General features: G+C 43.5%; 1 protein-coding gene across 2 annotated transcripts; it reads left to right on the top strand.

Moving 5' to 3' along the window:
• Positions 1–2,113: 2,113 nt before the first annotated feature.
• Positions 2,114–102,106, top strand: PROC (protein C, inactivator of coagulation factors Va and VIIIa). Of its 2 annotated transcripts, none has more exons than XM_069768094.1 (9): positions 2,114–2,226; positions 60,387–60,455; positions 63,882–64,042; positions 64,122–64,146; positions 64,244–64,354; positions 69,957–70,097; positions 88,087–88,184; positions 94,156–94,270; positions 101,406–102,106. In XM_069768094.1, the coding sequence occupies exons 1-9, from the start codon at positions 2,220–2,222 to the stop codon at positions 102,005–102,007; spliced, it is 1,329 nt and encodes a 442-aa protein (XP_069624195.1). In that variant the 5' UTR covers positions 2,114–2,219; the 3' UTR covers positions 102,008–102,106. The 2 variants fall into 2 exon arrangements, with proteins under 2 accessions (XP_069624195.1, XP_069624194.1); XM_069768093.1 differs by lacking the exon at positions 2,114–2,226 and adding an exon at positions 26,176–26,306.
• Positions 102,107–121,896: the final 19,790 nt, after the last annotated feature.

Genomic DNA, 121,896 nt, shown 5'->3' with positions numbered 1-121,896 from the left:
ATGGTGTCACTTGTGGGGGGTTTCCACTGTTTAGGCACATCAGGGGCTCTCCAAACGCGACATGGCGTCCGATCTCAATTCCAGACAATTCTACATTGAAAAAGTAAAACGGCACTCCTTCTCTTCCAAGCTCTGCGGTGCGCCCAAACAGTGGTTTACCCCCACATATTGGGTATCGACGTACTCAGGAGAAATTGCACTACAACTTTTGTGGTCTAATTTCTCCTGTTACCCTTGTGAAAATAAAAATTTGGGGGCAAAAAGATCATTTTTGTAGAAAAAATGCGATTTTTTTATTTTCACGGCTCAACGTTATAAACTTCTGTGAAGCACATGGGGGTTAAAAGTGCTCACCACACATCTAGATAAGTTCCTTAAGGGGTCTAGTTTCCAAAATGGTGTCACTTGTGGGGGTTTCCACTGTTTAGGCACATCAGGGGCTCTCCAAACGCAACATGGCGTCCAATCTCAATTCTAGCCAATTCTACATTGAAAAAGTAAAACGGCACTCCTTCTCTTCCAAGCTCTGCGGTGCGCCCAAACAGTGGTTTACCCCCACATATTGGGTATCGACGTATTCAGGAGAAATCGCACAACAACTTTTGTGGTCTAATTTCTCCTGTTACCCTTGTGAAAATAAGAATTTGTGGGCGAAAAGATCATTTTTGTGTAAACAAATGCGATTTTTTGTTTTCACGGCTCTACGTTATAAACTTCTGTGAAGCTCTTGGGGGTTCAAAGTGCTCACCACACATCTAGATAAGTTCCTTAAGGGGTCTAGTTTACAAAATGGTGTCACTTGTGGGGGGTTTCCACTGTTTAGGCACATCAGCGGCTCTCTAAAAGTGACATGGCGTCCAATCTCAATTCCAGCCAATTCTGCATTGAAAAAGTCAAACGGCGCTCCTTCACTTCCAAGTTCTGCGGTGCGCCCAAACAGTGGTTTACCCCCACATATGGGGTATTGGCGTATTCAGGAGAAATTGCATAACAAAATTTATGGTTACATTTCTGTTTTTACACTTGTGAAAATAAAAAAAATGGTTCTGAATTAAAATGTTTGCAAAAAAAAGTTAAATGTTCATTTTTTCCTTCCACATTGTTTCAGTTCCTGTGAAGCACGTAAAGGGTTAATAAACTTCTTTAATGTGGTTTTGAGAACCTTGAGGGGTGTAGTTTTTAGAATGGTGTCACACTTCGTTATTTTCTATCATATAGACCCCTCAAAATGAATTCAAATGTGATGTGGTCCCTAAAAAAAAAAGGTGTTGTAAAAATGAGAAATTGCTGGTCAACTTTTAACCCTTATAACTCCCTAACAAAAAAAAATTTTGTTTCCAAAATTGTGCTGATGTAAAGTAGACATGTGGGAAATGTTATTTATTAACTATTTTTTGTGACATATCTCTCTGATTTAAGGGCACAAAAATTTTAAAAATTTTCGCCATATTTCCATTTTTTTTCATAAATAATCGCAAGTAATATCGAAGAAATGTTACCACTAACATGAAGTACAATATGTCACAAAAAAAAATCTCAGAATCAGCGGGATCCGTTGAAGCGTTCCAGAGTTATAACCTCATAAAGTGACAGTGGTCAGAATTGCAAAAATTGGCCCGGTCATTAAGTACCAAATTGGCTGTGTCACTAAGGGGTTTAAGGAAGAAATGATTAGATATTTCCTAATTTTTTGTATACTTTCTGTTAGTGTTTCTTTAATGGTAAATGCTTACAGTTATTCCATTTTCTGGCCTAGTTATCCTCTGACCAGCCTTAAATGTAGCAGAAACACAATACCACATCACTTTGTAGACCTATTAGAACCAATATCTGTCAGATTTTCATAGGTAGAGGTCATTAGTATATTTATTGGGTTTGTATTTCAGGTTTATTCTCCTCAATCTCATTTTTCTACCTTCATTACAACTATTTTGCTAAATACAAATCATTCTGGAAGTTTGTTTTTGATGAATACAGAATATTTTGCCGCCTGTCTCCATTCTCTCCCACTCAGGCGAGCATTATTTGGACGTTAGCATTTTGTTTGCACAGAGAGGGACAGGACACTGGGTCAATATTTCAGGTTACGGATTAACCAGAATATCATCCACCATTTATGGCTGAAAGCGAAGTCCTGAAACAAACTGAAGAAAACCTGTAAATACCAAGAAGTCTTTTTACCTTTAGGCTAATAAGACGGCTTCTGGATTGATGTGGAGATGAAACGTAAGTTATACAGTGTGTGCGGCGTGCGGATTAGTGTGAAAGTGAGAAATGTACACTGTGTAGTCTGGTGTGTTTGCTACTAGCCAAATACTGTTACGCCAGTTACATGTGCAACAGCGATACCGTGGATAAAATAATACATTTATCTCCAAATTCAATTCACATTTGGTACGTTAGATGATATATTATATGAGAAGATTGGTTTTCTAATTGTGAGGACACATAGGAAGAATGAAAGCAAGATATAAAGTATCAATAAATATAAATAGACATGGTCCCCATAACACTTTAAACATATATATTGATTTAGTTACTGTACTTTGGATGATTACCATAATTTCCTTTAACTTCTTTTCTGTTTTTTTTGGGAAGAGGCAGGAGATTAGGGGTAAGGGAGTGAAACAAAAGGCACCCAATAAAAAAATGAAAAAGAAAAAAGGTAGGCTACAAAAACTTAACAATGAAGCAAAAATGTAGGGAGCCAAAATCGATACAGTCCTGTTCTTCATGGCAGCACAAAGTATTGTTTTCTAGTCTACTGTACACAATACTTTGTCTCAGATGCTGTTTATAACGGCAGATGGTTTTCTGATGCCAAAGTCATACCTTCACTTTGTTTAGAAGGAAAATGCATATATAACAATTCTCTAATTCTCTTAGGCCGGCGTCACACAAGGCGTATGAAAATACGGTCCGTTTTTTACGGCCGTAATACACAGAAATGTTCCCAAAATAGTGATCCGTATGTCATCCGTAGGCAGGGTGGTGCAGCATATTTTGCGCATGTCATCCTCTGTATGTAATCCGTATGGCATCCGTACAGCGGGATTTTCTCGCTCGCTTGCAAAACGGACATACAATGGATCCATGGGCTCAAATATTCGTTAAAACATATATACAGTCTATATATATATATATATCTCAGTGAGACATATATATATCTATAATATAACGCTGGGAGCGTCACTCTGTCCGAAGCCTTTATAGTCTGCGCAAGCGCCGACGCAGTCGGGACCCCACAGAGTGACGCTCCCAGGAGATCGCGGTATGCATAAACACTGAACGCACACCGCGATCTCCACCGGAGAGGCAGGGACGTGCCAGGAGGATAAGTATATTCACTTGTCCCCCGTTCCAGCGCTGCGTGCGGCTCCGCCTCCCGGGTCCTCTGCCTGTGACGTTCAGAGGGCGCGATGACGCGCTTAATGCGCGCCGCCCTCTGACTGAACCGTCACAGCCAGAGGACCCGGAACACGGAGCGGTATGCAGCGCTGGATCAGGGCCAGGTGAATATAGCAAGTGTCGGGGGCCTGAGCTAGCGGCGACTCCGGCACCTGACCCTCACAGCATCTTATGGGGCCATCAACCATAATGGAGCAGTGTACGAGGGCATATAATACCATGGAGCATCTTATGGGGCCATCAACCATAATGGAGCAGTGTACGGGGCATATAATACCATGGAGCATCTTATGGGGCCATCAACCATAATGGAGCAGTGTATGGGGGCATATAATACCATGGAGCATCTTATGGGGCCATCAACCATTATGGAGCAGTGTACGGGGGCATATAATACCATGGAGCATCTTATGGGGCCATCAACCATAATGGAGCAGTGTATGTGGCATATAATACCATGGAGCATGTTATGGGGGCCATAAACCTTTATGGAGCAGTGTACGGGGCATATAATACTATGGAGCATGTTATGGGGGTCATAAACCTTTATGGAGCAGTGTACGGGGCATATACTATGGAGCATCTTATGGGGGCCATAAACCTTTATGGAGCAGTGTACAGGGCATATACTATGGAGCATCTTATGGGGGCCATAAACCTTTATGGAGCAGTGTACGGGGAATATACTATGGAGCATCTTATGGGGGCCATAAACCTTTATGGAGCAGTGTACGGGGCATATACTATGGAGCATCTTATGGGGGCCATAAACCTTTATGGAGCAGCGTATGGAGCATATGGATGGGAGCAGCAAATTAAAGAACGGGGGCGCAGGATGGGAGCAGCACATGACAGAACGGGGGCGCAGGATGGGAGCAGCACATGACAGAACGGGGGCGCAGGATGGGAGCAGCACATGACAGAACGGGGGCGCAGGATGGGAGCAGCACATGTCAGAATGGAGGCGCAGGATGGGTGCAGCACGTCAGAATGGAGGCACAGGATGGGTGCAGCACATGTCAGAATGGAGGCGCAGGATGGGAGCAGCACATGTCAGAATGGGGGCGCAGGATGGAGCAGCACATGACAGGATGGGGACGCAGGATGGAGCAGCACATGACAGGATGGGGACGCAGGATGGAGCAGCACATGACAGGATGGAGACCATATACCAATATAAATGCTCGCCACCCGGGCGTAGAACGGGTTCAATAGCTAATATATATATATATATTTCATACAGCGCTAGATAGCAGAAAAGCCGGTAATTCAATTGTCGGCTTTTGCTATCTCCTTCCCAAACCCGACAGGATATGAAACATGATTACATACAGTAAACCATCTCATATCCTTTTTTTTGCATATTCCTCACTACTAATGTTCCAAGTGTGTGTGTGTGTGCAAAATTTGGGGGCTCTAGCTGTTAAACCAAAGGGTTAAATCGCGGAAAAAACTGGTGTGGGCTCCCGCGCAATTTTCTCCACCAGAGTGGGAAAGCCAGTGACTGAGGGCAGATATTAATAGCCTAGGGGGGTACCATGGTTATAAAACCCCCCCTGGCTAAAAAAATCTGCCCCCAGCCACCCCAGAAAAGGCACATCTGGAAGACGCACCTATTCTGGCACTTAGCCTCTCTCTTCCCACTCCCGTGTAGCGGTGGGATATGGGGTAATAAAAGGTTAATGTCACCTTGCTATTGTAAGGTGACATTAAGCCAGGTTAATAATGGAGAGGCGTCAATAAGACACCTATCCTTTATTAATCCAATAGTAGTAAATGGTTAATAAAACACACACATTATGAAAAAAGTATTTTATTTAAACAAAGACACATGGTGTTTTAATAGTTTATTATACTCTCAATCCAATTGAAGACCCTTGTCACCTGAAACAAAGTTAAAATAAAAAAACAACAATATATCATACCTTCCGTCGTTCAGTCTTGTCCCACGTTGTAAATCCATCTGAAGGGGTTAAATAATTTTACAAGCAGGAGCTCTGCTAATGCAGCTGTGCTCCTGACTGTAAAATCTGGAGAATGAATGGAAAGCAGGGGAACATAGCTACCTAGACTTGCGGTGCACTGCGCCCCCTGCTGGCATAACCTCAGATGAACTCGAGCGTGAGAAAATATTCAGAAAAATTCCCACGCTCGAGTTCATCGAGTTTCTACGGCCGTACAAAACCGTATAATACAGATGCGTAAAATACGCCAGATAGGAGCTGGGCCATAGAGAATCATTGTACCGTGTGCAATGCATATTTTCTGCGCCTCTCATACGTCCGTAAAACATGCTAGTGTGACGCCGGCCTTACAGTCATCATTCTCTTTCATGAACAGCTAAAGATCAAATAATAAGACTTATAAGCTTTAGGAAGACAAATACTCCACTGTTTCCCTACATGTCACGGCAAACACTGTCTGCTGGCTCAATAGGCAAGATACATTCTGACCGCTATCTGTATACTGCAGACTTGAGGGGCCATGATGGGAAATTTTATCTGCTGCTGTACTCCTATGTCATTAGATTTATAACCATTCAACAAACAATTTGCAAAACATAAAATTATTTCCATCTCGTAAATCAATCAGACACCACGTTCCAAATTATGTACATGCTATTTATTCTCTGATTTTCTTAAATGGTCAATGCAAATGATTCAGAGTAATGTTCAATTCATCAGCTGTTAGAGTAATCATCACAATTTATTGGACAAACTTCCCAATGGCTACATTTTTTTTTTCAAAAGTAAAAAAACTCAAAATGTTCCAAATTATTATGCACAACACAGTTTCCAAACATTTTATAGGTTATAAAGAACTGAAAATGGTCATTTGTTGAATTTGCAGCATTTAGAGGTCACTTTTTACAGAAATCAAAAGCTTTTTCAATCAAAAACATCTTAACAGGCCAAGTGACATGTTAACATAGAATCCTTCTTTAATGTCACCTTTACATTTCTTGCAACCATTGATCTTGTGAGATTTTAGATTAGTTTCTGCTTGAATTTCTTTGAAGGATATCAGAATAGCCTCCCAGGGCTGCTGTTCTGATGTGAACTGTCTCATAGATACGGTACTTTGTTTCAGGATACTCCAAAGGTTCTCAATGGGGTTGAGGGCAGGGGAGGATGGTGGCTACACAGTTTCTCTCCTTTTGTGCCTATAGCAGCCAATGAGGTATTCTTTGCAGCATGAGATGGTGCATTGTCATGCATAAAGATGATTTTGCTATGGATGGCACGTAGGAAAGTATGTCAGTCAGAAACTCTGCACTTTGCCGCTCTATATATGTTTCATTTTCCTCACTGTACAGGGTGGATATTAGCACTGTGTACCTGCCGCTGTCAAAGATGGAGCAGCTATCCTCCCCTCCAACTGTGCTGCTCGGCAGTGTGATAGGAAAAGCAGAGCAAGTAACAACCACTAAACCAATAATTCTTTTTCTCATTAACCCCTATCTGACATTAGACATAATAATATGTCCCTGGGGGGTGTGCGGGCGATCGCTGCCAGGTGTCAGTTGATTCTGACAGCTGACACCCGGCACTAAGTGCCAGGAGCAGTCACAGACCGTACATGATCACAGCATTCCGGAAGCCGACAGATTGAAACCCCAAAGTAAGTGCTCAGCGTAGAGCGCTGGATAAATGTGATACAAAACGTTATGTAAATGTTCCCAATAAAAGCTTCAACTCAATCCACAAAAAAAGCAAGCCGTCACACAGGTCTGTAATCTGTTAATGGAAATATAGGGGACTTCCAAGTTACTGGTATCACAAAGGCTCTGGAAAAGTGAAATGCCTCTTCACCTGCCAAAATTCAGCAAATTCTGCTCTCCCAAATCCAAATGCCCCCTCCCTTCTGAGCCCCACAGTGTAACTTAACCACATATTGCGTTCACATTTGGCATTTCTGAAGTGACGAGAGTCCGCCTAACGTTCGGGTGCATGCCTCCAGAATCATGGGTTAGGCATAACATACTGGTGACTACAGCGTACTGGTCACTACAACGGCAGTTTGCAATTTTCACTCGGCAACATTCATTGTTGCTTGTTTCTGGAAAATACCCACAGAGTCAAAATCATCACTACACCTGTATATAAATTCTCCAAGGGGTATAGTTTCCCAAATGGGGTCAAGAGGGGATTCTGCTCTTCTAGCAATTAGGGGCTCTGTATATGGAGTCCGCAAACTGTTCTAGGAAAATCTGTGCACCAGGAGGCAAATAGCGCTCCGTCCATCCAGAGTCTCTCCGTATGGCTAAGTTTTACAGTACAGCCACATATGGGGTATTGCCACGTTAAGTAGAAATTGTGGGACAAATTTTGGTGCCATTTTTACCCACTTATGTGAAAATGTAAAATCTGGGGCTAAAACAAAATTTTGGTGGTAAAAATGTAGTTACGTTTTCACTGCCCAATGGTCTAAAATTCTGTGACATACCCATGGTGTCAATATGATCACTGCACCCCTAGATGATTTCATTGAGAGGTGTAGTTTGTAAAATTGGGTCACTTATGGGGGGGGTTCTGCTGTTCTGGCACCTCATGGGTTCTCACAGTGTGTTATGGCACCTGCAAACCATAACAGTAAAATCTGGCGCTCCTTGCCGTCTGAGCTAGCTTTGCACTGTGTCTGAATTTTTTTCCCAGATTACATGTAGGATATTGGCACACTCTGTAAAAAATGGACCCAGTTTGTTGCAAAAAACAAAAATTCCTATTGGTCCTTAGAACAATTTAAAAACTTGGGGCTTAAACAATATTTTAGTGGTAAAAATGTAATTTATTATTTCTTCACCGCTCAGTGGTATAAAACTCTGTGAGGCACATGTGGTGTCAATATGATCACTGCACCCCTAGATGAATTCATTGGGGAGTGCAGTTTGTAAAAGGAGTTCAGATATAGGGGTTTCTGTTGTTCTGACACCTCAGGGGCTCTGCCAATGTGACATGGCACCCTAAAACCATTCCAGCAAAATCTGAACTCCAATATGGCTCCTCTTCCCTTCCGAGCTTTGTACTGTGCCTCAAAAGTAGTATCCCCCCATGTATGGAGTATCGGCATACTCGGGAGAAATTGCAAAACAAATTGTATGGTATAATTTCTTTTGTTACCCTTATGAAAATGCAAAATTTGGGGCTAAGATAACATTTTTGTGAGGAAAATGTGATTTTATTATTTTCACGGCTCAACGTTATAAACTTCGGTGAAGCACCTGGAGGTTCAAGGTGCTCACCATGCATCAAAATACATTCCTTGAGGGGTCTGGTTTCCAAAATTAGGGTCACTTGTGGGGGATTTCCACTGTTTAGGCACATCAGGGGCTTTCCAAATGAGACATGACGTCCGATAATTATTCCAGGAGATTTTACATTCAAAAAGTCAAATGACGCTCCTTCCCTTCCAAGCCCTGCCGTGCACCCAAACCATAGTTTTCTCCCTCATATTGAGTATCGACATGCTCAGGAGAAATTGCACAACAAATTGTATGGTGAAATTTCTACTGTTACCCTTATGAAGATGCAATATTTTGTGCTAAAATCATATTTGTGGTGAAAATTTTATTTTTTTTTATTTTTACGGCTCAACTTTATAAACTTCTGTGAAGCACTTTAGGGTTCACTGTGCTCGCCAAACATCTACATCAGTTCCCTGAGGGGTCTAGTTTCCAAAATTATGTCACTTGTGGGGGATTTTCACTGTTTAGGCACATCAGAGGCCCTGCAAACGCACATGGCGTTCGCCTATTGTTCCAGCAAATTTTGCATTCAAAAAGTCAAATGGCGCTCCTTCCCTTCCGAGCTCTGCCGTGCACCCACACCGTGGTTTTCTCCCTCATGGGATATCTGCATGCTTAGGAGAAATTACACAACACATTTTGGGGTCCATTTTTTTCTGTTACCCTTGCCAAAATAAAAAAATTGGATCTGAAGTACATTTTTTTGTGAAAAAAAAGATAAATGTTCATTTTTTTTTCCACTTTCCAAAAATTCCTGTGAAGCACTTGAAGGGTTGATAAACTTCTTGAATGTGGTTTTGAGCACCTTGAGGGGTGCAGTTTTTAGAATTGTGTCACTTTTAAGTATCTTTTATCAGATAGACCCCTCAAAGTCACTTCAAATGTGATGCTGTCCCTCAAAAAAATAGTTTTGTAAATTTTGTTTTAAAAATGAGAAATCGCTGGTCAAATTTTAACCCTTATAGCTTCCTAACAAAAGATAATTTTGATTCCAAAATTGTACTGATGTAAAGTAGATATGTGGGAAATGTTAATCATTAAAGGGAACCTGTCACCCCGAAAATTGCGGGTGAGGTAAGCCCACCGGCATCAGGGGCTTATCTACAGCATTCTGTAATGCTGTAGATAAGCCCCCGATGTAACCTGAAAGAGGAGAAAAAGACGTTAGATTATACTCACCCAGGGGCAGTCCCGCTGCTGGTCCGGTCGGATGGGCGTCTCTGGTCCGCTGCGGCACCAAAACAAAGTACTGCAGTGCGCAGGCGCCGGAAAGGTCAGAGAGGCCCGGCGCCTGCGCACTGCAGTACTGTGTTCTGCCCTCAACAGGGCAGACAAAGTACGCCTGCACCGGAGCCATGGCTGAAGATCAGAAGAGGACATCATGGAATGAAGATGGGAGGCGCCGCAGCGGACCAGAGACGCCCATCCGACCGGACCGCCCCTGGGTGAGTATAATCTAACGTCTTTTTCTTCTCTTTCAGGTAACATCGGGGGCTTATCTACAGCATTACAGAATGCTGTAGATAAGCCCCTGATGCCGGTGGGCTTAGCTCACCCGCGATTTTCGGGGTGACAGGTTCCCTTTAAGTATTTTGTGTGACATATCTCTGCGATTTAAGGGCATGAAAATTCAAAGTTGGAAAATTGCAAAATGTTAAAAATTTTCACCAAATTTCAGTTGTTTTTTTTTCACAAACAAACGCAAGTCATATCAAAGAAATTTTACCACTAACATGAAGTACAATATGTCACAAAAAACTGTCTCAGAATCACCGGGATTCGTTGAAGTGTTCCAGAGCTATTACCTCATAAAGGGACAGTGGTCAGAATTGTAAAAATTGACCTGGTCATTAACGTTCAAACCACCCTTGGGGTTAAAGGGGTTTTCCCCACAAATAAAGTACATTTTAATTAAAAGATCTTGGAATAGTAAGAACTTCCACAACTGGTTGTGTTAAATAAAATGTTCATATGTTGAGATAATCTTATAGCTGTGTCCCTGCTGTGTACTGTGTAATGGCTGTGTCTGACCATGCAGGAATATGGTCTGATCATGCCACAGCTCCTGGGCAGGGGAGGAAGCGAAAAAGTATACAGACATTACAGCACAGGATCACAGCTGATTCTTTCTGAAAGGTAAAACATTTGCTGCTTGTTTTTAAGCAAATTTTACCTCACCGAAAGAATCAGCTGTGATCCCATGCTGTAATATCTGTGTATTTTCCTTTGCTTCCTTCCGTGCCTAGGAGGTGTGGTTTGTTCAGATCATGTTCCTTCACAGTCATACTCTTTTAGTTGTACTTTTTTAATGTATATTAAAGTGACAAAACGCTATTATCCTGTATATATTGGATTAAAGAAGCACTCCTACTCCTCCCATCAACATTTTTTTCCTCTTAATATATTGCAGTCATCATATACAGCACTGTGTACGTACAATTTCTCATTTTGCCTTTCTATCCGGTTAGTTTTTTTTTCCCATTAGGACTATGACATCATGTGATTAAAAACTGACTACTGTAGCTGAATCATTCTAAGCTCTATGTAGAAACAGGAGGTATATTTTCCCTGTATGAGTCATCAGTCACTGCGAATGCCCTGTATAATAAGAGGGTAAAAACTTTGATGGGAAGAGTGCTTTTTTAATGTGCATGTTAATAGCGTTCTGAACCTGCCTGGTGCCCGCACTTGGAGTCCCGCTGCCAGGAAGAAATTAGCTTTATTCTTCCTGGTAGCGTTCAGGTTTCGGTCATGGGGGTGGCACTGGTGAGGGTTCAGTCACCACTCTGTGTATAGAGAGCGTCAGGTGTAACCGTGCCCCCCACACTGACTGACAGCAGCTTGGCAGGAGCTGACGTCATTTCTAGCTACGTGAGAACTTTTCCCACTCTATTTTTTTCTTTAATTTATTTATGTCTTAAATACATGTACAGTAAGCTACACACCCAACGCAATGAGAGACAAAACGGAGTTAATGTCCATAAAAAATAACAAATTTTATTGGTAAATAACAACCGTAGCCATAAATATACATATCATATATCGTAATACATAGAATTACCGTATTTTTCGGACTAAAAGACGCACTTTTTCCCCCCCAAAAAAGGGGGGAAAATGGGGGGTGCGTCTAATAGTCGCAATGCAGGCTTACCTAGGTGGCAGAGGTGCGGTGGCAGAGGTCCGGTGGCAGAGGTGCGGTTGCGGGGGTGTGGCGGCAGAGGAGGCGCAGTAAGCGGGGTCCCTTTCCCCGGTATGGTGATGCAGCAGGCCCGGTATGCAGCAGAGCCGGGTGAATCCTCTTATCGGTGGTGGCGGCCATTTTCCGGAGGCCGCGCGTGCGCAGATGGAGCGCTCTGCTTCCCGGGGCTTCAGGAAAATGGCCGCCGCGATCTCCATCTGCGCACGCGCGGCCTCCCGCGGCCATTTTCCTGAAGCCCCGGGAGCAGAGCGCTTCATCTGCACACGCGCGGCCTCAGGAAGATGGCCGCGCCCACCGATAACAAGAGGATTCACCCGGCTCTGCTGCATACCGGGCCTGCTGCATCACCATACCGGGGAAAGGGACCCCGCTTCCTGCGCCTCCTCTGCTGCCACACCCCCGCCACCGCACCTCTGCCACCGGACCTCTGCCACCTAGGTAAGCCTGCATGGTACGCCAGGGACCCCTCTCACGCCATACCTCTCACTGCACCTCCTGATCCCAGCACCTCCTGATCCCAGCACCTTCTCATCCCAGCACCTCCTGATCCCAGCACCTCCTGATCCCAGCACCTCCTGATCCCAGCACCTCCTGATCCCAGCACCTTCTCATCCCAGCACCTTCTCATCCCAGCACCTTCTCATCCCAGCACCTTCTCATCCCAGCATCACCCCACCTTGCCTCCTGTGACCCTGCTCTGCCACCGCCATAAGATACTGTAAATTCGGACAATAAGACGGACCCCCATGTTATAAAAAATCTTTTTTTCTGCAATTTTCACCCCAAATTTGGGGTGCGTCTTATGGTCCGGTGCGTCTTATAGTCCGAAAAATACGGTACATACAGAAAAAAGAGGGGTGGAGGTAGCAGAGATGGAAAAAACACAGCCTGGATCCTCCTGAATGCCATATATTTCTATTTAAAGTGCATAGTGCTGTTCAAAATTAGGCCTAGGACTAGTTGTTTACATATTGTCAAGAGGTAATATGTCAGTCACTCATAAAGTGAAAGGAGCCCTGTGCACAGGCTCAACTACTGGCATTAAAGTCAATAATAGAGACAAAAATCAAAAAATCAGGGGAAATAGAGAACCCACACTAGTCCTTACCCAAGTGCTGGCAGACAGGATGTTCCACGCTGCGGCCCCAACGCGCGTTTCGCGTCAGCTTCGTCAGGGGGCACTTTAATAATATTAGAGACTTTAATGCCAGTCTCTATTATTGACTTTAATGCCAGTAGTTGAGCCTGTGCGCAGGGCTCCTTTCACTTTATGAGTGACTGACATATTACCTCTTGACAATATGTAAACAACTAGTCCTAGGCCTAATTTTGAATAGCACTATGCACTTTAAATAGAAATATATGGCATTCAGGAGGATCCAGGCTGTGTGTTTTTTCCATCTCTGCTACCTCCACCCCTCTTTTTTCTGTATGTAATTCTATGTATTACGATCTATGATATGTATATTTATGGCTACGGTTGTTATTTACCAATAAAATTTGTTATTTTTTATGGACATTAACTCTGTTTTGTCTCTCTATGCTGCCAATTATTTGGAGTGTCCTTTTGGTACTAGTAAGTTGTTATCTCCTTGGGAAGCTCCCCCACTGGGGCGTGAGCATGGTGGAGAAACTTGATAAAATATCTTTCAAATTGGGCTTTTTGTGTTATACACCCAACGCAATGATTGGATTGTATCTCACATATTTCTACCTATCTGTAAATGACATCGCGAATTCCTCTGTAAAACTAATGTTAAAATAACATTGCAGTCGGATCGCATATGCATGTCATAAGGATGTCATATGGATGGTAAGTGGTAAAAATCACATTGTACTCCCATGACACATGTCCAACTTTTCAGGAACAACATCGGACAGATTTTATTAACGCCAATGGATATGAGTCTTCACATGTATGGTGTTTTGAAGGGATAAATGGACTGCAAAAAAAACTTGCCCTACTCTGGTGCAATTTATGGAACAATCTTGCTGATTCAAGTAAATGGGTCCACAAAAAAACTGGACTACATCCAGGTTGCATCTATGTTGTATCCGTGTACTGTCCGGTTTTATTGACTGGCTGCTGCTAGTAGAGTAGTTTGGGAATTATCCATGATTTTTTTTTTCAGATTAAAAATAAGCTAAAGACTTGCAGATGGTGAAACAGACCAAAAAACAGATCCAGCACACTGATGAAAGATGGTCTATTTTTGTGAATTAACACCAACACATGAATCAGACTTTGGAGTGGCTGAGTTATAGTTCTGGCTTCAATCAAATTGGTCATGATTTAAGTGTTCAGTTTAGGATCCAAAACTCTCCAATGTAATCAAAGTAAAACCATTCTGCCCCCCAAAAAAAGTGATCCAAAATTTCCTTAGGCTGTGTGCTCATGATGCATTTTTGACCCTGCGTATTTTCACTGCATCAAACGCAGCGTCTTCCAGCTTTAGCAAAGTGGATGGGATTTATAAACCTCTCATTCCTACTGTTCTTTTTCACTCAGTGTAAATTGACCTGTGTTGCTCATGTTTCAAGCTCACAACATGTCCATTTCTCTTGCGATTACACCGAATTTTATGTGCGGAATTTCCTCATAGACTTGCTTTAGATGCGGAAAATCCACAGGCAAAAAACGCACATGTGTTTCTAGTGCTTTTCCACTGCAGAAACGCATCAAAAATGCATGTAATCCACATCTAAGTATATCAATAAAGTTTTGTCAAAGCCAAATACCAGGAAGTATCAAAAGCAAAGCAACTTTATTTATAACATGACACACCAAGAAGAGACAAAAACTGCAGCATCAAAAACGCTTTTTAAAAAAGGCATTCAAAAACGTAATGAAAATATGCAACTAAACTATAATTTATAATGGATAATAGGTATAGAAATGGTGCAAAAAATCTGAGACGTCAAAAGCTCACCAAAATCTTGTTGTGAGAAAGTAGTCTTACAGCGATGTACAATGCGCATTCCAACTTATTGCAGTTGTTAGAATTCAGTTGTTACTGGTAGAATGGCATTAATTAGAATTAGGAGCTAATTATTTTCTCACATGGGCTATACCTTTAGCCCTTTCTCGATTGGGTGACTTTCTATTTTTGTGCTTTTAATTTTTCCTCCCTTTCTTCTAAGAGCCAAAACTTTATTTTTTCTTTCCATCCACATAACTAGAGCAGTGATATTACACGGGGGGAAAAAAACGCGGTCATTTTTTTCAGTTATTTAATTGGTGAAAAAAATTAAAGTTCTGTAACACAAGAAATTATAAATGATTAATATCTGCTGCTGTAAAAAAAAAAAGGATTGTATACGGATAACAAGTGAGAAACAAAATCATCTGTGTTTTCTAGATTAAATTTGGAGCAAATTTTTTTATACGTTTGTGTGAGCCTAGTCTCCTAGGTGTGATGCTGGTATAGCATCGTTACTCCACACTCGGAACATACTGTACTATGCATGCCAGGACAAATGGAGCATTTGCAGGCTATAATTTACTACTGTATTTTTTATTTTGCAGATTCTTTGTGTATATAGTAATGTTTGAAATTTGTGTCTAAATGATCAGTAAAAGGTATGCAGGTTACCCATTGCCTGTGATGCAACGGGACATTGTATGTTTGCTTTATGTCTCAGTAGGAAATTGTTTATCTAGGGCTAAGAACAAACGGGGGGGTTATCACAAGTAGAATTTTTACATCAGTTTTTCTTATGACTGCAGGTATCATTATTTGCAACAAATTTATCAAAATGTTGCACTTTGTTGAATAAATATGGCACATTTTTAACCCCTTCAACCCCTAAAGGTACCGTCACATTTAGCGACGCTGCAGCGATCTAGACAACGATCCCGATCGCTGCAGCGTCGCTGTGTGGTCGCTGGGGAGCTGTCACAGCTGGGGAGCTGTGGTGTGCCTTGGATCATGTGCCGTTCCCTTTCTTCTCCAAACTTTTTTCTTCCCATCATTCTGGTACAGGTTGATCTTTGTCTCATCTGTCCATAGAATACTTTTCCAGAACTGAGCTGGCTTCTTGAGGTGTTTTTCTGCAAATTTAACTCTGGCCTGTCTATTTTTGGTATTGATGAATGGTTTGCATCTAGATGTGAATCCTTTGTATTTACTGTCATGGAGTCTTCTCTTTACTGTTGACTTAGAGACAGATACACCTACTTCACTGAGAGTGTTCTGGACTTCAGTTGATGTTGTGAACGGGTTCTTCTTCACCAAATTAAGTATGCGGCGATCATCCACCACTGTTGTCATCCGTGGACGCCCAGGCCTTTTTGAGTTCCCAAGCTCACCAGTCAATTCCTTTTTTCTCAGAATGTACCCAACTGTTGATTTTGCTACTCCAAGCATGTCTGCTATCTCTCTGATGGATTTTTTCTTTTTTTTCAGCCTCAGGATGTTCTGCTTCACCTCAATTGAGAGTTCCTTTGACCGCATGTTGTCTGCTCACAGCAACAGCTTCCAAATGCAAAACCACACACCTGGAATCCACCCCTGACCTTTTAACTACTTCATTGATTACAGGTTAACGAGGGAGACGCCTTCAGAGTTAATTGCAGCCCTTAGAGTCCATTGTCCAATTACTTTTGGTCCCTTGAAAAAGAGGACGCTATGCATTACAGAGCTATGATTCCTAAACCCTTTCTCCGATTTGGATGTGGAAACTATCATATTGCAGCTGGGAGTGTGCACTTTCAGCCCATATTATATATATAATTGTACTTCTGAACATGTTTTTGTAAACAGCTAAAATAACAAAACTTGTGTCACTGTCCAAATATTTCTGGCCCTAACTGTATTTCTCCATTTATCTGTAGTAAGAAACTAAATTGGATCAAAGTATAAAAAGGGTTTAACCCCTTAGCGACCGCCGATACGCCTTTTAACGGCGGCCGCTAAGGGTACTTAAACCACAGCGCCGTTAATGGCGCTGTGGAAAAAGTAAATAGCGCCCCCCAGAGTCGGATTTTCTCCGGGGTCTCGGCTGCCAGGGGTAGCCGAGACCCCAGAGAACATGATTCGGGGGGTTTTGTACCGACCCCCGCAAAAAAAAAGCGATTTCTTTTTAATTTCTCTGTCCTCCGATGTGATCGCACATCAGAGTACAGAGAAAAGGGGTCCCCGATCGCCCCCCGATACTCGCCTGTCTCCCCCGGTGCTCCTCGTGGCTCCCGATGGGCGCCGCCATCTTCAAAATGGTGGGCGCAGTGCGCCCGCCGGCCGGCCCCGGGAGCATCTTTGGCGTCTTGGCTACCGGGGGTAGCCGAGACCCCAAAGAGCATGATGGGGGTCGGTTTTACCGACCCCTGTTTTGCGATCGCCGGTAATTAACTGTTTACCGGCGACCGCAAAAAAGAAAAAAAAAAGCAAAGTGTAATTCTCTGTCCTCTGATGTGATCGCACATCAGAGGACAGAGAAATAGGGGGATTCGGGGACCCTATCATACTCACGGTGTCCCTGGGTCCTCCTCCTGCTCCTCCTGGCCGCCGGGGAAAAGAAAATGGCGGGCGCATGCGCAGTGCGCCCGCCATCTGTCTCCATCTGCCGGCCGGCAGGAGAAGAGCAGTTGGGGCTAAAATTAGGGTTATGGCTAGGATTAGCGTTAGGGCTAAATTTAGGGTTAGGGTTGGGGCTAAATTTAGGGTTAGGGTTGGCGCTAAATTTAGGGTTAGGGTTGGCGCTAAATTTAGGGTTAGGCTTCTTTCACACTTACGTCGGTACGGGGCCGTCGCAATGCATCGGCCCGACATACCGACGCGCGTTGTGAAAATTGTGCACAACGTGGGCAGCGGATGTAGTTTTTCAACACATCCGCTGCCCAATCTATGTCCTGGGGAGGAGGGGGCGGAGTTATGGCCACGCATGCGCGGTCAGAAATGGCGGATGCGATGTACAAAAAAACGTTACATTGAACTTTTTTTGTGCTGATGGTCCGCCAAAACACTGATCCAGTGCACGAGGGACGCGACGTGTGGCCATCCGTCACGATCCGTCGGCAATACAAGTCTATGGGCAAAAAACGCATCCTGCGGGTACATTTGCAGGATCCGTTTCTTGTCCAAAACGACGGATTGCGACGGATGCCAAATGATGCAAGTGTGGAAGTAGCCTTAGGGTTAGGGTTGGGGCTAAAGTTAGGGCTAGGGTTGGGGCTAAAGTTAGGGTTAGAGTTGGGATTAGGGTTAGGGTTTGGATTAGGGTTAGGGTTGGCATTAGGGTTACGCTTGGGATTAGGGTTATGTTTGGGATTAGGGTTAAGGTTAGGGTTGTGATTAGGGGTGTATTGGGATTAGGGTTAGGTTTGAGGTTAGGGTTGAGATTAGGATTAGAGGTGTGTTGGATTTAGGGTTTTGATTAGGGTTATGGTTAGGGTTGACATTAGGGTTGTTTTGGGGTAAGGGTTGTGATTATCGTTAGGGTTAGTGATTAGGATTATGGATCGGGTTGGGATTACGGTTAGGGGTGTGTTGGGGTTAAGGTTGGAGCTAGAATTGGGGGGTTTCCACTGTTTAGGTACATCAGGGGGTCTCCAAACACGACAGCCAATTTTGCGCTCAAAAAGTCAAATGGTGCTCCCTCCCTTCTGAGCTCTGCCCTGCGCCCAAACAGTGGGTTACCCCCACATATGGGGCATCAGCGTACTCGGGATAAATTGGACAACAACTTTTGGGGTCCAATTTCTCCTATTACCCTTGTGAAAATAAAAACTTGGGGGCTACAAAATCTTTTTTGTGGAAAAAAAAAATATTTTTTATTTTTATGACTCTGCATTATAAACTTCTGTGAAGCACTTGGGCATTCAAAGTTCTCACCACACATCTATATAAGTTCCTTGGGGGGTCTAGTTTCCAAAACGGGGTCACTTGTGAGGGGTTACTACTGTTTAGGTACATCAGGGGCTCTGCAAACGCAACATAACGCCCACAGGCCATTCTATCTAAGTCTGCATTCCAAAACGGCGCTCCTTCCCTTCCGAGCTCTGCCGTGCGCCCAAACAGTGGTTTACCCCACATATGGGGCATCAGCGTACTCAGGATAAATTGAACAACAACTTTAGTGGTCCAATTGCTCCTGTTACCCTTGTGAAAATAAAAACTTGGGGGCTACAATATCTTTTTTGTGGAAAAAAAAATATTTTTTATTTTCACGACTCTGCATTCTAAACTTCTGTGAAGCACATGGGCATTCAAAGTTCTCACCACACATCTAGATAAGTTCCATGAGGGGTCTAGTTTCCAAAATGGTGTCACTTGTGGGGGGTTTCCACTGTTTAGGCACATCAGGGGCTCTCCAAACGCGACATGGCGTCCGATCTCAATTCCAGACAATTCTACATTGAAAAAGTAAAACGGCACTCCTTCTCTTCCAAGCTCTGCGGTGCGCCCAAACAGTGGTTTACCCCCACATATTGGGTATCGACGTACTCAGGAGAAATTGCACTACAACTTTTGTGGTCTAATTTCTCCTGTTACCCTTGTGAAAATAAAAATTTGGGGGCAAAAAGATCATTTTTGTAGAAAAAATGCGATTTTTTTATTTTCACGGCTCAACGTTATAAACTTCTGTGAAGCACATGGGGGTTAAAAGTGCTCACCACACATCTAGATAAGTTCCTTAAGGGGTCTAGTTTCCAAAATGGTGTCAATTGTGGGGGTTTCCACTGTTTAGGCACATCAGGGGCTCTCCAAACGCAACATGGCGTCCAATCTCAATTCTAGCCAATTCTACATTGAAAAAGTAAAACGGCACTCCTTCTCTTCCAAGCTCTGCGGTGCGCCCAAACAGTGGTTTACCCCCACATATTGGGTATCGACGTATTCAGGAGAAATCGCACAACAACTTTTGTGGTCTAATTTCTCCTGTTACCCTTGTGAAAATAAGAATTTGTGGGCGAAAAGATCATTTTTGTGTAAACAAATGCGATTTTTTATTTTCACGGCTCTACGTTATAAACTTCTGTGAAGCTCTTGGGGGTTCAAAGTGCTCACCACACATCTAGATAAGTTCCTTAAGGGGTCTAGTTTACAAAATGGTGTCACTTGTGGGGGGTTTCCACTGTTTAGGCACATCAGCGGCTCTCTAAAAGTGACATGGCGTCCAATCTCAATTCCAGCCAATTCTGCATTGAAAAAGTCAAACGGCGCTCCTTCACTTCCAAGTTCTGCGGTGCGCCCAAACAGTGGTTTACCCCCACATATGGGGTATTGGCGTATTCAGGAGAAATTGCATAACAAAATTTATGGTTACATTTCTGTTTTTACACTTGTGAAAATAAAAAAAATGGTTCTGAATTAAAATGTTTGCAAAAAAAAGTTAAATGTTCATTTTTTCCTTCCACATTGTTTCAGTTCCTGTGAAGCACGTAAAGGGTTAATAAACTTCTTTAATGTGGTTTTGAGAACCTTGAGGGGTGTAGTTTTTAGAATGGTGTCACACTTCGTTATTTTCTATCATATAGACCCCTCAAAATGAATTCATAGTAACATAGTAACATAGTTAGTAAGGCCGAAAAAAGACATTTGTCCATCCAGTTCAGCCTATATTCCATCATAATAAATACCCAGATCTACGTCCTTCTACAGAACCTAATAATTGTATGATACAATATTGTTCTGCTCCAGGAAGACATCCAGGCCTCTCTTGAACCCCTCGACTGAGTTCGCCATCACCACCTCCTCAGGCAAGCAATTCCAGATTCTCACTGCCCTAACAGTAAAGAATCCTCTTCTATGTTGGTGGAAAAACCTTCTCTCCTCCAGACGCAAAGAATGCCCCCTTGTGCCCGTCACCTTCCTTGGTATAAACAGATCCTCAGCGAGATATTTGTATTGTCCCCTTATATACTTATACATGGTTATTAGATCGCCCCTCAGTCGTCTTTTTTCTAGACTAAATAATCCTAATTTCGCTAATCTATCTGGGTATTGTAGTTCTCCCATCCCCTTTATTAATTTTGTTGCCCTCCTTTGTACTCTCTCTAGTTCCATTATATCCTTCCTGAGCACCGGTGCCCAAAACTGGACACAGTACTCCATGTGCGGTCTAACTAGGGATTTGTACAGAGGCAGTATAATGCTCTCATCATGTGTATCCAGACCTCTTTTAATGCACCCCATGATCCTGTTTGCCTTGGCAGCTGCTGCCTGGCACTGGCTGCTCCAGGTAAGTTTATGATTAACTAGGATCCCCAAGTCCTTCTCCCTGTCAGATTTACCCAGTGGTTTCCCGTTCAGTGTGTAATGGTGATATTGATTCCCTCTTCCCATGTGTATAACCTTACATTTATCATTGTTAAACCTCATCTGCCACCTTTCAGCCCAAGTTTCCAACTTATCCAGATCCATCTGTAGCAGAATACTATCTTCTCTTGTATTAACTGCTTTACATAGTTTTGTATCATCTGCAAATATCAATATTTTACTGTGTAAACCTTCTACCAGATCATTAATGAATATGTTGAAGAGAACAGGTCCCAATACTGACCCCTGCGGTACCCCACTGGTCACAGCGACCCAGTTAGAGACTATACCATTTATAACCACCCTCTGCTTTCTATCACTAAGCCAGCTACTAACCCATTTACACACATTTTCCCCCAGACCAAGCATTCTCATTTTGTGTACCAACCTCTTGTGCGGCACGGTATCAAACGCTTTGGAAAAATCGAGATATACCACGTCCAATGACTCACCGTGGTCCAGCCTATAGCTTACCTCTTCATAAAAACTGATTAGATTGGTTTGACAGGAGCGATTTCTCATAAACCCATGCTGATATGGAGTTAAACAGTTATTCTCATTGAGATAATCCAGAATAACATCCCTCAGAAACCCTTCAAATATTTTACCAACAATAGAGGTTAGACTTACTGGCCTATAATTTCCAGGTTCACTTTTAGAGCCCTTTTTGAATATTGGCACCACATTTGCTATGCGCCAGTCCTGCGGAACAGACCCTGTCGCTATAGAGTCACTAAAAATAAGAAATAATGGTTTATCTATTACATTACTTAGTTCTCTTAGTACTCGTGGGTGTATGCCATCCGGACCCGGAGATTTATCTATTTTAATCTTATTTAGCCGGTTTCGCACCTCTTCTTGGGTTAGATTGGTGACCCTTAATATAGGGTTTTCATTGTTTCTTGGGATTTCACCTAGCATTTCATTTTCCACCGTGAATACCGTGGAGAAGAAGGTGTTTAATATGTTAGCTTTTTCCTCGTCATCTACAACCATTCTTTCCTCACTATTTTTTAAGGGGCCTACATTTTCAGTTTTTATTCTTTTACTATTGATATAGTTGAAAAACAGTTTGGGATTAGTTTTACTCTCCTTAGCAATGTGCTTCTCTGTTTCCTTTTTGGCAGCTTTAATTAGTTTTTTAGATAAAGTATTTTTCTCCCTATAGTTTTTTAGAGCTTCAATGGTGCCATCCTGCTTTAGTAGTGCAAATGCTTTCTTTTTACTGTTAATTGCCTGTCTTACTTCTTTGTTTAGCCACATTGGGTTTTTCCTATTTCTAGTCCTTTTATTCCCACAAGGTATAAACCGCTTACACTGCCTATTTAGGATGTTCTTAAACATTTCCCATTTATTATCTGTATTCTTATTTCTGAGGATATTGTCCCAGTCTACCAGATTAAGGGCATCTCTAAGCTGTTCAAACTTTGCCTTCCTAAAGTTCAATGTTTTTGTGACTCCCTGACAAGTCCCCCTAGTGAAAGACAGGTGAAACTGCACAATATTGTGGTCGCTATTTCCTAAATGCCCAACCACCTGCAGATTTGTTATTCTGTCAGGTCTATTAGATAGTATTAGGTCTAAAAGTGCTGCTCCTCTGGTTGGATTCTGCACCAATTGTGAAAGATAATTTTTCTTGGTTATTAGCAGAAACCTGTTGCCTTTATGGGTTTCACAGGTTTCTGTTTCCCAGTTAATATCCGGGTAGTTAAAGTCCCCCATAACCAGGACCTCATTATGCGTTGCAGCTTCATCTATCTGCTTTAGAAGTAGACTTTCCATGCTTTCTGTTATATTTGGGGGTTTGTAACAGACCCCAATGAGAATTTTGTTACCATTTTTCCCTCCATGAATTTCAACCCATATGGACTCGACATCCTCATTCCCTTCGCTAATATCCTCCCTTAAAGTGGACTTTAGACAAGACTTTACATAGAGACAAACCCCTCCTCCTCTCCGATTTTTACGATCCTTTCTAAACAGACTGTAACCCTGTAAGTTAACTGCCCAGTCATAGCTGTCATCTAACCATGTCTCGGTTATTCCCACTATGTCAAAGTTACCTGTAGATATTTCTGCTTCTAGTTCTTCCATCTTGTTTGTCAGGCTTCTGGCGTTTGCGAGCATGCAGTTTAGAGGATTTTGTTTTGTTCCAATCTCCTCACTGTGGATTGTTTTAGAAATGTTCTTACCTCCCTTCTGAGTATGTTTTCCTGGGTCGTCTTTGTTCGAGTCTAATGTTTTTCTTCCCGTCCCCTCTTCTTCTAGTTTAACGCCCTCCTGATGAGTGTAGCGAGTCTTCTGGCGAATGTGTGTTTCCCAGGTTTGTTGAGGTGTAGTCCGTCTCTGGCGAGGAGTCCATCATACCAGTAATTCACACCGTGGTCCAGGAATCCAAATCCTTGTTGTCTGCACCATCGTCTTAGCCAGTTGTTTGCATCAAGGATCCTGTTCCATCTCCTGGTGCCATGCCCGTCTACTGGTAGGATAGAAGAAAAAACTACCTGTGCATCCAGTTCCTTTACTTTCTTCCCCAACTCTTCAAAGTCCTTGCAGATTGTCGGTAGGTCCTTCCTTGCCGTGTCATTGGTGCCAACATGTATCAGAAGAAATGGGTGGACGTCCTTGGAGCTGAAGAGCTTTGGTATCCTATCGGTCACATCCTTGATCATCGCACCTGGAAGGCAGCATACTTCTCTTGCAGTTATGTCCGGTCTGCAGATGGCTGCTTCTGTGCCTCTCAGTAGTGAGTCTCCCACCACCACCACTCTTCGTTGCTTCTTGGCTGTACTTTTTGCTGTCACTTGTTGCTGTGTGCCCTTTTCTTTTTTGCTTGCTGGTATTGCTTCATTCTTAGGTGTGCCATCTTCATCCTCTACAAAGATTTGATATCGGTTCTTCAGTTGTGTGGTTGGTGATTTCTCCATGGTCTTCTTGCTTCTTTTGGTCACATGCTTCCACTCATCTGCTTTTGGAGGTTCTCTGACACTTTTTGCACCTTCTGTGACCAGTAGAGATGCTTCTGTTCTGTCTAGAAAGTCTTCATTCTCTTTGATGAGTTTCAAAGTTGCTATTCTTTCTTCCAGACCCCGCACCTTTTCTTCTAAAAGGGCCACTAGTCTACACTTCTGACAGGTGAAATTGGATTCTTCTTCTGGTCGATCTGTGAACATGTAGCACATGCTGCAGCTCACCATGTAGGTTGTCACATCTGCCATGTTGCTCCTAGATCCTGCTGACTTGCTGTGTGTTTTCCTTCTTGTGTAATCTACTCAGCCAAGCTCTCTTGCAATAATGTCCTACAGGCAAAAATTTGCGCGCCGTAAGGCGCGCGGTTTGGTGATGCTTTCGAAGCAGCTGGTCCCGGCTGTACCCAACGATCTTCTAGCTTAGGGAGACTTCGCTTCTCCCAGAAGGCACCTGGAATATGCAAATTAGCCTCCTGAAGCTTGAATCCCTGGTTTGGTGATGCTTTCGAAGCAGCTGGTCCCGGCTGTACCCAACGATCTTCTAGCTTAGGGAGACTTCGCTTCTCCCAGAAGGCACCTGGAATATGCAAATTAGCCTCCTGAAGCTTGAATCCCTGGTTTCAAATGTGATGTGGTCCCTAAAAAAAAAAGGTGTTGTAAAAATGAGAAATTGCTGGTCAACTTTTAACCCTTATAACTCCCTAACAAAAAAAAATTTTGTTTCCAAAATTGTGCTGATGTAAAGTAGACATGTGGGAAATGTTATTTATTAACTATTTTTTGTGACATATCTCTCTGATTTAAGGGCACAAAAATTTTAAAAATTTTCGCCATATTTCCATTTTTTTTCATAAATAATCGCAAGTAATATCGAAGAAATGTTACCACTAACATGAAGTACAATATGTCACACAAAAAAATCTCAGAATCAGCGGGATCCGTTGAAGCGTTCCAGAGTTATAACCTCATAAAGTGACAGTGGTCAGAATTGCAAAAATTGGCCCGGTCATTAAGTACCAAATTGGCTCTGTCACTAAGGGGTTTAAGGAAGAAATGATTAGATATTTCCTAATTTTTTGTATACTTTCTGTTAGTGTTTCTTTAATGGTAAATGCTTACAGTTATTCCATTTTCTGGCCTAGTTATCCTCTGACCAGCCTTAAATGTAGCAGAAACACAATACCACATCACTTTGTAGACCTATTAGAACCAATATCTGTCAGATTTTCATAGGTAGAGGTCATTAGTATATTTATTGGGTTTGTATTTCAGGTTTATTCTCCTCAATCTCATTTTTCTACCTTCATTACAACTATTTTGCTAAATACAAATCATTCTGGAAGTTTGTTTTTGATGAATACAGAATATTTTGCCGCCTGTCTCCATTCTCTCCCACTCAGGCGAGCATTATTTGGACGTTAGCATTTTGTTTGCACAGAGAGGGACAGGACACTGGGTCAATATTTCAGGTTACGGATTAACCAGAATATCATCCACCATTTATGGCTGAAAGCGAAGTCCTGAAACAAACTGAAGAAAACCTGTAAATACCAAGAAGTCTTTTTACCTTTAGTTATAACCTCATAAAGTGACAGTGGTCAGAATTGCAAAAATTGGCCCGGTCATTAAGTACCAAATTGGCTCTGTCACTAAGGGGTTTAAGGAAGAAATGATTAGATATTTCCTAATTTTTTGTATACTTTCTGTTAGTGTTTCTTTAATGGTAAATGCTTACAGTTATTCCATTTTCTGGCCTAGTTATCCTCTGACCAGCCTTAAATGTAGCAGAAACACAATACCACATCACTTTGTAGACCTATTAGAACCAATATCTGTCAGATTTTCATAGGTAGAGGTCATTAGTATATTTATTGGGTTTGTATTTCAGGTTTATTCTCCTCAATCTCATTTTTCTACCTTCATTACAACTATTTTGCTAAATACAAATCATTCTGGAAGTTTGTTTTTGATGAATACAGAATATTTTGCCGCCTGTCTCCATTCTCTCCCACTCAGGCGAGCATTATTTGGACGTTAGCATTTTGTTTGCACAGAGAGGGACAGGACACTGGGTCAATATTTCAGGTTACGGATTAACCAGAATATCATCCACCATTTATGGCTGAAAGCGAAGTCCTGAAACAAACTGAAGAAAACCTGTAAATACCAAGAAGTCTTTTTACCTTTAGGCTAATAAGACGGCTTCTGGATTGATGTGGAGATGAAACGTAAGTTATACAGTGTGTGCGGCGTGCGGATTAGTGTGAAAGTGAGAAATGTACACTGTGTAGTCTGGTGTGTTTGCTACTAGCCAAATACTATTACGCCAGTTACATGTGCAACAGCGATACCGTGGATAAAATAATACATTTATATCCAAATTCAATTCACATTTGGTACGTTAGATGATATATTATATGAGAAGATTGGTTTTCTAATTGTGAGGACACATAGGAAGAATGAAAGCAAGATATAAAGTATCAATAAATATAAATAGACATGGTCCCCATAACACTTTAAACATATATATTGATTTAGTTACTGTACTTTGGATGATTACCATAATTTCCTTTAACTTCTTTTCTGTTTTTTTGGGAAGAGGCAGGAGATTAGGGGTAAGGGAGTGAAACAAAAGGCACCCAATAAAAAAATGAAAAAGAAAAAAGGTAGGCTACAAAAACTTAACAATGAAGCAAAAATGTAGGGAGCCAAAATCGATACAGTCCTGTTCTTCATGGCAGCACAAAGTATTGTTTTCTAGTCTACTGTACACAATACTTTGTCTCAGATGCTGTTTATAACGGCAGATGGTTTTCTGATGCCAAAGTCATACCTTCACTTTGTTTAGAAGGAAAATGCATATATAACAATTCTCTAATTCTCTTAGGCCGGCGTCACACAAGGCGTATGAAAATACGGTCCGTTTTTTACGGCCGTAATACACAGAAATGTTCCCAAAATAGTGATCCGTATGTCATCCGTAGGCAGGGTGGTGCAGCATATTTTGCGCATGTCATCCTCTGTATGTAATCCGTATGGCATCCGTACAGCGGGATTTTCTCGCTCGCTTGCAAAACGGACATACAATGGATCCATGGGCTCAAATATTCGTTAAAACATATATACAGTCTATATATATATATATATATCTCAGTGAGACATATATATATCTATAATATAACGCTGGGAGCGTCACTCTGTCCGAAGCCTTTATAGTCTGCGCAAGCGCCGACGCAGTCGGGACCCCACAGAGTGACGCTCCCAGGAGATCGCGGTATGCATAAACACTGAACGCACACCGCGATCTCCACCGGAGAGGCAGGGACGTGCCAGGAGGATAAGTATATTCACTTGTCCCCCGTTCCAGCGCTGCGTGCGGCTCCGCCTCCCGGGTCCTCTGCCTGTGACATTCAGAGGGCGCGATGACGCGCTTAATGCGCGCCGCCCTCTGACTGAACCGTCACAGCCAGAGGACCCGGAACACGGAGCGGTATGCAGCGCTGGATCAGGGCCAGGTGAATATAGCAAGTGTCGGGGGCCTGAGCTAGCGGCGACTCCGGCACCTGACCCTCACAGCATCTTATGGGGCCATCAACCATAATGGAGCAGTGTACGAGGGCATATAATACCATGGAGCATCTTATGGGGCCATCAACCATAATGGAGCAGTGTACGGGGCATATAATACCATGGAGCATCTTATGGGGCCATCAACCATAATGGAGCAGTGTATGGGGGCATATAATACCATGGAGCATCTTATGGGGCCATCAACCATTATGGAGCAGTGTACGGGGGCATATAATACCATGGAGCATCTTATGGGGCCATCAACCATAATGGAGCAGTGTATGTGGCATATAATACCATGGAGCATGTTATGGGGGCCATAAACCTTTATGGAGCAGTGTACGGGGCATATAATACTATGGAGCATGTTATGGGGGTCATAAACCTTTATGGAGCAGTGTACGGGGCATATACTATGGAGCATCTTATGGGGGCCATAAACCTTTATGGAGCAGTGTACAGGGCATATACTATGGAGCATCTTATGGGGGCCATAAACCTTTATGGAGCAGTGTACGGGGAATATACTATGGAGCATCTTATGGGGGCCATAAACCTTTATGGAGCAGTGTACGGGGCATATACTATGGAGCATCTTATGGGGGCCATAAACCTTTATGGAGCAGCGTATGGAGCATATGGATGGGAACAGCAAATTAAAGAACGGGGGCGCAGGATGGGAGCAGCACATGACAGAACGGGGGCGCAGGATGGGAGCAGCACATGACAGAACGGGGGCGCAGGATGGGAGCAGCACATGACAGAACGGGGGCACAGGATGGGAGCAGCACATGTCAGAATGGAGGCGCAGGATGGGTGCAGCACATGTCAGAATGGAGGCCCAGGATGGGTGCAGCACATGTCAGAATGGAGGCGCAGGATGGGAGCAGCACATGTCAGAATGGGGGCGCAGGATGGAGCAGCACATGACAGGATGGGGACGCAGGATGGAGCAGCACATGACAGGATGGGGACGCAGGATGGAGCAGCACATGACAGGATGGAGACCATATACCAATATAAATGCTCGCCACCCGGGCGTAGAACGGGTTCAATAGCTAATATATATATATATATATTTCATACAGCGCTAGATAGCAGAAAAGCCGGTAATTCAATTGTCGGCTTTTGCTATCTCCTTCCCAAACCCGACAGGATATGAAACATGATTACATACAGTAAACCATCTCATATCCTTTTTTTTGCATATTCCTCACTACTAATGTTCCAAGTGTGTGTGTGTGTGCAAAATTTGGGGGCTCTAGCTGTTAAACCAAAGGGTTAAATCGCGGAAAAAACTGGTGTGGGCTCCCGCGCAATTTTCTCCACCAGAGTGGGAAAGCCAGTGACTGAGGGCAGATATTAATAGCCTAGGGGGGTACCATGGTTATAAAACCCCCCCTGGCTAAAAAAATCTGCCCCCAGCCACCCCAGAAAAGGCACATCTGGAAGACGCACCTATTCTGGCACTTAGCCTCTCTCTTCCCACTCCCGTGTAGCGGTGGGATATGGGGTAATAAAAGGTTAATGTCACCTTGCTATTGTAAGGTGACATTAAGCCAGGTTAATAATGGAGAGGCGTCAATAAGACACCTATCCTTTATTAATCCAATAGTAGTAAATGGTTAATAAAACACACACATTATGAAAAAAGTATTTTATTTAAACAAAGACACATGGTGTTTTAATAGTTTATTATACTCTCAATCCAATTGAAGACCCTTGTCACCTGAAACAAAGTTAAAATAAAAAAACAACAATATCTCATACCTTCCGTCGTTCAGTCTTGTCCCACGTTGTAAATCCATCTGAAGGGGTTAAATAATTTTACAAGCAGGAGCTCTGCTAATGCAGCTGTGCTCCTGACTGTAAAATCTGGAGAATGAATGGAAAGCAGGGGAACATAGCTACCTAGACTTGCGGTGCACTGCGCCCCCTGCTGGCATAACCTCAGATGAACTCGAGCATGAGAAAATATTCAGAAAAATTCCCACGCTCGAGTTCATCGAGTTTCTACGGCCGTACAAAACCGTATAATACAGATGCGTAAAATACGCCAGATAGGAGCTGGGCCATAGAGAATCATTGTACCGTGTGCAATGCATATTTTCTGCGCCTCTCATACGTCCGTAAAACACGCTAGTGTGACGCCGGCTTTACAGTCATCATTCTCTTTCATGAACAGCTAAAGATCAAATAATAAGACTTATAAGCTTTAGGAAGACAAATACTCCACTGTTTCCCTACATGTCACGGCAAACACTGTCTGCTGGCTCAATAGGCAAGATACATTCTGACCGCTATCTGTATACTGCAGACTTGAGGGGCCATGATGGGAAATTTTATCTGCTGCTGTACTCCTATGTCATTAGATTTATAACCATTCAACAAACAATTTGCAAAACATAAAATTATTTCCATCTCGTAAATCAATCAGACACCACGTTCCAAATTATGTACATGCTATTTATTCTCTGATTTTCTTAAATGGTCAATGCAAATGATTTAGAGTAATGTTCAATTCATCAGCTGTTAGAGTAATCATCACAATTTATTGGACAAACTTCCCAATGGCTACATTTTTTTTTTCAAAAGTAAAAAAACTCAAAATGTTCCAAATTATTATGCACAACACAGTTTCCAAACATTTTATAGGTTATAAAGAACTGAAAATGGTCATTTGTTGAATTTGCAGCATTTAGAGGTCACTTTTTACAGAAATCAAAAGCTTTTTCAATCAAAAACATCTTAACAGGCCAAGTGACATGTTAACATAGAATCCTTCTTTAATGTCACCTTTACATTTCTTGCAACCATTGATCTTGTGAGATTTTAGATTAGTTTCTGCTTGAATTTCTTTGAAGGATATCAGAATAGCCTCCCAGGGCTGCTGTTCTGATGTGAACTGTCTCATAGATACGGTACTTTGTTTCAGGATACTCCAAAGGTTCTCAATGGGGTTGAGGGCAGGGGAGGATGGTGGCTACACAGTTTCTCTCCTTTTGTGCCTATAGCAGCCAATGAGGTATTCTTTGCAGCATGAGATGGTGCATTGTCATGCATAAAGATGATTTTGCTATGGATGGCACGTAGGAAAGTATGTCAGTCAGAAACTCTGCACTTTGCCGCTCTATATATGTTTCATTTTCCTCACTGTACAGGGTGGATATTAGCACTGTGTACCTGCCGCTGTCAAAGATGGAGCAGCTATCCTCCCCTCCAACTGTGCTGCTCGGCAGTGTGATAGGAAAAGCAGAGCAAGTAACAACCACTAAACCAATAATTATTTTTCTCATTAACCCCTATCTGACATTAGACATAATAATATGTCCCTGGGGGGTGTGCGGGCGATCGCTGCCAGGTGTCAGTTGATTCTGACAGCTGACACCCGGCACTAAGTGCCAGGAGCAGTCACAGACCGTACATGATCACAGCATTCCGGAAGCCGACAGATTGAAACCCCAAAGTAAGTGCTCAGCGTAGAGCGCTGGATAAATGTGATACAAAACGTTATGTAAATGTTCCCAATAAAAGCTTCAACTCAATCCACAAAAAAAGCAAGCCGTCACACAGGTCTGTAATCTGTTAATGGAAATATAGGGGACTTCCAAGTTACTGGTAGCACAAAGGCTCTGGAAAAGTGAAATGCCTCTTCACCTGCCAAAATTCAGCAAATTCTGCTCTCCCAAATCCAAATGCCCCCTCCCTTCTGAGCCCCACAGTGTAACTTAACCACATATTGCGTTCACATTTGGCATTTCTGAAGTGACGAGAGTCCGCCTAACGTTCGGGTGCATGCCTCCAGAATCATGGGTTAGGCATAACATACTGGTGACTACAGCGTACTGGTCACTACAACGGCAGTTTGCAATTTTCACTCGGCAACATTCATTGTTGCTTGTTTCTGGAAAATACCCACAGAGTCAAAATCATCACTACACCTGTATATAAATTCTCCAAGGGGTATAGTTTCCCAAATGGGGTCAAGAGGGGATTCTGCTCTTCTAGCAATTAGGGGCTCTGTATATGGAGTCCGCAAACTGTTCTAGGAAAATCTGTGCACCAGGAGGCAAATAGCGCTCCGTCCATCCAGAGTCTCTCCGTATGGCTAAGTTTTACAGTACAGCCACATATGGGGTATTGCCACGTTAAGTAGAAATTGTGGGACAAATTTTGGTGCCATTTTTACCCACTTATGTGAAAATGTAAAATCTGGGGCTAAAACAAAATTTTGGTGGTAAAAATGTAGTTACGTTTTCACTGCCCAATGGTCTAAAATTCTGTGACATACCCATGGTGTCAATATGATCACTGCACCCCTAGATGATTTCATTGAGAGGTGTAGTTTGTAAAATTGGGTCACTTATGGGGGGGTTCTGCTGTTCTGGCACCTCATGGGTTCTCACAGTGTGTTATGGCACCTGCAAACCATAACAGTAAAATCTGGCGCTCCTTGCCTTCTGAGCTAGCTTTGCACTGTGTCTGAATTTTTTTCCCAGATTACATGTAGGATATTGGCACACTCTGTAAAAAATGGACCCAGTTTGTTGCAAAAAACAAAAATTCCTATTGGTCCTTAGAACAATTTAAAAACTTGGGGCTTAAACAATATTTTAGTGGTAAAAATGTAATTTATTATTTCTTCACCGCTCAGTGGTATAAAACTCTGTGAGGCACATGTGGTGTCAATATGATCACTGCACCCCTAGATGAATTCATTGGGGAGTGCAGTTTGTAAAAGGAGTTCAGATATAGGGGTTTCTGTTGTTCTGACACCTCAGGGGCTCTGCCAATGTGACATGGCACCCTAAAACCATTCCAGCAAAATCTGAACTCCAATATGGCTCCTCTTCCCTTCCGAGCTTTGTACTGTGCCTCAAAAGTAGTATCCCCCCATGTATGGAGTATCGGCATACTCGGGAGAAATTGCAAAACAAATTGTATGGTATAATTTCTTTTGTTACCCTTATGAAAATGCAAAATTTGGGGCTAAGATAACATTTTTGTGAGGAAAATGTGATTTTATTATTTTCACGGCTCAACGTTATAAACTTCGGTGAAGCACCTGGAGGTTCAAGGTGCTCACCATGCATCAAAATACATTCCTTGAGGGGTCTGGTTTCCAAAATTAGGGTCACTTGTGGGGGATTTCCACTGTTTAGGCACATCAGGGGCTTTCCAAATGAGACATGACGTCCGATAATTATTCCAGGAGATTTTACATTCAAAAAGTCAAATGACGCTCCTTCCCTTCCAAGCCCTGCCGTGCACCCAAACCATAGTTTTCTCCCTCATATTGAGTATCGACATGCTCAGGAGAAATTGCACAACAAATTGTATGGTGAAATTTCTACTGTTACCCTTATGAAGATGCAATATTTTGTGCTAAAATCATATTTGTGGTGAAAATTTGATTTTTTTTTATTTTTACGGCTCAACTTTATAAACTTCTGTGAAGCACTTTAGGGTTCACTGTGCTCGCCAAACATCTACATCAGTTCCCTGAGGGGTCTAGTTTCCAAAATTATGTCACTTGCGGGGGATTTTCACTGTTTAGGCACATCAGAGGCCCTGCAAACGCACATGGCGTTCACCTATTGTTCCAGCAAATTTTGCATTCAAAAAGTCAAATGGCGCTCCTTCCCTTCCGAGCTCTGCTGTGCGCCCACACCGTGGTTTTCTCCCTCATGGGATATCTGCATGCTTAGGAGAAATTACACAACACATTTTGGGGTCCATTTTTTTCTGTTACCCTTGCCAAAATAAAAAAATTGGATCTGAAGTACATTTTTTTGTGAAAAAAAAGATAAATGTTCATTTTTTTTTCCACTTTCCAAAAATTCCTGTGAAGCACTTGAAGGGTTGATAAACTTCTTGAATGTGGTTTTGAGCACCTTGAGGGGTGCAGTTTTTAGAATTGTGTCACTTTTAAGTATCTTTTATCAGATAGACCCCTCAAAGTCACTTCAAATGTGATGCTGTCCCTCAAAAAAATAGTTTTGTAAATTTTGTTTTAAAAATGAGAAATCGCTGGTCAAATTTTAACCCTTATAGCTTCCTAACAAAAGATAATTTTGATTCCAAAATTGTACTGATGTAAAGTAGATATGTGGGAAATGTTAATCATTAAAGGGAACCTGTCACCCCGAAAATTGCGGGTGAGGTAAGCCCACCGGCATCAGGGGCTTATCTGCAGCATTCTGTAATGCTGTAGATAAGCCCCCGATGTAACCTGAAAGAGGAGAAAAAGACGTTAGATTATACTCACCCAGGGGCAGTCCCGCTGCTGGTCCGGTCGGATGGGCGTCTCTGGTCCGCTGCGGCACCAAAACAAAGTACTGCAGTGCGCAGGCGCCGGAAAGGTCAGAGAGGCCCGGTGCCTGCGCACTGCAGTACTGTGTTCTGCCCTCAACAGGGCAGACAAAGTACGCCTGCACCGGAGCCATGGCTGAAGATCAGAAGAGGACATCATGGAATGAAGATGGGAGGCGCCGCAGCGGACCAGAGACGCCCATCCGACCGGACCGCCCCTGGGTGAGTATAATCTAACGTCTTTTTCTTCTCTTTCAGGTAACATCGGGGGCTTATCTACAGCATTACAGAATGCTGTAGATAAGCCCCTGATGCCGGTGGGCTTAGCTCACCCGCGATTTTCGGGGTGACAGGTTCCCTTTAAGTATTTTGTGTGACATATCTCTGCGATTTAAGGGCATGAAAATTCAAAGTTGGAAAATTGCAAAATGTTAAAAATTTTCACCAAATTTCAGTTGTTTTTTTTTCACAAACAAACGCAAGTCATATCAAAGAAATTTTACCACTAACATGAAGTACAATATGTCACAAAAAACTGTCTCAGAATCACCGGGATTCGTTGAAGTGTTCCAGAGCTATTACCTCATAAAGGGACAGTGGTCAGAATTGTAAAAATTGACCTGGTCATTAACGTTCAAACCACCCTTGGGGTTAAAGGGGTTTTCCCCACAAATAAAGTACATTTTAATTAAAAGATCTTGGAATAGTAAGAACTTCCACAACTGGTTGTGTTAAATAAAATGTTCATATGTTGAGATAATCTTATAGCTGTGTCCCTGCTGTGTACTGTGTAATGGCTGTGTCTGACCATGCAGGAATATGGTCTGATCATGCCACAGCTCCTGGGCAGGGGAGGAAGCGAAAAAGTATACAGACATTACAGCACAGGATCACAGCTGATTCTTTCTGAAAGGTAAAACATTTGCTGCTTGTTTTTAAGCAAATTTTACCTCACCGAAAAAATCAGCTGTGATCCCATGCTGTAATATCTGTGTATTTTCCTTTGCTTCCTTCCGTGCCTAGGAGGTGTGGTTTGTTCAGATCATGTTCCTTCACAGTCATACTCTTTTAGTTGTACTTTTTTAATGTATATTAAAGTGACAAAACGCTATTATCCTGTATATATTGGATTAAAGAAGCACTCCTACTCCTCCCATCAACATTTTTTTCCTCTTAATATATTGCAGTCATCATATACAGCACTGTGTACGTACAATTTCTCATTTTGCCTTTCTATCCGGTTAGTTTTTTTTTCCCATTAGGACTATGACATCATGTGATTAAAAACTGACTACTGTAGCTGAATCATTCTAAGCTCTATGTAGAAACAGGAGGTATATTTTCCCTGTATGAGTCATCAGTCACTGCGAAAGCCCTGTATAATAAGAGGGTAAAAACTTTGATGGGAAGAGTGCTTTTTTAATGTGCATGTTAATAGCGTTCTGAACCTGCCTGGTGCCCGCACTTGGAGTCCCGCTGCCAGGAAGAAATTAGCTTTATTCTTCCTGGTAGCGTTCAGGTTTCGGTCATGGGGGTGGCACTGGTGAGGGTTCAGTCACCACTCTGTGTATAGAGAGCGTCAGGTGTAACCGTGCCCCCCACACTGACTGACAGCAGCTTGGCAGGAGCTGACGTCATTTCTAGCTACGTGAGAACTTTTCCCACTCTATTTTTTTCTTTAATTTATTTATGTCTTAAATACATGTACAGTAAGCTACACACCCAACGCAATGAGAGACAAAACGGAGTTAATGTCCATAAAAAATAACAAATTTTATTGGTAAATAACAACCGTAGCCATAAATATACATATCATATATCGTAATACATAGAATTACCGTATTTTTCGGACTAAAAGACGCACTTTTTCCCCCCCAAAAAAGGGGGGAAAATGGGGGGTGCGTCTAATAGTCGCAATGCAGGCTTACCTAGGTGGCAGAGGTGCGGTGGCAGAGGTCCGGTGGCAGAGGTGCGGTTGCGGGGGTGTGGCGGCAGAGGAGGCGCAGTAAGCGGGGTCCCTTTCCCCGGTATGGTGATGCAGCAGGCCCGGTATGCAGCAGAGCCGGGTGAATCCTCTTATCGGTGGTGGCGGCCATTTTCCGGAGGCCGCGCGTGCGCAGATGGAGCGCTCTGCTTCCCGGGGCTTCAGGAAAATGGCCGCCGCGATCTCCATCTGCGCACGCGCGGCCTCCCGCGGCCATTTTCCTGAAGCCCCGGGAGCAGAGCGCTTCATCTGCACACGCGCGGCCTCAGGAAGATGGCCGCGCCCACCGATAACAAGAGGATTCACCCGGCTCTGCTGCATACCGGGCCTGCTGCATCACCATACCGGGGAAAGGGACCCCGCTTCCTGCGCCTCCTCTGCTGCCACACCCCCGCCACCGCACCTCTGCCACCGGACCTCTGCCACCTAGGTAAGCCTGCATGGTACGCCAGGGACCCCTCTCACGCCATACCTCTCACTGCACCTCCTGATCCCAGCACCTCCTGATCCCAGCACCTTCTCATCCCAGCACCTCCTGATCCCAGCACCTCCTGATCCCAGCACCTCCTGATCCCAGCACCTCCTGATCCCAGCACCTCCTGATCCCAGCACCTTCTCATCCCAGCACCTTCTCATCCCAGCACCTTCTCATCCCAGCACCTTCTCATCCCAGCATCACCCCACCTTGCCTCCTGTGACCCTGCTCTGCCACCGCCATAAGATACTGTAAATTCGGACAATAAGACGGACCCCCATGTTATAAAAAATCTTTTTTTCTGCAATTTTCACCCCAAATTTGGGGTGCGTCTTATGGTCCGGTGCGTCTTATAGTCCGAAAAATACGGTACATACAGAAAAAAGAGGGGTGGAGGTAGCAGAGATGGAAAAAACACAGCCTGGATCCTCCTGAATGCCATATATTTCTATTTAAAGTGCATAGTGCTGTTCAAAATTAGGCCTAGGACTAGTTGTTTACATATTGTCAAGAGGTAATATGTCAGTCACTCATAAAGTGAAAGGAGCCCTGTGCACAGGCTCAACTACTGGCATTAAAGTCAATAATAGAGACAAAAATCAAAAAATCAGGGGAAATAGAGAACCCACACTAGTCCTTACCCAAGTGCTGGCAGACAGGATGTTCCACGCTGCGGCCCCAACGCGCGTTTCGCGTCAGCTTCGTCAGGGGGCACTTTAATAATATTAGAGACTTTAATGCCAGTCTCTATTATTGACTTTAATGCCAGTAGTTGAGCCTGTGCGCAGGGCTCCTTTCACTTTATGAGTGACTGACATATTACCTCTTGACAATATGTAAACAACTAGTCCTAGGCCTAATTTTGAATAGCACTATGCACTTTAAATAGAAATATATGGCATTCAGGAGGATCCAGGCTGTGTGTTTTTTCCATCTCTGCTACCTCCACCCCTCTTTTTTCTGTATGTAATTCTATGTATTACGATCTATGATATGTATATTTATGGCTACGGTTGTTATTTACCAATAAAATTTGTTATTTTTTATGGACATTAACTCTGTTTTGTCTCTCTATGCTGCCAATTATTTGGAGTGTCCTTTTGGTACTAGTAAGTTGTTATCTCCTTGGGAAGCTCCCCCACTGGGGCGTGAGCATGGTGGAGAAACTTGATAAAATATCTTTCAAATTGGGCTTTTTGTGTTATACACCCAACGCAATGATTGGATTGTATCTCACATATTTCTACCTATCTGTAAATGACATCGCGAATTCCTCTGTAAAACTAATGTTAAAATAACATTGCAGTCGGATCGCATATGCATGTCATAAGGATGTCATATGGATGGTAAGTGGTAAAAATCACATTGTACTCCCATGACACATGTCCAACTTTTCAGGAACAACATCGGACAGATTTTATTAACGCCAATGGATATGAGTCTTCACATGTATGGTGTTTTGAAGGGATAAATGGACTGCAAAAAAAACTTGCCCTACTCTGGTGCAATTTATGGAACAATCTTGCTGATTCAAGTAAATGGGTCCACAAAAAAACTGGACTACATCCAGGTTGCATCTATGTTGTATCCGTGTACTGTCCGGTTTTATTGACTGGCTGCTGCTAGTAGAGTAGTTTGGGAATTATCCATGATTTTTTTTTTTCAGATTAAAAATAAGCTAAAGACTTGCAGATGGTGAAACAGACCAAAAAACAGATCCAGCACACTGATGAAAGATGGTCTATTTTTGTGAATTAACACCAATACATGAATCAGACTTTGGAGTGGCTGAGTTATAGTTCTGGCTTCAATCAAATTGGTCATGATTTAAGTGTTCAGTTTAGGATCCAAAACTCTCCAATGTAATCAAAGTAAAACCATTCTGCCCCCCAAAAAAAGTGATCCAAAATTTCCTTAGGCTGTGTGCTCATGATGCATTTTTGACCCTGCGTATTTTCACTGCATCAAACGCAGCGTCTTCCAGCTTTAGCAAAGTGGATGGGATTTATAAACCTCTCATTCCTACTGTTCTTTTTCACTCAGTGTAAATTGACCTGTGTTGCTCATGTTTCAAGCTCACAACATGTCCATTTCTCTTGCGATTACACCGAATTTTATGTGCGGAATTTCCTCATAGACTTGCTTTAGATGCGGAAAATCCACAGGCAAAAAACGCACATGTGTTTCTAGTGCTTTTCCACTGCAGAAACGCATCAAAAATGCATGTAATCCACATCTAAGTATATCAATAAAGTTTTGTCAAAGCCAAATACCAGGAAGTATCAAAAGCAAAGCAACTTTATTTATAACATGACACACCAAGAAGAGACAAAAACTGCAGCATCAAAAACGCTTTTTAAAAAAGGCATTCAAAAACGTAATGAAAATATGCAACTAAACTATAATTTATAATGGATAATAGGTATAGAAATGGTGCAAAAAATCTGAGACGTCAAAAGCTCACCAAAATCTTGTTGTGAGAAAGTAGTCTTACAGCGATGTACAATGCGCATTCCAACTTATTGCAGTTGTTAGAATTCAGTTGTTACTGGTAGAATGGCATTAATTAGAATTAGGAGCTAATTATTTTCTCACATGGGCTATACCTTTAGCCCTTTCTCGATTGGGTGACTTTCTATTTTTGTGCTTTTAATTTTTCCTCCCTTTCTTCTAAGAGCCAAAACTTTATTTTTTCTTTCCATCCACATAACTAGAGCAGTGATATTACACGGGGGGAAAAAAACGCGGTCATTTTTTTCAGTTATTTAATTGGTGAAAAAAATTAAAGTTCTGTAACACAAGAAATTATAAATGATTAATATCTGCTGCTGTAAAAAAAAAAAGGATTGTATACGGATAACAAGTGAGAAACAAAATCATCTGTGTTTTCTAGATTAAATTTGGAGCAAATTTTTTTATACGTTTGTGTGAGCCTAGTCTCCTAGGTGTGATGCTGGTATAGCATCGTTACTCCACACTCGGAACATACTGTACTATGCATGCCAGGACAAATGGAGCATTTGCAGGCTATAATTTACTACTGTATTTTTTATTTTGCAGATTCTTTGTGTATATAGTAATGTTTGAAATTTGTGTCTAAATGATCAGTAAAAGGTATGCAGGTTACCCATTGCCTGTGATGCAACGAGACATTGTATGTTTGCTTTATGTCTCAGTAGGAAATTGTTTATCTAGGGCTAAGAACAAACGGGGGGGTTATCACAAGTAGAATTTTTACATCAGTTTTTCTTATGACTGCAGGTATCATTATTTGCAACAAATTTATCAAAATGTTGCACTTTGTTGAATAAATATGGCACATTTTTAACCCCTTCAACCCCTAAAGGTACCGTCACATTTAGCGACGCTGCAGCGATCTAGACAACGATCCCGATCGCTGCAGCGTCGCTGTGTGGTCGCTGGGGAGCTGTCACACAGACAGCTCTCCAGCGACCAACTATGCGAAGTCCCCTGGTAACCAGGGTAAACATCGGGTTACTAAGCGCAAGGCCGCGCTTAGTAACCCGATGTTTACCCTGGTTACCAGCGTAAACGTAAAAAAAAACAAACACTACATACTTACATTCCAGTGTCTGTCATCCGGCGCTCTGCTTCTCTACACTATGTAAGCGCCGGCCGGAAAGCACAGCGGTGACGTCACCGCTGTGCTCTGCTTTACGGCCGGCCGGCGCTAGTGCAGAGAAGCAGAGCGCCGGAGGACAGACACCGGAATGTAAGTATGTAGTGTTTGGTGGTTTTTTTTACATTTACACTGGTAACCAGGGTTACTAAGTGTGGCCCTGCGCTTAGTAACCCGATGTTTACCCTGGTTACCAGTGAAGACATCGCTGAATCGGCGTCCCACACCGATGAATAAAACGGAAATATGACGAAAATTTTTAAAATTTAGCAATTTTCAAACTTTGAATTTTTATGCCCTTAAATCAGAGAGATGTGTCACACAAAATAGTTAATAAATAACATTTCCCACATATCTACTTTACGTCAGCACAATTTTGGAAACAAATTTTTTTTGTTAGGAAGTTATAAGGGTTAAATGTTGACCAACAATTTCTAATTTTTACAACAAAATTTACAAAACCATTTTTTTAGGGACCATCTCACATTTAAAGATACTTTGAGTGGTGTACATGACAGAAAATACCCAAACTTGACACCATTCTAAAAACTACACCCTCAAGGTGCTCAAAACCACATTCAAGAAGTTTATTAACCCTTGACGTGCTTCACAGCAACTGAAACAATGTGGAAGGAAAAAATGAACATTTAACTTTTTTTTGCAAACATTTTACTTCAGAACCAATTTTTTTTATTTTCACAAGAGTAAAAAGAGAAAATGAACCACAAAATTTGTTGTGCAATTTCTCCTGAATACGCCGATACCCCATATGTGGGGGTAAACCACTGTTTGGGTGCACGGCAGAGCTTGGAAGAGAAGGAGCACCGTTTGACTTTTTCAATGCAGAATTGGCTGGAATTGAGATCGGACGCCATGTCGCGTTTGGAGAGCCCCTGATGTGCTTAAACAGTGGAAACCCCCCACAAGTGACACCATTTTGGAAACTAGACTCCTTAAGGAACTTATCTAGATGTGTGGTGAGCACTTTGAACCCCCAGGTGCTTCACAGAAGTTTATAACGTAGAGCCGTGAAAATAAAAAAATCGCATTTTTACACAAAAATGATCTTTTCGCCCACAAATTCTTATTTTCACAAGTGTAACAGGAGAAATTAGACCATGAAAGTTGTTGTGAAATTTCTCCTGAGTACGTCGATACTCCATATGTGGGGGTAAACCACTGTTTGGGTGCACGGCAGAGCTTGGAAGAGAAGGAGCACCGTTTGACTTTTTCAATGCAGAATTGGCTGGAATTGAGATCGGACGCCATGTCGCGTTTGGAGAGCCCCTGATGTGCCTAAACAGTGGAAACCCCCCACAAGTGACACCATTTTGGAAACTAGACTCCTTAAGGAACTTATCTAGATGTGTGGTGAGCACTTTGAACCCCCAGGTGCTTCACAGAAGTTTATAACGTAGAGCCGTGAAAATAAAAAAATCGCATTTTTACACAAAAATGATCTTTTCGCCCACAAATTCTTATTTTCACAAGGGTAACAGGAGAAATTATACTCGAAAAGTTGTTGTGCAATTTGTCCTGAGTATACCGACACCCCATATGTGGGGATAAACCACAGTTTGGGCACATAGCAGAGCTTGGAAGAGAAGGAGTTCCGTTTGACTTTTTCAATGCAGAATTGGCTGGAATTGAGATCGGACGCCATGTCACATTTGGAGAGCCCCTGATGTGACTTAACAGTGGAAACCCCCCACAATTGACCCCATTTTGGAAACTAAACCCATTAAGGAACTTATCTAGATGTGTGGTGAGCACTTTGAACCCCCAAAGTGCTTCACAGTAATTTATAATGTAGAGCCGTGAAAATAAAAAATCCTTTTTTTTCCCTCAAAAATTATTTTTTAGCTCGCAATTTGTTATTTTCTCAAAGATAACAGGAGAAATTCGACCCCAAAATTTGTTGTCAAGTTTGTCCTGAGTATGCTGATACCCCATATGTGGGGGAGACCACTGTTTGGGCACACATCAGGCCTCCGAAGGGAAGTAGTGACGTTTTAAAATGCAGACTTTGATGGAATGGTCTGCGGGTGTTATGTTGCGTTTGCAGAGCCTCTGATATACCAAACAGTAGAAACCCCCCACAAGTGACCCCATTTTGGAAACTAGACCCAGCGACGAACTTATCTAGATGTGTGGTGAGCACTTTGAACGCCCAAGTGCTTCACAGAAGTTTATAATGCAGAGTCGTGAAAATGTATATTTTTTTTCCACAAAAATTATTTTTTTATCCCCCAATTTTTTATTTTCCCAAGGGTAACAAGAGAAATTGGACCCCAAAATTTGTTGTCCAATTTGTTCTGAGTAGGCTGATACCCCATATGTGGGGGGGGGGACCACTGTTTGGGCACACATCAGGGCTCGGAAGGGAAGTAGTGACATTTTAAAATGCAGACTTTGATGGAATGGTCTGCGGGTGTCATGTTGCATTTTCAGAGCCCCTGATGTACCTAAACAGTAGAAACCCCCTACAAGTGACCCTATATTGGAAATTATACCCCCCCCAAGGAACTTATCTATTTATGTGGTGAGCATAGTGCTTCACAGAAGTTTGACGCAGAGCCAGGAAAATAAACAATCATTTTTTTCCCCACAAAAATGATTTTTTGGCCCCCAATTTTTTTTTATTTTTGCAAGGGTAACAGGAGAAACTGGACCCCAAAAATTGTTGTCCAATCAGTCCTGAGTACGCTGAAACCCCATATGTGGTGGTAAACCACTGTTTGGGCACACGGCAGAGCTCAGGAGGGTGCACCACTTGACTTTTTGAATGCAAAATTGGCTGTCGCGTTTGAAGACCCCCTGATGTACCTAAACAGTGGAAATTCCCCAATTCTAACTCCAGCCATAACCTCAACACACCCCTAACGCTAATCCCAACTCAATCCATAACCCTAATCATAACCCTAACCCAAAAACACCCCTAACCCTAATCCCAACCATAACCCTAATCATAACCCTAACGCCAAAACACCCCTAACCCTAATCAAATCCCTAAGCCCAACACACCCCTAATCATAATCTCAACCCTAACCTCAAACCTAACCTTAACCCCAATCTCAAACGTAACCCTAATGCCAACCTTAACCCTAATACCAACCCTAATCCAAACCCTAATCCCAACCCTAAACCTAATCCCAACTCTAACCCTAACTTTAGCCCCAACCCTAACCCTAACTTTAGCACCAACCCTAACTTTAGCCCCAACCCTAGCCCTAACTTTAACCCTAACTTTAGCCCCAACCCTAACTTTAGCCCTAACCCTAACTTTAGCCCTAACCCTAGCCCTAACCCTAGCCCTAACCCTAACTTTAGCACCAGGCCTAACCCTAACTTTAGCCCCAACCCTAACTTTAGCCCTAACCCTAACTGGAAAATAGAAATACATAATTTTTTTTTATTTTATCATTTTTTCCTAACTAAGGGAGTGATAAAGGGGGGGTTATTAACTATATTTTTTTTTTTTGATCACTGTAATAGGATCTCACAGTGACCAAAATAAAACAAGAGGAAGAATCTTCCTCTGTCGGCCGGCACATCACGGTGGGCACACTGCGCATGCGCCCACTATTTTCTTCCCGGAGGAAGAAGCTGGCGGCCAGGAGGGGACGCAGGAGGACCCAGGAACACTGGTAAATATGATCCCCCTATTTCTCTGTTCTCTGATGTGCGATCACTTCAGAGGACAGAGAATGACACGCAGCTTCTTAATTTTTGCGTTCGCCGGTAAACGGTTAATTACTGGCGATTGCAAAAGAGGGGTTGGTAAAAACCGACCCTGGGCGCATGCGCAGTGCTCCCGCCGGCCGGCACCCGGCAGATTTTTGGGGTCTCGGCGCATGCGCTCGCTGTTTTTTCACCAGAATAAGATGGCAGCGCCCATCAGAAGCCACGAGGAGCATCGGGGGAGACAGGTGAGTATCGGGGGCTATCGGTGACCTCATTTCTTTGTCCTTTGATGTGCGATCACATTGGAGGACAGCAAAAATGGGAAATTGCGTTTTTTTTTTGGGGGGGGGGGGGGTTTGCGGCTGCCGGTAAACATAGTTAGTAAGGCCGAAAAAAGACATTTGTCCATCCAGTTCAGCCTATATTCCATCATAATAAATCCCCAGATTTACGTCCTTTTACAGAACCTAATAATTGTATGATACAATATTGTTCTGCTCCAGGAAGACATCCAGGCCTCTCCTGAACCCCTCGACTGAGTTCGCCATCACCACCTCCTCAGGCAAGCAATTCCAGATTCTCACTGCCCTAACAGTAAAGAATCCTCTTCTATGTTGGTGGAAAAACCTTCTCTCCTCCAGACGCAAAGAATGCCCCCTTGTGCCCGTCACCTTCCTTGGTATAAACAGATCCTCAGCGAGATATTTGTATTGTCCCCTTATATATTTATACATGGTTATTAGATCGCCCCTCAGTCGTCTTTTTTCTAGACTAAATAATCCTAATTTCGCTAATCTATCTGGGTATTGTAGTTCTCCCATCCCCTTTATTAATTTTGTTGCCCTCCTTTGTACTCTCTCTAGTTCCATTATATCCTTCCTGAGCACCGGTGCCCAAAACTGGACACAGTACTCCATGTGCGGTCTAACTAGGGATTTGTACAGAGGCAGTATAATGCTCTCATCATGTGTATCCAGACCTCTTTTAATGCACCCCATGATCCTGTTTGCCTTGGCAGCTGCTGCCTGGCACTGGCTGCTCCAGGTAAGTTTATCATTAACTAGGATCCCCAAGTCCTTCTCCCTGTCAGATTTACCCAGTGGTTTCCTGTTCAGTGTGTAATGGTGATATTGATTCCTTCTTCCCATGTGTATAACCTTACATTTATCATTGTTAAACCTCATCTGCCACCTTTCAGCCCAAGTTTCCAACCTATCCAGATCCATCTGTAGCAGAATACTATCTTCTCTTGTATTAACTGCTTGTATTAACGGTTGTATTAACGGTTAATTACCGACGGTCGCAACCCGGGGGTCGGTAAAACCCCCCCGTATTATGTACTCTGGGGTTTCAGCTACCCTCGGCAACCGAGACCCCATAGAAAATCCGACTCTTGGGGGCGCTATTCACTTTTTCCACTGCGCCGTTAATTAACGGCGCTGTGGTTTAAGTACCCTGAACTGCTGCCGTTAAAAGGCATATCGGCGGACGTTAAGGGGTTAAACCCTTCACTAATTTAGGTTTTTCCTTTTTTGAGTTTTCGTTTTTTGCTCCCCTTCTTCCCTGAACCATAACTTTTTTTTATTTTTCCATAAATATGGCCATGTGAGGCTCGTTTTTTGTGGGACGAGTTGTACTTTTGAACGACATCATTGGTTACTAAAAACGGGGAAAAAAATTAAAATTCTGTGAAATTGCAAAACAAGTGGAATTCCACAATTGTTTTTATATATATATATATATATATATATATATATATATATGTTAATTAATTTGAGATTGACAGTGGCATTTAAAATGTTAACAGCCACGGGTGGATCGTTATTCCACCCACAGCTGTTAGGGGCACATGTCAGCTGATTAAATCAGCTGACGTGGCGGAAAAGTTGTGGGCTCATTGCAACAAACAGGGGGAGGCGACCTTGGACGTACCTAGATATCCAAGGTTGTAAAGGGGTTAAGACCGGGTGATTTTTATTTTTTGCGCTTTCGTTTTTTTTTCCCTATCTTTCATCCATAAGTCGTTACTTTTTTCTATTTCCACTCACATAGCCATAAGACAGTGTTTCTCAGCTCCGGTCCTCAAGGCCCACCAACAGGTAATTTTTTCAGGATTTCCTTAGTATTGCCCAGGTGATAGAATTAATGCTTGAGCAGGTGCTGAAACTCTCACCTGTGCAATACTAGGGATATCCTGAAAACATGGCCCATTGGTGGGTCTTGAGGACTGGAGTTGAGAAACACTGCCATAAGAGGACTTTTTTGCAGGATATGTTGTACATTTGAATTACACCATTCGTGTTACCATATAATCTACCGGAAAACAGGGAAACAATTTCAAAAGTGAGGTGAAATTCCGCATTTATTTTTACGTTTTTTTTTTATAGTGTTCATTGTGTGGTAAAAATGACCTGAGAATATGATTCCCCAAGAAAGTACGATAATGGTGATACAAAATTTTTATGCTTTTTTTCTGTTTATTACATTTTTTAAAACTTATTATTCCATTTTTTACTGTATTTGTTAAGGACTTGAACTTGTGATCATTCAATCCCTTGTACTATATACCGAATTACATAGTACTTCTGTATACAGCACAAAGAAGGGTGTCCTATGGACACCAGCCAGAAGATTGTATTCACAGGAAAACCAACATGACAGGCATCAGACCCCAAGCCATCATGAACCAAAAAAAAGAAACAAAGCACTACCGTAAAGCCCGCACACTACACCAAAAATAACAATATATCAAACTTTATTGGGTACATCAACACAGCAAAAAGACATAAAACATAAGTAAAAACAAGACAGCACCCCACTCATGGACCCCCTATAGATAAAACATCCATATAGTGCATAAGTGGAAAATCACAATCAATGTATGATATAAAGATACAAGCATAAATAGACAGTCATAGTAATGTATCCAACAATGCATATATAATCGAAGATGCAGGTAGATTAGTAAAAAATGAATAAGCAGGATCCCCTATAGTAATCATAAGGTATACGGTCGGTCAGATGGCCAGTATGAATCTAGATGGGACAGAAAGAAATAGACGACCATCCCACATCCGGAATAACCCAGGCTAAGTATAAGGTACATATAGTGCCATGGTCCATATAAGAACAACCATCAAGGCTAGCAGAACCGAATGGGTGTGAATCACAACCCCATCATATGTACAAAAACAACTGCCCAAAGCCCGAAATCCGAGCCATAATGGAGACCAAGACCTAACCAGGATGGAAAGGAAGATACCCACCAAAGGGGGCCCCAAATAGAAATAGGAGCGGGGTGCGACCCAACGCGTGTCGCCGTAACCCGTACGGCTTCGTCAGGGGAAGCCGTACGGGTTACGGCGACACGCGTTGGCTCGGATTTCGGGCTTTGGGCAGTTGTTTTTGTACATATGATGGGGTTGTGATTCACACCCATTCGGTTCTGCTAGCCTTGATGGTTGTTCTTATATGGACCATGGCACTATATGTACCTTATACTTAGCCTGGGTTATTCCGGATGTGGGATGGTCGTCTATTTCTTTCTGTCCCATCTAGATTCATACTCGCCATCTGACCGACCGTATACCTTATGATTACTATAGGGGATCCTGCTTATTCATTTTTTACTAATCTACCTGCATCTTCGATTATATATGCATTGTTGGATACATTACTATGACTGTCTATTTATGCTTGTATCTTTATATCATATATTGATTGTGATTTTCCACTTATGCACTATATGGATGTTTTATCTATAGGGGGTCCATGAGTGGGGTGCTGACTTGTTTTTACTTATGTTTTGTCTTTTTGCTGTGTTGATGTACCCAATAAAGTTTGATATATTGTTATTTTTGGTGTAGTGTGCGGGCTTTACGGTAGTGCTTTGTTTCTTTTTTTTGGTTCATGTTGTTTTATGCTACCCGGTCCTTTTGCACCTCCCTTTTGTATTTTCAGATTATAGCTGTGCGCCTTGTCCCATTTGTTGCATTGATTGTCCTTGGCCTTCCCAAGCCATCATGGCAATGTTGGCACCTTGAGTTCATATCACAGGAAACTGATGAGCGTTTAGGACAGCACACCTCCCCAGGGAAGTACTATGTCAATGCCACTGTCGGAGAATGATAGCAGCATGTAACCAGTTAATACTTGTGGCTGTCAGAGGTAGATAATGGCTGAGCAACACAGCCATCATCTGCCAGGAATGGGGTGGGCTCTTTTCCTGAGCCTTCTCCATTTATCCTCTGTCTACAAGCTGGTTGTTATGGGGTTAAAGAGAACCTGTCTCATATTAGAATGCTGTCCAATCTGCAGGTAGCATGTTACAGAGTATGAGGATCTGGGCAGGTTGAAATTGGTGGAAAAGATTCAGCATAACATGTGTTTTATTTATTCATTTAAAGGGAATCCGTCAGTAATATCACCCCTCCTAAGCCATCTATAAGTAGGTCATAGTAAACTGAATAAAATGATACATTGATATCTGTGATCTGATGTCTTATTCAAAAGAAAGCCATATTTTTGTTATATGTAAATGAGCTGTTAAGATCTATGAGCCGGACACTGATCTTCCTGAGAATCTGCCTCCGGAGCTTATAAATATAAGGGGGAGTTACCAGTGTGATGTGTAATGGCAGGAGCATACATAGAAATCATGGGGCCTCATTCCAGTCCTAATCCACTCCCCTATCCTCCAAAGGAATAAAATATTTGGCGGCATCACAGAAGAGCATATCCCACAACTTTGTAGCCCTTAAAAATAATGTTGATCCTTTTGAAGCCCCTTAGTGTTCCCACACACTGTTACCCCTTTCATGGCCCCCATAAAGTTTGATGCCAACAAATATGCCTCCAAACACAGTACAGTGAATTCCTCCACAGCACCTTCCCCACACGCAGTGTGATACCCCACAGTGACCCCAACACAGTTTGATGGTCTCCATAATCCCCCACACAGTATGATGCCCCGGACACTGCCTTCTACATAATACGATGGCCCCTACATATCCCTCCATACAGTATGGTGGCCCTCCATACAGTATAGTGGCCCCCACACAACCTTCCACACAGTATAATGGGCCTGCACAACCCTCTACACAGCATAATGGCCCCCGGACAACCTTCCAAATAGTATACCTGGCCCACACACAGCCCTCCAAACATAATAATGGCCACCACACAGCCCTCGAAACATAATAGCCACCACCCAGCCTTCCAAACAGTAGCCTCCTACATAGCCACCCAGACAGTATAATGGCCACCACACAGCCCTTCAAACAGTATAATTGGCTCCCACATAGTACTCAAATAGTATGATACCCCCCAAATAGTATGATGGACCCCGAATAGCCTACCAAATAGTATGATGGTCCCCCAGTAGCATGATGGCCCCTCACATAGCACTCCAAATAGTATGATGGCCTCTCAGAAAGCCCTCCAAATAGTATTATGGTTACCCAAATAGCCCTATACATAGTATGAAGACCCCCACATAGCACACCAAATAGTATAATAACCTCCCAAACAGCCATCCACATAGTATGATGGCCCGAAAATAGCCCTCTAAATAGTATGACTACCACAAATAGCAATCCATATAGTATGATGGCCAATAGATAGTCTTCCAAATAGTATGATGGCCCAACACATGGTGGCTCCAAATAGTATAATAACCCCACAAATAGCCATCCAAATAGTATGATGACACCACAAATAGACCTCTAGATAATATGATGGCACCACAAATAGCCCTCCAAATAGTATAAATGCCCCCACATAGCCATTCAAATAGTATGATGGCCCCCAAATAGTGGCTCCAAATAGTATGGTGGCCCCCACATAGCCCTCCAAATAGAATGATGGCTTCCCACATAGTGCTCCAAATAGTATGATGAACTTCCAAATAGTGTTATGGCTTCATAAAAGCACTTCGAATAGTATGATGGTCCCCTAAATACCTCTCCAAATAGTCTGATTGCTTCCATAATGTACTTTTTAATTTAACCCCTTCATGACCCCCAGCTTTTTCGGTTTTGCGTTTTTGTTTTTCGCTCCCTTCCTTCCCAGAGCCATAACTTTTTTATTTTTCCGGCAATATGGCCATGTTAGGGCTAATTTTTTGTGGGACAAGTTGTACTTTTGAACAACATCATTAGTTTTAGCATGTCATGTACTAGAAAACGGAAAAAAAATCCAAGTGTGGTGAAATTGCAAAAAAAAAGTGCAATTCCACACTTGTTTTTTGTTTGGCTTTTTTGCTAGGTTGACTAAATGCTAAAACTGACCTGCCATCGTGATTCTCCAGGACATTACGAGGTCATAGACACCAAACATGTCTAGGTTCTTTTTTATCTAAGTGGTTAAAAAAAATTCCAAACTTTGCTAAAAAAATTGCGCCATATTCCGATACCCGTAGCGTCTACATTTTTTGCGATCTCGGATTGGCTGAGGCCTTATTTTTTGCGTGCTGAGCTGACATTCTTAATGATACCATTTTGGTGCAGATATGTTCTTTTGAACAATGTCGCGGTGACCAAAAAAACTTAATTCTGGCGTTTTGAATTTTTTTCTTGCTACGCCGTTTAGCGATCAGGTTAATCCTTTTTTTTATTGATAGATTTTTTATTGTTTTATTTTGAAAGGGGCAAAAGGGGGGTGTTTTAACTTTTATATTTTTTTTTCATATTTTTGTCAAACTTTTTTTTTACTTTTGCCATGCTTCAATAGCCTCCATGGGAGGATAGAAGCTGGCACAACTCTATTTTGGCCCACTTCTCCATACAGTTCTCCAGATCTTTCAGGTTTCCGGGCTGTCGCTAATAAACATTGAGTTTCAGCTCCCTCCAAAGATTTTCTATTGGGTTCAGGTCTGGATACTGTCTAGACCACTCCAGGACATTGAAATGCTTGTTATGGAACCACTCCTTAGTTTCCCGGGCTGTGCGCTTCGGGTCATTGTCCTACTGGAAGTCCCAGTCACAACCCATCTTCAATGCTCTCCCTGAGGGAAGGAAGTTGTTGGCCAGTATCTCGTAATGCATGACCCCATCCATTATCCCTTCAATACAGTGCAGTTCGTCCTGTCCCTTTGCAGAAAAGCACATCCAAAGTACAATGCCTCCCCCACCATGCTTCACAATCAGGACGGTGTACTTGGGGTTGTACTCATCCTTTTTCTTCCAAATACGGTGATTGGAGTTCATGCCAAAAAGTTCTCATTTGGTCTCATTTGACCAGGCTCAGCCACTGCCTTCATTGACCAATTCTCCACCAGGCTTCTTCACTTTTTCTCTGCTGACATCCCCTCCGTAATAATGGGTGACCTTAATATCCCTACTGACATCCGCCAGCCAGCAACCTCCAAGCTCCTGGCCCTTACTTCATCCTTTGGACTTACTCAGTGGTCCTCCACAGCCACCCACACAGACTGACATACACTAGACCTCATCTTCATCTGCCTCTGTTCCTTATCTAATCTCACAACCTCTCCCTTGCCCCTATCTGACCACCATCTTCTCACCCTTGTCCTCCTCACCCGCCCCCCATGTCCGGCCACTACCACATCCTCGCAGAAACCTCGCACACCTAGACATTCACAGACTCTCTTCTACCCCTGTCCTCCATATCTTCATGACACGGACAGCGCCACCGCTTTCTATAGCTCCACCCTCACATCAGCTATAGACTGTCGCCCCTCTCATGCATGGCAAAGTGCGACAAATCAATAGGCAACCTTGGCACAACAATCTCACCAAAAAACTTCGACAAGCGTCCAGGGTCGTGGAGCAGCGTTGGAAGAAAACACACCTGCCAGACGACTTCACTGCTTTCAAGCAAGCTACACTGTTTTGCCAAGTACTTCAAGGGCTCAAATACGGCTTTAAAGAAGGCGATTAATTTAATTACAATAATTCAATGATTATAGGAAATAGTGTGATATTGTGTACACTTTTGCATAATATACATACATTACACACTACATAAGAAAAACTTCTCCATGAAAAGAGCATCATCTATCCAAAGACAGAGAATTCCTGGGATGGTTAAATACTTAAATTACACATTACATAAGAAAAACTTCACCAGGAAAAGAGCATCATCTATCCATAACGTCAACCGCGAGAAGCCAAACGGCGAAGACAGAGAATTCCTGGGATATCCACACTATAGATCCACATGGGCGTCCCATTCTGATCTATAGGTTACAGGCTTCTGTCTTAGCTGAAGTCTTCACCAGCTTATATCTTTACTTTTGAAAAAATGCTTACGTAATCAAGTGTTACACAACTCTTAAGGTACCTTCACACTGGCCAACTTAACAACGATATCGCTAGCGATCCGTGACGCTGCAGCGTCCTGGATATCGATATCGCTGTGTTTGGCACGCTGCAGCGATCTGGATCCTGCTGTGACATCGTTGGTCAGAGCAGAAAGTCCAGAACTTTATTTCGTCGCTGGATCTCCCGCAGACATATCGCTGAATCGGCGTGTGTGACGACGATTCAGCGATGTCTTCACTGGTAACCAGGGTAAACATCGGGTTACTAAGCGCAGCGTACCAGCGTAAACGTAAAAAAAAAAACTCTACATACTTACATTCCGGTGTCTGTCCTCCGGCACTCTGCTTCTCTGCACTAGCGCCGGCCGGCCGTAAAGCAGAGCACAGCGGTGATGTCACCGCTGTGATTTCCGGCTGGCGCTTACACAGTGCAGAGAAGCAGAGCGCCGGAGGACAGACACTGGAATGTAAGTATGTAGAGTTTTTTTTTTTTTACGTTTACGCTGGTAACCATTGTAAACATCGGGTTACTAAGCGCGGCCCTGCGCTTAGTAACCCGATGTTTACCCTGGTTACCAGGGGACTTCGCATAGTTGGTCGCTGGAGAGCTGTCTGTGTGACAGCTCTCCAGCGACCACACAGCGACGCTGCAGCGATCGGGATCGTTGTCTAGATCGCTGCAGCGTCGCTAAATGTGACGGTACCTTAACAGATTCTATTTGTCCAGTATAGTATCTCTTCTGAGTGGCCAACATGTCTAGGTTCTCTTTTATCTAAGTGGTAAAAAAAAATTCCCAAATTTGCTAAAACAAAAAAAAATTATGCAATTTTCCGATACCCATTTTTCGTGATCTGGGGTCGGTTGAGGGCTTATATTTTGCCTGCCGAGCTGACGTTTTTAATTATACCACTTTTGTGCAGATACGTTATTGCATTTTAATGCAATCTCACGGCGACCAAAAAAAAGTAATTTTGGCGTTTTGATTTTTTTCTCGAAATTTGAACTGCATTACTGCACTAGAAATATGAAAAATGAGAGCTTTTAGCGCATAAAAATGGCCATATTTATGTGTACCTCGTAGCCACTTTACGGCATCTCTCTTATACGAGGTCCTACGCTTGACCTACCTCGCTGAGAATAAACGTCTCCATCTGAATGGGTACATGTGAAACCTCTTCTTGGACTCAAATTCTCTCTCTGTGTGGAGGGGTATTGGACCTACTATAATTAAAAGCTCTCATTTTTCATATTTCTAGTGCAGTAATGCAGTTCAAATTTCGTGTTTTCAAGTTTGCATGTTTTGGCGCTGCAGTGTGCTGCCCTTTTTACTTAACTATATACGAGTTGGCGACTCTGGGTTCAGCACCTGTTCACACTCAGTCTATGTTTGAATGTGCAGGTCAGGTTTTTGAAATTGATTTTTTTCTCGCTACGCCGTTTAGCAATCAGGTTAATCCTTTTTTTTATTGATAGATTGGGCGATTCTGAATGCCGCAATACCAAATATGTGTAGGTTTGATTTTTTTATTGCTTTATCTTGATTGGGGCGAAAGGGGGGTGATTTGAACTTTTATATATTTTTTTATATTTTTAAACGCATTTTTTTTTATTTAGGCATGCTTCAATAGCCTCCATAGGAGGCTAGAAGCATGCACTATTCGATTGTCTTCTACATAGAGGTGATGCACAGATCACCTCTATGCAGCAGAATTACAGGCTTGCTATGAGCGACAACCACAGGGTGGCTCTCATAGCAATCTGCCAACAACAACCATAGAGGTCCCAAGGAGACCTCTGGTTGTGATGGCAACGCACCGATGACCCCCGATCACGTGACGGGAGTCAGCGGTGCGAGTACTTCCGGCCACGCGGCCTTCAGTGCTTGTTAAGTGCCGCTGTCAGAGTTTGACAGTGGCATTCAACTAGTTAATGGGTGCGGGAGGATCACGATTCTGCTCGCACCCATTGCACACACATGTCAGCTGTTAAAAACAGTTGACGTGTCGCTGATTTGAGGTGGGCTCACCGCAGGAGCCCACCTCAAAGCGGGGGCTCTGTCTTTGGCTCTGTCTTTGGACGTACTATTGCCTTCAAATTATCTCTCACCTCTGCTAAACAGACCTATTTCACAAACCTTGTATCTTCATTATCCTACAACCCAAAACAACTGTTCAGCACATTTAACTCTCTCCTCCCCCCCACCACTGCCACCCCCAACTCCCCTCATCTCTTCTGAGGACTTTGCCACCTACTTCAAAAACAAGATCGACCAAACAAGGCAAACCTTAAGGCTAGGTTCAGATTGCGTTAGTGCAATCCGTTTAGCGCCTAGCGCTAGCGGATTGCGCTAACACAATGTGTTTTAAAGGGGTCGCGTTAAACGTCCCCGCTCTCGCAGATCTCTGATCTGCGAGAGCGGGGAACGGACCGCGGGCGCGCCTCGGACGCTGCAAGCAGCGTCCGCGGCGCGCCACAAAACACCAGCACATCGCTAGCGCGTGCCGAAAATGGCACGCGCTAGTGATGCGCATCCCTATTGCTGTTAATGGGCGCGCTAACGGACGCGTTGCACGGCGTTAATTTCGCCGTGCAACGCTGTCCGTTAGCGCGGTCCCATTAAAGCAATGGGAACCTAGCCTTACTGTTCAACCACTCCATATACCAGACCTCTGCCCTTCCCTAATAACCTCCCTCTCCAACATCACTGAAGGAGAGCTTACTTGCCTCCTTTCCAAATCATACCTCACCACCTGTGCACTTGACCCCATCCCTTCCCACCTGCTCCCCGACCTCAATAACATGCTCATTCCAGCCCTAACCCATCTCTTCAACCTATCGCTATCTTCTGGTACCTTCCCCTCTGCCTTCAAACATGCCACCATCACACCCATCCTCAAAGAAACTAACCTTGACCCAACTGCTATGCCCAGCTATCGCCCCATATCACTGCTCCTGCTTCTTCTAAATTCCTTGAGCAACATGTCCATGCTCAACTTTCCTCCCACCTCTCATCTATCTCCTTGACAACCTCCAATCTGGCTTCTGCCCCTACCACTCCACCGAAACTGCCCTGACCAAAATTACTAATGACTTGCAGCCATAGCTAACAGACCGTTCTCCATCTGCCTCCTTCTCGACCTGTCCTCTGCCTTCGACACAGTCGACCACTGCCTACTGCTACAGATTCTTTCTCCCCTTGGCATCAAAGACCTTGCCTTGTCCTGGATTGCCTTATACCTTTCCGACCAAACATTTAAAGTTTCCCACTCCCACACTACCTACTCATCCCACCTTCTCTCTGTTGGAGTCCCTCAAGGCTCTGTCCTGGGGCCCCTACTTTTTTCCATCTATACTCTTGGCCTAGGACAACTCATAAAGTCCCAAGGCTTCCAGTACCACCTGTATGCAGACGACACTAAGATCTACCTCTCTGGCCCAGATGTCACCTCTCTGCTGTCCAGAATCCCGGAGTGTCTATCAGCCATATCCTCCTTCTTCACCTCTCGCTTCCTAAAACTCAATGTAGACAAAACCGAACTCATCATCTTTCCCCCATCTCGTGTATCCCCCTACCTGATCTATCTATTATGGTAAACGGCATTACGCTGTCTCCCACACCTGAAATCCGCTGCCTCTGGGTAATTCTCGACTCTGCCCTGTCCTTCAAACCGCACGTCCAAACTCTTGCCACCTCCAACTCAAAAATATTGCCAGAATCCGTCCCTTCCTCAGCCCACAATCTACTAAAACTCTTGTGCATGCCCTCATCATCTCCTGCCTCGACTACTGCAACACTCTCCTCTGTGGCCTCCCCGCTAACTCTCTTGCACCACTCCAGTCTATCCTCAACTCTGCTGCCTGGCTAATCCACCTCTCTCCTCGCTACTCCCCTGTTTCTCCCCTATGCAAATCCTTCCACTGGCTCCCAATTCCCCAACAAATCCAGTTCAAACTATTAACATTGATCTTCAAAGCCATCCATAACCTGTCCCCTCCCTATATCTCTGAACTAATCTCCCAATCTCTTCCCTCACGTAATCTTCGATCCTCCCAAGACCTTGTACTCTCCTCCACCTTTATTCGTTCCTGACACAACCGCCTCCAAGATTTCTCCCGAATATCCCCCATCCTCTGGAATTCCACGCCTCAGCACATCCGATTATCCACCACCCTCGGATCCTTCAGACGGAACCTGAAAACCCATCTCTTCAGGAAAGCCTACAGCCTGCAATAACCATTCTGCCGCCTCACCACCACCTGAGCTGCCGCCTCACCACCACCTGAGCTGCCGCCTCACCACCACCCAAGCTGCCACCTCACCTCCACCAGAGCTGCCGCCTCACCTCCACCAGAGCTGCTGCAGCCCCGACCTTCTGTCTCCTCCCCATTATCTCGTAGAATGTAAGTCCGCAAAGACAGGGTCATCTACCCTCTGTACCAGTCTATCATTGTAAATTTGTTTACTGTAAACGATATCTATAACTCTGTGTGTAACCCCTTTCTCATGTCCCGCACCATGGAATTAATGGTGCTATATAAATGAATAATAATAATTTGACCACATGACTTTCTCCCATGTCTCCTCTGGATCATCTAGATTGTCATTGGCGAACTTCAAACAGGCCTGGACATGAGCTGGTGTGAGCAGAGGGACCTTGCATACTCTGCAGGATTTTAATCCATGTCGGCGTAGTGTGTTACTAACGGTAATATTTGAGACTGTGGTCCCAGCTCTCTTCGGGTCATTTACCAGGTCCTCCCATGTAGTTTTGGGCTGATTCCTGACGTTTTTCAGAATCATCCTTACCCCACAAGGCCAGATCTTGCATGGAGCCCCAGACCGAGGAAGATTGACTGTCATCTTGTGTTTCTTCCATTGTCTAATAATTGTGCCAACAGTTGTTGCCTTTTCACCAAGCTGCTTGCCTATTGTCCTATAGCCCATCCCAGCCTGTGCAGGTTTACAATTTTGTCCCTGGTCTCCATGGACACGTCTTGGCCATGGTGGAGAGGTTGCAGTGTGACTGAGTGTGTGGACAGGTGTCTTTTATACAGGTAATGAGTACAAACAGGTGCAATTCATACAGATAATGAGTGCAGAGTAGGAGGGCTTCTTAACCCCTTAATGACCCCAGGTTTTTTTGGTTTTGTATTTTCCTTTTTCTCTCCCCTCCTTCCCTTAGCCATAACTTTTTTATTTTTCCATCAATATGGCCATGTGAGGGCTTATTTATTGCGGGACGATTTGTACTTTTGAAAGACATTCTTGGTTTTAGCATGTCGTGTACTAGAAAACGAGAAAAAAATTCCAAGTGCGGTGAAATTGCAAAAAAAGTGCAATCCCTCACTTGTTTTTATTTTGGCTTTTTTGCTAGGTTCACTAAATGCTAAAATTGACCTGCCATTATGATTCTCCAACATCATCACGAGCTCATAGACACCAAACATGTCTAGGTTATTTTTTTTTATGTAAGTGGTAAAAAAAATTCCAAACTTTGCTAAAAAAAAAAAAAAATTGCGCAATTTTCCGTTACCCATACCGTCTCCATTTTTTGTGATCTGGGGTCAGGTGAGGGCTTATTTTTTGCGTGCCGAGCTGACGTTTTTAATGATACCATTTTGGTGCAGATAGGTTTCTTTGATCGCCCGTTATTGCATTTTAATGCAATGTCACGGAGACCAAAAACACGTAATTCTGGCGTTTTAAATTTTTTTCTCTCTACACCGTTTTTCTACAAAGGTTAGTCCTTTTTATTATTGATAGATCGGGTGATTCTGAAAGCGGCGATACCAAATATATGTATGTTTAATTTTTTTTAAAGGGAATCTGTCACCCCGTTTTTTCAGATTGAGATAAAAATACTGTTAAATAGGGCCTGTGCTGTGTGTTACTATAGTGTATGTAGTGTACCCTGATTCCCCATGTATGCTGAGAAATACATTACCAAAGTCGCCATTTTCGCCTGTCAATCAGGCTGGTCAGGTCGGGTGGGCGTGTTCACAGCGCTCTTTTCTTCCCCAGCTTTCCGTTGGTGGCGTAGAGATCGCGGCGGCCATTTTGCATCTCGGCTTTGGGAAAATGGCCGCCGCGATCTCTTCTGCGCACGCGCGGCATCCCGCGGCCATTTTCCTGAAGCCCCGTGCAGCAGAGCACTCCATCTGCGCACGCGCGGCCCCAGGAAGATGGCCGCCCCCACCGATAAAAGGGATGACAGCGCAGATCGCGCGCTGTGTCTTCACGTGGGTGCAGGGAATTCGGACCTTGGACATGCGCACACCACTACGCCACCAACGGAAAGCTGGGGAAGAAAAGAGCGCTGTGAACACGCCCACCCGACCTGACCAGCCTGATTGACAGGCGAAAACGGCGACTTTGGTAATGTATTTCTCAGCAGACATGGGGAATCAGGGTACACTACATACACTATAGTAACGCACAGCGCAGGCCCTATTTAACAGTATTTTTATCTCAATCTGAAAAAACGGGGTGACAGGTTCCCTTTAAATTGTTTTATTTTGAATGAGGTGAAAGGGGGGTGATTTGAACTATTATATATTTTTTTATTTTTTTCATATTTTTTAAAACATTTTTTTTTTACTTTTGCCATGCTTCAACAACCTCCATGGGAGGCTAGAAGCTGGCATAGTCTGATTGGCTCAGCTACATAGGGGCGATGCTCAGATCGCTCCTATGTAGCTGAATTACAGCATTGATATGAGCGCCGACCACAGGGTGGCGCTCACAGCAATCTGGCATCAACAACCATAGAGGTCTTCAGGAGACCTCTGGTTGTCATGCCGATGCATTGCTGATAGCGATGCGCGCATTTCTGGCCCGATGGCCGGAAGCGCTAGTTAACTACCGCCGTCAGTTTGACAGCGGCATTTAACTAGTTAATAGGCTCGGACGGATCGCAATTCCACCCGCGCCTACTGCGGGCACATGTCAGCTGTTCAAAACAGCTGACATGTCCGGGCTTTGATGTTGGCTTACCACCAGAGCCCGCATCAAAGCAGGGGCTCTGTCTTTGGACGTACTATTCCGTCTGAGGACAGAAAGGGGTTAAAGAAAAACTAACAGGTCTGTGAGAGCCAGAATTATTACTGGTTGGTAGGTGATCAAATACTGATTTCATGCAATAAAATGCAATGTAATCAATGTAATTGTGCAAAATTCATACAATGTGATTTTCTGGCTTTTATTTTTGGATTCTGTCTCTCACAGTTGAAGTGTACCTACGATAAAAATTACAGACCTCTTCCTTCTTTGTAGGTGGAAAAACTTGTAAAATCAGCAGTGTATCAAATACTTATTTTCTCCACTGTATTTAGCACCATTAATTTCCACAGTGCTTTTATACATTTGCACCATTCACACAAATATCACTAATCATACAATGTTTGCAACTTGCATTCTTTTACATTTAAACAGAGGCAAAGTTTTACTGAATATTACTCACACCTAGCCCTGGTGGCGGCGGATATCTAAAGTTTCTTTTGCTAGGTAAGAAGGCACTATTATTATATATGGCACAAGTAAAGGTACCTTCTCACTAAACGATATCGCTAGCAATCCGTGACGTTGCAGCGTCCTCACTAGCGATATCGTTTAGTTTGACACGCAGCAGCGATCAGAATCCTGCTGTGATGTCGTTGGTTGGGGCTAGAGGGCCAGACCTTTCTTTGGTCGCTGGATCTCCCGCTGACATCGCTGAATCGGCGTGTGTGACACCGATTCAGCGATGTCTTCGCTGGTAACCAGGGTAAACATCGGGTTACTAAGCGCGGCCCGGGTTACTAAGCGCCGGGGACAGACAGCGGTAGGTAAGTATGAAGCGTTTGTTTTTTTTACTTTTAGGATGGTAACCAGGGTAAACATCGGGTTACTAAGCGCGGCCCTGCGCTTAGTAACCCGATGTTTACCCTGGTTACCGGCATCGTTGGTTGCTGGAGAGCGGTCTGTGTGACAGCTCTCCAGCGACCAAACAGCGACGCTGCAGCGATCCGGATCGTTGTCTGCATCGCTGCAGCGTCGTTTAGTGTGAAGGTACCTTAAGATGTGTGACAGTGTTACAGATTTTACACTTGGGCCCAGGAGTTTCAATTTCCACCTTTGTAAGAACACACCTTGTCTCTATCACTATTAGAGACGGTAGCAGAACAGGTTACATAGAAAAAATAATGCATTCATTTTGATCTGTGTATAACTGACTCCAATAATAATAAAAAAAACTGTCTATGAGCTGAACTTCTTGCCATAATAACAAATGTACCATAAATCTTGATGTTTTCTTCCATAGAATTGTGTCACTTGCACTTAAAACGAATAAAAATTACCTTTTTTTTCTGCTGTACCTACAGATTTACTGTCCTGGAGTGTTTTGTGGTTTTTAATCCTTAGTGTTATTCCACTGAATTTTACAAAGTCAAGTAAGTATGTTAGCAAAGTTCAATCAATCGAGTTGTCCCATTTGAGAAATAATATTGGGGCTACAGTGGGCATACAGTTGTTATTTATCAGTCTATTTATCTTGCACCATTTGTTTTTATTCTCCCCCCCCCCCCAACTAGAAAACAGTTCCATAAAGGACATCTGTTTAATGACTGAAATCTCTGTTTACATATTGGATTTGTTCTTATATTTATCACTAATGCTTTAGGATTGGCTATTGTGCCAACACCATCTGTTCGATGACCTCCATGACATCACAATCTGCATTATATAAGCTGGAGGGTCCCTCCCAGTGGCCATTGCAGCCTTATTCCCCTGAAGACGCCAGTAACGGTGAAACATGTTGGGGAGGCAGCTGGTTATATATTTTAAAGGCAGTTGTCTGTAGTTGGTGCTCACATGTGAAATGAGTGGTCTGTGGCCACATTATGCAAAGACACATTAGCATGAATTAATAACTAATAAGTGTTCTGAGGGCTCCCTTACAGTCGCCATATAATAAGATCTCTAGATAGTGGAGACAATTAGATCAGCTAACCCTGTACCATGTAATGGGATTTCTAACTGTTGCTGTGTTGTTGTGGACAGACGGACAGTGCCAGTGCCAATATTTAGTTAGCAGATCGTTGGTCCCACATTAATCGGTGGGTGTGAACTGAAGTGTTAGTACAAAATCACCAACCGAAGCGCTATACCAAATAAACTATAACTAAAGGTTAACTTTTAATTTTAGAGAAGACACCAATACACAATACATAAAAATGATGACAAACAGACTTTGGCCAAGAAGATCTCCTGTTAAGCCCAAAAGGATGGGGCAGTGCAAGGTAACCCCAATGCGCCACTGTTAATTCCAATCCCTACCTTTCTGTGGAGGTTGGCACCCTAGAACCTGCGCTGTGGCTCCCCCGCTCACCGTCGACTCCCCCTATTGCACCCTAGTAGGCCGTAAAAAGTGTGGCGGAGGACAGAGGCAAACAGCAGATATAAGGGTTCAGAAAATGAAAAAAAAATATACTAAAGGTGCATCCAGATCGAAATGCCAGTATAAATAAGGAAGGAGGGACATAAATATTGCACCTATTTCCAAATGTCAAATGGTCAGAAGGTGACAGAATAATAATATTAGACTAATTCCCAACCATCTATTGCACCTAGTAGTGGTAGACTCATAGATAAGGGATTGATGGTACTCAGAGGGGAGGGGGGTATGGAGGGTTATTGGGTTATTGAAGTGTTAGTATACAATAGAATCGAAATATTGTCCAACCAGGAGGAGGTGTCTTCCTGTGCACTAAAATAAGGCTAATTGAGGAATGAACCCACGAAAGGACTGTAAAAATGGAATTTAATTAACAGCTCAGAAGTAACAGGAAGTCTATTAAATGGCCAATACAGACACTGTGGTTTTAAATAGCACACAATATTAAGTTAAAAAATAAAGTTATATTTTAATAGTTATTTTAGAATCTTTAGTAAAGGTTTATTTGCCTTATAGCAAATTGTAAATAAGTCTGAAATACCCTATGCTGATTCTCTTGAACAGTTGAGGAGTGTGCATGTGTAATCATCACTACTAACATGATACAGTGGGGCAAAAAAGTATTTAGTCAGTCAGCAATAGTGCAAGTTCCACCACTTAAAAAGATGAGAGGCGTCTGTAATTTACATCATAGGTAGACCTCAACTATGTGAGACAAACTGAGAAAAAAAAATCCAACAAATCACATTGTCTGTTTTTTTAACATTTTATTTGCATATTATGGTGGAAAATAAGTATTTGGTCAGAAACAAAATTTCATCTCAATACTTTGTAATATATCCTTTGTTGGCAATGACAGAGGTCAAACGTTTTCCGTAAGTCTTCACAAGGTTGCCACACACTGTTGTTGGTATGTTGGCCCATTCCTCCCTGCAGATCTCCTCTAGAGCAGTGATGTTTTTGGCTTTTCGCTTGGCAACACGGACTTTCAACTCCCTCCAAAGGTTTTCTATAGGGTTGAGATCTGGAGACTGGCTAGGCCACTCCAGGACCTTGAAATGCTTCTTACGAAGCCACTCCTTCGTTGCCCTGGCGGTGTGCTTTGGATCATTGTCATGTTGAAAGACCCAGCCACGTTTCATCTTCAATGCCCTTGCTGATGGAAGGAGGTTTGCACTCAAAATCTCACGATACATGGCCCCATTCATTCTTTCATGTACCCGGATCAGTCGTCCTGGCCCCTTTGCAGAGAAACAGCCCCAAAGCATGATGTTTCCACCACCATGCTTTACAGTAGGTATGGTGTTTGATGGATGCAACTCAGTATTCTTTTTCCTCCAAACACGACAAGTTGTGTTTCTACCAAACAGTTCCAGTTTGGTTTCATCAGACCATAGGACATTCTCCCAAAACTCCTCTGGATCATCCAAATGCTCTCTAGCAAACTTCAGACGGGACCGGACATGTACTGGCTTAAGCAGTGGGACACGTCTGGCACTGCAGGATCTGAGTCCATGGTGGCGTAGTGTGTTACTCATGGTAGGCCTTGTTACATTGGTCCCAGCTCTCTGCAGTTCATTCACTAGGTCCCCCTGCGTGGTTCTGGGATTTTTGCTCACCGTTCTTGTGATCATTCTGACCCCACGGGGTGGGATTTTGCGTGGAGCCCCAGATCGAGGGAGATTATCAGTGGTCTTGTATGTCTTCCATTTTCTAATTATTGCTCCCACTGTTGATTTCTTCACTCCAAGCTGGTTGGCTATTGCAGATTCAGTCTTCCCAGCCTGGTGCAGGGCTACAATTTTGTTTCTGGTGTCCTTTGACAGCTCTTTGGTCTTCACCATAGTGAAATTTGGAGTCAGACTGTTTGAGGGTGTGCACAGGTGTCTTTTTATACTGATAACAAGTTTAAACAGGTGCCATTACTACAGGTAATGAGTGGAGGAAAGAGGAGACAATTAAAGAAGTTACAGGTCTGTGAGAGCCAGAAATCTTGATTGTTTGTTTCTGACCAAATACTTATTTTCCACCATAAAATGCAAAAAAAATGATAAAAAAACAGACAATGTGATTTTCTGGATTTTTTTTACTCAGTTTGTCTCCCATAGTTGAGGTCTACCTATGATGTAAATTACAGACGCCTCTCATCTTTTTAAGTGGTGGAACTTGCACTATTGCTGACTGACTAAATACTTTTTTGCCCCACTGTACATACATGACACATATTCTCAGGATTGGAGGAACTGGGGCCAGGGGTGGGAACCCAGCAATCACGTACCTATCACCTATGGATAGGTGCTATCATACAAAAAAAATGTTGCTACCAAAAGTCAATAAAGTTGATTTATAATATATTTGGGGAAGCAGAGGAAACAAGCAATCATACAAAAAAATCATATATCATGTATTTCTTTATTTGTAGTCTTTTTTAGTAAACAGGATGCAAATCGTGTGCTAAAGATTCAGAAACGGGCAAATACTATTATGGAGGAACTCAGACCAGGCAACCTAGAGAGAGAATGCTACGAGGAGAAGTGTGACTTTGAGGAGGCCAATGAGATTTTTGAGACTCGGGAAGATACAGTAAGACACGACAAGTGATACCTATTCTATAGATATGCTTTATAGATCCCATTTTCAGATATTCTTCTTTTTTTTCCAGCTGAACTTTTGGACAGTTTACTTTGGTAAGATAAACAGAATAAAATACAGTATATACAGTATATGCTTACAGCTACACGTGTAACAGTCCACCTCAATAGTTAAGGGCCACGTCTTTTGCAGATGGGGATCAATGTCTCCCAAATCCTTGTACAAACGGTATTTGCAAAGATGGAATAGGGAAATTTGACTGCATCTGCCCCCGAGAATGGGAAGGAAAACTTTGTTCTCATGGTGAGTGTCTCTAGACCATGTTTCTAAATATATTGAGTAGCAAATGTATTATTTTCATTCATCTTTTCCTCTCTATCGATAGATAGATAGATAGATAGATAGATAGATAGATAGAAACATACAGTATCTTCTATATCCACGTTGGTCTGGATCAGGAATCATGAATGCACAGTCACTCCTCATATCCCCACTTGGTGTTATGTTGCTGGTGTCACACTGTCAGTGGTCACTCTTCCGTTACATCCCCATTTTCTGAAGTTGGTTAAGAGGGACAATAATGTCCTATCTTTTACATTAATTTATAAAGACATTGGGTTTATACTAGCAACACCCATATTTATCTTATTTATCTATGTATATTCTGCCACTGTACCATGTAGTAGCATAAGACATTGTCCCTGAAAGTGTCATAAAGTACCCACATGGTTCTGTACTTTTCACGCAAAGAGGCATACTTAGGCATAAATAGTATGGAGTGGGGCTTCTAATCTCAGCCCCAAGACTTATACTTACCGCCGCCGTCTTCACATTCTATCGCCACCGCTCCAGTCGGTCTCCAACAGTTTGTGATTGTTACTTCCGGCTTCCACTCAGTCTGAAGTTGCAGTCACAAGATGACCGATGGGGGCTGAAGCGGCGCTGGTAGAGACCTAAGTTAAAATCCCACCATGTTCACCATCTGTAAGGCATTTGTATGTTCTTCCCATGTTTGCGTGGGTTTCCTCCAGGTTCCCCAGTTCCTTTCCACACTACAAAGAGATACTGAAAGGGAATCTAGATGAAACATTCCAATCCTTGGGCAGTTTGCACTTACCTGACCTGCAGTTTTTCCACCTCTTAGTTCATTTATTAAACCAGACAGATTACATGAGAATATTGGGTGGGCTGGGAAAAAAGTTACAATAGTTTACCTGCAGGACACGAGAAAAATCATCTTTTTGATCATCTGGACATTCGTGAAGAACTTGGACTTCTTCCAAATACAAAGTTCTGATTCTTAAACGTTTGTTGGGACTTCCTGGCTGAGCTGAGTGATATAGAGTTGCACACAATTTAGTTTATTTTTATTTGTGTGTGTAAATAGCTGTTGAAATGTAACCAGTATTCATAGCGAGAGCCTGGGAGTCCTCCACCTCCCAGCCACAGTGATTGACAGCTTTTACTGTGTGCATGAAGAGTTGTGGATTAGGAAGGCGCCACTTACAAGTTTGGCAGCAGGTATTTACATGAAAATGCTAAGGAAAATCATAAAAACTATTTATCCCAAGTTCACCTTCTTTCCTGCCTTTTTCACTGTAACCAACATTGACGTCAGGTGCACTAAAATGGACGACCTCACAGAACCTAAGGGATCCCCAGAGAACTATATTTCAATAAAGAAAACAGAAGGGGTTTAGGAAGATTGCAAAATATGATTATTCCTAAAAAATCATGTTATCCCTTATGTACTGGCTAGCCGATAACATGCAGATCTCTAGGAATCTGACTGGTGAGACCCCAGCGATCCCAAGATCGGGGGTTCTTGATCCACAATAACAATGCTCTGTAACCCTATCAGGAGTGGAGCATAGTGCACATCCGAGGCCTGCACTCGATTTATTGTTTATGGGACTGACAGAAATAGCTGTGCGTTATACTCCGCAATCCTATAGACGATGAATGAAGCACAGGCTGAAGTGCAACTCTGTTCAGTCCTGATAGTGCTGCAATCCTATAGATGGTGAATGAAGCACAGGCTAAAGAAGATCACCTCTATTCAGTCCTGATAGGGCTGCAATCCTATAGATGGTGAATGAAGCACAGGCTAAAGAAGATCACCTCTATTCAGTCCTGATAGGGCTGCAATCCTATAGATGGTGAATGAAGCACAGGCTAAAGAAGAGCACCTCTATTCAGTCCTGATAGGGCTGCAGTCCTATAGATGGTGAATGAAGCACAGGCTGAAGAAGTGCACCTCTATTCAGTCCTGATAGGGCTGCAATCCTATAGACGATGTATGAAGCACAGGCTGAAGAAGTGCACCTCTATTCAGTCCTGATAGGGCTGCAATCCTATAGACGATGTATGAAGCACAGGCTGAAGAAGTGCACCTCTATTCAGTCCTGATAGGGCTGCAATCCTATAGACGATGAATGACGCACAGGCTGAAGAAGTGCACCTCTATTCAGTGAATGAGATAGGGACCTTCTCCCAACTGCTCCCACAAAGTTAGAAGCTACAGTTGTCCAAAATATCTTATGCTGAAGCAATAAGATTCCCCTTCTCTGGAACTAAGGGTCCTATGCCGCACCTTGAAAAACAACCTCATAGCATTATTCCTCATCCACCAAACTTTACAGTCGGCACAATGCAGTCAGGCAGGTAATGTTCTCCAGAGATGACCAATCCCAGACACCAAATAGAGAATCCTGATTCATCACTGCATAGAACACGATTACATTGCTCTGGAATTCAGTAAATGCTGCTTTACACCACTCCATCTGCCGCTTGGCATTGTGCCAACTCTGTCAAGTTTCACATGAAATTTCTTTTTTTCTGGCCATTTTGAGAGTTTAATGGAACCAACAAATGTAATGCTCCAGATTCCTAACTAGCTCAAAGGAAGGTCAGGTTTATAGGTTCTCTAATCAGTCAAACTGTGTTCAGCTGTGCTAACATTCTTGCACAAGGGTTTTCAAGGGTATTCTAACCATCCATTGGCCTTTTTACACAGTTAGGCTATGTTCACACATTGCGGTTTTTACCGCGGAACCGCGGCGATTTTGCAGCTGCAGGTCCGCAGCAGTTTCCATAGCGTTTACAGTAACATGTAAACCCTATGGAAACCGCAAACCACTGTGCACATGCTGCGGGAAAAAACGCGCGGGAACGCAGCGGTTTACAACCCGCAGCATGTCACTTCTTTGTGCAGAATCGCAGCGATTCTGCACCCATAGAAATGCATTGATCCGCTTACTTCCCGCATGGGGCTGTGCCCACCATGCGGGAAGTAAAGCGGATAATGTGCGGGTGGTACCCAGGGTGGAGGAGAGGAGACTCTCCTCCAGGCCCCGGGAACCATATTTGTGTAAAAAAAAAAGAATTAAAATAAAAAATAATGATATACTCACCTCTCAGCGCTGCATGCGGCTGTCCGGTCTCAGGTTTGCTATGCAACTAGGACCTGCAGTGACGTCGCGGTCACATGACCGTGACGTCACGAAGGTCCTTCTCACACAGCATCTTTGGAACCGAACCGCTGCCTGCAGCGCCGAGGAGATCGGGACGTCAGAGGGTGAGTATACCATTATTTTATTATTTTTAACATTACTATTGATGCTGCATATTGCTGCATATGCAGCATCAATAGTAGGGGTAAAATCCCGCAGCGGAACCTGCAGGACAAACCGCGATAAATCTGCAGGGATAACCGCAGCGGGTTTGCCCTGCAGATTTATCAAATCCGCTGCGGGAGAACCCGCAGGGACAGGACGCAACGTGTGAACATAGCCTTAGCAAACACAAAGTACCATAAGAACACTGGAGTGATGGTTGTTGGAAATGGGCCTTTATACACCTTTGAAGAGATTGCATTACAAACCAGACGTTTGCAGCTATAATAGCTATTTACCACATTAACAATGTATAGAGTGTATTTCTGAGTCATTTAATGTTAGCTTCATTGGAAAAAACTGTGCTTTCCTTTCAAAAATAAGGACATTTCTAAGTGACCCTAAACTTTTGAACGGTAGTGTATATCTATAGATAGATAGATAGATAGATAGATAATAGATAGATAAATCTACAGTATAGATAATAGATAGATATATTTATAGATATATTATCTATCTGTTTATTATCTATCTATCAACTATCTACCTATCTATAGATCTATCTATCTTTCTGTGTGTAAACATTATTCTTCAATGGAGTATGTAAATGAAGAGGTTGGACAAGAAATTACATCACAATTCTTTTTTTTTTGTTCAATAATAGATCCTTATTTAGCTTACAAAAACGCATACAAATCTGCATTAAAATACGCATCAAAAACGCATCAAATCTGCACAGATTTTTACGAGCGTCTTCTGGCAAGAGATGCAGATTCTGTGCAGAAAATTCTGCAGGCAAATCTGCAACATGTGCACATACCTTTTAACCCCAAGTCCACGGTATGCAGCGTTCATCACAGAACGCTGCCTGCCCTGCACATGAATGATGTCATCGGGGTGGGCGGAGTTAGCTCTGGGGTGGGTGGGGTTAGTGCGCTCTGCTCTCCCGTCCTCCCATTCCAGAAGAGGAGCTGCTGCCAGAGAGTCCAGAGTGATCTCTGTGCTGGCAGCTCTGTGTCTGTCTGCAGGTGATCTGTGCCCCTCAGCTATGTGCCCCCTGTGATCTCTGTGCCCCCGTATGTGCCCCAATATCTCTTTGCTCCCCCAACTATAATCCCCCTGTGATCTCTGTGCCTCCCAGCTATGTGTCCCCATGTCATCTCTGGGCCCTTCATGTGATTTCTGTGCCCCCAGCTATGTGTCCCCTGTGATTTCTGTGACCCCCAGTGATCTCTGTTCCCCTGTGATCTCTCTGCCCCCACATATATATATATATATGCCCCCGGTGATCTCTGTGCCCCAAGCTATGTGCCCCCTGTTCCCGCTGTAATCTCTGTCCCTCCAGCTATATGCCCCCTGTGATCTCTGTGCTCCCCAGCTATATACCCCCCGTGATTTCTGTTTCCCCTGTGATTTCAGTGCCCTCCATCTATATGCCACCCTGTGATCTCTGTGCCCCCCAAGCTATGTGCATCCCTTTGATCTCTGTGGCTCCCAACTTTGTGCCCCCCTGTGATCTTTGTGCCCCCTGTGATCCCTTTGCCCCCCCTGCTATGTACCCCCTGCGATATTTATGCTCCCATGTGATCTGTGCCCCCTGTGATCTCTGTTCCCTTCAGCTATGTTCCCCTCTGTGATCTCTGTGCCCCCCAGCTATGTGCCCTCCTTTGGTTTTTGTGCCCCCCTGTGATCTTCGTGCCACCCCTGGAAAAACAGATGTGAGAAGCAACATGATCAATATAACCTAACATCACATCTGCACCTAAGAGAAGCAGCTCCAGCCGTTACATTAAGGGTTAGTTACCATAATAAATTGTTTGACTAAATATACCGGGGTAATTTTCAAGGTGATCATTTTTATGTGGCCCTCGGATGATGGTAGAAATTTCCAAATGGCCCACCCTTGATTTAATGACTCTGTGATTCCCAAACACCTCCGCTTTTTCTATAATGCCACTCACTGCTGATCCTGGAATATATAGGAGGAAAGAAATGCCATGGACTGACTAGTTACATCGGTGGCCTCCTATTACAGGACCGCACTGGCATCAGTAATCTCTTTGGCACATTTCAAAAGTTAGCAAAGACAGACAGCATGGTGCAGGGCTGGAGTTTATACACCTGTCATGTGGCGATGTAATGGAGTGAAAAAACGGAAATCAATTATTACAAAGTGTGTCGCAAAACTTCTGTTCATAAAGTGGATATTTCTATATTGGTCATCTGAAATATTGATTGCAAGATCTCTCTGTTCAACCTTTCTAATACTAACTCATTGTTCTTCCTTATAGAGGTGGCCTATTTCAACTGCTCCATTAATAATGGAGGCTGCAACCACTTCTGTATAGAAGCTGAGAACAGTACATCTCGCAGCTGTAGCTGTGCTTCAGGGTACAAGCTATGTAACGATTTTCGCACTTGTCAACCAGCAGGTAAGTTTGTCCACAGATTTTTGGTCCTCATCTCTTCCACAGACTGTTTTCATTTTCCTGATGAATATACAACAGGTAAACTATCAATTTTTATGACTAACACACCAGATTGGGATCAACTGAATTATATGCTACTAGATGGTGGCCCGATTCTAACTCATCGGGTATTCTAGAATATGCATGTCCACGTAGTATATTGCCCAGCCACATAGTATAGCTACAAATGCCAGGACTGAATTTCATCCCCAGTCCGTACCTGTGCCCCAGTGCCTACCATGTGATGTATATGCCCCAGTCTCCATGTCTCCTATGTGATATATATGTATTAAAATATAAGCAAGTGCTTCCTCTTGGTATAAACTTAGCAGGTTTTAACTATTTTGATTGCATTAAATTCCTGTCTAATTGCAGTAACACATGCTGTCAAAGGGGTTTCCCTTTATTACTTTAAAAAAAAAGAAATAAAATGTGTCATGGCCAACTTAATGGGATGTACAGTAATGGCCAAAAGTGTTCGCATCCTTGAAATTGTTTCAGAAAATGTATTTGTTCCAGAAAAATATTGCAATTACACATGTTTTGTTATACCCATGTTTATTTCCTTTAGGTGTATTGGAACACACAAAAACTGGAAAAAAACAAACTGGACAAAACAGAAAAAAAACAAACTGGACATAATTTCACACAAAACCCCAAATCACCCTGACAACATTGTTGGCACCCTCAGCTTAATATTTGGTTGTACACCCTTGGGAATAAATAACTGCAATCACTTCCTATAACCATCAACATGCTTTTTACACCTCTGAACTGGAATTTTGGACCACTCTTCTTTTGCAAACTGCTCCATGCCTTTCATATTTGAAGGGTGCCTTCTCCCAACATCAATTTTAAGATCTCTTCACAGGTGTTCAGTGGGATTTAGATCTGTACTCATTGCTGGTCACTTCAGAACTCTCCAGTGCTTTGTTTCCATCCATTTCTGGGCGCTTCTTCAGGTATGTTTGGGATCATTGTCCTGCTGGAAGACCCCTGACCTAGGACACAAACCCAGCTTTTTGACACTGGGCACTACATTGCAACTCATAATCATTTGGTAATCTTCAGATTTCATGATGCTTTGCACACAGTCAAGGCACCCAGTGCCTCAAGCAGCAAAACAACCACAAAACATTTTTGCACCTCCACCATATTTGACTGTAGGTACTGTGTTCTTTTCTTTGTAGGCCTTATTCTGTTTTCGCTTATCAATAGAATGGTGTGCTTTACCACAAAACTCTATCCTGGCCTCATCTGATCACAAGACGCTTTCCCAGAAGGATTTTGGCTTACATACATTTTGGCAAACTCTAGTCTAGCTTTTTTATGTCTCTGTGTCAGCAGTGGGGCCCTCCTGGGTCTCCTGCTATAACATTTCATTTAATTCAACTGCCAAGAGATAGTTTGCATTGACACTGATGCACCCTGAGCCTGCAGGACAGCTTCAATTTTTTTGGAACTTGATCAGAGCTACTTATTCACCATCCTGACTATCCTGCATTTCAACCTTTCATGAATTTTTATCTGCCGTCCACATCCAGGGAGATTATCTACAGTGCCATGTGTTGTAACCTACTTGATTATGTTGCGCACTGTGGAAAATGATCTCTGGAGATCGACTTGTAACAATGAAATTGTTGATATTGTTCAACAATTTTTGTTCCATCATCCTAAGACAGTTCTCTTCTCCTCTTTATGTTCTCCATGCTTAATGTGGCACACACAGACACACAACGCAAAGACTGAGCTGACTTCTCTCCTTTTTTTCTTGTTTCAGGTGTTATTTTCATATTGTCCTCACCTGTTACTTGCCACAGGTGAGTTTTAACAAGCATCACATGCTTAAAACAATTTTTTTTACCCACATTTTTGGAAGGGTGCCAACAATTTTGTCCTGACCATTTTTGGGCTTTCAAGTGAAATTATGTCCAATTTGCCTTTTTTCTGTTTTTTTGTGTTGTTCATATACACACAAAGGAAATAAACATGCATATAAGAAAATATCTGTAATTGCAATAATTGTCTGAGAGAAATACTTCATCTTCTGTAACAATTTCAAGGGGACCAACAATTCCCACCATGACTGTAAGTATAGCAATTTTATAATCACATTTTTGTCTTTTTTTTTTTACTGAATATGTAATAAAATGTATGTATGTATATGTAATATGTATTTGTAGTCAATGAATGGGATTCCTCTTGTTTAAATCTAGAGGCTAAAAATCTTTCCTGGCCATGTAGTGATCACACGTGTATGACGTCTTACAGAGTTGTGAGTCTGTAAGATCATCATATGTCCATAGCAGGTTTTCAGCCTCTGGGATGTTCCTATTCAATAACTGTAAGTAGAGATCTAGAAAACTGTGAAGAATTGATACAAAAATTAAAAATTTGCAAAACTAGTATAGCATGAGCACACGATATAACCCATCTTTGAACAGAGCCACCATCGGGATTTGAGATCCTCATACAACAAATGATTCTAGGCCTTGGCCAAAGGCTAACAACTATACTGTATATGTACTATATTTGTAAGAATATCAACCAAAAGAGGACAAACAGAAAAATTCCCTAAAATCACAATTTATATTGTTTTCATTACAATCCACTTGACCACAAACAAACACCATTGATGTACAGATCCAAGTTGATGAGCAGGAGCACCATTCTTGCGTTGTTAATTTTGAGGGTCCACCTCTGCGGTCAGGCAGGGTTTTCAGGGACATAGTAGGAATATCTCTGCCCTTATATCCCTATAGTACCTGGATTCACTAGTTTACACTTGTCTTCCATGAAGATATATATCTGTGTATCAATGGGTTTTGTGTGTGGTTAAGTCAAGTGGATTTTAATGAAAATAATAAAATTGTGATTTTAGGAAATATTTCTTTTAGTTTTAAGGTACCTTCACACTGAGCAACTTTCCAACGAGAACGACAGCGATCCGTGACGTTGCAGCGTCCTGGATAGCGATCTCGTTGTGTTTGACACGCAGCACCGATCAAGATCCTGCTGTGACATCGCTGGTCGTAGCTAGAAGTCCGGAACTTTATTTGGTCATTAGGTCGGCGTGATTCGTCATGTTTGACAGCAAAAGCAACGATGCCTGCAATGTTTTTTCATGGAGCTAACAACCAGCGAGAACGATAAGTACGTCACTGGATCGCTCCTGCATCGTTCTGCTTTTGCCGTGTTTGACGTCTCTACAGCGACCTAAACAGCGACGCTGTAGCGATCGGCTCGTTGTCTGTATCGCTGCAGCGTCGCTTAATGTGACGGTACCTTTAGGCTCTAGTTAAACAACGCTCATTATCAGTCAAGTTCTGGAAAGTGATGGGAAGGACATTCATGTGTATAGTGGGGTCTTCGGCAGCTGACAATTCTTTTACTGACCTAAAAAAGCACTAAAGACAATTATTACTACAATACAGTGACCTGCAAATAATAATGTCCCATGTGCCCCCTTAACGCCACCTAAATAAATAATAATAATGCTCCAAATAATGCTATAAGTGCCCCCTTAGTGAATAAAAATCCCCTATGTACCCTTGAATAATTAATAATTCATCCTGAATGACCCCCTGACAAGTAATATGCCTCCTGACTGGCTTCTTAAATTAAATCTGTTACCAGCTTTTTGCCCTCTATTCATGAGAGCATCATAATACAGAGACAGATACCCAAATTACAGTCATGTGTTACTTACTGGGCTACTTGTTGTAGCTTTGATAATTTCGTGCTGATAAAACAATGATTTTATCACTAGAGAACTTGTAAACCAATCACCAGGTAGTCCAACCCCTCCCCAGCACTGATTGGCAGCTTTCTGCCTATGCACAGTGTACACAGAAAGCTGCCAATCAGTGGTGTGTGCGTGGCTATACAAAGCTCAGCATTCAGAGAACTGGGAGATCTGCAGCAGAAATCATGCTGCTCTCAGATAGTATAGTTTAAACCTGGTGACAAATTCCCTTTACTCAGATCCTCTTGCTCTAGAACATCCTGCCTGCCGATCAGACCCTATTTTCAAAATGACAGGTTCTCTGTAAGTTCTCTGTTTTTATGTAGTCAATCCTTGACGCCATTGACTACAAATACATAGTAACATAGTAACATAGTAACATAGTTAGTAAGGCCGAAAAAAGACATTTGTCCATCCAGTTCAGCCTATATTCCATTATAATAAATACCCAGATCTACGTCCTTCTACAGAACCTAATAATTGTAAGATACAATATTGTTCTGCTCCAGGAAGACATCCAGGCCTCTCTTGAACCCCTCGACTGAGTTCGCCATCACCACCTCCTCAGGCAAGCAATTCCAGATTCTCACTGCCCTAACAGTAAAGAATCCTCTTCTATGTTGGTGGAAAAACCTTCTCTCCTCCAGACGCAAAGAATGCCCCCTTGTGCCCGTCACCTTCCTTGGTATAAACAGATCCTCAGCGAGATATTTGTATTGTCCCCTTATATACTTATACATGGTTATTAGATCGCCCCTCAGTCGTCTTTTTTCTAGACTAAATAATCCTAATTTCGCTAATCTATCTGGGTATTGTAGTTCTCCCATCCCCTTTATTAATTTTGTTGCCCTCCTTTGTACTCTCTCTAGTTCCATTATATCCTTCCTGAGCACCGGTGCCCAAAACTGGACACAGTACTCCATGTGCGGTCTAACTAGGGATTTGTACAGAGGCAGTATAATGCTCTCATCATGTGTATCCAGACCTCTTTTAATGCACCCCATGATCCTGTTTGCCTTGGCAGCTGCTGCCTGGCACTGGCTGCTCCAGGTAAGTTTATCATTAACTAGGATCCCCAAGTCCTTCTCCCTGTCAGATTTACCCAGTGGTTTCCCGTTCAGTGTGTAATGGTGATATTGATTCCCTCTTCCCATGTGTATAACCTTACATTTATCATTGTTAAACCTCATCTGCCACCTTTCAGCCCAAGTTTCCAACTTATCCAGATCCATCTGTAGCAGAATACTATCTTCTCTTGTATTAACTGCTTTACATAGTTTTGTATCATCTGCAAATATCGATATTTTACTGTGTAAACCTTCTACCAGATCATTAATGAATATGTTGAAGAGAACAGGTCCCAATACCGACCCCTGCGGTACCCCACTGGTCACAGCGACCCAGTTAGAGACTATACCATTTATAACCACCCTCTGCTTTCTATCACTAAGCCAGTTACTAACCCATTTACACACATTTTCCCCCAGACCAAGCATTCTCATTTTGTGTACCAACCTCTTGTGCGGCACGGTATCAAACGCTTTGGAAAAATCGAGATATACCACGTCCAATGACTCACCGTGGTCCAGCCTATAGCTTACCTCTTCATAAAAACTGATTAGATTGGTTTGACAGGAGCGATTTCTCATAAACCCATGCTGATATGGAGTTAAACAGTTATTCTCATTGAGATAATCCAGAATAACATCCCTCAGAAACCCTTCAAATATTTTACCAACAATAGAGGTTAGACTTACTGGCCTATAATTTCCAGGTTCACTTTTAGAGCCCTTTTTGAATATTGGCACCACATTTGCTATGCGCCAGTCCTGCGGAACAGACCCTGTCGCTATAGAGTCCCTAAAAATAAGAAATAATGGTTTATCTATTACATTACTTAGTTCTCTTAGTACTCGTGGGTGTATGCCATCCGGACCCGGAGATTTATCTATTTTAATCTTATTTAGCCGGTTTCGCACCTCTTCTTGGGTTAGATTGGCGACCCTTAATATAGGGTTTTCATTGTTTCTTGGGATTTCACCTAGCATTTCATTTTCCACCGTGAATACCGTGGAGAAGAAGGTGTTTAATATGTTAGCTTTTTCCTCGTCATCTACAACCATTCTTTCCTCACTATTTTTTAAGGGGCCTACATTTTCAGTTTTTATTCTTTTACTATTGATATAGTTGAAGAACAGTTTGGGATTAGTTTTACTCTCCTTAGCAATGTGCTTCTCTGTTTCCTTTTTGGCAGCTTTAATTAGTTTTTTAGATAAAGTATTTTTCTCCCTATAGTTTTTTAGAGCTTCAATGGTGCCATCCTGCTTTAGTAGTGCAAATGCTTTCTTTTTACTGTTAATTGCCTGTCTTACTTCTTTGTTTAGCCACATTGGGTTTTTCCTATTTCTAGTCCTTTTATTCCCACAAGGTATAAACCGCTTACACTGCCTATTTAGGATGTTCTTAAACATTTCCCATTTATTATCTGTATTCTCATTTCTGAGGATATTGTCCCAGTCTACCAGATTAAGGGCATCTCTAAGCTGTTCAAACTTTGCCTTCCTAAAGTTCAATGTTTTTGTGACTCCCTGACAAGTCCCCCTAGTGAAAGACAGGTGAAACTGCACAATATTGTGGTCGCTATTTCCTAAATGCCCAACCACCTGCAGATTTGTTATTCTGTCAGGTCTATTAGATAGTATTAGGTCTAAAAGTGCTGCTCCTCTGGTTGGATTCTGCACCAATTGTGAAAGATAATTTTTCTTGGTTATTAGCAGAAACCTGTTGCCTTTATGGGTTTCACAGGTTTCTGTTTCCCAGTTAATATCCGGGTAGTTAAAGTCCCCCATAACCAGGACCTCATTATGGGTTGCAGCTTCATCTATCTGCTTTAGAAGTAGACTTTCCATGGTTTCTGTTATATTTGGGGGTTTGTAACAGACCCCAATGAGAATTTTGTTACCATTTTTCCCTCCATGAATTTCAACCCATATGGACTCGACATCCTCATTCCCTTCGCTAATATCCTCCCTTAAAGTGGACTTTAGACAAGACTTTACATAGAGACAAACCCCTCCTCCTCTCCGATTTTTACGATCCTTTCTAAACAGACTGTAACCCTGTAAGTTAACTGCCCAGTCATAGCTTTCATCTAACCATGTCTCGGTTATTCCCACTATGTCAAAGTTACCTGTAGATATTTCTGCTTCTAGTTCTTCCATCTTGTTTGTCAGGCTTCTGGCGTTTGCGAGCATGCAGTTCAGAGGATTTTGTTTTGTTCCAATCTCCTCACTGTGGATTGTTTTAGAAATGTTCTTACCTCCCTTCTGAGTATGTTTTCCTGGGTCGTCTTTGTTCGAGTCTAATGTTTTTCTTCCCGTCCCCTCTTCTTCTAGTTTAACGCCCTCCTGATGAGTGTAGCGAGTCTTCTGGCGAATGTGTGTTTCCCAGGTTTGTTGAGGTGTAGTCCGTCTCTGGCGAGGAGTCCATCGTACAAGTAATTCACACCGTGGTCCAGGAATCCGAATCCTTGTTGTCTGCACCATCGTCTTAGCCAGTTGTTTGCATCAAGGATCCTGTTCCATCTCCTGGTGCCATGCCCGTCTACTGGAAGGATAGAAGAAAAAACTACCTGTGCATCCAGTTCCTTTACTTTCTTCCCCAACTCTTCAAAGTCCTTGCAGATTGTCGGTAGGTCCTTCCTTGCCGTGTCATTGGTGCCAACATGTATCAGAAGAAATGGGTGGACGTCCTTGGAGCTGAAGAGCTTTGGTATCCTATCGGTCACATCCTTGATCATCGCACCTGGAAGGCAGCATACTTCTCTTGCAGTTATGTCCGGTCTGCAGATGGCTGCTTCTGTGCCTCTCAGTAGTGAGTCTCCCACCACCACCACTCTTCGTTGCTTCTTGGCTGTACTTTTTGCTGTCACTTGTTGCTGTGTGCCCTTTTCTTTTTTGCTTGCTGGTATTGCTTCATCCTTAGGTGTGCCATCTTCATCCTCTACAAAGATTTGATATCGGTTCTTCAGTTGTGTGGTTGGTGATTTCTCCATGGTCTTCTTGCTTCTTTTGGTCACATGCTTCCACTCATCTGCTTTTGGAGGTTCTCTGACACTTTTTGCACCTTCTGTGACCAGTAGAGATGCTTCTGTTCTGTCTAGAAAGTCTTCATTCTCTTTGATGAGTTTCAAAGTTGCTATTCTTTCTTCCAGACCCCGCACCTTTTCTTCTAAAAGGGCCACTAGTCTACACTTCTGACAGGTGAAATTGGATTCTTCTTCTGGTCGATCTGTGAACATGTAGCACATGCTGCAGCTCACCATGTAGGTTGTCACATCTGCCATGTTGCTCCTAGATCCTGCTGACTTGCTGTGTGTTTTCCTTCTTGTGTAATCTACTCAGCCAAGCTCTCTTGCAATAATGTCCTACAATAACGATGACAATATTATGTTTGATGGTTGACCAAGTCCTTTTTTACTCATGAAATTCCCTCCGTGACAAGTATTAGTGTTTGCTTATTATTCTTATTCCAGTGGTGGTGAGGTGACAGTGGGGTCATTGCATGTTTTAAACTTTCTTGAAGAGATGTGTTTTCAATTTCCGTCTGAAAGTTCCAAGTGTGGTGGATTATCAGACTTGTTGTGACACAAAATTTCAGAGAATGAGGGATACTCGGGAGAAGTCTTAAGGTACCGTCACACTAAGCGACGCTGCAGCGATACCGACAACGATCCGGATCGCTGCAGCGTCGCTGTTTGGTCGCTGGAGAGCTGTCACACAGACAGCTCTCCAGCGACCAACGATCCCGAAGTCCCCTGGTAACCAGGGTAAACATCGGGTTACTAAGCGCAGGGCCGCGCTTAGTAACCCGATGTTTACCCTGGTTACCATCCTAAAAGTAAAAAACCAAACGCTACATACTTACCTACCGCTGTCTGTCCTCGGCGCTCTGCTTCTCTGCTCTGGCTGTGAGCGCCGGGCAGCCGGAAAGCAGAGCGGTGACGTCACCGCTCTGCTTTCCGGCCGCTGTGCTCACAGCCAGTGCAGGAGGAGTGCAGAGAAGCAGAGCGCCGGGGACAGACAGCGGTAGGTAAGTATGTAGCGGTTGTTTTTTTTTACTTTAACGATGGTAACCAGGGTAAACATCGGGTTACTAAGCGCGGCCCTGCGCTTAGTTACCCGATGTTTACCCTGGTTACCAGGGAAGACATCGCTGAATCGGTGTCACACACGCCGATTCAGCAATGTCTGCGGGGAGTCCAGTGACGAAACAAAGTTCTGGACTTTCTTCCCCGACCAGCGACAGCACAGCAGGGGCCTGATCGCTGCTGCCTGTCACACTGGACGATATCGCTAGCGAGGACGCTGCAACGTCACGGATCGCTAGCGATATCGTCTAGTGTGACGGTACCTTTAGAGGCAATTGCAGGAGGAACATTTGAGTGTGGAGGAAAGGAGAAGGTCTTGAGAGGACCTGAGAGAACATGAGTACATGTGGGAGGATATCAGATTAGTTCGGAGATAGATGGAGGGAACAGATTATGGATGGTATTGTGAGTTAATGTGAATAGTTTCAACTGGATCCTCAACTGAAGCCAATGAAGGGATTTGTAGAGGGGAGAAGCGGAGGAGTAGCAAGAAGAGAAGTGGATTAGTCAGGCAGCAGAGTTAAGGACGGACTGGAAAGGTGTTAGCTGGGAGGCCACAGAGGATCATATTGCAGTAGGTAAGGCGTGAGATAATGAGGGCATGCACTAACATTTTAGTAGATTCAAGATTGAGGGTAGGACCGAGTCTGGATTTATTTTTGAGTTGGAGGCGGTAGGAGGTGTTAAGAGCTTGAATGTGCAGTCTGAATGAAAGAGCAGTGTCAACGGCTACTCCAAGGTAATGGACCTCTGGTACATTGGCAAGCATGATGTCATTTATTGTTATTGATAGTTCGGGTGGTGGAGTTGATTGGGATAGAGTAAAGTCGATGAGTTCGGTCCTGCCTATATGGAGCTTTAGAAACCATGATGAGAAGAAGGAGGATATGACTGATAGACGCTCTGGCATTCTGGACAGCAGGAAAGTGATGTCTGTGCCAGAGAGGTAGATTTAAGTGCCATCAGTGTATAGGTGGTACTGGAAGCCATGGGACTTTGTAAGTTGTCCCAGGCTAAATATATAAATGGAGAAGAATAGTAGTCCCAAAATTGAGATGAGAAGCAGGGCCGGTGTTAGGGCAGGGCACACTAGTCATTTACCTTGGGCACCCACCACCCTACTGGCCCCTAGCCACTGGCTAATAGCTGCAGACCACGCGGCTACTATGGGGCCTGTGAGTCAGGGGGGCCAAGTGCCTGCGCCAGCTCCAAGCACCCTCCCCTCACGCCTGGCATTGCACATTCAACTGTATCGGCATCGTCAGGTGATGCTTCCTCTTCCATCATTCCACCTCTGTGTTTGATGCAGAAGGAGAGATGTCATCATGCCACGCTTTGCCAGGCAGTGGAGCTGCTTAGGAGACACGCTGCAGAGGCTGGAGCAGCAGGGGAATGGGGAGAGGTGAGTATTGTATTTTATTTTTAAGTCAGTATGTCGTGGCCATAATACTGGAAGACTAAGGGGTGTGCATTATGTACAACTAAAATGTTTTTGTGTCAGCAATATGTGAGCATTTGGGGCACCACTTTAACCCCTTACCGACATCGGGCGTAATAGTACGCCGATGACTGTATCCCTCCCTTTGATGTGGGCTCCGGCGGTGAGCACACATCTTTCCGGGGGACATGTCAGCTGTTTTGAACAGCCAATGGTGCTGTTTAGCGTCGGACTGGAGCACCTTGGACCCACCAGAGAAAATCATTCTTGGGGCCCACTATGTAGCTACATAGAAATAAATAGAAGACCACCAACTGTGAGGTAAAACACGCTAATATCAGGGTATAATATAAGGTAGACACAAAAGAGAATGGTAAAACCAAAAACACTCAGTTTGAAAAAATGTTTGCAGTAATCCGCAAGTGCTAGTAAAAGATGTAAATAACAGGGTATTTGGTTGATACGTTTTTTGCAAAAAATGTATACTAAGCTGCTCTACCAATCTTCACGGTATACCCTTATCAGAGCAGTCCTAACTAATGTATGCAATCCCTATCTGATGTATTTAAAAACCTGATCATCTGTATATTACCTGTGTGAACAGGGTTCAGAGAGGAAAAATCCATGTGTGCATACAGGGCAGAATAGCTTATGTGCAGCTAGCCCAAGAGGAGTGGTGGAACTCCCCAGTCTTGTAGACACAAGAGAACAATCATGGAAACAGGAACACATGGGCTACTTGCACAGTGAACAAGTCTGTAAGAACATGTTCACACACCACCAAGAAACCTGAAGACACAAAAGAGAATGGTAAAACCAAAAACACTCAGTTTGAAAAAATGTTTGCAGTAATCCGCAAGTGCTAGTAAAAGATGTAAATAACAGGGTATTTGGTTGATACGTTTTTTGCAAAAAATGTATACTAAGCTGCTCTACCAATCTTCACGGTATACCTTTATCAGAGCAGTCCTAACTAATGTATGCAATCCCTATCTGATGTATTTAAAAACCTGATCATCTGTATATTACCTGTGTGAACAGGGTTCAGAGAGGAAAAATCCATGTGTGCATACAGGGCAGAACAGCTTATGTGCAGCTAGCCCAAGAGGAGTGGTGGAACTCCCCAGTCTTGTAGACACAAGAGAACAATCATGGAAACAGGAACACATGGGCTACTTGCACAGTGAACAAGTCTGTAAGAACATGTTCACACACCACCAAGAAACCTGAAGACACAAAAGAGAATGGTAAAACCAAAAACACTCAGTTTGAAAAAATGTTTGCAGTAATCCGCAAGTGCTAGTAAAAGATGTAAATAACAGGGTATTTGGTTGATACGTTTTTTGCAAAAAATGTATACTAAGCTGCTCTACCAATCTTCACGGTATACCCTTATCAGAGCAGTCCTAACTAATGTATGCAATCCCTATCTGATGTATTTAAAAACCTGATCATCTGTATATTACCTGTGTGAACAGGGTTCAGAGAGGAAAAATCCATGTGTGCATACAGGGCAGAACAGCTTATGTGCAGCTAGCCCAAGAGGAGTGGTGGAACTCCCCAGTCTTGTAGACACAAGAGAACAATCATGGAAACAGGAACACATGGGCTACTTGCACAGTGAACAAGTCTGTAAGAACATGTTCACACACCACCAAGAAACCTGAAGACACAAAAGAGAATGGTAAAACCAAAAACACTCAGTTTGAAAAAATGTTTGCAGTAATCCGCAAGTGCTAGTAAAAGATGTAAATAACAGGGTATTTGGTTGATACGTTTTTTGCAAAAAATGTATACTAAGCTGCTCTACCAATCTTCACGGTATACCCTTATCAGAGCAGTCCTAACTAATGTATGCAATCCCTATCTGATGTATTTAAAAACCTGATCATCTGTATATTACCTGTGTGAACAGGGTTCAGAGAGGAAAAATCCATGTGTGCATACAGGGCAGAACAGCTTATGTGCAGCTAGCCCAAGAGGAGTGGTGGAACTCCCCAGTCTTGTAGACACAAGAGAACAATCATGGAAACAGGAACACATGGGCTACTTGCACAGTGAACAAGTCTGTAAGAACATGTTCACACACCACCAAGAAACCTGAAGACACAAAAGAGAATGGTAAAACCAAAAACACTCAGTTTGAAAAAATGTTTGCAGTAATCCGCAAGTGCTAGTAAAAGATGTAAATAACAGGGTATTTGGTTGATACGTTTTTTGCAAAAAATGTATACTAAGCTGCTCTACCAATCTTCACGGTATACCCTTATCAGAGCAGTCCTAACTAATGTATGCAATCCCTATCTGATGTATTTAAAAACCTGATCATCTGTATATTACCTGTGTGAACAGGGTTCAGAGAGGAAAAATCCATGTGTGCATACAGGGCAGAACAGCTTATGTGCAGCTAGCCCAAGAGGAGTGGTGGAACTCCCCAGTCTTGTAGACACAAGAGAACAATCATGGAAACAGGAACACATGGGCTACTTGCACAGTGAACAAGTTTGTAAGAACATGTTCACACACCACCAAGAAACCTGAAGACACAAAAGAGAATGGTAAAACCAAAAACACTCAGTTTGAAAAAATGTTTGCAGTAATCCGCAAGTGCTAGTAAAAGATGTAAATAACAGGGTATTTGGTTGATACGTTTTTTGCAAAAAATGTATACTAAGCTGCTCTACCAATCTTCACGGTATACCCTTATCAGAGCAGTCCTAACTAATGTATGCAATCCCTATCTGATGTATTTAAAAACCTGATCATCTGTATATTACCTGTGTGAACACTAGTCATTTACCTTGGGCACCCACCACCCTACTGGCCCCTAGCCACTGGCTAATAGCTGCAGACCACGCGGCTACTATGGGGCCTGTGAGTCAGGGGGGCCAAGTGCCTGCGCCAGCTCCAAGCACCCTCCCCTCACGCCTGGCATTGCACATTCAACTGTATCGGCATCGTCAGGTGATGCTTCCTCTTCCATCATTCCACCTCTGTGTTTGATGCAGAAGGAGAGATGTCATCATGCCACGCTTTGCCAGGCAGTGGAGCTGCTTAGGAGACACGCTGCAGAGGCTGGAGCAGCAGGGGAATGGGGAGAGGTGAGTATTATATTTTATTTTTAAGTCAGTATGTCGTGGCCATAATACTGGAAGACTAAGGGGTGTGCATTATGTACAACTAAAATGTTTTTGTGTCAGCAATATGTGAGCATTTGGGGCACCACTTTAACCCCTTACCGACATCGGGCGTAATAGTACGCCGATGACTGTATCCCTCCCTTTGATGTGGGCTCCGGCGGTGAGCACACATCTTTCCGGGGGACATGTCAGCTGTTTGAACAGCCAATGGTGCTGTTTAGCGTCGGACTGGAGCACCTTGGACCCACCAGAGAAAATCATTCTTGGGGCCCACTATGTAGCTACATAGAAATAAATAGAAGACCACCAACTGTGAGGTAAAACACGCTAATATCAGGGTATAATATAAGGTAGTACATGTCTTAATTATGTAGCAGGGGTTGGGGTAGCCCCCTCATAGAAAATAAAGTAACCCCCTCACAGGGTACAATGTATCCCCTCACAGAATATAATGCAGCCCCCTATAGAATATAATGTAGCCCCCTTAGAGTATAATGCAACCCCCCTCATAAGGTATAATGCAGCCCCTTCATGGAATATAATGTAGCCCCCTCATAGGGTATCACGCTGCCCCCTCTCATAGGGTATCATGCAGCTCACCCTCATAGGGCATCATACAGCTCCCCCCATAGGGTATCATACAGCTCACCCTCCCCATAGGGCATCATGCAGCTCATTCCCCCAATAGGGCATCATGCAGCTCATTCCCCCCATAGGGTATCATGCAGCTCACCCTCCCAATAGGGTATCAGGCAGCTCACTTCCCCCATAGCGCATCATGCAGCTCACTCCCCATAGGGCATCATGCAGCTCACTCCCCCCGTAGGGTATCAGGCAGCTCACTCCCCCATAGGGTAATGCATTCCAAGCTCTTTCTGTCTGGGTGTTATGTTTGACTCCGAACTCTCCTTCACCTCCACACATACAATCTCTTGCCCGCTCGTGCCGCTTACACCTAAAGAACATCTCTAGAATCCGTCCTTTTCTCACCATGGAGACAACAAAAACCCTCACTGTCGCCCTGATCCACTCCCGCCTGGACTACTGCAACGCTCTATTAATTGGCCTCCCCCTCACTCAACTTTCCCCTCTCCAGTTCATCCTTAATGCGGCAGCCAGGGTTGTCCATCTGGCTAATCGTTACTCAGATGCATCCGCTCTTCGCCAGTCATTACACTGGCTGCCCATTCATTACAGGATACAATTCAAAGTACTTGTTCTCACCCACAAAGCTCTCCACAGTGCGGCATCCCCATACATCTCCCTCATTTCGGTCTATCAGCCTAGCCGACCGCTGCGCTCTGCAAATGACTTTCGGCTAACCTCTGCACTAACCCGTACCTCCCACTCCCGACTCTAAGACTTCTCCCACGCTGCGCCAATCCTCTGGAATGCTCTAGCACAAGATATTAGGACCATCCACAACTTGCATAGTTTTAGGCGCTCAAAACACATTTGTTCAGAGCGGCCTACCATGTTAACTAATCAAAGTCATTTCATGTTTGTGTGTGTAGCCCATTCACTATCTCCATCTACCCCCCCCCCCCCTGAAGATGGCTGGACCATCATTCTAAATACATCATTGTAAATACACACCTGTACTTTGTATCTCCCCCACCTCATTGTAGATTGCAAGCTCTCACGAGCAGGTTCATCTTATTTTGCTTTATTGTATTGTTAACGTTGTTACTTATGACTGTTGTGTTTGAAACTGTTAAACTGTAAAGCGCTGCGGAATATGTTGGCGCTATATAAAGATTATTATTATTATTATTATTATTTCTTCTGTCTCATTCATTGATGTGATAAAATTTGGGTCTCATAAGTGTTCTTATTTGAGGTCCATCAAATATTCCAGCCTTTTTCTTCTCTTCACTAAGACTAGGAAAAGTTGGACATATATAGTTAAAGCATTCTCCACTGTGATTGAGAGCTTTGACAAACTGCTTCATCAATCCAAGTTTTATGTGTAAGGGAGGAAAGACAATGTCCTTCCTATCCACTAGAGGATCATGGATGACTCCCCCATAGCGTATCAGGTAGCTCACTCCCCCCCATAGGGTATCATGCAGCTTAATCCCCCCATAGGGCATCATTCAGCTCACTCCCCCCATACGGTATCAGGCAGCTCACTCCCCCCATAGGGCACCATGCAGCTCACTCCCCCCATAGGGCATCATGCAGCTCACTCCCCCCATAGGGCATCAGGCAGCTCACTCCCCCATAGGGCATCACGCAGCTCACTCCCCCCATAGGGTAACATGCAGCTCACCCCATCTTGCCCCATAGGGCATCATGCAGATCACCCCCCTTGCCCCATAGGGCATCATGCAGCTCACCCTTGCCCCATAGGGCATCATGCAGCTCACCCTTGCCCCATAGGGCATTATGCAGATCACCCACCCTTGCCCCATAGGGCATCATGATCTCACCCCCCTTGCCCCATAGGGCATCATGCAGATCATCCACCCTTGCCCCATATGGCATCATGCAGCTCATCCCCCTTGCCCCATAAGGCATCATGCAGATCACCCCCACTTGCCCCATAGGGCATCATGCAGCTCACCCCCCTTGCCCCATAGGGCATCATGCAGATCACCCCCCTTACCCCATAGGGCATCATGCAGCTCACCCCCTTGCCCCATAGGGCATCATGCAGCTCATCCCCCCCTTGCCCCATAGGGCATCATGCAGATCACCCCCCTTGCCCCATAGGGCATTATGAAGCTCACCCCCCTTGCCCCATAGGGCATCATGCAGCTCACCCCCCTTTCCCCATAGGGCATCATGCAGATCACCCCCTTGCCCCATAGGGCATCATGCAGCTCACCCCCCTTGCCCCATAGGGCATCATGCAGATCACCCCCCTTACCCCATAGGGCATCATGCAGCTCACCCCCCCTTGCCCCATTGGGCATCATGCAGATCACCCCCTCTTGTCCCATAGGGCATCATGCAGATCACCACCCCTTGCCCCATAGGGCATCATGCAGCTCACCCCCCCCCCTTGCCCCATAGGGCATCATGCAGCTCACCCCCCCCCCCCTTCCCCATAGGGCATCATGCAGCTCACCCCCATACAACCAGGATTCAATAATAAAAAACACAAAAGATGAAGGGAGTAGCAGTCAAAAGTGCCTTCCAGAAAAGTCAAATATATCAAAATAGATCAACCTGAGGCAACAAGTGTCAATAGGATTAACTTTAATTCTGACCAATCATACAGAACAAAAACCGACGTTTCAGCCGTCTGGCCTTTATCAGGGTAATTATTTGTAGTGCTAAGTGGTGTTAGCGATTAACCGCTCATGGAGGAGTGTCTGTGTGTCTGTGGCGAGGGGAATCATGGGAGAGGGAGCGTCATCTGACGCTCTCTCCCCATTAACGAGCGCTGGGGGTGGCGTTGGCGCCGGGACCCCTGGCTTACGGCCCCATAGCGGCCGTGTGAGCAGGGGGTCCCTGAGGGAGCGGGGGGGGCCTGGTCTGCGGGCTCTGATAGCAGGCAGTGTTTAGCCGCAATTTGCGGCAAACGCTGCCCTCTATTATAGTGAAATGAATTCACTCCTCTCCACGCCCATGGGGAGTGGGGAAGCGTGATTATTCATTTCACTTTAGCAGCGGGGACAGGCTTAGGCTTCCTTTCACCCGCTGCTGCTCCGCTAGTATCGGGGCCCCATAGCAGCTGCGTGGTGTGTGCTATTAGTGACACCCCACTTGCTGGGGGCCCCTGGAGCAGCGGGGGCCCTAGGCAGCTGCTGGCACTGTATGCCAGCAGGTGTCAGGGCCTGGACCCACCGGAGAATCCTCCAGTATTCCGGTGGGCCAGTCAGTCTGACCCTGGTGCTGTTCCAAAGTACAACTCGTCCTGCAAAAATCAAGCCCTCACATGGCCATATTCACGGAAAAATTAAAAAGTTATGGCTCTGGGAAGAAGGGAGCGAAAAACGAAAATGCAAAACCGAAAAAAGCTCCGGGGGTGAAGTGGTTGAACTTCTGCCACTTTGTCTTAAACCGGCCCTGATGTGGATGTAGAATTGGAATGGGAGACGCTGAAGGTGCGGTTAGTAAGGTATAAGAAGATTCAGGAGAGGACAGAGTCTTTCATGCCAAGGGAAGAGAGGATCTGTAGTTGTAAGAAGGAGTGGTCGACTATGTCAAAAGCAGAGGACAGGTCTAGGAGTGTAGAGAACTGTCTTTTAACTTTGGTACTAAGTTATTAGTAATATATAATGTAAGGCATAACATAGTAATTTACTTATTAATGGACTGACTGTGTGTGGAAATAATTTTTGTCATCATGTAAGTATAAACATACCGTACTTCATACCGCCATGTATTCCTTTTGTGATTGTGCTCTGAATATCTTTAGTTGCTCGGTTGCTCCTTTAGTTCATATGGTTATGAGAAGAGAAAGACTCCCACAGGGGTGATAAAAATTAAGAATTGGTGGCATCTGATAAGAACTTGTCCTTGTTTTGCAGGGGACTTTCCTTGTGGTAAAATGAAAATCTTCAACTCTGACTATTCAGCTCGTCTCACCGGAGCAAAAAAAGGACGTAAGGGAGACAGTCCTTGGCAGGTCAATACATCTAGATTTTTTCCTATGATATAATATTGTTGAATTTAAAGGGTTGGTCCAATACCCAAAATGTCCATACTAATTACACTGGTCAACGCAATTTTTCTGGCAAAAGGTTTTAAAACATATTTTAAGTCAATTTTGGTTGCTGATTAGGAATATGAACTCCGTTTTTGGCTATCACATCAGGATTTCGAGATATTTTCAATTTTTGATAAATTACTCCTATCTAATGTTTTATGATAAAAACACATGATTTTTGGTACTACATTTTGTATATTTTTAATCAAGGAATAACAAAGATTACAAAGTCTATGTACAGCAAATCAAATATACTTACAGAATTAAACTACAAAATATAAAAACACATATATATGGCACACAGATGAATGACAAATGGCAGTTATTTGAACTTTCTTTTCTTGCCTGATCTGTGATGTACAACTTCTGGGTTGTCTCTCATCAAGCTCCAGCAATAGTCAGCCATCATATGTGAGTCCCACCGGCCTTGATACCGTTTTTCCATTGTTTTAATGTCCTGATGAAAACGCTCCCCTTGTTCCTCGCTTACATCCCCAAGGTTCTCTAGAAAAAAGTCCAAATGTCTGTGTAAATAGTGAATCTTGATACTCATTCTACATCCAAGATTTCGCAGACTCATTAGTAGCTCTTCCACCATCTCTTCATAGTTGTCTGCTTTCTTATTCCCTAGAAAATTCTGCACCACATTACAAAATGCATTCCAAGCTCTTTCTGTCTGGGTGTTATGTTTGACTCCGAACTCTCCTTCACCTCCACACATACAATCTCTTGCCCGCTCGTGCCGCTTACACCTAAAGAACATCTCTAGAATCCGTCCTTTTCTCACCATGGAGACAACAAAAACCCTCACTGTCGCCCTGATCCACTCCCGCCTGGTCTACTGCAACGCTCTATTAATTGGCCTCCCCCTCACTCGACTTTTCCCTCTCCAGTTCATCCTTAATGCGGCAGCCAGGGTTGTCCATCTGGCTAATCGTTACTCAGATGCATCTGCTCTTCGCCAGTCATTACACTGGCTGCCCATTCATTACAGGATACAATTCAAAGTACTTGTTCTCACCCACAAAGTTCTCCACAGTGCGGCATCCCCATACATCTCCTCCCTCATTTCGGTCTATCAGCCTAGCCGACCGCTGCGCTCTGCAAATGACTTTCGGCTAACCTCTGCACTAATCCGTACCTCCCACTCCCGACTTTAAGACTTCTCCCGCGCTGCGCCAATCCTCTGGAATGCTCTACCACAAGATATTAGGACCATCCACAACTTGCATAGTTTTAGGCGCTCAAAACACATTTGTTCAGAGCGGCCTACCATGTTAACTAATCAAAGTCATTTCATGTTTGTGTGTGTAGCCCATTCACTATCTCCATCTACCCCCCCCCCCACCCCCTGGAGATGGCTGGACCATCATTCTAAATACATCATTGTAAATACACACCTGTACTTTGTATCTCCCCCACCTCATTGTAGATTGCAAGCTCTCACGAGCAGGTTCATCTTATTTTGCTTTATTGTATTGTTAACGTTGTTACTTATGACTGTTGTGTTTGAAACTGTTAAACTGTAAAGCGCTGCGGAATATGTTGGCACTATATAAAGATTATTATTATTATTATTTCTTCTGTCTCATTCATTGATGTGATAAAATTTGGGTCTCATAAGGGTTCTTATTTGAGGTCCATCAAATATTCCAGCCTTTTTCTTCTCTTCACTAAGACCAGGAAAAGTTGGACATATATAGTTAAAGCATTCTCCACTGTGATTGAGAGCTTTGACAAACTGCTTCATCAATCCAAGTTTTATGTGTAAGGGAGGAAAGACAATGCTGTTGTAGCTCTACTGTCCCAGTCGCACAGAAAACAAGGGTGTTATCATAACAAATGGGAATTATGCATGTTCAAAGAAAACAAAGATATTCTCACATTTATTGGGAGACTAAATGAAAACTAAATTTACCGTACCTTAGTGTACTGTATAAACTGGCACTTTTCATACACTACTTATATTTATCATGGAATTCATGAAAATGGGCTATATACCTAAAGCGCAATAAGTGATGTAATAGGGAAATTATAAGATCACATTTGAATTCAGCACCCTCAAATTAGTCTAAAACTGTTCGTAAAGTCCACGCCAGAAAAATTATTTTTTTTTGTAGATCAGTGTTATTAGAGTTGAGTGAATTTGTTTGGCTCCCTCCTTATTCGGCAAGCGATAGCGCTTCCCGAATAAGCTGTAGAGGGTTGGCTTCCTGGATCGCGCCGGCCGATCAGCTGTCCATCTCCGCAGCTGCATGTGTCTCGGCTGTGTCAGTCACAGCACATGCGTGGAGAGCCTGTTTGTTGGATTCTCCATGCATGTGCTGTGACTGACACAGCCGCGACACATGCAGCTGTGGCGCCGGACAGGTGATCAGTCGGCGCGCTCCAGGAATGCAGGTTCCCTCTGCAGCTTATTCGGTAAGTGCTATAGCTTGCCGAATAAGAGGGAACCTGAACAAATTCGCTCAAATCTAGTAATTATACATTTTTACACCCTATAAACTTTTGTAATTAGAGCTTTAATAAAACACCCTACACTTTTCCTACACTACTAATCTCTAAAAGTGTTTTTTTTTTCATGATGATAGAAACTAACTAAGACCGGTTTCACATTTGCGGTTGTGTCCGCAGCGTTTCTGACGCATACATCCGCATGCGTGATTTCCTATCTTTAACATTGTAGACGCAGGTGCATGCGTTCGCCCGCATTTGCTTATGCATGCGTATTTTCGCGGTGTGCGGTGGGGCGTGTCTGACGCACCATGTTAGAATTTTTTTGGTGTAAAATTTCCGTCGCCATACGCATACGGACGCTTGCGGAAAGAGTGCGTCAAAACAACACATTATAGTCTATTGGAACGCATAGGAACGCAAGGACATACATTCGCTTGTGTTTGTACAAGGGTCTGTATACAGAAATCCCATGAGCCATACACATTGGGTGTGGCTTGTGTCAAGGAAATTCTCCTTGCAAAATTTTTTCATAACAAACGCATGCGCATAAACAATGCGAACGCATGCAAAAATGCGTGCAAACGTTGCGGTTTTTTATCCGTCATGCGTAAGTTGATGCGGATAAAAAATGCAGGGTTATCATGCGTTTTGCCATGCGTTTGCGGTTGCATACGAAACGCTGTGGACTCAACGACAAATGTGAACCTAACCTTACTGCAGAGCTGTCCCCAATGGTGTCCAGTTCCAGTAGGGGTGATAGATTCTACATGGATGTGAGTACAGCCCCCTGTGACGTCCCGTTTGAGACTCTAATACGAAACGCCACAGGTAGTGAAGTAAAAAAAAAAATTTGCAGGATGGAGAGGAGATTATTATCATAGTCCTAATAATTAGTGGCTCATACGTCACTCCAACAAGTGTATATAACCATAATCCTCAAGGGAGTATACCGAGCAGAGGATAAGAAGTGAAATGAACAGTAGGTAAAGTTAAAAAATAACCGTTTATTAATACATATTAAAAAAGGCAAAAGAAGGGGGAAAGGAAGGGGGAGGGGAACTGGACCAAAGGAAATATAAAAGGCAGGCATGTAGAAGCGTATGGCTGTGCTCTCCCGAAACGGCGCTCGTCGGGCGTCGGGAGAGCGCAGCCACAGCCATACGCTTCTACATGCCTGCCTGATCCCCCGGCACTTGCCTCAATCCCCTCCACGAACACATCACAGGTAACAAATACCTCCTCACCAACGGCGTTCTTTGAACCATTTATTTTGCTAATACATAGGGGTTTCTTCTCATCAGCCTTAGGAGTAGCTGTTCTATTTTTTCAGCCTCTATGGTTTTGGTATTTTGAGATATCCCCTACTCTTTGCTCTATTTCTGGCTTCCCCCTCCTCCCATATGTATCACAATTGTGGCAATATGTGTAGGTGGTAGCTTATGCCCGTTTTATATGTATGGTCTAAAAAACCAGATTCTGGTAGTCACACTTGTGTTATATAGACCTTTCATGTTCTATGTGGGAGGGGACATCTGTTCATATGGTGCATGTACTATTCTATATGTAGATCTAGTTTTGCTGGCTTCCCTCTCCCTTTACCACTTGGAAGTCCCATTTTTTTGTCTTTTTTTATATATATATATATTTTTTTATATTTCCTTTGGTCCAGTTCCCCTCCCCCTTCCTTTCCCCCTTCTTTTGCCTTTTTTAATATGTATTAATAAACGGTTATTTTTTAACTTTACCTACTGTTCATTTCACTTCTTATCCTCTGCTCGGTATACTCCCTTGAGGATTATGGTTATATAGGATGGAGAGGAGAGTAGGGAATTTTATAATACAGCTAATTATAAAAGTAATTAGACTGTAAAAATAGATAATTAGAAAGGACATTTAACATACTGGACCAAACCTTTAAGTGCCTGTGTTAATAATGTTCACTTCTCATGCTACATTGATGTACTGTCATCTGTTTTAATGTGTTCAACAACATTAATAATAATTATGATAGAACAATATTGTGATATGTTTATCCCAGATAATAGATACTGTCTCCCTGGAATAAATATGTGCTAATCCAGGGGTGGGTAACCTGAGGCCTGTGGTTTACAGCCTGCATTGTAGTTTTCTTCAGGCCCTAGTCAGATTCCCGGGGACTGCAGTGCTTGAGTAGCCAGCCCCGTTTTGCCAGCCAGCAGCCATTTAATTCCTCCCTACACTATGAGCAATCACACCCAGTATTTACTACTGAATGCAGAGGCGTATGCAGTGAAGGATTATATCCCAATAGTGTCCAGTGCCAGGGCTAGGATGTTCTCTGTGGGCAGAGCTAGCGCGATTTGGGCTTACTATCCTCTAATGATGAAGCCAGCAGTCACAGTGTCTCCTAAGTAATGTATTCACCAGCCAAACTGTCTCCATTGTGATGTATATACACCAGCCCCGGTTTCTCCTATGTGGGGTATATACACCAGCCCCAGTGTCTCCTATGTATTATGGGCAAGAGCCCCAGTGTCTCCTATGTCATGTATATACACCAACCCCAGTTTCTTCAATGTGAAGAATATACATTAGCCCAAGGGTCTTCCAGGTGATGTATATACGCCAGCTCCACTATCTCCTATGTGATGTACGTACATACATCAGCCTCAGAGTCTCCTATGAGATGTATATGCATCAGTGATTGTAAAAACGAGCACTTTGGCAAATTACAGCTTATTAAAATTTGCAGCCGTTCTTGAAATGTTAACACTTTTCTTTTGCTTGCAACTCTTGAGTTGGAGACCGACCAACCCTGCTGTCTAGCTTGTAAGCATTGAAGTTGGCTGGGATTAAGAGATAACAGCAGGAGATAACAACAGGCTCCAGGGATCTTGGTCAGCTTCAAGACTGTGCTTACAATATTGATAGAAACGTGCTTGTAAGCACTGTGCATGTTTCGTGACTAGCAGCAGGGGTCATCAGATGTATAGAATTTGCTCGTAACACTCTTTAGTAGACAAAAAGCAGATTAGGGCTTTCCCCTATGTAGAGATGGAAGATCCAAAATTCCAAGAAACCCATTTGGATAAAGCATGCATAAAAATGTAGTGGACAGTGTCCACCAGGTGATGAAACTTCAAAACATTTTTATTCTGCCATATACAGGATTCACTGTTTCGACCTGCTTAAAAAAGAAGTGTGACAGGTCAAAACGTTGCATTCTGTATACGGTAGAATAAAGATGTTTTGAAGTATCATCACCTGCTGGACGTGGTTGAGCTGCAGTGGTCAGTCTCCAAGGCAACAAGCTGTAAACAAAAGAAAAAATTGTTAATGTCTCAAAAACAGCTGCAAATTTTAATAAGCAGCAAATTGGAAAATTGCTTGTATTTATTACTTGATACCTCACCATACTAATACAGAAGACCAATTTTTCCTCTCATGTTTGCAGGCACTCCTACTTTATGAGAAGAAGTTTCACTGTGGTGGAGTTCTGATTCACCCATCATGGGTTCTAACTGCAGCCCATTGTTTCAAACAGCCTGGAAAGTACTTTATCCGGCTTGGTAGGTACCTATTGATGTATGTACTGTTTTATCTACAAGAAATACACAATTCTTACCACCCAGGCTTTCAAAATCCTAAACAATGCTTTCCAAAATGTATGTCAATGGTCAATGTATTCTTAAAATAAGTATGTAATTATATTTTGAAACCACCGCGCTAAACCGAGGCTAGAAGATCATAAATTATGTGGTTAATATCAACACTTGGTGATATTGTGCAGTACTTACTTATATTGTAGCTGTTTTTGTAGTGTATGCCCAGGGAACCTCTACCCTGTAATGTACAAGGTGTAAAATAGATATACTAATTCGGCCCGCAACGAAGAGGGGAGCCACCCTTTGAAACGCGTTGGCAGCTTGTCTCGCTCACGCACCCGTCCCCGCTATTTGTGACATCACACTAGCTCCGCCCCCATCTTCACGCCGTGTCCTCAGCGTTGCTTCCAGCCGGGGCACGCGAGGCGCTGGTGCCTTCCCACTACTCACTGGGATGCTATCGCCCAGGAACCTTGGTCTCTGGTACCAATTCTGATCACAAACCGCTGGGCTCATCTAGCGATACAATCAATACCGCACTCATTGGATTACTCTGCTGTTTTCCCTGCATTTGCTCACCTGAGTGGGATGTGGTGAGTGTCAATTGACATCTATTTATGCCTTTTTGGAATAGTTGTGGTTAAGATTAACCGACTGCTTTAATTAACTGCTAGGATATTTACTTTACTATATTTGTCTATTAGCATTGATTCATCACATCATGGAAATTAAACACTAATCCCACATAGGATCGCTTCATGTGCAGTTTACACAGTTTCAAAAAGAGTAAGTGTATTTTACCAATACCCCTGGCAATTCAATTTGTGGGCCGAATTAGTATATCTATTTTACACCTTGTACATTCTACTTCTCAGCAAGCCGCTGCGGCCAGGGGCAACTGGAGAGCCCTCAAACGCAGGGCCGCAGGTTACTCGGTACCGGGCCTCTCTGGCTCAGTTCTGGGGATGTCACGGTGGCTGGACCCGGTCCGTGACCCTGCTAAGGGGCGTCCAATAAAAGGTGATACAAGTCTGTCAAGGATTCGTGACGCCACCTGTGGTATTCGGTCAGGGTGACCGATGCTGCTTGGGGTCCACTGGGGTGATGTGATGGCAGCTAGATGGTATACCTTCCCACAGGTGAAGTATGTCCCCAGGGCTTCCCAGTGGTGTAGGTGGCAATGGTGTGAGGTGCAGTCAATAACGAGGACACAGGGTTGCAGTCTCTTTACCTCTTTACTGGTGACTTCAGGATCCTCAATCCAGAGCACTGTCAACAGGGCTGTCTGAGACCGGCCGGTCCGAAGACACATCCAGAGTTCCCTTTGCAGGTGGAAATCGTTGCCTACCACTAGTGCCTGTGTGTTGTAGTGCTTCCCTGCTGAGCATTCGGGATAGTCCTCACAACTTCTGTTCTCGTTCTTTTGTTAGTTCTTTCTCGTTCTTTCTATTCTCCGTCCCCCAGGTTGGTTATGGCTAGGACGCACCCGTTTGACGGGTAGGCTCGGAGCTCTTCCGGGACCCTAGAGACGCCCCTCTCCACGTGTTGCCCCCTATGTCTGCTTAGGTGATGTAAGGTAGACAGCCAACCTATAATTAACTGTCCTGCGGTATTTGAAGTAAGGCATGAAGTCAGTTACTTCCTCGGTGTTCCGGGCACCGGCTACACGCCTCAGTAGGATGTTGCCGTTCTCGGGGCACGACTCCTACTGGCTCTCCTTTGTGCTTGATCTCGTTTCTCACTGTCCACAATATCCTTCGCTTCGTGTCCTTTCTAAGGATATCGCCGCAAGGTAGTGCAGGCGCGGTTCCGTTTCGTTCTGTTCTTGTCGCTAGGTACCTGCCAGGTTCCCACGCCTGACAGGGACCCCCCTGAATCTTCCCCCGCAACACCCCCTGCCACGGGATGTTGCCTGGACAAAACCCAGTCAGCTTCTGTCTAACTTCCTATCCAACCCCTAGTTTTACCAGTGTGAGGAGTGGCCTAATAAATAAAACCTTTTGCTGCCCCTAGTGGCCGGAGTGTGAAGTGTAATGTGTGCTGGTGATACCTGGTCAGATGAACTTCTTTAGTGCCATCAGACGTACCATCACTCCCCCTAGTGGCAGAGCGACACTACTGCAACGACCAGGTCTCTGGGGCGCTGCACAACTCTTTACTCACAGAGGTCCCCTGGGCATACACTACAAAAACAGCTACAATATAAGTAAGTACTGCACAATATCACCAAGTGTTGATATTAACCACATAATTTATGATCGTTCTAGCCTCGGTTTAGCGCGGTGGTTTCAAAATATTATTTACCGGTAATCCTTTAACAGGGTCCTGCACAGACCCTGTTTTTACCACCTGCGGCTTCTGTGGCCCCCGTCTTATCCTTTCAGGTGAATAAGTGCCAGTGAATAACATTTTTTTATATTTAACCCCTATCTGACCTTGGACGGGATAGTACGTCCAAGGTCAGATCCCCTGCTTTGATGCAGTGCTCCGTGGTGAGCCCGCACCAAAGCCGGGACATGTCAGCTGTTTTGAACAGCTGACATGTGCCCGTAATAGGCGCGGGCAGAATCGCGATCTGCCCGCACCTATTAACTAGTTAAATGCCGCTGTCAAACGCAGACAGCGGCATTTAACTACCGCTTCCGGCCGGGCGGCCGGAAATGACGTCATCGCCGACCCCCGTCACATGATCGGGGGTCGGCGATGCGTCTCCATTGTAACCATAGAGGTCCTTGAGACCTCTATGGTTACTGATCGCCGGTGGCTGTGAGCGCCACCCTGTGGTCGGCGCTCACAGCACACCTCCATTTCTGCTACATAGCAGCGATCAGCAGATCGCTGCTATGTAGCAGGGGCGATCGCGTTGTGCCTGCTTCTAGCCTCCCATGGAGGCTATTGAAGCATGGCAAAGGTAAAAAAAAAAAAAAAAAAGTTGAAAAAAATAAAAATAAAAAAAAAATAAAAAAAATATAAAAGTTTAAATCACCCCCCTTTCGCCCCAATAAAAATAAATCAATTAAAAAAATATCAAATCTACACATATTTGGTATCGCCGCGCTCAGAATCGCCCGATCTATCATTAAAAAAAGCATTAACCTGATCGCTAAACAGCGTAGCGGGAAAAAAATTCGAAACACCAGAATTACGTTTTTTGGGTCGCCGTGACATTGCATTAAAATGCAATAACGGGCGATCAAAGGAACGTATCTGCACCGAAATGCTATCGTTAAAAACGTAATCTCGGCACGCAAAAAATAAGCCCTCAACCGACCCCAGATCACGAAAAATGGAGACGCTACGAGTATCGGAAAATGGCACGATTTTTTATTTTTTTTATTTTTTTTTTTTTTATCAAAGTTTGGAATTTTTTTTCACCACTTAGATAAAAAATAACCTAGTCATGTTAGGTGTCTACGAACTCGTACTGACCTGGAGAATCATAATGACAAGTCAGTTTTAGCATTTAGTGAACCTAGCAAAAAAGCCAAACAAAAAACAAGTGTGGGACTGCACTTTTTTTGCAATTTCACCGCACTTGGAATTTTTTTCCCATTTTCTAGTACACGACATGCTAAAACCAATGATGTCGTTCAAAAGTACAACTCGTCCCACAAAAAATAAGCCCTCACTTGGCCAAATTGACGAAAAAATAAAAAAGTTATGGCTCTTGGAAGGAGGGGAGTGAAAAACGAACACGGAAAAATGAAAAATCCCATGGTCATGAAGGGGTTAAGTATGTAATTATACATAGACAATATTAGACACTGGACCAAATATTGTCAGGTCTTGGTTGAGAAGTCAGCAGCAGTCAATACTTACAAAAGCATATCAGATTGCATAGTATTTTCAGGTTGGTCAGAAAGCCCCTGCAGGGAAAAAAAAGGGGCCAATTCATCAAAGCTTTTATGCTAGAATAATTTGGCAAATTTTGTGCCAGTTTGAAGCAGCTCTGCCAAAATAGGAGGAGCTGGGGTGGGATGGGGCATTGCTACACCTGTCTGTCAAATTCTTTACAAGTGCTGGTATTTCTTACATCAGAAATGGTACTCCAGTCACTAACAGAAGTAGCATTTCTAGCCGGAAGCACGCCACTAAGAGGATGCGCCAAATTCATCAAGTGACAGGTGCCTCTTAATGAATTTGGCGCATCGTGCTCCAGTGAGCTCTTCGACACAAAAAGAGGACTTAAAAATCCTCCAAAAAATTCAAAAAAGTCACAGAAAAAAGCAGCGATGTTTTACCTGCTGAAGCCTCCAACCAAATGCACCAGCAGGGCGCAGCGGACCCGATAAATGATGGCAAACACACAGGTGCAAAAAATACCGATGAAACAACCACTTTCAACCCTTGACGTGGGTTGCCAGCTTACGTATTGAGGCCCCAATATAAACTAATACCTTACATACATTGATATGTGGTTTTCTTTTTGCACTTTATCTTGCAGGGCGCAGTCGGACCAAGATGGCTCTGTAAACTATTGGCCCCTGTTCGCACAGCATGCATTTTGTAGCACTGGGCAGCCCGCCTGTATGTGCATTACTAATAGGCTGTAAACCAGATGCTCTGCATTGTTTGTGTGAATTATGCCATATACAGACTAGTATCTTTTATCTTTTTGTGCACTAATGCCAAACAGCCAACACTGGATTGAAAGTGGTTGTTTCATCGGTATTTTTTGCACCTGTGTGTTTGCCATCATTTATCGGGTCCGCTGCGCCCTGCTGGTGCATTTGGTTGGAGGCTTCAGCAGGTAAAACATCGCTGCTTTTTTCTGTGACTCCAGTGAGCTCTTGCAACATGAATCTTAAAGGGAACCTCTCACGTGAAAAAAACGCTACTACCCTGTTGATATCGGGTTAATCTGCGGGGTTCTGAACCTGCCCGGTGAACACATTTAGAGCCTCGCTTCCGGGTGGACATGAACGTTATTCCTCTCAGTAACATTCGGGTTTCAGTCACTGTTCTGTGTATAGAGAGCAGCGGCTGCAACCATGCCCCAGGCTCTGACTGACAGCAGCTCACCATTAGGGACACCTGTCAGTCAGTGCAATGGGTACAGTTACAGCCACCGCTCTGTATACACAGAACGGTGACTGAACCCGCGCCAGCTCCACCTCTGTGACTGAAACATGAATAAAAGTACTTTCCTCCCAGCAGCGGGAGTCTAAGTGCCGGGCAGGTGACTGTAACTGCTTCCTGCACCACTCTGTTGACTGGAAGTGAGCTACTACAGGGAGGGTATAAATTAGTTTCCTGTCTGTAGTGGAAATGAGGCATCCAGGCAGGATTTTAATGCTATTTATCTGCAGGTTAACCCTATATTTGCAGGTAAAAAGTAATATTGGATCTCTCCAAATAATTGACACTTATTCTCTGACACCTCCTAACCTGATAATTTTATCTTAAAAACTGCTAAAATCTACCTTGAGAAATGAGTCAGACTTTGTCCTTAATGACCAATCAGGTTACATGTTGGCCAGTGAGACACATAGATACAGTATTGCTGCTTCCTTTGAAGTGTTTTATGTCTCCTTAATGCTTTATTCACAGCTACACTGCTCAGTACTGCCGTAGAATGTACTGCATGTTGCACTGTCTTGGGATGTGCTGCAGAGAGATAAGGGAGCATGATTGCATCTTCTCTTTGTGAAGTTTCTGGTAAAACATTGTACAGTAGAAAGCTCAGAGACAGCTCAGAAAAAAATGAAAATGATAGATACTTTAGAGCCTGCATAGGGAAAAGCTGATGAGAAATGCAAAACACAAGTCATATAATGCCCAGAAATAATGTTATTCCTCAAGTACAGGCACGGCAGCTTTTTCTAAAAAATGACCTGATTTAAGCTGGCCATAGACATGAGGCTTACATTAGTTACATGGTGTAGAAGAAGGGAAATGCCCCAAAATGTATATCTCTATATAGAGATGTGTATAGTGCATGTTTTATGTATACACACATTTATATATACATCTATGCCACATGGAGCAAACCCCCCCTTCCAGCCTGCTGTAAAACAAAGCTGCCATGAGCTGGAAAACAAGTTTAATTTAGGACTGAGGGGATGTATCTTAGGGGACAATAGACCGTGACCTCATCCCCCACACCTGGGGTTGGACACACCTCTTTTAGTTGGTCACATATAAGGGACAAGGACAGGTAGTTCTTGCTCTTTTGCCGTGGCTGCATTGCCTGAAATGATGATGGACCCACATGGCTTAAGTATACTCTGTATCCCCTTTTCTTAATAGGCCCAGTACTATTCATTAGGGTTAGCTAGCCATAGGTGGGAGGGCTGATATTGTATGTGTGATTTGGGTAATCGGGCAGTTAATTGATTGTTGTGATATTACTGGTTATTGTGGGTTATTACTGTGTGATATTGTTGGGATATCACTGTATACTGTAGTGATATTACTGTATTAGAGTTGTATATCTGCATAATAGTATGTGTATATATATATATATATATATATATGTATATACGTATACGTATACGCAATATATGTATATATATATATATATTTATAGTCGCCAGCTTGGGTGTAAATATATATGTATGTTATAGACTGCAGACTTGTGTGTGCGTAATAAATACCCTTTATTGTTACACTGTTTTGTCTCAGTTAGTATATAGCATAAGGAAAAGATAACGTTGAGGCGTATTAAGTGGATATTAATTATTAATAGCCAAGTTCGACATTAATAGTTAATATCGGACCTCAATAGAGATGCAACGAGAGTCCCCCTTTGATAATCATAAGGTTTAATATTTTGGGGGAAAAACCCTGTCCTTTTACATATGGTTATCCAGCTTTAACTTATGGAAATTGAACTTTTACTTACACACATATTCATAAACAGCAGGTGCAATAGTGAGAAATTTAAAAAAAATAATCATTTTCTAACATTCGTCCAGTTATTAATCAGAAAAATATAACACAACAGGTCTATATTCTGATCTGATTATAGCTGTCATTTGCATGAAAAAATATGTCAAGTTAATAACTATTTATCATGTCTTTAGCAGTTTTACAGGAAAGTCTATAGCAGGCAATACCTTTCATTCACATATATCCCTTTGATCATATTTCTCTACAGGTGAATATGATCGCCGGACCCTGGAAGACACCGAGCAGCAAATGTTTGTAACTAAAATCATTACCCACCCTAATTTCAAAGCTGAGACTGGAGATAATGATATTGCTCTGCTACGTCTAAGTCAGCCGGCTGTCTATAGCAAGTATGTGTTGCCCATTTGTTTACCAAGTTATGGACTGGCCAATAAGATACTGACACTTGAAGGAACAGAGACCATAGTGACTGGCTGGGGCAATCAAGAAGAATTGCATCGCAACCGATCTAACATTCTAAGCTACATACAGATTCCTATAGTACCCAACGAAAACTGTTCTACGGTCATGCAGAACCATGTAACTGGTAATATGTTGTGTGCTGGAATAATGGGGGACAATCAAGATGCATGTTCCGGAGACAGTGGGGGGCCCATGGTCACCTACTTTGGAGACACCTGGTTTCTGGTAGGGTTGGTGAGCTGGGGAGAAGGATGTGGTAGGCTGCATAATTTTGGAATATATACAAAGGTTAATAATTATCTTCCATGGATACAACAGCAACTAGCAAAATATGAAGCAGATGAGAAAAAGATGAAGTCACGTTCAACCAAGTCACCTAAAACCTGATAAATTTCCTGTAATCTATCATAATCAGTAAATATCAGCAAATTAAAGTTATTGCATCCACTTTGTAGGCAAAACATTTTAATAAAATAGATAATTATAACAAATGTGGTTTTGAATGTTTTGTTTTTTTTTAAGATGAACCATATAGCAAAATACCAAATGCTGAATTATTTGTGAATTAAAGATATTATTTGTTTTTATAATGTCATCATAGTTTAGAAAGATTCCCTCTGTTTAGTCAAGTGTTAATTAGTGATGAGCGAGTGAACTCGTTGCTCGGGTTTTCCCGAGCACATGGGTGACCTCCGTGTATTTGTTATTGCTCGGAGATATAGTTTTCATTGCCTCAGTTGTATGATTTACGGCTTCCAGATACGCTGAATACATGTGAGGAATGCCTGTTTGTTAGGGAATTCCCACATATATTCAGCGTTTCTGGAAGCCGTAAATCATGTAACTGAGGCGATGAAAACTATATCTCCGAGCAATAACAAATTCTCGGAGGTCACCCGAGCAACGAGCACACTCGCTCATCACTAGTGTTAATGTTACTAAAGCTTATAACAAGGAGAGTGATAAGCGGGCAGAAGGGTCGACAGTAGAAAGAAAAGACACCAAAGCAGATTCAGTGAGTAAAGATAGAGAAACTGTGTTCATGTATGCACACTACTTCAATAAATAATGGCAATCAGAGACTTTGAAATACCATTACTAAAACACAGCAGTAATGTAGTTTCCTTGACTTGCCGTCACATGGGGAAATGGTGCATTACATGATGTCCATTGAAATGCTGCAAGCTTTGTATAATTCATGGAAATTATTATTTTTTATTATTATAGCGACATTTATTCCATGGCGTTTTACATGTGAGGAGGGGTATACAAAATAAAAACAAGAACAGTAATCTTAAACGATACAAGTCACCACTGGTACAGGAGGAGAGAAGACCCTGCCCACGAGGGTTCACAATCTGTCGGGTTCCCCTGAGAAGCGGATACTGTTTGTAGCTGCTTATCCTAATAACATATATGAAAAAAGCATTTTTTTCTAAACTAGGAAAATGTATAATAAAACAAACATAATTAAAATTATGCATTTTATTTGCAGCCAAATAAATACTACGTAACAGTCAGAAGTAAATGACTGACTCTTAGAACTGTATACACTTTAAATGGAATTGTACTTTCAACAAACGTATACACAAATCAACAGTACAGACGAATATAAGAATCTTTGTAATAGATCTTATTTTTTTTTTTTTACTCACTTATACAGCACCATTAATCCCACAGCACTTCACAGACATCATCATCACTGTCCCCATTTGGGGTGCACAATCTAGATTCCCTATCTCTATGTCTTGTGAGTGTGGGAGGAAACCAGAGAACTTGGAGAAACTGACGCAAACATGAGGAGAACATACAAACTCCTTGCAGATGTTGTCCTTGGTGGGATTTGAACCTCAGATCCATTATTTTTTTGATCAGTGTATATATATATATATATATATATATATATATATATATATATATATATATTACAGTCATGACCAAAACTGATGGCACCCTTGAAATTGCTCAAGAAACTGAAATATTTATCCCATAAAGTTGTTGCAATTGCACATGTTTTGTTATATACATGTTTATTTCCTTTCTGTGTATTGGAACAACACAGAGAAATCTGAGAAGAAAGGCAACTTGAACAGTATTTCACGCAAAACCCCAATAATAGGCCAGACAACATTCCAAAATTGTGGCTAAACAACTTGTTCAAACTCACCTGTGGCAAGTAATAGGTGTGGGCAATATGAAAATTGCAACTGAAACCAGATAAAAAGGGGAGAAGTGGACTCAATCTTTGCATTTTGTGTCTCCGTGTGCCACATTAAGCAAGGCAAACAGAAAGAGGAGAAAGGATTGTATGAGGACTTTGGAACCAAAATTGTTGAAAAATATCAACAATCTCAAGGTTACAAGTCCATCTCCAGAAATCTTGATGTTCAATTGTCCACAGTGCACAACATAATCAATAAGTTTAAAACCCATGCAAAGGAAGAGGGAGAGCTAGGGAGCACTACCAATGGGCGAGGGGCCAATTACGACTGTCATGCCGCTGCTGCCTCCGCCTCTCCCCACTGCAGCTCGCCGAGTGCGCGCGCGCGTCGCATTCAGCTCTGCGCGTGTGCACATCTGATTCCTCTGTTGGCGCTCTTTCCTGTCCTCTCTGTCATCCTGGAGGACTGTAACCCGGAAGTAGCTCCCACGCTGCTATGTAAACTGCTTCCTGCTGCTCCTCTGTGCCTGATGTTCATTTGTGTTTACAAGTGCTTCTGGTCGCCTGTGGTCTCTGTGCGTTCCTAGCTCTCTGATCTTGGGTCTCCTCCTCTCTCTGCAGTGCCTGCCTATTTCCTGTGTTCCTGCCGTGTTCCTTCAGTTCCTTTTCCTCTGCGGTATCTGCCCGGCTCCTTTATTCTTTCCTTGCTCCCGTCAGCCTCAGTGTCTCCATATTGTCCTGCCAGCCTCCGTATCTCCGTAGCGTTCCCATCTTCTCCCTCGTCTCAGTAGTTCCTTTCTGTTCTCTCTGTCCCTTTTTGCCTTCAGTGTACCCGTCTATCTCAGTCGATCCTCCAGCTTCCGTGGCGATAGTCCCTCACGGGCCTGCCCCTAACTCTCCCTGTATAGGGGGCGGTCCACCTGATCAGCTCGTCCGAGAGGGGTTCGTTGTCACGGTCCTGTGGATCCACTCTCCCTTTTCCCTGTTTGAATCGACAAGCTCAAATAGGACTGCACTCGGGTGACATCCGAGTGCAGCCAGATTCTTACAGCATCACAGTGACCTATAAGGTAAGTATAATAAGGAGTGCAGCTCAATGCATACTGTGGCAGCGCATCCCATCTTCAGCGTTCTTGTCCGGTGAGGCCAGGAAACGCCTCCATGTAGGCCAGGTAAGAGAGGCCTCCTTAGGTATTAGTAATTCCTCTCTACCTTTAACTCTTTTTGTTTTGGTGAATTTTGGTACTAGTCATTTTTCTGAGGTGGCTTATATAGATTCTGGTGCAGCAGGGAACTTTATTCAGTTAGAGGCGGTCAGGAGACTTCGCATTCCTGTCAGATATCCCTGGAGACTCCCCGGCGGTTAGCTTCGGTCGATGGTAGGCCTTTGCGGGAAACCGTTACCCTGGTCACCGAGGAGGTGGAATTACAGCTCAGAGCCCTGCATCGGGAGAGAATTGCCTTCTATGTGCTGCCTTCATTGTCTCATACGTTTCTTTTGGGCCTTCCTTGGTTAAGAACTCCTGAACCCGTCCTGGATTGGCGATCTGGTGATGTTTTACGCTGGGGTCACGCCTGTCCGACCAGGTGCCTGCTTTCCATTCAGCCAGTGAGGATTTCTCAGTCTACCATGGTACCTGCAGATTTGCCTTCGGCTTACTGGTCCTTCGCGGACGTCTTTGACAAGAAGGAGGCGGAGAACCTGCCTCTGCATCGTCCATATGATTGCCCGATCGACCTTGTTCCAGGTACGACTCCACCCAGGGGTCGAATTTATCCGCTGAACCCTCTTGAGTCTCAAGCCATGACCGAGTATGTCCAGGAGAATTTTGCCAGAGGTTTTATCCGGAAGTCCTCTTCACCTGCGAGCGCGGGTTTCTTATTTGTCAAGAAGGATGGTTCTCTTCGTCCCTGCATCGACTACCTGGGCCTCAATAACATCACAATTAAGAACAAGTACCCGCTTCCTCTTATTCCGGAGCTGTTCGACCGATTACAGGGAGCACATGTCTTTACCAAACTGGATCTCCATGGGGACTATAACCTAGTCCATATTCGCTCTGGAGACAAGTGGAAGACTGCCTTTAATACCAGGGATGGGCACTATGAGTATTTCGTCATGCCCTTTGGTTTATGCAATGCTCCTGCAGTATTCCAGGAGTTTGTGAACAATGTTTTTCGAGACCTTCTGTACTCTTGTGTGGTGGTATACTTGGATGATATCCTTATCTTCTCTCTGGATCTGTTCACTCATAGAAAACATGTCCGTCTCATTCTACTGCATCTGAGGGAGAATTGTCTTTATGCCAAGCTGGAGAAGTGCATCTTTGAACAGTCGTCTCTTCCATTCCTGGGTTACTTTATCTCTGACTCTGGTCTACGCATGGATCCGGAGAAGGTGTCAGCCGTGCTCAACTGGCTGCGTCCTAATAGTGTCAAAGCTATCCAGCGATTCCTCGGTTTTGCAAATTACTACCGGCAGTTCATCCTTCACTTTTCCTCTTTGACCGGACCTATCATCTCTCTGATACGCAAGGGGGCCAACCCTCACTGCTGGTCATCTGAAGCCAAAAATGCATTCTTGTCTTTGAAACAAGCCTTCGCCTCTGCTCCCGTACTTCATCGTCCTGAGCTAAATAAACCTTTAGTCCTTGAGGTAGATGCTTCTGCCGCTGGCGCTGGAGCGGTTCTTTCTCAGAGGTCCTCTTCCGGGGGGTTTGTCACCTGCGGTTTCTTTTCTAAGACATTTTCCACCTCGGAACAGAACTATTCCATTGGCGAAAGGGAGCTGTTGGCCATCAAGTTGGCATTACAGGAGTGGAGATACCTTTTGGAGGGAGCCGTTCACCCCTTTAAGGTCTTCACGGACCATAAGAACCTGGCATATATCCGTTCGGCCCAGAGACTGAATCCTCGGCAAGCTAGATGGTCTCTGTTCTTTGCCCGTTTTAATTTTGTGCTGCATTTTTGTCCTGGTAATAAGAATCTCAAGGCTGACCCATTGTCCAGGTTCTTTTTGTCTACTGATTCGGAGAAGGAACCCTCACATATCCTGGATCCTTCCAAGATCATTGTGGTAGCACCTGTCAGTCTGTCCTCTTTACCTCCAGGTAAAACTTTCATTCCAGTATGCAACAGAAGACTAGTCCTGCGCTGAGGACATGCCTCCAAGTTGGCAGGTCATGTCGGCTTCAAGAAGACTCTCTTACTCGTCACCCGCTACTACTGGTGGCCAACCCTTGGCAAGATGTCCGCAGCTTTATAGCCTCCTGTCCGTCTTATGCATCCGCTCCTTGGCAACACATTGCAATGGACTTTATTACCAATCTGCCTCGATCTTCCGGTTGCACTGTTATCCTCTTTGTCATGGACAGGTTCTCTAAGATTGCTCATTTCATATCTCTTCCTGGTTTACCCTCAGCACCTGAGTTGGCGAAAGCTTTTATCCACCATATTTTTCGTATTCACGGTCTTCCTCAACATATTGTTTCGGACAGAGGAGTCCAGTTCACCTCTCGGTTTTGGAGAGCTGTCTGCAAGTTTATGGATGTCGCGCTTGATTTCTCATTTGCCTACCACCCACAAACCAATGGTCAAAGGGAGCGTACCAATCAAACTTTGACTGATCTCCGTCATTTCTCTAACTCGCATCAGAATGACTGGGCAGATTTACTCCCGTGGGCCGAATTCGCATACAACAATCACACCAGCGAATCTTCTTCCAAGTCTCCTTTCTTTGTTGTCTATGGGCAACATCCTGGTGTACCTCTTCGGGTTCCTCCTGTCTCGGGTGTCCCAGCGGCTGATCTTCTGTCAGTTCTCCAGGATTTGGCAGGAGACCAAGACCGCTCTCGAACAAGCCTGTGATAGAATGAAGAGACATGCGGACAAGAGACGCTTAGATTTTCCTCTATTTCATCCTGGTGATAAGGTGTGGCTATTTTCCAAGTTCATTCGCCTAAAAATCCCTTCGCACAAATTGGGTCCACGCTATATTGGACCCTTCGAGGTCTTGACCCGTATCAACAATGTCTCTTATACATTGAGATTACCCGCCTCGCTTCGCATTCCCAATTCTTTTCACGTTTCCCTCCTGAAGCCTGTGGTCCTCAATAAGTTCCATACCACTTCCACTCTTTCACCTCAGCCTATTCTTTGTGATGATGCCTCTGAAGTTAAGGACATTCTTGCAATGAAAAAGATAAGAGGGAGAACCTTTTTTCTGGTTGATTGGAAGGGCTTTGGTCCTGAGGAAAGATCTTGGGAGGCTCGGGAGAGCATTCAGGCTACTTGAATCCTGGCAAAATTTATTTCTTGTCTTAGGAGGGAGGGGCATAAGGAGGGGAGTACTGTAATGCTCCCGCTTACCTCGCCACTTGTTTCCTGCTATACTTACCGCTCTGCGGCATCCCGGCGCATTCCTGCTCATTCCCGGGCTTCTGCTCCCCTCGCGTGGCCGGCTCCTGTCCCTCATCGGGTGCGCGCGCGCTCTGGGTTCTACGGCACACGCGCACACATCACTCGTTGATCCTGGCCGTTCCTTCTTCTCCGCTCTGTGCCCCTGGAGGACTCTGACCCGGAAGTTATGCCTTCGCTCTCCTTATCAGGCCGCCTCTTCCTCCCGGTGGTGCCTGATTGTCATTTGTGTTTCACATTTGCTTCTGGCCCAACGTCCTTCTGTCCCTCCACTCCACCGGTTTGCCCTATTTGCCTGTAGCCATTTGTTTGCCTCATTGCCTATTTCCTCACCGGCCCTCTCTCCTTTGTTTTCCTTATAGTGCCAGTCTTCCTGTGTCTCCTGATAGTCCTTGCTGGTGTGCCTTCATCGTTCCAGCCACTCTGCTTCTCAATCCTCTCCTGTGCTCTTTCTGAGTTTACCTGTATCTCTGTCCAGTTCGTATTCCCATGCTCCTGCCATATTACGTTCTCTCCTGTACCTCTCCTCTGGGTACTAGCTGCTGTGGCAGTAATCTCCCTTGGGCCTGCCCCTAACGCTCCCTGTATAGGGGGTGGTTCCACCAGGTCTACTCACCCTAGGAGGGTTCGCTGTCGCGGTCCAGCGGGCCCACCTTTGGAGTTCCTCTAGCGTTCTCACAGATATAATACAAAGTTGCTTATGTTCATGTATACTATCGATTTATGGAAAAAATAAATAAATTCACAACTGGTTATTTTTCAGCGATCTCTTCGTACTTAAAATATGAGCTGTATTAATGTAGTTTCTTTATCATTGTAATATCTTCTCAACTATATTGACACCTTACGCACACAAACAGCCATTACCGTTAGTGTTGGCAACCTTGATACTGTTCCAGAAATTAAACTAAATATTTCTCCCAGAAAATTATTGCGATTACACATGTTTTGTTATACACATGTTTTTTTCCTTTGTGTGTACTGGCCAGCCTTGATTTGGTGCAACCAGGTAACCTTAAAGCATTGGAGAGATTTCTAAGTTTTGCAAATTATTACCGGAAGTTTATTAAGAACTTTTCTTTCATAGCCAAGGCTTTAACTGACATGACCAAAAAGGGGACAATTATTGTTTTTTTCTGCTCTCAAGACAGCACTTTCTAAAGCGCCTGTTCTCGGCCAAGGAGGTGGCGGAGACCCTCAGTGCTCCCTCTCTCCTTCATATTGGTACCCTACGGTCCCCCTTGTGTCTTGCACTGTTACTTATATGTACTGTAATGTTTGCTAATTGTATTAATGGCATGCTCATATGATGTGCTGTGTTTGCATTGTTTCAACGTTCTACTATATACTGTATATTGTACCTGTATTTGATCTGTGATTAGCTCAGGGAAAGCACAGGTTAATTTAGGGGGCTGAGCCAACAGCCTCTTGGGAAGAGGAAGATGAGGCTTCCTTGTCAGAGCTCAGGCAGTATGGCCTGAGGCAAGAGGTCTGTCCCCGTCTGGGACAGAAGGAGCCCCCGTCTGAGGCATATGTGCGTCCCCGTCTGGGACCGGTACTGCTGCCCTGGACTCACGGGAAGTGAAATGGGCACCAGGACTATGTAGGACTACTGCTTCTACCGGCCTCCGTGGCTGTTGTGGGTACGGCCACGGACATTGCTAGGGAAAGATCAGGAAGCCAGTGTTGTACTTCATTTCAACTCTATTATTAAATTTCGTTCCCTGTTGGACTGCAAGTTGTGTCTGAGGATTGTGTCAATCCGGTCTATCTCTGTGCAAGCTGCCGGGGTGTCTACTGACTGTGGCTTAGTTTAGTTGACTCGGCTGGGACTACCACCCCGGGCGAACTTGTTACATCAATATTGATCTGCCTTTTGTGGTTGAAGTAGACGCTTCTGCTGTGGGGATGGGTGCTGTGCTTTCTACTCCCAGAAGTTCTCCCAAACCGAATCTAACTGTGATATTGGTGGCCGTGAGCTTTTGGCTGCTAAAAGAGCCTGTGAAGAATAGAGACGTTGTATGGAGGGAGCTAAACATAAGGTAATGGCATTTACGCACAGATCTTCTTAATGAGGTGCATAATTCCGTTTTAGCTGAGCATTCGGGTTCTTCTGCCACTTTGAGATCTGTTTCTAGGTCCTTTTGGTGGCAGAATACTCACAGGCATGTTGATGAGTATGTTTGTAAATGCATACTCTGGACAGGTCTAAAGCCTCTTGCCAGGCCTAAGTGGGTTATCTCTTGCCTAACGACATTCCATCACAGCTCTGAACCCACTTATCTATGGACTTTGTCATTCATGTGCCTCATTCTGGTGGTAATACTGTTGTGTGGGTGGTGGAGGACCATTTCAGTGAGTGAGTTCTAGGGTCCATGTGGGTGAGGCACCTTTTGCAGTCTCTTGTCAAATGGAAAGTTGGCAGTCCAACAGATGATGGGGGTTTCTGATATGATCACTGCACCCTAGATCAATTCATTGAGAGGTGTAGTTTGTAACATGGGGTCACTTATGGGGGGTTCTGCTGATCTGGCACCTGAGGGGCTCTGACAATGTGACATGGCACCCTAAAACCAATCCAGCAAAATCAGATCTCCAATATGGCACTTCTTCCCTTTTGAGCTTTGTACTGTGCCTCAAAATTAGTTTTTGACCACATATGGGGTATCGACGTACTATAAGGTAACTGGCTGTTGCAGTGATGTTGCCTTCCCTTCAGGGAGGGTGATGTCACGCTTGGAGGCAAAGGGGATCCTATCTATCAGGTTAGGCACTCGCATTCAACACAATCTGAATCTAGGTCAGGAGGGGGAGCTCAGGACCCAAATTCAGGGGAGCTTCCTGACACTTTATGTATCCTGGTCTGGAGGAGGAGCCAGTCAGTCTCAGGGAGTCTGAGTGAGACAATGGAGGGAGACAATTGGTCTCCAGTAGCCGAAGGATGTCTGGAGCAGACGTGGGGGCCGAGCAGCCACAAGGGAGCTGCAACCCCTGGAAAGAGAAACGGAAAGACAGTTGAATTGTGGAGGAGCTTAGAGGAAAGAAGCATAGAGGAGGAAAGACCTCAGGAGGGGAACAGCCCTTATAATTTCCTAGAACAAAAAAAATGTTTAAAAAATTGTGCTGATGTAAAATAGACATGTGGGAAATGTTATTTATTAACTATTTTACGTGATCTAGCTCTCTGACTTAAAGGCATAAAATATTAAAGATTGCAGAGTATTAAAATTGCAGATTTTTCAAAATTTTCTCCATATTTCCGATATTTTCACAAATAAATGCAAGTCGTATTGAACAAATTTTTACCATTATCAGGAAGTACAATATATCATGAGAAAACAGTCTCAAAATCACTAGGATCCGTTGAAGTTTTTCAGAGTTATTACCTCATAATGTGACGGTGGTCAGAATTAAAAAAAATTGGTCTGGTAAAGAATTTGAAAACATGCTTCAGGGTGAAGAGGATAAAAAGCCATTTCTTTTTTAATTTTCAGGCAACAAACCTCTTTTCCATCCCAAAACCAAAATTTTTTGGGACAGTTTGTTAGAAGCCATTGCATCTTCGTTGGTCTTACTGTTTCTGTGAAGTGGGTAAGAAATTCAAATTCTATATGATTAGTATTAATTTTTACAGCAAAATTTTTATCACTGCCAATAAAAATTTAATTTTGTTGTTACAGCTGAAGCAAATAACTGCTTCTTGCGCCCACTAAAAGGAAACACAAGTTTTCTTTAACAATTTTTTTATGAACCCTACTGATAGACAAAAAAATATATATATATATTTTTAAATCATCACAGGCTGACTAAAATGGCCTGTATGCTGTCTGGGCCATGGACTCATGCTTTCAATTTCTTCTTCCTTGACCATGCTGTCTGGGTCCTCGTGCTTCCTTATTGCTAATTCTCTTTACAAATACCAAACCTGTTGCATCTAGCCAAAACAGGATAATTTTTGGACTATAGCTTGTCAAGTGTAAGGAAGTCTTTTGTTCTGTCCTCACTAGCTGAGGCAGACTCATACGTAGCTATACAGTCAGCTAAACCGCTATACCGGGGTCCAATAAGGAGACTGTGGATGAGTCTGTGCTTTATTAAACGTAGTGGTATATTGATGAGGTGAAACTGTGAACAATGATATACATAGAATCAGTGCATGGCATAGAACAGATACATAATACACATGATATATATTATGCATAAAACATTTAGAAAGCTAGTGACTAAACTTGGAGTACAACTGGTTAAACTAAGCTAATATAGAGCAGGAATATCTATAGGAAGCATAAAGACATACCGGCAATGCAATCGCAAGGGGGATGAAGTGAAGCGTCTTTCCTTGAAGGCAAACTGAAGAAAGTGAATGGAAAAATGGAGGGAAATGGAGGCTGAGCTACCATAATGCATTGCAAAGGAGGAGAATCAGACATGGATAATACAAAAACAAGATTGAACTGCCAACATAACTCTGACCGCTAGAGGGAGCCAAAGCATCACAGATGAATAAAGGCATGAATATATCAATACTGTATACTGAGGAAACTGCAATTATGCAAGCAAATAATCAGGGTAACAATATTAGATGGCGGAGATAACACTCCCCGTCTGGCATCAACGGATGTCACTACTCCTTTCTTCCGAAGGCAACAATAGGACCAGTTCAGATACCGGTCTGGAAAATGTCTTAGGTTCATTCCCTTTGGTCATCCTTAGCTCAACTTTGCGGACGTTGCCGTCCTTGCTCGGGAACGTTGCGGTAACTAGACCAAGTGGCCACTGGTTCCGGTGAATCTGACAGTCTTTCACAAGAACAAGGTCACCTATGTTCAGATTAGGTTTAGTAGATTGCCACTTCGTCCGTGGCTGCAGGGTAGACAAATATTGTTTGCGCCACCTGTCCCAGAAAGTATTTGCAAGACTTTGTACCTGTCTCCATTGGCGCTTGTAGAGGTCCTTCGCGTCGAATCCTCCTGGAGGGGCACTGGACAGTCCTGTTTTCTGGGTAAGTAAAGTAGCTGGAGTCAATAACAAAGGCTCCTCAGGGTCGTTAGGAACTGGAACCAGGGGTCTTACGTTAATTATAGCTGCAGCTTCAGCCATGAAGGTGATGAGACTTTCGTGGGTGAGTCTCGCTGCTCCTTCTTGAAGAAGAGTGGAGTCAAGAATTCTCCGTACTAGACCAATCATTCGTTCCCAAGATCCTCCCATATGTGAAGAGTGAGGTGGGTTGAATGACCATGTGCAGCCTTGGTCACTGAGGAACCTCTCGAGAGTCTTATAGTTTAGATTTGAGGGTATTCCTAATTCCTTTGCTGCACCAACGAAGTTAGTACCTCTGTCTGAACGTATGTGCTTGATAGGACCACGGATGGCCATAAAACGTCTTAAGGCATTGATGAAGCTTGACGTGTCAAGGGACTCGATGACCTCTATGTGGACGGCTTTGATTGACATGCAAGTGAACATGACTGCCCAACGTTTACTATTGGCTTGGCCGCCTCTCGTATGACGTGTAACAACTGACCAAGGCCCAAACACATCGAGACCAACGCTAGTAAAGGGAGGGTCTGGACTGAGTCTATCTGCTGGTAGGTCAGCCATCTTTTGGGTTTGAGTTGAACCACGAAGCTTACGGCAGGTAACACATTTGTAGATGACACTACTGATGAGTCTTTTTGCACCGATGATCCAGAAGCCAGCAGATCTGATGGCTCTTTCTGTAAATAGTCTTCCTTGGTGCTTGACCAGATTGTGGTAATGTTGTACGATTAGGTAGGCAACATGACATTTTCCGGGAAGTATAAGAGGGAATTTCTCCACAAACTCCATCTCAGCTTCTTTGAGTCGGCCTCCTACCCTCAGCAGGCCGCTGTTGTCGATGAATGGGTCGAGTTTTCTCAATACGCTGCTCGCTGGTATTGGAGCTTTGTTAGTAAGACATTGGATTTCTGCCAAGTAGGTTTCTCTTTGAACAGTGAGGATGATGTGATTTCTAGAGAACTCTAAGTCGGAGGTAACGTAGGTATTTTTACAAAGATGCCAACCTTTAAATTTTTCTGTGCCACAAGTTCTGGTAGCCATGAATGAGCGAGCTAGATGTGTCAGGCAGGTAATGGCTCGAGTAAGTGACTTCCAACTTGAGAATCTGTCGAACCTGCAAGATCCAAGCTGGATAACAGAGGTCATTGTATGTAGTGTAGACACCTGAGGGCGGATTTCAGCATCTGAGTCCTCTCCTACAAGTTCGAAGGTGTCTGGAAAACATTCCTCAATGTACAATAGTTTTGGTCCAGAGAGCCACGTTGTGCTTCCTAGTCGACTTGCGTCAACTGCTCTAGTTGCATGATCTGCGGGATTCTGGTCTGTGGGTATGTAATGCCACTGCTGTGGGTGAACTGATCTCCTGATTCGTAGCACTCTGTTATTGACATAAACGTAGAATCGCCTGGTTTCGTTGTGGATATATCCCAGGACTACTTTGCTGTCTGAGTAGAACTTGGCTTGTGTCAGGTCGATATCCATTTCGGATGCGATGAACTCCGCTAACTCAACGGCTAAGACTGCGGCACAAAGCTCTAACCTGGGTATAGTGTGCTCTGGTTGTGGTGCGAGTTTGGCCTTTCCCATGACGAAACCAATGTGGCACTGACATTTGGAGTCTACAGTTTTGAGGTAGGCAACAGCGGCAATTGCGTTGACAGAAGCATCTGCAAATACGTACAGTCTTTGGCTCTGTATCTCAGTAGATGGCACAGGGGTGTATGGTCTTGGCATATGCAAGTTGGAGAGTGCCGCTAACGAGTTCTTCCACTCTTCCCACTGGATCCTCTTATCAGGTGGCAGAGGTGCATCCCAGTCAGATGTTTCCCTAGTTAAGTCTCTTAGTAGGGCCTTGCCTTGTATAGTAACAGGAGCTGCGAAACCCAAGGGGTCGTACAGACTGTTGATGGTAGACAGGACGCCTCTACGTGTGAAAGGCCTTTCTTCCTGGCTGACCTGAAAGGTGAAAGTGTCTGATTGTAGATTCCAGAGAAGCCCGAGGCTGCGTTGCATTGGTGCGGGGTCTGACCCCAGGTCCAGGTCTCTGAGACCATTAGATAGGTCTTGAGAAGGGAACGCTTCCATGAGTTCTTGGCTGTTTGAGGCTATTTTATGAAGCCTAAGGTTCGAGCAGGCAAGCATGTCCTGAGCTCTCCTGAGAAGACTGATGGCAGTCTCATTTGAAGGCATGGCTTTTAGACAGTCGTCGACATAAAAGTCCTTTTCTATGAATTGTCTGACATCTGCTCCGTATTCTGGTTCTCCTTCCTGAGCTGACCTTTTGAGTCCGTAAATGGCGACTGCAGGTGAAGGACTGTTGCCAAAGATGTGCACTCTCATGCGATACTCTGTGACTTCTTTAGTAGGATCATTGTCTCTGTACCAGAAGAATCTTAGGAAGTTCCTGTCTCTCTCTCTCACAAGGAAACAATGGAACATTTGCTGGATGTCAGCGATGAAGGCAATGGAATCCTTAAGGAAGCGCATAAGTACACCCAGTAGTTTGTTATTGAGGTCTGGTCCTGTCAGCAGAACGTCATTCAGGGAGACATCATTAAATTTAGCACTGGAATCAAACACGACTCTGATCTGGCCTGGTTTCTTAGGGTGGTATACTCCGAACATGGGTAGGAACCAGCATTCTTCAGAGTCTTTGAGAGTGGGAGCTAGTTCTGCGTGACGGTTTTCAAAAATCTTTGACATGAAGGAGAAAAAGTGGTCTTTCATCTCTGGTTTCTTTTGCAGATTACGAATGAGAGAGGAGAAACGTTGTAATGCCTGATTTCTGTTGTTCGGTAGACGTGGTCTGTGGGTTTTGAAGGGAAGAGGTGCGACCCAGCTGTTGGTCTCATCTTTAACGAGTCCCTTGTCCATTACCTCTAAGAACAACTTGTCCTCTACTGACATTGCCACTTGGTTGTCCTGCTTAGTTCTCTGGAAGACTGTGCCCCCTAACTGATCCTCATAGCTTCCCGACACTATACTGCTGTCGTGAGTAAAGTCTATTAAATGATCAGGTAGTTGGATGCTGTGTGGCAGTTCCCTGACATGGAACTCATTGTTACAAGGTTGAAACAGAGATGGACGTCCTTTCTCCAATGTATTTGTCAGCATGCTTGTCACAGAAGATGGGGCGTGCATGCTTCCCAAGCATACGTTGCCAATTATGACCCATCCTAGGTCTAGCCTTTGGGCATAGGGAGCATTGTGGAGTCCGTTGATATGACGTCTCACTTTATGAACCTGTAGGATATCTCTCCCCAACAGCAGAATTATCTGGGCCTGATGGTCGAGTTCCGGTATGAGGTGTGCTATTTGTTTTAAGTGAGCGTGATGGATTGCTACATCTGGCGTAGGGATTTCAGATCTGTTGTCTGGGATCTGGTTACATTCGATGATCATAGGTAGTGGTAGGCAGAATTGTCCGTCTAAAGACTCGATCTGGTAGTCAGTAGCTTTCCTGCCTGCTGTTGTCACAGTACCTGCACACGTCTTTAAGGAGTAGGGAGTGCTTGGCCCTTTGATGTTGAATAGGTCAAAGAACGTTGATCTAGCCAAGGATCGATTACTTTGGTCATCTAAGATAGCATACAGTCTTACAGCTTGGTCTCTATGGCCCTTCGGGTATACTTTGACGAGGCATATTTTTGAACAGGACCTACTGTCTATTGTCCCTTTGCAGACCTCGGTGCATTGTGAAGTGATCTCTGGCGTAGCTGTATCACTGTTCCTTTCCTCCCCGCCATGCTCACTGTCAGCTGGCGTGTTTTGTGTACTCCATGGAGCTGGGCCAGGGTGTAGAGCGGTGTTATGATCTGTGGTGCCACATTCTGTGCATTTTACACTGACCTTGCAATCCTTGGCAAGATGAGCTGTGGACGAGCAGCACTTGTAGCAGATACCGTTTTCTTTCAGGAAGCTTCTGCGATCTGGCATAGATTTTCCTCTGAAGGCTCTGCATTTCAGGAGAGGATGAGGCTTCTGATGAAGTGGGCACTGCTTGTCAGGGTCCTGCACCTTTGTCTCTGATTGGGAGCAGCCAGCAGACCTGTAATTAGAACCTGGAGAAGAAACATAAGTCTTGTGTACTTCCACAGATGTTCTGCGTGGATTTGCAGGTGGTGATGGTGTGGCATATGGTATTGCAAAGTCAAAGCTGGGATCGTTTCTAATTCTTGCTTGTTGGTGTATGAAGTCTACAAAAACGGAGAAGGGAGGGAATGGAACGCTGTGTTTGTATTTGTACGTGGAACCATGTGTGAGCCACCTCTCCTGTAGATTGTAGGGCAACTTCTGGACTATAGGGTTAACACCTCTGGTTGTGTCGAGAAATGCAAGTCCCTGTAGGTCGTCCTCGTATTTGGCAACTTGGACTTCCTTTAGCAAGTCGCTTAGCTCTCTAAGTTTCTGGAGACCTTTGTTAGATATTTTAGGAAAGTCATCGATTCTTTTGAACAAGGCTCTTTCTATTACTTCTGCTGAGCCGTAACACTCATCCAGCCTTTTCCAGATCTCTTTGAGGCCAGTCTCAGGGCGGTTTATATTAATGTCTCTGATCCTTACTGCGTGTTTGACTGACTCTTCTCCCAGGTATTTGACTAACAGGTCTATCTCTTCCCTGTGTTGTAGCCCCAAGTCTCTAATGACATTTTGGAAGGAAGCTTTCCAAGCTCTGTAACCTTCAGCTCGGTCAGTGAATTTCATGAGTCCCTTGGCAACCAGTTCACGTCGTGTGAAGAACTTGGCAAATTCTGTCGTGAACCGGTTGTCAGCAGAGTATACTGGTGATGGGTCACCCTGATAGTGATGTGAGGTGCGTTCGTACCTGTTAGTGTCCTCATGGTGGCGCCAGCCGATGTCGTATTGCTTCGGCCTGATGTACGGTGCGTCAGCAGGGTGATCCACGTTGGTTACCTGATGAGGGGCAAGGTAGTCATTAGCAGAGTTGTTTTGCCTCACATTTTCGAGTTTGTTTCTGTCCTGAGCCTCGTGACGACTCTCGCTCACTTCGCTGGAGGTGTCGTATTCTGGTTTTGGTACTGGTTCAGGGTTATAGTTTGGATCAGGAAGGTCATCAACATACTGAGATGTGCGTTGTGGTGAGTCTTGCAGTGGAAACTCCAGACTCGACGTACTGCTTTGGCTATGCAGCTTGGGATTTTGCGCGGCTTCTAGCTATTCTGCTTCGGCGAGGGCTGCGGCAGCTTCCCTTTTTGCTGCTAGGCTTTCTAAGGCGGCATCCACACGTGCCTTCTCTAACTGCGACCTTCTCTTTTGATCGGCTCTCTCTAAGCGCGACCTTCTCTCTTGATCGGCTCTCTCTTCATCTATGCGTGCTTTTTCTAATTTAAGTTGCATCTCTTGGTCAGCAAAGCTCGCTCGTATTTTGGCAGCTTCAGCATTTGCGCGGGCAATGGCGACAGCGCTGCTGATGGATGTTGTGTTTGAGGAGATGGAAGTAACAGATCTTGTCCTATGCGATTTGTGAGACATGGTGTCTTGGGAAAGTGCTTGGCTGTGCAGAGATTGCTGTAGCTGTATTTAGTCTCTGAGTAGCCGGTGACTTGAATCCCACTAGTTGGATGGCTGCCGTTTCACTGTTCTGTCCTCACTAGCTGAGGCAGGCTCATACGTAGCTATACAGTCAGCTAAACCGCTATACCGGGGTCCAATAAGGAGACTGTGGTTGAGTCTGTGCTTTATTAAACGTAGTGGTATATTGATGAGGTGAAACTGTGAACAATGATATACATAGAATCAGTGCATGGCATAGAACAGATACATAATACACATGATATACATTATGCATAACATTTAGAAAGCTAGTGACTAAACTTGGAGTACAACTGGTTAAACTAAGCTAATATAGAGCAGGAATATCTATAGGAAGCATAAAGACATACCGGCAATGCAATCGCAAGGGGGATGAAGTGAAGCGTCTTTCCTTGAAGGCAAACTGAAGAAAGTGAAAGGAAAAATGGAGGGAAATGGAGGCTGAGCTACCATAATGCATTGCAAAGGAGGAGGAGAATCAGACATGGATAAAACAAAAACAAGATTGAACTGCCAACATAACTCTGACCGCTAGAGGGAGCCAAAGCATCACAGATGAATAAAGGCATGAATATATCAATACTGTGTACTGAGGAAACTGCAATTATGCAAGCAAATAATCAGGGTAACAATATTAGATGGCGGAGACAGAACATCTTTACTGAGAGCTGGCAGAGCAGGGAAAATATGTAAGCAATCCTCTTATCAAGCTTAGACTGAAGTTTATTCAGAGATTTGTAGCAGGACAGTTTCATGGAAAGTCAGTGAGACAAAGAATGCAGGCACGAACAGGAGTCCAGACAGACAAAGAAATGCTGGGATATCTGGCGACGGTCTGGCCATAGCCTGGCGATGGTCTGGCTTGGCAGCAGACTGGCGATCTTGTGGCCCCGAATAACAGTAGCAGGGGCTTTTTATACATAATACAGACAAAGCGACAAAGAAAGGACATTGCATCAAAAGGGCGTATACATGATAACATCATACTGTGGGGAAAAACATATATTCAAGGACAAAGCATACAATGGTTAAGTGTAATGACATTGAGGCTCTTTTCCCCAAACTCCATTCGAACTCGTAAATCTCCATGTTCCTCTTATCTACTGTCATTAATCACATCACAGGTCTATTTTCCAATATCACTACAACAAATGCACTTATTTATTACCATATTTTTCCATTTTTCTATTATCTCATTGCCCTGTAGCTGATCCAATTAACCTGTGTGTATGTCCACTATACCTGCTAATGGCTATGATATCATTTTATGTCTCCAATCTGACTAGGGCTTTCATAAGTACATCTTATTAGCTTTTTAGAAGCAGAATTAGTTGGTTTCTAACTTTGCACAAAATGGCTGCTAGTGCCAACATGGCTGTTCAGTATATTATGGCTGACCATTCTCTTACATCAAGAAGCCATGGCTTTTTCTACATACCACCCTAGATATTGTCGGGGTTGTCACGACAATATCCTTCCTTCACCAGTCATTCCAAATTAGATTATGAGCATTGGTAACGGATAAGAATGAGTCAGACAAAATGCTGGTTCAATCTCAGTGCATGCTCGTGCTTCCACACGTAGTGGCAACTGACTTTATTTCCTGATACACAGCATTATATGCTCTATGAGGGGAAGGCGTGCAATAGGCAGGGTTAGGTGGGGTTTAAGCAATATGTGTCTAGTATTCAGTCTTTCTGGTTGGTTCTGACGTCATCTGGTGGATCCTCCTCTCTTCACGTCACTCAGGTTTCCATTTCAGCAGAAATGATACTTAGCTACTCAAAAACGAAACTAGCTTCTCAGCAGAAACAAAACTAGGGCAAAGGTGAATACTGGCAGCCATCTTAAATACAGTTACATTTGCATCAACAGCAAAGGGGAAAACTTATTGTTTCACAGCATAAGAATATAAAAGTACAAAAAGTGTATGAAGATATATCTTTTCACCTTGACAATCCCCCCTAAACACTAAGTTTTTCCCTTAAAAGAAAGATCCTTCGAGACTGTCCATGTGATGGGAAAAGGGAGGTGGATTTCTTCACCTCAGAAGCTCTCCCCTTGCGAGAGGCCTCCAGGCAGCTGAACCCTTCACTAGCCTCACATGGAGTTCTCCCGCTGTCCCTAGACTAAATCTCTTTTACAGTGTGAGGCGTGGATCCAGGTGATCTTTCCTTCAAGTTTTACTGCAGTGGGGGTAACCAAGATCACCGTGTGGGGGCCTTCAAATCTTGGCTGAAGACAATCCACAAAATGGAAAACCTTTCATAATTTATTCCTTCACATTCCCCCCCTAGATAAATTTTGTTCATTAATGTCCAGCATCAGAGGTACTATCCCAAGCTATAAGCTCGAGGGGTACTGGTCTTCACATGACTGGTGCCATGTTACCAGCCATGGCTGTTGCGGCGTACCCGTCCCCCCTGTATACTAGAATTTATAAATAACAATTGTTGATGACAGTGGTGGGGATCTTTTGAAGATAGCCATGCGCTTGGCTTCAACATCATCAGATAACTTTGTGAAATCAGTGTAGAGAAGAGCAGGGGTGGCAACGCTTTTGGTTTCATCATTAGTCGTCTCAGTGCAGAATTTCATAGGAGTAATGAGGAGGACTTGGTAGGGACCGTCATACAAGGGTTCTAGTCCGTGTTTTCTGACATAGCTTTTCACGACCATAAAACCACCAGGCTTCAAATTGTGACAAGTATCGGTTTCTGCTGAATCTGGAAGGAAAGAAAAAGACTAAAACATGGGTGTTAGCAACATTTTTTACTAAGCTGAATAACATATTGAACAGCACGGTCAGTTTCTTCTGACAACTACTGAGACTGGAAATTTGCAACTAAGAACCTAGCACCAAACATCTCATATGGGGACAGGCCATGTTTTGCAATAGGGGTAGTATGAATGTGTAAGAGCCCTGGCCATGGAGCCGTAGTGTCCTGCATCATTTTGGTCAATTGTCCCTTCAGTGTGCCATTCAGCCTCTTAACTTTCCCACTGGATTGTTGATGGTACGGAGTATGGAGGGCTACAGTGGATCCAAGCATTGTCAGAACCTCCTAATACACATGAGAAGAAAAGGCCGGGCCTTGGTCACTTT

Source organism: Ranitomeya imitator, chromosome 5 (genome assembly GCF_032444005.1).
Source record: "Ranitomeya imitator isolate aRanImi1 chromosome 5, aRanImi1.pri, whole genome shotgun sequence".
In the NCBI taxonomy this organism is placed as follows: domain Eukaryota; kingdom Metazoa; phylum Chordata; class Amphibia; order Anura; family Dendrobatidae; genus Ranitomeya; species Ranitomeya imitator.
This window is presented reverse-complemented; position numbering and strand designations above follow the sequence as displayed.

Coding starts and splice junctions, on each gene's coding strand:
- PROC (XM_069768094.1), top strand. Junction 64,043..64,121: donor TTGAGACTCGGGAAGATACA/GTAAGACACGAC, acceptor TTTTTTTTCCAG/CTGAACTTTTGGACAGTTTA. Junction 64,355..69,956: donor AGGAAAACTTTGTTCTCATG/GTGAGTGTCTCT, acceptor TCTTCCTTATAG/AGGTGGCCTATTTCAACTGC.